We start from the raw sequence: 144,179 nt of genomic DNA on the forward strand, positions 1-144,179 counted from the left end.
ATTGTGTTGAAGCATTTTTTACAGTTAAGCTCGTTACGGTAAGTATTAACATTTTTTTAGTATTATGGAATTCTTGAATAAAATCCTATCTTGAGCTCTTTGTCTTCCTTCTGATCTTTCATTAATCCATGATCTCCACCATAATAAATACTCGTACCTTATGATATGACTTAAGAGTGCAGATGTGTTCAGTAAAGAACAAGTTAGCTGGGCAGTGGTGGCGCATGCCTTTAATCCCAGCACTCGGGAGGCAGAGGCAGGCGGATCTCTGTGAGTTTAAGGCCAGCCTGGTCTACAAGAGCTAGTTCCAGGACAGGCTCCAAAGCTACAGAGAAACCCTGTCTTGAAAAGCCTAAAAAAAGAGAAGAAAGAAAGAAAGCAATCATCGCGGTGACCCTCGTGCCATTCTCAGGCTCTTCTCACCTGGACTCTTCGGATGTCACCCACCTATCAGGTGACTCACCCCATGCCCAACAACTTTTATTTTAAACAAAACGTTTGAACTGAGTCTGGGTGGCACAAGACTCTAACTCTAGGTTCCTGGGAGGCTGAGACCGCACACAGGTGGTGAACACACACACATACATACAGGCAAAACACTTGGGTATAATTTAATACATCTTTCTAAAAGGAAGACATTCTACCCATAGCTGGAAGCCAGACTCCAGCTAGAAGTCTCACCACTGCCAGCTTTTATACTTCATTCACGTCCCTGAGTTTCAAAGTGACTTGCTGAGTGAGCAGATGGAGCCGGCAAAATAACAGCACTGGACTGTGTCCACTTTCTCTTCTCTGGAACCGATGAATGTTACCTCGCTCCCAAAGAGACTTCCTAGATGTGTCTAAATTAAGGCTCCTGAATGGGTGCCTGACCTGGGATATAAAAGTGGGAGACAGCACGCCTTTAATCCCAGCACTTGGGAGGCAGAGGAAGGTGGGTCTCTGTGAGTTCAAAGACAAACTGGTGTACACAGCAAGTTCCAGGACAGGCTCCAAAGCTACACAGAAAAACCCTGTCTCAAAAAAGCCAAAATAAATAAATAAATAAATAAAATAAAGAATAAAAGTGGGAGACATATGGTCTCAAGGGTCTTCAGAGGGGAAAAGAAGGCCATGTGACTGGGGAAGGAAAAATTAGAGTGATGCATGAATGTACATATGTGTGCACACGCACACACACACACAGAGAACACACACAAAGAAAGAAATTGGCATGATGGAAGATGGAGGACGGGCTGACATCCAAGGCGGGCGAAGAGTCACTGGAAGCCCAGAACCCAGCAGCTGCCACCTTGATTGGAGCCCAGTGCTGATGTTCTATTTCGGTTTGCAGAGTGGTGAGGATGAGAGATGTCTACACTAATCTTATTGCAGATTGTTGCAGGAACTATGGGGAAGGCAACCCGAAAGACTTACAAGATCTCACTCCAAACTGGCCTGTAACTTTCCATGGAGCCCTCCTGTCGAAGCCTGCTGATATGCTGTCTCGTGGGAGTAGTCCTGAGACTGGGGACGCTAGGGCAGGAAGATGCCGTGAGATCAGCCAGTGCTACAAAAATTCCAGGGCAGTCTGGAAATGGTACCCCCACTGCAGGAAAGAATTTCTTCTCTTCCTACCACCTCTGTTCTGGCGCTCACATCCAGGGAAGTTCTTAGTCAACTTCACCGATTTGTTTTGAGGGACACAACCAGAGAGAAAAAAGATTCTGCCGGCTAGGTGAGAGATGTCATATACCATGGCAATACCATGAGGCCTGGGACAGAATGATATAATTAGGAACATGTCTAAAAGGGTTGTCATTATCAGCAATGTTTTGATGACATCAGCCATTTTTTTGAAGATTTGCATTCTATAAGACATATTCCAGAGGACCACAAAACAAAAGAATCAATGAATCTATAATATTCCATGTTTCCTGGTGATTTTGACAGGCATTTAACAAAATCTGATTAAGTTTCTGTTTGAGTTGGAATCCTTTTATTTGTTAAGTATGGCTATCACGTGTGTGCATCAGGTAATATCCATTCCTAATCATTGATGATAGTAAATTGTAATCAAGCAAAACTGTAAAATCTCTAAACACTTTGAAGATCCAGAGTCTGCTAAAAGAAAAAAATACATGCTCAGGGCTGTGCTGTGTTGTTGGCACCTCCATTTATGGCCCCCCATTGAAATGGCAAGGATGAGGCAGGAGTTACTTCATAGACCATTATTTCATGAGGCTGAGACAGGAAGCTTGCCCAGATTTCTAAAATTCTTATTCTAGAACAGTTAGCAAAACTACAGTCTCAATGTAAAAGTATCAAGGAAACAGCAAAAAGATAGGCAAATCGTTTCAATGTCACCTTTGAGACAGTTTTTGTTGTTTTTAGATAGCCCTAGCAAACATGGAACCCACTAAAATGTAGACCAAAGAGTCGAGAATTTCACTCTGATGTTCCTGCCTGCCTCTGGATCTCCTCCTCAGAAATGGGATTCAAGGTGTGGGCCTTCATGACTAGTGTATCCAGTAACCTAATTCGGCTGCTAAATATCTTCACTTCATGTAAACTTTGACTGAAACCCCAGATAGACAGAATTTGTGGGATCTGTTATTTTGTAAATAACGATTATCTCTAAAACTGTAGCTAATACAAATATACGGATGGGCAACATCTTCACCTAGAAACAAAAAAAAAGGAAAAGGAATCAGTGGGAGACAACAGGGAGACAGGGGAGCATGGGTGTGGAAGGCCAGAGTTGTGGAGCAGGGGCCACACTGGGAAAGGCAATGCTGGGCCAGGCCAAACCCTTCACTGTCATCTCAGGACTGTCACAGCTGAACCCCTGTCATGGACCATTCTCCCTTCTGCAGAAACACACAGTTACTTCATCTACCAAACACATCACACCATGTGTAGGGCATGGCCGGGGACACCCAGGAATAAAATGACCACCGGGAACAAAGCCCCTGCCCTCTACCCTTACGGTCCCCTCTAAAACGACAGAGATGACGCAGGAATGAGTCTATAAACCTTTATTAGATTTCACCTTTGCTCCCACTGTGGAGGGAGGCAAAGATGCCTAAGCATACAGAGAAAAATGTTTGCGAGGTCTTTGGAGAGTTGAGGAATCGCCACTTGTCTTCAAAGAAGGCCTTGGTCGTCATCAGAGGGTGCCCTTGGCTGTTGTTGTGTCTCCAAGAACACAGGGGAAACTCCTGTGGGAAACTCCTGAGGGAAACTCCTGAGGGAAACTCCTGAGGGAAACTGACTTCCGAAGACTCCCGGCAGGGATCCAGTGAAAATCTCGCTGGACATCATCTGTGATGGGTTCCTAGGAAACTTTCCTCCAGAAAATGGAGAGAAGCCATGATACCAATGCTGGTACTGGGAAAAGTTCAATTCTGTTGGAGCTTGAGGGTACTCGGGGGGCAGCTGGTAACAGGCTGAGGTGAGAAGAAACAGAGAGAGAATTTAATCACGGCTCCCTGGTTTGCCCTGAGTCTGGTTCAGCAATGGCATGGCCTCTGTCATCATCAACTATGAACAAGCCACAATTCCATTCCTGGGGGGAAAGAAGGTAGACACCCAGGGAGGCCACACGTTTCTGCCGTGTGCCATCGAGGCCTGTGAGAGTGGGGTTTGCCTACATCGTGTGCTCTGCTCTGTGGTCATGATGGAGAGGCCGGCTGTTGCCACCCTCAGGTGGGCATCAGGTGTCTCTGCAGAAGGGACTAACCTGGGAAGTAGCTTTCTTGGGGTCTGTGGCCCAGGATCCTGTACAGGGCCTCTGCATAAGGAGAAAACAAGGGGTCGGCCCTTGGTCTCTCGTCACACAGTCTCCTGTGCAGGTTCTTCAGAGTCAGCAGCAGGTTGAAACAATTATCCCAAGTCTTCCTCAGGCCCTGCTGGTAGAGTCGCTGGCAGAGAAGCCTGGTCTTTTTGTGGATCTTCCGGCCTGGGTGACCGACTTCCTGTTCAACTACTTCCCACTCCAGCAGGAAGATACTGATTTGAGAGTCCGTCCACGGGCTGTGGGAACGATCTGCAACAGACAGAGGGATGGGGTTGGTTCCGTGGACAGCATGCACATGCACATCTGGACTTTCCCTGGGGCCCCTTGTTACACATCCACTGAAGAGCCACAAGGGCATCATTGACTTTCCCAGAGACTATCGACAGCTGCTTGACAGCCCTGGATCCAGCATCCACACTGCCGTACAGCCTGGGGGCACACTCACTCGGAAAGTGTAGGTGCCTTCTGTATTAAAAAACATATTTCAAAATAGAAAGGGGCTCTCACAGAACTAGTGCTCCCAGCAAACACTGCCTATCCATACACACATTCAAAACCACTCCCAGCACACTCAGGTGTTACAGCCTCAGAACCTATGGGCACACATACTGAGAGAAGGTCAGAAATCTCAACCCACTGGGTGCCCCTCGATCCTCAGCACCACTGTCCACATCTAGGGTCTCGCCTGAACCCGTAAATCGCAGAACAGAAGATAGAGTAGCTGGCTTTTGGTTTTAGCACAGATTTCACTCTCATTACCTGTGGGCCTTCGTCCTTCCTGCTGCCCGTTCACCTCCGTACTGACTTCTTGGCTGTTGCTCAAGATATTTCCAGCATTTGTTCTGCTCTGGTCCTAAAAAAAAATGTTAACTGTGTTTCCAGTCAGCGGGAGCCTCTGTGTCTTAGCTGTGTGATGGTTAAGGAAGACACCCCATGCAGCATTAACCAAACAATGGACTCGTCATTCATCTAAGATGCTGCTACATTCTCATCTCATGGAAAGCTTGGTTGTCAAGTCAGGCAATAAATTTCAAGTGAATATTGGAGGTTCCCTTGTGCAAGGGCCATATGAGGAACTGACAGACCTGTCTTTTGAGAAGTCCTCACCCACTCTCTCCAGCTCACATCCTCCACAATTTTCTTTCCGTTCTAATAGTACTAAAAGTTCATAATAGTTTCCCCTAATAATTGCCAGTTCTTCTCCATAGTAAGCTCTCTTTTGACTTCAATTTTGAAGTCAAGGCAATATCAAAACACATAGGTTGAATTATTCCAGCAGCATTTATAATCAAGTGTCATTTCACAGCTATTGCTCCTCCTCAGTAGACAGACAGTTCAAAGACAACACAATAACATACAGGATCTAGGTTCTCTGCATATTTTCCATTTTATGTGGCTTTTTTTTTACACTATTTCTTTTATATTTTGGTTTTGGTTTTTTTGAGACAGGATGTTTCTGTGCATCTTTGATCATCCTGAATTTCACTCTGCTGACCAGACTGGCCTCAATCTCACAGAGATCCACCCGCCTCTGCCTCCCAAGGCTGGGATTAAAGGTGTCTGCCACCATGCCCATCTCCTCTGTTTCTTTTATAAGAACTTTTTCTATCCTATTTCTCTTCTTTTCCAAGCCCACATTTATTTTTAAACACACTGTCATCTGCTTAAGATTTTTTTTCCTAAACCTGTCTTTGCTGTATATGTCTATCTTTTTCTAGCCACATGATTCTTTAATCTGCTAAGTGTCATGGCTAGGATTAAAGCTATGGTTTGGTGGCTGGCTCTGCCTCTTTCCTCAGCTTCCTGAGAGTCTGGTTTTATAGTGGAGGTGCAAGCGGAAGCCACGTTTCTTGTTAAAACTCTGTAGTTCTTTCAGTGTGTGGAACCACTGACTGCTCATGAACACAAGTCCAGCGTTTGATGGCAGGGCCTCTCAAATCACAAAGATATACTCTGCCTCCCGAGTGCTAAGATTAAAGGCATGCACAACCACCGACAGCATTTTTTTTATTATTATTATTTTTGAGACAGGGTTTCTCCGTAGCTTTGGATTCCTGTCCTGGAACTAGCTTTTCTAGACCAGGCTGGCCTCGAACTCACAGAGAGCCGCCTGCCTCTGCCTCCCGAGTGCTGGGATTAAAGGCGTGTGCCACCACCTCCCAGTCCGACGGCAATTCTTATAACTTATATTGATCTTATGGGGACCTAAAGAAAATTTAAAATTATGATCAAGTCCTGACTGGAGTATTCTGTTAGGCTTGATCATCTCGGCATCGGTCTCTGAACTATTCTCGATGCAGAACTCAGACATCTGGGCCATTCCTCCTATCTTTAGGCAGGGAACACAGAACTGAATGCTGGGAGAAAGAAGGGCAGAGGGAGAAGCCATGGAGCCACTGCCAGATAGAAGTGCTGGAACTTTGCTAGTAGACCACGACCTCGTGGTGATACACAGATTAATAAAACTGGATTAAATAAAGATGTAAGATATAGCCAATAAGAAGCTAGAGCTAATGGGCCAAGCAGTGTTTGAATTAATACCGTCTTTATGATTATTTCAGTTCTGGTTCTCTGGAACAGACATGCGGCTCCTTACAACAGGATACTATTGCCTTTGTACCTCTGTCAATTTCAGAGATGGGTTCACATTCAAGGTATTAACTATGTTTTTCGAGTGTTCCTTGAATGACAATGAACATGTTAAAAAACCCCTAATGTGATGCTTGCTATGAATACCACATTGGTTCATATCCACGTGCAGTGGAGACGTATGCCAGAGACACACTTTAGGGCTAAAACCCTTCAGAGATCAATTGTAAGACGAATGTCCCTGTCATCCTCCAGAAAACCCAAGATTTGATTCTCCCCGACTCACCTGCATAGTCCTCCTTAGATGCTCTGCTCCACGGAGTCAGGGACCTGGGTTTCTCAGGGTGCTGTTGGGCACTCAGAGTCTGGAGTGTGGAGGAAGACCTCTGCTCACTTTCCTGGCCTCTGCAGGTCAGAGACTCTTTGGAGAGCTGCTCCTTATAAAGCTCTTGTTAGTGATTGAATCCGGCCCACCCATCTGGATTATAGGGCGGGTGGGCAGAGGATCACAAGGAGCCTTTAATCCCATCTCAGGAGGCTGAGGCAAGAGGCTTCCCCAGACTTCTACTTCTCAGTCTCCATTGAAAATTACCAAAGAAGCAAAGCCAAAACAAGGCAAGTTATCTTCATTTTCTATTCTGAGTATTGTTTCTTGGTTTGTTTGTTTTTATATAGTCCTGGCCATCATGAAACTCTCTCCTATTTTCACTTAACAGTCCTGGAGTTCACACTGACCTGCCTGCCTCTGGATCACCCTCCTTAGTGCTAGGAATAAAGCATGAATCTCGGACATGTAATAATCTTTTAACGACATTTTTTTTTTGGTTTTTCAAGACAGGGTTTCTCTGTAGCTTTGGTGCTCATCCCGGAACTAGCTCTTGTAGACCAGGCTTCCCTCAAACTTTCAGAGATCCGCCTGCCTCTGCCTCCCAAATGCTGGGATTAAAGGCGTGCGCCACCCCTGCCTGGCTTTAACAACATTTTCTAGGGGCTGAAGAGATGGCTCAGAGGTTAAGAGCATTGCCTGCTCTTCCAAAGGTTCTGAGTTCAATTCCCAGCAACCACATGGTGGCTGACAACCATCTGTAATGAGGTCTGGTGCCGTCTTCTGGCCTGCAGGCATACACACAGACAGAATATTGTATACATAATAAATAAATAAATAAAACAGCCAGTTTTTTAAAAAAAAATTTCTAAATATGTTCATTTTGTCAACTTTTATTGAAAACCTGAGACATACAAAACCTTTTGTATCTGTTATTTTGTAATAATCACCTCTAAAACTGTAGCTAATTCAAGTATTTGGTAAGTGGAGCTTGGAGAAAAAAGGAAGCAGTGGGAGACAGCAGGGAGAGGAGGGAGCATGGGTGTGGAAGGCCAGAGTTGTGGAGCAGGGGCCACGCTGGGAAAGGCAATGCTGGGCCAGGCCAAACCCTTCACTGTCATCTCAGGACTGTCACAGCTGAACCTCTGTCATGGACCATTCTCCCTTCTGCAGAAACACACAGTTACTTCATCTACCACAACAGATCACACCATGTGGGTATTCACATTACAATTCATAGCAATAGTAAGTTTACACTTATAGAGTGGCTCTAAACAATTGAAGGTTGGGGGTCACCCCAATAAGAGGGATATGTCAAATGATTGCAGTACCAGGAAGATTGAGCACCACTGGTCTATACCATGTGTGGGAAGGTTTCCATCCTGTGCTCGCTGTCATTGAAAGGACACCTGAGTGACACCATGAATAATCACCTTGAACAGGGATCCGCAGGATTAACTCTGAGGGTTAGGGACAACCTTCGTTCTGCTCCCTGGTGGGGGTTCCTAGTTTGCTTTTCTTGATTCAATATCTCCTGGATTGTGGGTTATCATCCAACCCACGTTCTAGCTAAGAACGAACATGAACTTCTGCCCCTCCTCACTGGATCTCTCTGTTGCTGGGATGAACCACACACTCATCTGGATTCATATGATGTGGGATTCCCCTCTGCATGGGTTAATAAGGAACCTGGCTTGGACTGATAGGGCAGAGTAGAGCTAGGCAGAGAAAACTAAACTCAATGCCAGGAGAAAGAAAGTGGAGTTTAGGGAGAAGTCATGTAGCCCTGCCAGAGACAGATGCCAGAATTTTACCTGGTAAGTCACAGCCTTATGGCGATATACAGATTAATAGAAATGGGTTAAATTAATATGTAAGAGTTAGCCAATAAGAAGCTAGAGCCAATGGACCAAGCAATGATTTAATTAATACAGTTTCTGGGGGGTTATTTCAAGGCTGAGCGGCCGGGAACAAACAATTGGTCTCCTTACAGCACTCATATACAACAGCTGAGCTGGAGTACGTAGGAGATTATAACATGGATTTTCGGCACCAGGACAAGGGAAAGTCAACCTGGCAAGCCTGTTGGATAGATGCATCTGTTTCTTTTCTTCTTCCTTTGAAGACAGGGTTGTCATGTGCCCTGGGGCTGGCCGAAAACTCCCCCAATAGCATAGGATGACCTCGAGTCTTGATACGCCTGCCCTCCATGATCTCGCACATCTGCCTCTCCACAGGCCCAGCAGCTATGCAAAGTCGCATTTAAAGGAGTTAAAATGTGAGCTATGCATCAGGAGAGCCTTCCTACATAACCAATGTCCCAGAAAATCCCTGTCTTTTCTGATGCCGATTCCTAGGGCTTCCTAGCAAGCCTTAATACTTTCTATTACTGAACGTATTATTCGTTTTGTATTATTCAGAGTCCTCTCGAGTAACAGAAGTACAGAATGAGGGAGAGAGATTATCTGTGTGTGTTGTGTTTTTACATACATACGTATATAAGGAGATTTCTAGAAAGCCATATGGGTCGTAGTACAGCTAATCCAACAGTCTCTGTTGGTGAATTGGTGTTCCAAAATTCCCTTAGTTGTTTATTTATTCCCTGAGGCTGAAGAGCTCACCTGTCAATCAGTATGCACTGGAATCCCAAACTAGTAGGCTCTCATGTCAGCGCTGGAATGGAATGGACTTGCCGCTGAGGTGAGAACAGGCAAAGAGCAAACACCTCCTTCCTCCACGTGCTTGTGTACAGGTTTCCAGTGCAAAGGTTTGCCCGGATTAGGCCTTGGCTAATAGTGTGTCTTCCTGGCTGGAATTCTGGTGAAAGGTGTGTGTGTTCCTACCTCAAAGATCTGGATTAGAATTAGGTCTTCCCACTGCAAACTGAGCAGTAATCCCTCACAGGTGTGTCCTCCATTTGGGTGTTTTTCACTAATTCCAAACGTTGTCAAGATGGCTGCCAACAATAGCTGTCACAGTGGCCTAGCAAGAATCTATTTCTTTAAAAAGAAATCAAGTTGAAGACACTGTACTGAATGAATCAGGGGCTACAGTGAAACAGAAGGTGTACAGGAAAAGTCGGGGTCTCCTTTGGGTCTTCTGAGTCTCAATGACGAAGCCTAACAAGGGAGTCAATGCTCTAGATCAATTGCCCAGAGAGGGTTATGGGAAGGAGAAGGGGGAAGCCATGCCTTATAAATTGGCCAGTTCAGACACCTTCCAACAAGCAACTACATGAGGGGGTCACAGAGGAATGACTTTAGAGAATGAATAAGGAAACCTAAGGTGTAGGGGAGGGAGAAAGTGTTAGGAGAGCACACTCAGAAAGAGACAAGCAGACAAACGTCCATGCCACATGGATGGCTATAGCCTATAAACTTCCTCCCTAAGGGTGGGGATTCTGGGAAGGAAAAAGTATCTCGTTAAAGGACTAATAATTCTTACTATCTCTTTATCTAGACTTCAGGTGAGCCAGCCTTCCTTGGGGAGTTCCCTTGGACAGGTGAATGCAGCATTCAATTGGAATTCTAGGTCTCCACCCTGGCCAGAGATTCAATTTTCTTGACCAGGAATTGAATTCTACTCTAACAGTATGAGAAACAAATTTAGGGACAGAAAGTCTCATGTTATATTAACAAACTAGCAGGTTGGTGGTAGCACGTATCTTTAACCTCATCACTCAGGAGGCAGAGGGAGGTGAATCTCTGTGTGTTTGAGGCTAACCTGGACTACTGAATGAGTTCCAGGACAGCCAAAACTACAGAGAGAAACCCTGCCATGAAAAAAACAAAGCAAGTCAGGTAGTGGTGGCAAACACCTTTAATCCCAGCACTCGCAGACAGATTGCTCTTCCAATTTCCCCGACTTGTTCCTTTCTTGAATGCTCACTCCAGCTTTGCCTGTGCTACCATGCTGGGATTCATGCCCAGCCCATGGCTGCTTACCCCCTCCCCCAACAGTCTGGGGGACCCACAGCTTAAGCTGCAACTTAAGCTGTGTCCTCCACATGGCTCCTGCCCCTCTGCCACTCCGTTTGTTCCTGCAGCGCCTTCTCCATGCTCCAAGCAGCGGGCTGCCTCAACCTGGTAAAAGCTGCCTTAATGCCAAAAAATGTCTTTCATCTTACGGTTTCTTACTTACTTTAGGGTTTTTAAATCAGTTGTTTGACATTGTTTCCCAGGCAGAATTTTGTTTGTCCTTTTTGTTGAAGTTTTGTTTCTGTTAAAAGTCTTGTCTGTTCCTTATGCATGAAAATAATGCAAGGCCGGGCGGTGGTGGCGCACGCCTTTAATCCCAGCACTTGGGAGGCAGAGGCAGGTGGATCTCTGTGAGTTCGAGACCAGCCTGGTCTACAAGAGCTAGTTCCAGGACAGGCTCCAAAACCACAGAGAAACCCTGTCTCGAAAAACCAAAAAAAAAAAAAAGAAAATAATGCAAATAATGTGGCCGCAGTGTGCTCATTTAATGCCTGTGTGTGTGTGCGTGCTTGTTTTATTTTTTTATTTATTTATTTTATTTATTTTTATTTATTTTTTTATTTTATTTTATTTTGGTTTTTGGAGACAGGGTTTCTCTGTAGCTTTGGTGCCTGTCCCGGAACTAGCTCTTATAGACCAGGCTGGCCTCTAACTCCCAGAGATCCGCCTGCCTCTGCCTCCCGAGTGCGCCACCACCGCCCGGCTGTGTGCTTGTTTTAAAATCTGTAAAACTTGTAACTCCAGATTCTATCAGCTCTGGAAAGATACAAACATGCAGAAGTTCGCCCTTTTGTCTGCAGGGTCCTTGGACTACCAGGTGTCCCTGTTCCTGTGCTGAGGACTGAACCTTCATCTGGCGATGGATGGAGATAGAGACAGAAACCCACATTAGAGCACTGGACTGAGCTCCCAAGGCCCAGATGAAGAGCAGAAAGAGGGAAAACATGAACAAGGAAGTCAGGACCGCGAGGGGTGTGTCCACCGATGGAGATGGTAGGACTGATCTAATGGGAACTCACCAAAGCCAGCTGGACTGGGACTGAACAAGCATGTGACCAAACCGGACTCTCTGAACGTGGCTGACAATGAGGGCAGACTGAAAAGCTAATGATAATGACACAGGGTTTTGATTCTACTGCTTTTTGGGAGCCTAGTCTGTTTGGATGCATACCTTCCTAGACCTGGATGGAGGGGGGAGGACCTTGGACTTCCCACAGGTCAGGGCACCCTGACTTCTCTTAGGACTGGAGAGGGAGGGGAAGTAGGGGAGTGGGAAGGAAATGGGGGAATGGGATTAATAGATAGATAGATAGATAGATAGATAGATAGATAGATACATACATACATACATACATACATACAAACATGCAGATAGTAGCTATCTATTTTGGTTGAGGTCAAAACAAAAACCCCAGTGCCGTCTTGACTATGAACACCTACATGCACTGGCCCCACCCAGGAGACAGTCCTCTCCAACACACTTTGGCTTACAATCTATTTCTGTGTGTTCCCAGCACGAGGGAGGTGGAGATGGGAAGTGATGCGGCTGTGCAGGGGGATGAATACAAGGCAGGAAGAGCCAAGAGCTCAGAGCTAGCCGAGGTTTTGTAGAGAAAGGATCACCCTTTCAGCCTGAGGCAGAGGTAAGAACTAGTGGCTAGCTGCTCTGCTTCTCTGATTTTTCAGTTTTCACCCCTGATAGCTGACTCTGGGTGTAGACGGAGGCGGCTACATGGCATCTCCTTGACCCTGACTTCTTTCTCCCAGCATTCAGTTTTGTTTTCCTGCCTAGCTCCACTCTGCCCTGCCATAGGCCAAAGTAGCTTCTTTATTAACCAATGGTAATAAAACATGTTCACAGCACACAGAGGGGAATCCCACATCATCTGGGTGTTTATTATTAAGACCAATTAGAATTTCCAATACACATGTGTGTGCGCACAGATTTTGCATGTGTGGGGAGAGCGCACGCATGTGTTCCAGTGTAAAGGCTTTAAAGGTGATGTTGAAAATCATCTTCAACTGTACTTCCTTCCTCTTCATCCATTGATTCAGGATCTATCACTCAAGGCCAGAGCTCACAACCATGACTGGTCTTGCTGGGCACCTCACTCTGGTGATCTCCACCTTCAGAAGCTGGAGTTACAGGTGACCCACCATGCCTACCAGACATTTACATGATTTTCCTGGGCATCCAAACTCCGATCCTGACCCCTGCTGAGCCATCTCCGCAGTCCCCACTGATGACTGCCTCAGGACAGATGCCTAGGAGTGGGTTGCTGACGTGAGGGCGAGGAACCCTAAGGTGCACATCACCAAACTGCTTTTCAGGAAGATTGCCCTCTACCTCAGCCCCTGAGGACTCTGTCTCAGGTATCAGCTGTGGGTTAGCCACTGTCCCCAAGTTATGTTAATTGACTTTCACGAGTGACCCTATCCAATAAGTGAAAGCCCAGCTACATATAGACCAGGAAATGAGCCCCCAAAGCACTCATGCCCCTTAGAAGCACAAAAATATGAAAATGTGGAAACCCTCTTGGTTTGTGAGCTTTGCTTCTGTTTTCCAAAACAATGGTGCTTCATCTGCTTGACAAAACCTGTCAAAGTGCAGCTGTCATCTGTTCTTTCCCCTCCCCCCAGCAGCAGACGGTTTGTTTTATGACAAATGGTGGCCTTAATTCAGGCCACGTGGTGAAAGACATTCAGCACACATCCCAGCCTCTAATCCCAGCCCATAATCTCGTTTTCACATTGCTCTCCGGCTCTTCTGCTTGACCCTGCTGACCAAAGCACCTTCATTGTGCTGCATACAAAGGCGAGGTCTGAGAACTGTCGCACCATGTGCCCGGCCAGCTCTGCCCTCGCATGAATAGAAACGAGCTGGAGTCTAGCCAACACCACTTAGTGGAAAACTCTTGACTTCTAAAAACGTGTTCCTGGTGCTTTTGAAAACGCATCACCATTAGCCCAGGTTGAAAGGAAGAGCCATGTGGTCACAACAATCACACAGCTCTCCACCCACCTCCCCCGCTGCCTGGCATCCCTGGGCTCCACAGGCCTGTCCTCTACAGGGGGTACTTTAGACATGACAGCCAAATGGTCTCTTATGCAACCACTCAATACTGCCTCTGGCACAGGAAGTGGCCACAGACACTAGGCCAATGAGTGTGGCGGTGCCCACACAGCATCATCCAGCGTGGGCGGCGGCAGGATTCAGTCCGCGAGCAGTCCTTTTCCCATTCCTGTTTATAATCCAACAGCCACTCTTGACCTCTCTAACTGTGTGACTGGGTTCAGTCCTGTGAGGAAGGAGTGGCAGTTTGGAATTTGGTTGTCCATTACTGGCTGATGGCAGGGATGGGGGACAGAGTGGGCTGAAGAGCGCCCCTGTGAAGTCCCTGCCTGGTCCCTGGCTCCCACTGTCGCAGATGCTTATGGAGGAGGTAAGAGTCAGAATGAGCCACCCCCCATGACTGGGCTCAGCTTTCAGGGCAGCTTTCTCATCTATTCCCTTACACCAGCAGAATTCCCAGGAGCAACATTGCTTTCTTAAACCTTGGTCTGCAGCCGGGTGATGGTGGCGCACGCCTTTAATCCCAGCACTAGGGAGGAAGAGGCAGGCGGATCTCTGTGAGTTCGAGACCAGCTGGGTCTACAGAGCTAGTTCTAGGACAGGCTCCAAAGCCACAGAGAAACCCTGTCTCGAAAAACCAAAAAAAAAAAAAAAAAAAAACCTTGGTCTGCATTTTAAACTCCACATTTGCATTGGCCCAGGGCCTCCGACATCAACCTCCTGCTTCCTCTAAATGCCCCCCCACAGTCTCCCCAGCTCCCCCAAATCTTGTCTTTCATTCTTCTCTTTAAATGGCTCCTTCTGGGCTCTCACTGTCTTCCAGCTCCCACTTCTTCGCCTTCCCTAGAGTTTAGCTTGTGACACATCTCTCCTGCTACCCAACGTGAAAGGAGCCTTTCCTGATGGACAAGGTCCCGAGGAAAGGAGCCAGGTATCCTGTAGCAACAATGGATGTGACAGAGAAAGGATGGTGCTTTTCTCATTCCCAAAGAAAAGATCGCAAAGCCAGTTTTGTTTTAGGGTTGAATTTTTGATAGTTCTTTATCAGCTACACAGGCTGCCATATACCTGTATTTTATTGCTGTTTATTTATTTTATTCTTAAATGGCAAATGAATATTAGTAACAACAAAGATAGTCACACTGCAGAACATCTTATTAAAATGCCTTAAAGGAACTATATGAAATATTAACGTTATATCAAGAACAAGATAGAATATATAATGATTGTATTTATATAAAAAAATAATATGAAGGTGTGGCTAAGGCCCACATGAAGGAGGTGACATAGTAAGGGAACCCTCAGACATATTTGCTCTATTAGCTTCGCCTTGCCCCTAGCCAGGGAAGCAGATAGGCTAACTGCAGCTCTTCCCTCACAGCTCCTCCAAAACCTGCCAGCCTCACCCCAGCTCTGTGGCAGACCACCGGCTGCAGACCCCCCCACACACACACACACAGATCTTCCCCTCCTAGCCCCCTCCCCCACTCGCTGGTTTATCGCAGCCCCTAATGCCTGCAGGACTTCCTGGGAACCCACAGGCCACTCCAGTCAGCTAAGCAGGAAGGTTAAAGGCAGATCTTCTCCACCTCTCTCTCCACCCCTCCGAGTCTAATCCCCCCATCTCATCCCCAGCTCTGCAGCAGACCTTCTGCTGTGGTATCTCCTCAGTCTCTGCCCTATTCCCAGAGGACTAAGCAAAACCTGGTGAAACAGCTGTTTCCTCTCCTCCTGTGGACCTGCTCAGCCCTCACGCAAAGTCCATGCCCATTCCCAAGTGTCGGTTCCCAATACCCAAAGCACACTTTACCAGGAACCCCCAGTGTCCGCACCTGACGGGACCCCAGAAGAATTTCCTACCAGGCAACACACAGCCACCGCACCCTCTTAGGAACCAGAGAGAGCAACAGAAACCAAGGATCAAAACACCTACAACAGAGACAAGACCAGATATCAGCACCTAGAAGTACAATCTTCCCAAATCCAGATGCTGGCATAAAAACACAATCAGTAATATCCAGGATAATACGTCTCCACTAGAGCCCCGCAACCCTACCACAGCAGGCCCGGAGTACTGCAACATAGCTGAAGCAGGAGTAAAGGACCTTAAAGTAGCCTTGTGAATATGATAGAGGTCCTCAAAAAGGAAATAAATAAATCCCTTAAGGAAATCTATGAAAGGACTGGAGGGATGGCTCAGAGGTTAAGAGCACTGACTGCCCTTCCAGAGGTCCTGAGTTCAATTCCCAGCAACCACATGGTGGCTCACAGCCATCTATGATGAGATCTGGTGCTCTCTTCTGGCTTGCAAGCATACATGGAAGGAATGTTGTATACATAATAAATAAATCTTTAAAAAAAAGGATTCTTTAAAAAAAAATCTATGAAAACACAAACAGTGGAAGGAAATGAATTCAAGTTCAAGACCTGAAAGTGGAAATAGAATCAAGAAAGAAGGCCCAAAGTGAAGGCAATCTGGAAATGAAAAATTCAGGAACTCAAGCAGGAACCTCAGAGGCAAGCTTCACTAACATAATACAAGAGATGGAGGAGAGAATCTCTGGCATTGAAGACATGATAGAAGAAATGGATACATTCATCAAAAAAATGTTAAAATCCAAAAACTGACACAAAACATCCAAGAAATCTGGGATACCATGAAAAGACCAAATCTAAGAATTTCCCTAAAGAAAGAAGGAAATTTTCAAAGTACAAGAAGCTTGCAAAACACCAAATAGACTGGACCAGAAAAGAAAGTCCCCATGATACATGATAATCAAAACACTAAATGTACAGAACAAAGAAGGAATATTATAAACTACAAGAGAAAAAGACTAAGTAACATATAAAGACAGACCCATTAGAATTACATCTAAATTCTCAATGGAGAATCTAGAAGTCAGAAGGGACTGAACAGCTGTTCTACAGACTCTAAGAGAAACCACAGATGCCAGCCAAGACAACTATAGCCAGCAAAACTTTCTATCACAACAGATGGAGAAAATAAGATATTCCATGATAAACCCAAATTTAAGCAATATCTGTCTCCATATCTAGACCTACAAAAGGTGCTAAAAGGAAAACTCCAACCTAAGGTTAACTACAACACAAGAACAATCTCAGATCAGAAAAATCAAAAGAGGGAAAATACACACACCACAACAAAATAGCAGAAACCAACAAACACTGTTCATTGATATCTCTCAACATCAGCTGTCTCAACTCCCCAACAAAGAGATACAGACTAACAGAATGGATGTGTGCTTCTGCTGCATCCAAGAAACATGCCTCAACATCAAGGAAAAGACATCGCCTCAGGGTAAAAGGATGGAAAATGATATTCTAAGCAAATAAACCTAAGAAACAGGCTGCTGCAGCCATTTAAGTATCTAATAAAATAGACTTCAAACTGAAACTAGTCAGAAGAGATAGGGAAAGACACTATATACTCAACGGAAAAATCCACCAAGTGAACAGACATTACAATTCCTAACATCCATGCACCTAACACAGGGCATTCAAGACTATAAAGACATACTACTACAACTTACATCACATATTGGCCTGCACACAGTTACAGTGGGAGACTCAATTCCCTACTCTCACCAATAGACAGGTCACCTAGAGAAACAAACTAAACAGAGGAATGTGGTGCTAACAGATGTATATGCCAAATGAATCTAACAAGTACCTACAGAACATTTCACCTGAACACAAAAGAATATACCACCTTCTCAGAACCTCATGGAACTTTCTCCAGAATTGACCACATACTCAGACACAAAGTATCAACAGATATAAGAAAATTGAAATAACTCCCTGCATCCTATCTGAACACACAGAATAAAGCTGAATATCAATGGCAAAAGAAACAATAGAAAACTGACAAACTGACGAAGACAGAACAACTCACTACTAGATGAAAAATGAGTCAAGGTAAAAATTTTAAAAAATTAAAAGAATTTCTAGAGTTTAATGAAAATTAATACACAACATACCAAAACTTATGGGACACAATGAAGGCAGTTCTAAGTGACAAATTCATAATACTAAGAGTCTACATAAAAAAAGGTGAGATTGAGCTGGAGAGATGGCTCAGTGGTTAAGAGCACTGCTTGCTCTTCCAAAGGTCCTGAGTTCAGTTCCCAGCAACCACATGGTGGCTCACAACCATCTGTAATAAGATTTGGTGCCCTCTTCTGGCCTGGAGGCATACATGCAGAATACTAAGAATACTGTATACATAATAAATAAATAAATCTTTAAAAAAAAAAAAAGGTGAGATTGCATAATAGTAACCTAACAGCATACCTGAAAGATCTAGAGAAGAAAAAGAAGAAGAAAAGAAATCGCACCCAAAAGGGGTAGACAGAAAGAAATAAACTCAGGTCTGAAAGCAATAAAATAAAAACACAACAACAATACAAAAAAGAAGCAATGAAGCAAACTGTTAGTTCTTTGAAAAAAATCAATAAAATTAACAAACCCTTATCTAAATTATCTAAAAGGAGCAAAGAGAATATCCAAATTAATAAAATTAAACATGAAAAGTGGGACATAAAACAGACACCAAGGAAATCCAGAGATTTCTAAAGACATACTTTCAAAACCTGTACTCCATCACATTTGGAAAATCTTAAAGAAATGGATAATTTTATCAATATATACAACTTAACAGAGTTAAATCAAGATCAAGTAAGCAAATTAAACAGACCTATAACCCTTAATGAAATAGCAGTCATCAAAAGTCAACCAACCAAAAACATTTTTAAAAAAAGCCCAGAGGCCAGATGGTTTTAGTGCAGAATTCTACTAGACTGTTAAAGAAAAGTTAATGCCAATACAAAATAGAAATAGAAGGAACATTGCTCACTTCATCATATTAGGCATGATTACCCTGATAGTCAAATCACACAAAGACCCAACAAAGAAAGAGAATTACAGTTCAAACCCCTGATGAACACAGATGCAAAAATTCTTTTTTGTTGTAACATGATGTTTTAATTGTTTTTATTGAGCTATATATTTTTATCTACTCCCCTCCTTTCCTCTCCTTTCCCCACAAAAATTCTTAATAAAATACTTGTGAACCAACTCTAACAGCACATCATAAAGAACATCCACCATGATCAAGTGGGCTTCATCCCAGAGATGCGGGGATGTAAATATGTAACATATGTCTCAACATATGTAAATTGATATATAATCTATCATATAAGCAAACTGAAATAAGAAAACCACATGATTATTTCATTAGATGCAGAAAAGGCCTTTGACAAAATCCAACATCCCTTCACAATAAAAGTCATAAAGAGATTAGGGGTACAAGAGACATACTTCAACATAATAAAGGCAATTTACAGCAATCTTGAAGGCGTAAGTCACAAACAATGCCACACCAATTCGGGGTTATGATTATTAGGGTGGTATTTATTTAAAGGGGAAAAAACTTACAGATCACTGTCCCAGGCAACAGCCCTCTTCGCAACCAGGAAAGGAGTCTAGTCGCAGGCGGAGCAGGAAGTGAAGAGAGAGAGAGAAGAGGGAAGTGGCCGCTTTTTTAAAGGGAGAGAAACCACGCCCCAGTGGGCTGGTACCTCAGCGGTGATAGGCTGGAGGAGTGGGAGGACCTCCCGCAACACCTCCCCCTTTTGTTTAAATAAGAGAGTTCTAAACCTACTATGAAATTATATACAATAAGTACAAATATCCTATTCTAACTAGCTTAGGTCTTGTATAATAAATAACTTGGCCAAGTCATGAGAGAAAGTAACTACATTTATATAGTCTTCAACCCCATCGAAGATCTGAGAAGGGAAATAATGTTACCTGGGTAATTAGGAAGTTCAGTAAAACAACTTCCAAAACATGCAACAAATTACAGAGACAACTAGCTACCTGGGCAATCACCCAAAGTCACATTAGCAGCGTTGAAGCAACCAACTTTGGCTAAGGCCTAACATAACTGACATACCATTTTCTAAGGCAAGCAACTTTTCAAAACTATCTTACCCTGTCTTGGCAGGATATGACAGTCCTGTTTTATCCATTGATGCATGCTCTGTATCTTTGTCAGTTGTTGAGGTATGGGCATTTCTTTGCCCAAACGCCAGTTCTGCCAAAAAGAAAGGCTCCAGGTGGAGTGTCTTTGGTGCTCAACATTCTCTCGGGAATAGAGTGGTGTTGCCAGGAGCAATTGTGTCTCACTACCACAAAACTCTGAGTTAGATTAAAGGCCATTTTCTACAGCTCTTTGAAGAAGTTGAAGATTATCTATCTATACTGAGTATAATCTCTATATATCTAAAGAACCTGATTAGTCTATTATAAATGACAAACTTAGATGACTATTAGTCTATATAATTCTCAATATCTATCTAACTTAAAGACTAAGACAATAAACGACTGTGAAACAAATGAGGACAATGACCTCCAAATATAAACAATGTACAAATAAACATTGCAGTAGGTAAATATATATCAATACACAATCATTATATAAGTATCTTAATCAGAGGTAGAAATGTACACTGCAATATGGTAAATATATACAATATATATATATATATATATATATATATATATATCAATACAATATATGTCAATACATAAAAAAATGTTTTAAACAGAGGTAGAAACATGCATGCGTACAATAGTCAATATAATTTAACTTTGTATCAATATACAAGAATCTATACCAATGTATTTGTCTAAAAACAGTAACTCACAATTACAAATCTATTATCCCATCATCCCTCTTTTTTTTTTTTTCAAAATGATCCCTGAGCGTATAAAATTCCTCCCCCAACCCTCAATCGTATACTAATTATAATCAACCCCTAAATGATGTCCCTAAACCCAAGGGCAAGTTTTATTGGGAAAGGGGACGTCGTCCTCTAGAATTACTTCCAGCTGTCATGGGGGCGACGTTCTTTCTGGGGGATCCTGTGAAAGTGAAATGATGGTTAAATTTCAAGATCAATGTCTTTTAAAATTGCCAATAGTCTCTGAGTATTTTGTGCAGGTCTGGCCAAAATGTTGTATAAGATGTGCACCATTTCAGCTAACCAAGTTGGAACTGTCTTGTGCAGCTGGTACCAAAAGCAGGTCTTGTAGTAGCGCTATCAGTATCATGACGTCATATCAACCAGGTGGAGTTGTTGTTATGGGGCCCCATCTTCTTCCTGGAAACTTCAAATGTCACTTCAGGAAAAACTCATTGTTCATTATGAAAAACTTAAACATTAATCATATAGACATATATAGACATATATATATATATTCAATGAAAGACATGATAGATATATTCAATGAAAAGTATGATAGATATGAAGAAAAGCAAAGATGTTTTCTAAACTCATATTTCTTTCTGTCCCATATCATGGCTCTTGACATGAGACAGAAACTCCAGAAACTCTGGGTTTTTCTCTTACTAACAGGCTTGGAATTGGAGAGGGACTGAGCCAGAGTCCAACTTCAAAACCAGCTTTATAAATTTAGAAATATGGTTTAATATTACTTACACAATCCATTCAGTTGTCTTGATATTTCCTATTGGGCAGGTATTTTTCCATCTGTCAGTATCCAAACATCCAGGGTCCCTTGAATTTCTCAAAGATGAGTGTTTTCCTGTGGAGATAAGAACAGAACCCTGCCCCCATTCTATGTTTTTCTTACCACCAGTATGAATATCATCATTGTGGATGAGTTGTCATTTCTCCTTTCCAAGAGGTTTCTCCTCTTCAAATCGAAACTTTATTAATTTTGATGGTATCCACAATTTTTCTTCTCCTGTGGAAACAAGAGCAAAACCCCTTCCCCAACGTAGCACATCTCCTGGCTTCCACTGAGAGGTCAGCACATCTTTGAAATAAATCGGTTGATTTAGTTCAGCAGACTTTTCCATTATCCAATGTCTTTCTGCTGCTGTCGTTCCTTTCTCATTAGCGTTAAGAAAATTCAAGGTTAATAAAGCATTATGTAATCTATTTCTGGGGGTATTTTCAGTCCCTTTCTGTTTGTTCAGCATATCCTTTATAGTACGATTTGATCTTTCTATAACTGCCTGATCTGTAGGATTATTTGGTATACCTGTAATGTGTTTTATATTATAATAATCAAAAAAGCATTTCATTTTCTTAGATACATATGCTGGACCATTATCTGTCTTTATTTGTGCAGGTATACCCATGATGGCCATAACTTCCAATAAATGTGTGATTACTGAATCAGCCTTTTCTGAGCTCAGGGCAGTAGCCCATTGAAAACCTGAATACGTGTCTATGGTGTGGTGTACATATTTTAATTTACCAAATTCCATAAAGTGGAACACATCCATCTGCCAGATTTCATTTCTCTTAGTACCCTTTGGGTTACTCCCTGCAGGCAACGGTGTTTGATTATAGAAAGAACAAGTAGGGCATCTCTTTATAATGTCCTTAGCTTGTTGCCAAGTAATGGAAAATTCTTTCTTTAGGCCTTTACTATTGACATGATGCTTCTTATGAAATTCCGAGGCCTGCAACACACTTCCAATCAATAATTGATCAATCTCAGCATTGCCTTGGGCTAGAGGACCAGGCAGACCTGTATGGGACCGGATGTGTGTTATGTACATCAGACAAAGCCTGTTCCTGATTATGTCTTGTACCTGGATAAACAATGAAGTCAACTCTGTGTCATCTGGTATAAATTCAGCGGTTTCAATATGCAAGATAACTCTTTCTGCATATTGTGAATCTGTAACTATATTAAGAGGTTCTTTAAAATCCCTTAGCACCATAAGAATGGCATATAATTCTGCCTTCTGGACAGAATTATAAGGGCTTTGTTCCACCTTACTCAATTCATCTGACTTGTAACCTGCTTTCCCTGATTTATTTGCATCAGTATAGAACGTACGGGCTCCAGTTATTGGAGCATCACGTACAATTCTAGGAAGACTCCAAGAAGTTCTTTTTATGAGATTAAGTCTATCACTTTTGGGATAGTTGCTATTAATTTCTCCCAAAAAGTTAGCACAAGCTCTTTGCCACGGTTCATTGTCTTCCCATAACTTTTTTATTTCTTCAGTAGTAAAAGGCACTATAATTTCTGCTGGGTCTATACCTGCTAGTTGACGAAGTCTCAGCTTACCTTTTATAATTAATTCAGAGACCTTTTCCACATAAGTTTTTAATTTTTTACTTGGTTTATTAGGTATAAATATCCACTCTAAAATAATATCTTCCCTCTGCATTAGAATCCCTGTAGGAGAAATTCTGGAAGGCAATATGACTAGGATGCAGCTAAGATTTGGGTTCACCCTATCCACATGTGCCTCCTGTAATTTTTCCTCAATCATTGTCAGTTCCTTTTCTGCTTCAGCTGTCAGTTCTCTTGGACTATTCAAATCTTTATCACCATCTAAGGTTTTGTTTAAATGAACTATTAAATCAGGTGTTATCCCAACAGCTGGTCGTAGACTGGAAATGTCTCCTAACAATCTTTGGAAGTCATTAAGAGTCTTTAACCGGTCTCTCCTAATTTGTGCCTTTTGCGTTTTAATTTTCTCTAACCCTATTCTGTAACCTAGGTAATTAATAGAATTTCCTCTTTGAATCTTTTCAGGGGCAATTTGTAATCCCCACCTAGGCAAGACTTTCTTTACTTCTTCAAACATCCTTTCTAAAGTATCTTTATTTGAATCAGATAATAAGATGTCATCCATGTAATGATAAATGATGGACTTGGGGAATTGTTTACGAATTATTTCCAATGGCTTACTTACAAAATATTGGCACAGTGTAGGACTATTGAGCATACCCTGTGGGAGGACAGTCCACTGATATCTCCTATTAGGCTGAGAATTATTATAAGTAGGCACTGTGAAGGCAAATTTTTCTCTATCCTTTTCTTGTAACGGTATAGTGAAAAAACAATCTTTCAAATCAATAACTATAAGAGGCCATCCTTTTGGTAACAGAGAAGGCAAAGGAATTCCAGATTGTAGTGGGCCCATAGGTTGAATTACTTTGTTGACAGCTCTTAGATCTGTCACCATTCTCCATTTACCAGATTTCTTTTTTACAACAAACACAGGAGAATTCCAAGGGCTGGTTGATTCTTCAATATGGTGAGCATCTAGTTGCTCTTGCACCAGCTGTTCCAATGCCTGTAGTTTATCTTCAGCTAGAGGCCATTGTTTGGTCCATATTGGCTTCTCAGTTAGCCATTTTAAAGGTAGGGCCGTTGGTACCTCTAAAGGTTTGGTATTTGCTGTATGTTCTTATACAGCCTGAATGGCTGGTGACCTTTTTCCATAATACCTCATCATATCCTTCCCAGAATTATGAGTTCCTGGAAATACAGGAATGTTAATCTGGGTATTCCATTGCTGTAGCAGGTCACGGCCCCATAAATTTATGGCAATATTGGCTATATATGGCCTTAGTCTTCCTATTTGCCCTTCGGGCCCTATGCATTCAACCCATCTTGTGCTTTGTTTTACACGAGATAGGGTTCCAATTCCCAGGAACTGAACATCTACCTCTTGAAGAGGCCAATTCGGATGCCAAGATTCTGGGGTAATGATACTTACATCCGCACCTGTGTCTAATAAGCCTTCAATAAAAGTGCCATTTATACAGACTCTTAGCTTTAGTCTTTGATCATTAATAGAAGTCTGCCAAAATATACGTTTACTCTGTCCTATTGGGTTTTTTGACTCATCCTCCACACGTAATTCTTCATTTAGACCAGTATTACTTTTTACAGCAGAAATTGGAGCTTTTAATTTTCTTGGTGAGGCATGTTCTCCACTGTGACTGGGAATGACTGGGCTACTGTTGGCTTGGGGGCCTGCGAGAGGCCCCCCAAGGAGTTTCCCGATGATATCGGATTGCCCCGTCTGTCTGTTGTTGACCTACATTCGTTGGACCAATGCCTGCCTTTACCGCATCTCCTACATATACCTGAAGGCCGAGGTCTCCTATTTTTGTCATTCCCAGAAGAGATATTATTCCTAGAAATTCTTTGCCTGCAATTCCTTTGCAAATGTCCTAATTTACCACAATTAAAACACCTGGCAGTTTGATGTCTCCTCATTGCTTTGGAAATCGCTTCTCCTACCCAAGATTCATCATTATAGCTAAACGTCTCAACATTCATCGTATGCTGAATCCATTCATCCATAGGTGCTGATCTAGACTTTAAAGGCCCAATTATCTTTTTGCATTCTATGTTTGCATTCTCAAAAGCTAGAGATTCAAGAAGTATTCGTCTAGCTTCTGGGTCTGTTACCCCTATGTCCAGAGCCTTAATTAATCTTTGCAAAAAGTCAATAAAGGGTTCTCTCTGTCCCTGCCTAATTCTGGTATATGATTCAACCCTTTTTGCTGGATCTTGTATCCTATTCCAAGCATTTAAAGCTGCTTGGTGACATAGACACAGTACTTCATCGTCATAAAGAGCTTGGACCTGTGGATCAGCATATTCTCCTGCACCAAGAATTTGATCTTGGGAAACCTCAATACCTTTTGCTCTTCCTTGCTGTTCCATATGTTTGGATTCTTCTCTGAAATAAATTCCAAACATCAAGGAAGGTCCATTATCTAAAACTGCAGACACTAACTGATGGAAATCATGGGGAGTAGCTCTAGCATTAGAAGCCCAAGTCCTTATCATTTCCTTTACATATGCATTGTGCAAGCCAAAATTAACAACAGCTTGCTTATTTTCTTTCAGATCATTCATTGCTATTGGCGTCCATCTAGCTTCTCTGACTCCCTTTGAGCCTTTAGAAGTTGATGCTTTTTCAGAATTAAGTATAGGGTATGTCGCTAGAACCCTGGGTAAGCCAGTTCTAATAGCTGGTGGAGGCCTTGTATCCTGTCCTTGTGCCTCCTTACTCTGTTCACCAGCTGCAATAATTTCCCCAATCTTTTCAAATCTTTTTATCATTGTCTCTCTTAAATCCTGAATCTCCTGACCTGTATATATTTCCAGTGATTTCACTGAGGTATCAATTTTTTGGTCCCCATTCTGCACCTGTGATTCCAAAGCTTTAATTTTTTCCTTCAAAGATAACATGTCCTCCTTAAACTTTTCTTGTATATCATGTAGATTCCCATCTTGGAGGTACATTCTGTCTGTTACCTTATCAAAACTTTGTGATAAAGTCTGAACGTCAAATTCAACAGCCTGAACCCTTTCAGGTAACTTTCTAATACCCTTGGATATGGAATCAATTTTGTCTGTCATAGTATCCACTTGTTCAGATAACCTCTGATTTTCAATAATTTTAATCCTGTCAATTAGTTGTTCATTATTAGTTCGTAAAGATTCTATCATTCTTAGGAGTGCCATATTCTTCTGTTCATTATTAGTACGTAAAGATTCAATCGTTCTTAGTAGTGCCATATTCTTCCTTAATGATAGAATATGGAAAAGATAACTGAAGGCTAGTAACAAGCAAATTAAGGTATCCCCATAATCATATAAACCTTGTATGATGTAATTCATTGTATTAGTAAATATAAATTTACTAATCCATTGTATTAGTGAAAACAAAGCAGTAAAATTTGCGTTAGAAACAAAAACTGCAATATTACCTATTATCCAGCAGGTGGCGCTGTTGCAGAGTCGCGGTGAAAACATGGTCCTGTTTCAGTGCCTTAGTAGATGTTAAAAACTGGAAAATGCAAGTTTCTCAACAAAGTAAATGTAATTAAATCAATTCCTGAGACGGAACCAGAAACCCAGAATCCAGGGGTAGAGAAGAGCAATCTGGAAGCCGCTTATGCCTCCACGTGACAGAGTCACCCTGAGGGGTTTCAGCTTTCAGCAACCACGTGCTCTGGTTCGTGCCACTTAAGAGCTGTACTTGCAAGGGAGATTTAAAAATGACTCAGAAAAGAGCAAACCACGCTGCCAGAGACTACGCGGGCCTGTGGAGTTTAAATCCACATGGGGAGTCCAAGGCCGCTGGCGGCTGAGGAAGGGGAGGGCTCCCGCCAAGCCGAACTAGAGCCCGCCAAGCCCGCGGCCGCCAAGCTGAATTTGCGCCCGCCAAGCCCGCAGCCGCCAAGCCGAACTTGGGGCCACCAAGCCGAACTCGCGGCTGCGAGTGGGGAAAGGAGAGGTTCTAAAACCAAACGTTGGGCGCCAAAATGAAGGCGTAAGTCACAAACAATGCCACACCAATTCGGGGTTATGATTATTAGGGTGGTATTTATTTAAAGGGGAAAAAACTTACAGATCACTGTCCCAGGCAACAGCCCTCTTCGCAACCAGGAAAGGAGTCTAGTCGCAGGCGGAGCAGGAAGTGAAGAGAGAGAGAAGAGGGAAGTGGCCGCTTTTTTAAAGGGAGAGAAACCACGCCCCAGTGGGCTGGTACCTCAGCGGTGATAGGCTGGAGGAGTGGGAGGACCTCCCGCAACACAATCTTACAGTCAACATCAACTTAAATGGAGAGAAACTCAAAGCAATTCTGCTACAGTGAGGAACAAGACGATGTTGCCTCTTTTTCCATATCTACTGAAAACAGTACTTGAAGTCGTAGCAAGTGCAATAAGACAACTAAAGGAGATCAAAGGTACATAAACCGGAGATGAAGAAATCAAAGTATTTGCTGATGATATGACAGAATACATAAGTGACCCTAAAAATTCATTGGGAAACTCCTATAGATAATAAGCACTTCCAGTAAAGTAGCAGGACACAAAATTAACACAGAAAAATCAGTAGTCCTCCTACATACAAACGACAAACATACTGAAGAAGAAACCAGGCGATTAACACCCTTCACAAAAGCCTCAAATAATCTAAAATATTTTGTCGTAACTCTAACTGAGCAATTTAAATAAAAAATTTAAGACATTTAAGAAAAGTTTGAAAAGATATCAGAAGATAGAAAGGTTTCCTATGCTCATGAATCAATAGAATTAATATAGTAAAAAATGACCTCCTACCAAAAGAAATCTATTGATTCAATGCAATTTCCATCAAAATTGCAACACAATTCTTCGCAGATTTTGAAAGGACAATTTTCAGTTTCATATGGAAACACACACACATAGCTAAAAGAACCCTCAAAAGAACTGCTGGAGGGCTGGAGAGATGGCTCAGAGATTAAGAGCACTGCCTGCTCTTCCAAAGGTCATGAGTTCAATTCCCAGCAACCACATGGTGGCTCACAACCATCTGTAATGAGATCTGGTGCCCTCTTCTGTCCTGCAGTCATACATGCAGACAGAATACTGAGAATACTGTATACATAATAAATTTAAAACAAAAACAAAGAAAAAAAAGAACTGCTGGAGATTTTAGCATCCTCAATTTCAAGTTGTACTGCAGAGCTTTGTATTACACAGTAATTAAAAACAGCTTGGTATTGGCATAAAAACAGACATATTGATCAATGGAATTGAATTGAAGACCCAGACATAAATCCACACACCTATTGTCACCTGATTTTTTGATAAAGCCAAAAATACATACTGGGAAAAAAACAGCATCTTCAACAACAGTGCCGGTCAAGCTGGACGGTTGCATGTAGAAGAATTCAAACAGATCCATGCTTATCGCCCTGTACAAAACTCAACTCCAAGGTGATCAAAGACCTCAGCACAAAACCAGACACACTGAACCTGACAGAAGAGCTCATTAATACAGGAAAAGACTTTCTGAACAGAATATCATCAGCACAGGCACTAAGGTCAACAATTAAACAAATAGGACCTCAGGAAACTGAAAAGCTTCTGCAAGGCAAATGACACATGGGAAAAGGTTTTAACAACTCCACAGACTATTGAGGGCTAATGTTCAAAATATATAAAGAACTTTAAAAAAAAGATGTCAAGAAAACAACCTAATCTAAAATGGGGTACATATTTAAACAAGAGAATTTCTAAAGAAGAAACTTAAATGGCTGAGGAACATTTTTAAAAAATGTTTGACATCCTTAGCTACCAGGGAAATGCAACTCAAAACTACTTTGATATTTCATCTTATACCTGTCAGATTGACTAAGATCAATAAAACACGCTAACAGCTCATGTTGAAGATGATGTGCAGTATGGGGAGCACGCCTCCGCTGCTGGTGGGAGTGCAAACTTGCGCAGCCACTATGGAAATCAGTGTGGCGGTTCCTTAGGAAGATGGGAATCAGCCTACCTCAAGATCCAGCCATACCACTCTTGAGCAAATATTCAAAGAACATTTCATCCTACCACAGAGATACTTGTTCAACCATGTTTATTGCTGCTCTAGTCCCCAAAAATTGGAAATAACCTAGATATCCCTCAACAAAAGAATACGTAAAGAAAATATGGTACATTTACATAATGGAATATTATTTAGCTGCTAAAAATGAAATTATGAAATTTGCAGGTAAATGAATAAAACTAGAAAAAAATTATTCTGAGGTATCCCGGACCCAGAAAGACAACGATGGCAAACATTCACTTATATGTGGATATTAGCTGTGACGTCAATAATGAACAAGCTACAGGCCATAGATCCACAGAGGTTAGGTATAGAGTAAGGAACTGGGGCAGGGCAGAAAGCTCTCCCCAGGAAAGGGAACTAGAATAGATAGTTCTGGAGCTGGGGAGATGGCTCAGTGGTTAAGAGCACTGTCTGCTCTTCCAGAGGTCCTGAGTTCAATTCCCAGCAACCACATGGTGGCTCCAAACCATCTGTAAAGAGATCTGGCGCCCTCCTCTGGCGTGTGGAGGCAGAAAGTTGTATACATAATAAATAAATCTTAAAAAAAGAGCTAGTTCCAGGACAGGCTCTAAAACTACAGCAAAACCCTGTCTCAAAAAAAAAAAAAAACCCGAAAAAAACAAAAAAAAAAGAATAGATAGTTCTGGATGGATTGGGGGGATGGAATGGGAGGATCAAGTGAGGAGAAGGAGGAAAGAGGGTGATGAAGGAGGAAATACAAGAAAAAATGCAGCCGGGCGGTGGTGGCGCACGCCTTTAATCCCAGCACTCAGGAGGCAGAGGCAGGTGGATCTCTGTGAGTTCGAGGCCAGCCTGGTCTACAAGAGCTAGTTCCAGGACAGGAACCAAAAGCTACGGAGAAACCCTGTCTCGAAAAATCAAAAAAAAAAAAAAAAAAGAAAAAAGAAAAGAAAAATGCAGCCAGGCGGTGGTGGCGCACGCCTTTAATCCCAGCACTCAGGAGACAGAGGCAGGCAGATTTCTGTGAGTTTGAGGCCAACCTGGTCTACAAGAGCTAGTTCCAGAACAGGCTCCAAAGCTACAGAGAAATCCTGTCTCGAAAAAAAAAGAAAAGAAAAACATGCTTTAACTTGTCTACTTTTTCCATACCTATTCAAAACAGTACTTGTTTGTTGGTTTAACAGTTAATATCCATGTATAAGTGAATACAAACCATAGTTGTCTTTTTGTGCTTGGGATACCTCACTCAGGGTGACTTTTTTCCTAGTTCTTATATTCATTTACCTGCAATTTTCACTATTTCATCAATTAACTAATTAATTAGAACATTAACAAAATACTGACTCAGAAAATTTAAAATGTAAAGTAGATAATCTGATATCTGCTGATAATCTGATAATTTGAATGAGAGCTGTCTGGAAGCCATTGTTGGAACCTAAATTCCTGCTCTCCTTGTCACCAACCTCTGCGATCTCTTTGCCTCACATCCCTGACGTCCTGCAGCTCACCAGAATGTGTTCCCATCAGCCTTTTCTGACACCCTGACCATATCTGGCTGCAGCTCTTTGTTGTGTTCCATTGAAAGCTTGGCCACGTGATGGTCTTAGACATTTCATTCAACAGAACAAAGAAGGTTCTGGGCCACATCATCAGACTCCAGGGAAAGAGGAAACAGGGTGATAGAGATTTTAAATAATTGTCTCTGATCTCAGAAGGTTTGATTTACCTCGATTTTGAGGGCTTCTAGAACACACCACAGAGCTGGGATTTCTGTTAGAACATAAAACCACTTCTCTTTCCTTCTGTATCACCTTCTGATAACATGACTCAGAGGAATCCATTATGGTCAAAGCAAAAGATTTTTCTTCCTTCCACGTGGGGGTGTGGGGAATAGTCCAAAGATTCCGTGGCAGACACCCACAGACACCAGCATCAGGGAAGGAGACTGCTAAATCTCTGGCTCGCCGACTTATATTCTTAATCCACAGAGCCAGCTTGAGTTGATCCAGAGGGCTCAGGAGATAGCAGCAAAAACATTTCAAATTATAGAAAACTTCAGGTTTAAGATAAAGGGCAGTGTCGCTCTTGTGAAAGCTCAGCTAGGGAATCCTGTGAGCTGATAAATTCCTGTAATAGCAAGAGCTACAGATTTGCCCTGAACCTGCTGCTGCAGCACCACCACCCCAGCGCTGTGGCCTGGCTTCACTGAACCCCTGTGTGAGTGCCAAGTGGGGAGAGAAGAAACGCCTTTGCTGGCCCTCAGAGCAGAAAGAGGAGATCTCAGTGCTGCCTAACTCAAGTCCCAGACTATCTTCTGTGGAGGAGGGGGGAGTCTTTGTGGAATGGACTGGGGACCTGCGCAAACTCCCCAAGGACTACCAGACAGAAGCTGACCTTCCCAGTCTCCTGCTCCACACCCACCAATCCAGATCAGCGTCTCTCTTTAGTAAAAATTGAACATCCGTTGAGAAATGCGGTTTTACACTTATTGTTTTTATGTGAGGATCAGAAGGGGGGTCGGGGGAGCACACACCAGTAAACTGTGAGTATGTGGCAGTCAGAGGATAACTTGGAAGCACTGGTTCTGTCCTACCATGTGGGCTCAAAGGAACTAAGCCGTGTCATCAGGCTTTGTGGCAGGCACTTTTATTCACTGACCCATCAGGAATGTGATTTTAAAGGGTACCAACTAATGAAACTGCTTAGCTACCAACTCTGCTCACAACCAGCCCCGCTCACTGCACTTCTGCAAAAGAGGTGCTGCCTCCCCACTGCAGGCTGCTGCTGAGCCGAAAGGATGCAAGGACAGCTCTGGGTGCCTGTACCTAAATCCCTTGTCCTTAATAGCTGCATGCTCAGCCTCTCAAAATCCCAGATAGCTAAATGTTAACCCATATACACTCCATCAGTGAGACACGGGCAGAAAGTGGCCAAGACCAGCCCTGTGAGACTGGCTCCAAAGACCCCTGGGGGGTCTGTCTGGATCAGAAAAAGGCAGACAGAACACCAAGCCCAGGGCACTCCAAGGAGCTCCCTTCCTGACACAGGACTGGCAAAGTGCTTTACTTGGCAGTTAGGAATTCCCCCCAAGCATCTTGCCTAATCTTGAGAGGTTGGGCCTGGCCCTACCCAGGGTTCTTGTAGGCTGTGGGGCACCACTGGGGCAGAGCCCTAGAGTTGAGAAAGGCTAAGGTCACCCAGAGCAGCTAACAGTCCTTCCTCGCTCAACCATCCACCTTTTGTAATAGCTGTGAATTGCATGCCCCTGGTTATGGGCTCGTCTGACCCTCATTACTAAACAGTCTTCTAACCTCCCCTTTACTTTCTCCTTTCTTGTGGGTGTGAGGGTGTATGTGTAAGACAAAAATCACACTTTATAGCCCAAGCTAGCCTCAACCTCTCAATCCTCCTGCCTCAGATCCCCAAGTGCAGGGACTAATGGTGTCCAATCACCACTCCCGGCTTTCACTTCACTCTTGGTAAGTCTGATGATTTTACTGATACACCTCAGTTGTTTCCTAAGACGTCATCCCAGCCTGAGATGGCTTAAGAGTCAGCTTTTTCTTTACTCTTTCTCATAGAGCTAAAGTAAGGAAGAACCCAAGACCTTGTATATGACGTGGTAGTCCAGCCCTTCCAATTAAACTTCTACCAATAGATCTGTATGGGGAAATGTACCACAGAGCTGGGATTTCATCCACGTAAACCTGAAAATAGATACTGTGATAGGTGTGTGTATATATGAAGCAAAACTTAGTAGGGATTGAAATGCTCAGAGCTGATAGTAGCTGATGGACCTCAGCAGGTCCCCCTGTTGCATGCCTCAGTCTACCCATGATTGACCCTGCTGTGCCACGGGCCATCTCCTGGATCCATAGGCTTTTGCCAGCGGATAGCCCTGAAGAGCAGCCATATTGTTCTCACCACAGTTGAGTTTAATACTAGTAAACTTTTATTGTGATGTTTTGTACTCAAGGCCAAGCAAAATTTTTTTTCCTTAAGTGGTGTATGTGTGTGTATGTGTGTGTGTGCGTGCGCACGTGCACATACATGCATGCATGTTTCAATCTCCACACCGAACACTAAAATTTTAGAAACTAGTTTTTGTTATAGTTAGTAATGTTTCCTAATGAGCAAGCCAAAAATCACAAGATAATGAGTGCTGCAGCATAAGACATCCTGCAAGAGAGTGATTTCTAAAAATTAACATTAACCTGTGTAGTGATACTTCATGTGTATTTTAATAAAGCATGCCTGACATTCAGAGAGTAAAACAGCTGCACTGAGCAGCCTTACAGACCAGGCAGTGATGACACACAACTTTAATCCCAATAGTCACACTAGTTTGCCAAAAAAAAAAAAAAAAAAAAAAAAAAAAAAAACAAAAACAAAAACCAGTGGTGCTATACACCTTTAATCCCAGCACTAGAGACAGGAGAAGCTCTCAGACAGTCTTATTTTGAGATTCCTGGGGGCAGGATCGCTATTTCAGACTGAGGTAGAGATAAGAGCCAGTGGCTGCTTTGCTTTTCTGACCTTCAGGTTGAACCCTGATATCTCTCTGGGTTTTTATTAATCGTGCTACATACAGCCTGACAGCTGATCGTGCAAGCAGTCCATGGAACTCTAGATGGAATGAGATTAATGTGTGGCATGATACTTAAATGAAAGAATTGTGCTATTGCCTTCCAAGGAGTGTACTTGACTCATGACTTGCCAATATTCAGCAATCCCTACCCATTCAAGAAGACATTCTTGAGACACAGAGCAAGCAAGATGTGACTGCTTCGTCAAAAAAGGTACCAAGTCACATGGCTAACACAAACAAGAATTATGGGCTAATATAAATTATAAAAGTTAATAAGAAGCTTGAGCTACTAGGCCAATCAGTTTATAACTACTGTAGACCTCTGTATTTCTTTGGGACTGAATGACTGCAGGAACCAAGCGGGACAGAAACTTCAGTCAACAGAACTGAGTGCCAACGTGGGGCTGACCAAATCCATGTAAAAGCCTGAGAGAGCTTAGGAAGTTATTCTAGATAGAAAAGAATAGAGTTGAGCATGGCTTTTTGATAGCAGCACTTTCTCAGGTGGGCTCTGCTTGCTAGACGCAAGCGCTCTCATTTAAAGACAGGCTTCCTGACTCAGCTTTAGCTGTAAAACCTTGCAACTCTTTTAAGAGGTCCTGCCACGAAATACTTAAATGGCGTTGAGGAAAAGTTGACTGCATACTTTTTGGTAGTGGCAGGGACCTTAAAACGCCATAGAGTTGTGGCAGTAAACATGGCTCCAGGCAGTACCTCTGCCATGAGGCTAGATTCTCAGAAAAAAGCTAAAGAATGGGCTGGATCCAGCCATCAAAGTGACTTTAATCCTAGTCATATCACTTAGAAAATTAAAGACTCATGTGGTCAAAAAAAAAGAGAGATATACAGTAAAGATAAACTCAAAGCCAAAGAAAACCTCTGAATGGTTTACTGTTGTAGGCCCATATTTCTATATGGTGTAGCAGCCAAGCACAAAAGCCATAAGCCTGGTCTGCGGTGCTCTCGTAGCTCTGCAAACAAGCTGTCTCTGCCTAACAATGGTCAGGATGTTTGGAGGATGTCTTATAGAGATGCTAATTCATGGCCTACGTGACTGCTAGCATACAGGTAGATGCGGACATGACTTGAGCCCATGCACCTGGTTGCCTAAGAGACAGCCTAAGGTGTTTTCCTGCTCTATTGATGTGGTGATATACAAAGTGTTTGGAGAATAAACGAGGGATCTTTGGAGAGAGATCCCTTTCATGATAACCGTGTAAGCTACATCTGATTATTCCTCGCGACTCTGTTCCAGTCCAGTTAGGGAATTTGTGTTGACCCACACGGCCTCCAACATACTGTGTTTAAAAATATATGTAGGCTTGAAAAAAAAGGATAAAGGTGTGGTGGCACACACCTTTAATCCCAACACTTGGGAGGCAGAGGCAGGCAGATCTCTGTGACTTCAAGGACAACCTGGTCTACAAAATAAATTCCAGGACAGCCAAAGATACACAGACAAACCCTGTCTCAAAAAGCCAAAAATTAAAAAAAAAAAAGAGAAGCTAAAATAAAACTACATAAAGATGAAAAATACAGAGTCTGAATACTATATATTATTATGTTGTGTTTAAATTGTCTGATGACTGAGGAAGGAGCAAAAGCTGCTAAAAGACATTTGATTATAAATGCTGCTGATTAATCCAATATATATGTATTTTGAAAATGCATTGACTTTAAATTTTAAGTCAAAAGATATGTTACTTTGGAAAAGAGGTTTTGCTTTTGTTTCCACAGGAAATGAGGAATTATGGATTCATTCTGTTAAGAAAAACCAGGTTTGACCAAGAAAGATCCCCTGAGAAATCTCCAAAAGGAGGAATGGCCCAGATGTCTGAGTTCAACACCCAGAACAGTTCAAACATTGCTGCCTGAGATGATTAAGCCGCACAGGATACTCCAGCCAGGACCCGATTATAGTTCTAAATTTTCTTTAGGTCCCCATAAAATTATCAGCATCCCCAATCAGCAGGAAGTAGCCTGGAAAACTATGCCCACATTCTCAAAAAAAAAAAAATTGATTATGGATGTTTGCCTTTGTTTAGAATGTTGGTTACAAGTTGTTATGGATAATGGTCAGTAGAAAAGGAGATTCGATTCAGAGTTCTTGTTTAAAAAAGGGGGGAGTGCTGTGGGACAATGGTCTATACCCTGTCACCTGTATTTTAAATGAATGCTGATTGGCCAGTAGGCAGGCAGGAAATAGAGGTGGGACAATGAGAATTATGGGAAGAGGAAAGTTTCTGTCTGGAGTCATCACCCAGATACGGAGAAGCCAGACACAGAGCAAGCAAGATGTGACTGACTCACCCAAAAAGGTACCAAGCCACGTGACTAACATAGACAAGAATTATGGGCTAATATAAGCTACAAACGTTAGTAAGACACTTGAGCTACTAGGCCAATCAGTTTATAACAAAAAAAAAGACATTCTTAAAAATGAGAACCAATAGATCAACATCTGCAACCACTTCTGAAGATAATTATTGGATTTGAACCCCAATTAAGCACAATGAGTTTGATAAAGGGTATTCCATCCTTATTGGAATTTATTAGAAAATACTGATTTTTTTCTGTAAATTGACATCTTGTCAGTAAAAACCCTGTGGAAATCCTTTTCAGTATCTCATGATATCAATGTTTTCTATTGCTCCTAGGACCTGGCATATTCTCTGGTCTTTTACAGCTTACAGAGAGAGCACTGTACCCTTGGTGCTGAAGCTGTGGCAGCGACTGAGCGCTCCCTGTGTGGCTATTACTGGCTCTGCTGTGGCCACTTACCATCTGCCTCCTAGCTTCCAAGCCTGGTGTCATCTGGATGTCCTGCTTCAATCTGCCACCTGCTTGTGTGACACAGGTCTTTAAATTGTGGGTAATACCATCACTTTGCAAGTTCACACACAGAAGACACTAGAATTAAGGCAGTTCTTAATCCAACGGGAATTTTTGATGTGACTAGAGTGCTCACACTTTGGGTAAACAGAATCAGTCTGATTCAAACACTCCACTCTAGCTTTGGTGAAAAGTACAATTGTTACAGCATAAATATGGCCCAGGTGGAGCCCAGTGCAGAGAACTACTAAGTGGAATCTAAAAAAGAAATGTAGGCACAGAGCACCCTTTTAGAAATCCAAGGGCAGGGCTTTCAGACTTTGAGATCATAAAAATAAGTATGCCACCAAACACAGTATGGTTAAAACAGGTTTTGTCAAGAATGCTTTATCAGTCTACCTGCATGCCTGTTCTTCCTCTAAGGATTTGTGGCTGATTTGGACTAGCTTTTTGTTTTGATATTTTTCTGTTCTGTTTTGCTTTGGTTTTTGGTTTTCTCGAGACAGGGTTTCTCTGTAGCTTTGGAGCCGGTCCTGGCTCTTGTAGACCAACTAAGCTGGCCACGAACGCACACAGATCTGCCTGCCTCTGCCTCCAGAGTGCTGGGATTAAAGGCATGCGCCAACACTGCCTAACTGGACTGTTTTGGTTTTTTTGTTTGTTTTTTTTTTTAAAAAAAGATTTATTTACTATGTATACAACACTCCTTCCATGTATGCTTGCATGCCAGAAGAGGGCACCAGATCTCATTATAGATGGCTGTGAGCCACCATGTAGTTGCTGGGAATTGAACTCAGGACCTCTGGAAGAGCAGTCAGTGCTCTTAACTGCTGAGCCATCTCTCCAGCCCCCTGGACTAGGTTTTTAACCAATGTTACAAATACAGTTCTAGAGTCCATGAAGACTACTAAGCAAATACCTACATCTAGCCCTGTATTCCAACTCCCCTGGTTATTGAAATGGAAGGCCGAGGAACTCACAAGGCCTCAGTATGCAAGATGAATAAGGAGGCCCACATAACACAGAGGCTCAGAGGCACACCCTAAAACAGGCACATTATCATGAATCATGTCAGTAGTCCCAAGGCTCCTTTCCTTTCAGGTTTTTCAATTAAAGATATTTATAACCATTGATTCATTCAACAAACATTTATTAACACCTAGTTTGTGCCAGAATTCCCCTAGGTACTTGTGATAGAGGAGAGAAATCTTACCAAGTGCATGTTCTGCTCTTGTACAGGGGAACATTAAAAACAGAATGGACAGGTATGTATGAACAAACCTCTGAAGACTGAAATCTCAAGTCTGGGAGATACCCTCTGATATTTACACTTTGCACTGCCCTCTTGACAGAACAGGAAGCATGCCAATAAAGCCTTCAACTACAGTCAGAGAGAGCTGGTCTGAGAGTAGGTCCTAGGTATAGTTACAGTTTCAGGAAAGCCCAAGTGACTATCTTAACTGAGTCTCCTTGACTATAGACCATATCCTGGAGAGGGGCTGAGCTCTATGTCCCACTGGGTTCTTAGCACATGGACAGGTGCCTGAAGGATGGTCAATTTGTTGAAAGAATAAACAATTCACTCCACGGAAAGAAAGTGTAGTCCTCCACAAAGGTACAAAGGTACATATGTGCATATGCTACAAGTGCCCAAAAGGGTTGAAAGTGAATGCTTCTCTTCAGTGATATAGAACTCAGTGGTTAAGTCTAAAATTATCACTTGTGCATTTTATTCCTATTCTAGCCATTATGCATTCTTAGAATCCAAATGGGGCCAGGCATGGAGGCACACCTTTAGTTCCAGATTTGGGAGGCTGAGACAGGCAGACTTCTGTGAGCTGGAAGCCAGTCTAATCTACATAGTGATTTCCAAGACAGTCATAGCTCACTAACTACATATACAAAACAAATATAAATAAAATGCAAGACTTTTATCTCTAACAAAAATGCTAAATCTTACTAAAAATACCAACCTATTACTTTCCTCATCACCAATTCTTACCAATAATTTTAAAATGTGAAAAAAACTTCCTTGTGAGAGAAACTGACACATAGCTTATGCCAGTCAGACTTAGCTCTTAAACGCATTGAAGTCTAATAACAACGTGCTGCCCCAACTTCAGTAGCACAAATCTACAGCATATAATTCATCTTTGAAAATTTTATATTCCAAGATTCCCCAGGGATTTTTAAATAAAGTAATATGCATACTATAAGACTGTTAGTGTTCTGCACTGCTGCCACCTGCTGACAGGAACTTATAATTGCAAATTTATGCACCGGAGGGAGGCTAGAGAACCTGGAGTTTGAGGTCATTCTGATAGGTGGATGAGATGCTATCTCAAATAAGCAACAAAAAACACTATGTGATCAAAGTGGGAATGTCTTATACTGCATATAGAGTTAGGAACATACTATACTACAATATAGCGAGCTGAGACTATTTCAAAAGAAATTACTATGGGAAACCCTCTATCAATGTAAAATTCTTAACCTGTAACATGTTGGACATTGTATGAGCCACTTACTGTACAGAACACAGAAACTGGATTGTTCTTTGATCCGCTGTGGCTAAGGTTCTTGTAGCCTTGTTTAATCCATGAAGAACATTCCAGCTCTGTGATTGAGAATTATTTTTCAACTACTCATATACGTGATTGGGCTTAAAGCCAGGGACCAGGGCTGATACCATCCCACTTTGACCATTTCCACAGGAGATACTAACCAACCATGTGTAGTCAAAGGAAGGAATCTATAACATATTTGCAGGCAGTGACCTCTCCAAACCTAGAGTGTACCAGTGGCCTTTGGGAGTACTTTTAGACCGCACACAGCCTTCTAAAGGTAGAGTGCACTCCTAGCAGTTAAATGTGGTGTGTTTATTTAGAAGCACACTTCGACACACTTACATTTTTCTCTTTACCTACCACCGACAGCGGCAGTTCTTGAGGCACAGAAGACAATGTGTAGCAACCACAGCACTCTGGCAGGCAGATCTGAGGCCAGCCTGGTCTACAATGTGAGTTCCTCCAGGACAGACAGGGGTTACACAGAAAAGCCCTGTCTCGAAAAATCAAAGAGGGGGAGGGGTGATGTGTAGTAAACAATTTTTCTTAATAATGATGTTGTGAGTTGGCCTTTAAAACCTGACAGGTTTTTTTTTTATATTTATTTATTATGTATACAATATTCTGTCTGTGTGTATGACTGCAGGCCAGAAGAGGGCACCAGACCTCATTACAGATGGTTGTGACCCACCATGTGGTTGCTGGGAATTGAACTCAGGACCTTTGGAAGAGCAGGCAATGCTCTTAACCACTGAGCCATCTCTCCAGCCCCAAACCTGACAGTTTTTAAGCTAATAAAGCTGCTTTAGAATTTTCCCCTCTAAGAAAACCTATTCCACCAAGCTCCAGAATCAGAATCCAGGCACTATTTGGGCGTTATAGACCTGAAGCCCTGCCATTGTTCTTGCCACTGTGCTGCATTAGGGAACGTGGTCAGTTTGGATGTAAGCTCAGATCCCACTGCGGCCTTCTTCAGTTCTGCACAGGCTGCAATGACCCCCACAGTGATTCTGTTGGGGGTTGGTAACACTCTGCCTGACTACTCCTCACCCAAACACACAAAATATATGTTGTCATGAAGGCTCGTCAACACTTTTAGATTTCAAGACCATTACAGATTTCAGGTTTTTAAACTAGAAAAGGTCAAACTTGCCACTACTGTTTACAAGTTAAATCTTAATTTATACTTTGGTCCCTTTTCAGGTCTATGTCCATGAGCTTGTACTTCAGTTATCACGATATTCCCTGCCTTTTGTTGTAGGGACATTTTCCTATCCAGTTCATCTCATGTGGGAAACACAGCCTTCCAAATGAAGACACAGAGTAGCTGTTTCTACACCCAGTCCATGAGTGAAGCTACCTGCTATGACAGGAGCTTCCAAGCTGGCAGTGCTCTGAAACTGGTGTAGTCTTAACTGTACGAGCAGAACAGATTAGCAAACTTCAGAATCTACTCTAAATATGAATAAAGGCTTGTCGGGGTAAAACTGAAAATTCTGTAATCTGGCTAAGAAATCTATTTTTAAAAATTCTTTAAGACATGAAAATCGTGACTAAAGTAACATAATGAAATGCTTAGAACAAAAGCAGAGCCATGTAATGTTACCCTCTGAAAATGGCTAGCCTAAAAACTAATGTTCAGTGTTGTAAGTCTACATTTAAAGAATTTAAAGTATTTCAGAGCGAAGACAGAGTGGACCTATTGTAATAGTACAAACCCAAATGTGTCCTTTTCTGTCCTCCCCATCACAACAGTCTGTTTATGCTACATATAAATGAGTCACCCTGATTTGCAAATCGCAATTGGCCAGGACAAAGGGAAGCCAGAAGAAAGTAGTATAAATAAAAAGCACAGCACAATATGCACCCTCCTATTTCAGTATTTAACACACTGGTAACCACTCCATTTCACGGAAGGAAAACATGAGTTACAACTTGAATAAAAAACTTTTATGGGAAAAGAAAAGGCTGAGCATCTTGCCTAGAAAAATTCTTTAATATCTCACGTTACCTAATACAGTAAAAGCCTTTTGAAATGCGTTGAGAATTCAGTTTGCATGGGAAATCCACCTGCCTCAGAATGGCTAGTCATCTTTTCAATTGAACGATTTTAAGTGGCAAAATCGTTCAGAACAGAAAAATATAGTATCTTCAATAGACATCTCAAGACAATAAAGTTATATTTACAGGATGCTGTCTATAATCAGAAATCACCAAGAAGCAAAAATAAACTAACATTTCATTGTCCTTTCTCTCAGCAGTAGGGCCAAGAACCAAAGAAATGTGTTCCAGGTGAAATAAATTTCCCAGAACAATTCTCATAAAATAGTTTTTTCCTTTCCCCCTGAGAATCAAGTAGATTAATCACTGGATTGCATGAGACAAAGACAAGCTCTAAATCCTTTATCATGTAAGACCAAAATTCTGTAGGCATTTCTGTTTAGAAAAGCTAAAATGTACAAATAATAAAAACTAAATAGCAAGACACGGTGCTTAGTAGTACCACGGCGGGAATTTATGGTATTTGACATTTGTGGATAAGTTTATTGCTTTTTGATGGGCTATAGCACCACTCTAGGATAAAAGATGGTTAGGATTAACCAGTCTTTAGTCACAATATGCGTTTCTAGTAGAAGTATTTCAGAATGAGCACTGAAAAGCCAAGAAACATTAGCATTCTGTTTTAACTGCTTCCAGCTTCATTCAACAGGCGAATGGGGAATCAATTTTAGTAAAGTAACTTGTACTGGATTTGCTACGTTAGTCTGATGATTCGAATAGAAAACCAAGGGACTCAGATCATTCAAACTTACAAAAAGGACACTGCAAATTTTCATGCCAAAAAAAAAGCAATAACAAAAAACATTTCAGATAGTTATTGCTTAAATGAGCAGTGGCTATACATGTGAAATTTTGAAAATCATGATTGATAAAATTTCTTTAGTGTGCTAAAATTTATCCTAAGGGAGAGAGAACTGGGTGAAGGATGTGTAGATACTGTCTACTCACTGTGGAAAACAGGCCAATTTCCCTCAGAACTACTTTAGAAACTAGTATCACCATAGTGATTTCAAGATTCATAAATAAGAAAGTAACATTACACATGCTATACAAAGTCAGCCAAATAATTATTTTCAGCTACTTTACTCAGTCTTTAGAAAGTATAATTTGAAGTTTCCTTAATCTAAAATTTGTGAACAGATAAACTGCTATGCAGAAGCACAAAGATATTTTAAATGCAATCTTCTATAAGAAGTAATTAAAATTTCAAAGCCAAACAATCTAACATCAAGTATGATTTCCTCTGAAACTGACTTTATCCACCAGTTTTTTCTTTATTCATCTGGATTAACCAGCACTCTCCACTGGTAATCTTTGTAGGAAAGTGTGACACTATCTCCCTTCAAGTAGCTTGACTTTCTAAAATGACTATTTCAGGAGTGGAATTTCTAAAAATAATTCTGTCCCACATAAGGATCAGTCAGTTTTGGAAGCAGGCACAAGAATTCTCAAGAGTGGTGAAACTTGAGAGTGCTGTGCAAGTTGTAATGCAGCATGATCTGTACCCTTGGGGGGCGGGGGGCGGCCATATACTGACGGTCGGCATGGAAAAGGAACAGCCTTACACTGTCACCAGACACTCTACAAAGAAAAGTGTCTTAATCTTGTTTTCAGGTTACAGTCACTCTCTCCTTACATATATTTATGTATATATGTATGTATATACACACTTTTTTATTGATGGGGTGATGCAGAAAGTCACAAGTGAGAAAAGGACACTAAGTTTTAATAAGGGGAACATAAAGTTGTTTTCACCAGCATAGGTTCACATTACAGAACACCAGTATCGACAGCATTCTCTTGTCTATTTTTGGTACAGAAGATGGTATCTCTCTACATAACCTGGTAAGGCTTCAGTAACTAAAACATAAAACAAACAAACAAAAAACCCAAACAAAACAAAAAAACCCAGCCTATTAGTTTACAGTTTATTTTAAAAATTCTGAAAGACACTGCAAGTTCTAAACTTGAGTAGTGCTACCCATACACAACCGTCTGGTCAAGAATGCAGTAAAAGCACGCCCTTTTGGAGGGAGCTTTGCAACAGTAGAGCAGTGCAACAAGAAAAACTTATACATGGCACATTCTCTTCATATTTTGTAATGTAAAAAGTTACAAACATACCTAATCAATAAATAATAATAAAAAAGAATTTGATGTATTTGTTAAGTATCCTAAAACCACTACATAGAATAATGGCAACTTTCACTCACAGATTATTTACATGGTAATACCCAGTGTGGGTACATTGCTACAAAACTCAAAACAGAAGGAGTAAACTTGAAATGTTTTCCTGTAAAGATCTAGCAGCATGACTATCTAATGCTGTGTTATCCCATTGCTTCTGAAACGGTCCTTTTTAGTCTGTGTCTTCATCCAGTTCATAATTGTCTTTATCATAAATATCTTTCACTAGAAGAACCCGTACAAGCATATTTTCCAGCGTGTTCCGGTCCAGGGAAGTAGATGTGTACCACACGGGGCTATCTGCAGAACTAGAACATTCTGGTTGCAAATAAAAAACATCCATTCTCTGATTAAGATTCTGTGGACTTTGGAGGAAAAGAGAAAAGGTCAATTTCACAAAACACAACAAAAGTCACCATAGCTTTACTTCTTTCAAGAACAACTCAGCCCCCAGCAACAGATATGCTTAGCGCCTTCTGCCTCATTAACTGCAGTAATGTTTTATCGGTAAACTCTTCTCTAAGTAATTGTGATAAAAATGTAGGATTAGTCCCCTACTATAATTTAAATCCTGTATTTCATAGAATCCAAGACTCCACTAATATATACACTATTATTTCAGTCATTATTAAAATGGTGCCAATTATAATCTCAAATGCATTAACTTAATGATGCATGTCCGTTTCAGAAAAATGAAATGTGAAAAATATGACTTAAAATATGCAACACATAAAAAGCCTTATAGCACTGAACAAGAAAATAAATATTAAATACTAACAAGACAATACTGAGAAAGGAATTCCCATCATGCAAATAGCTGTCAACACTGGAAATCCATGAAATTAAACGGATACTCCAGAACAGAGTTGAAGAAAACAAACCTTACACCACAGTTAGAAACAAGGGCATGCTAGAGGTGAAGTTCATACTTCTACAGATTCTTGAAAGCCACCCAGGAAGCCACACTATGATTTGAGAAGCTGTTTACAAAGTACAACCTAACTCTGCACTTTCTGAAAGTGAGAGTGCTTATTTAAAACAACACTCAAAATGAAACAGTCCCTAGAGCCTGCGAGTTTCAGACAGGGAAGACTGCAGTCATGCAAATGGGGACCTCCCAAAGAATGTCTTTAGAAAATTGTTCTCATTCACATCTAGGTATTTCATTTTCATCTCTTTTTCATTACACATTGTGCCCACTTTTAAACACATCTACCTTTGCACTAGAAGTTGGCAATGCTCAGCAACCTGTTTATATAAAGCCATGTACTGTGAACTTATTATTGTACAGTATAAGGTCTCTTTCTAGTTGTAGTGGGACAATCAAGTAGATAAAATAGAGACCAAATATCCAAAAACCTAAAATAGTTATCTCTAAACAGAGAGCCTAAGCCCCTGCTTGGCAATCAACAGATCTGCTCTAAAACAGAGATGATAGCAGGAATGACAGTTTTAAGAGTGATTTCTTAACATGGACTGGAATCCTAAAGTATATGTGCTAGGGATTTATTTCACAAGAGAATCTGAAGTTATAGTTGAATATAACTTTGGAGTATAAAATTCCATTTAAGCAAGAAGAGAGAAATTTCAAAAATTGTTAAAATCCTGTCACTTTTTGTAGGGGGGGAAGAGAGGGAGAGGGAAAGAGATGAGGAAAGGAGAGAGGGAGGGAGAGAGGAAGGGAGAGAGGGAGGGAGGAAGGGAAAGGAGGGAGGGAGAAATGTATATATTAGTTTTTCAAGACAGGGTTTCGCCGGGCGGTGGTGGCGCACGCCTTTAATCCCAGCACTCGGGAGGCAGAGGCAGGCGGATCTCTGTCAGTTCGAGACCAGCCTGGTCTACGAGAGATAGTTCCAGGACAGGCTCCAAAACCACAGAGAAACCCTGTCTTGAAAAACAAAACAAACAAAAAAAAAAAAAATCAAGACAGGGTTTCACTGTGTAGCCCTGGCTGTCCTGGAACTCACTCTGAGTGTTGGGATTAAAGGTATGCACCACACTGCCCAACAATACCATCACTTCTATTAAATTCAACCAACTTATACAAACATCTTAAAACTTAAGTTATCAGACTAAGAATGTAGCTCAGCGGTAGAGCAATTATCTAGGAAACATGAGGTCAAAAGTTCAATTCCCCAGTACTACAAAATAAAAGTCAAATATCATTAATGTTCACCTTTTAGACAAGTAGCATTCAAACATTTTCACAGGACATCTAGAAGGGTTGGCTGTGTTTTCAATTTGCTCAAATACTGGCTCATCATCCTCATGTTTTCGTTTTCCAGTAGCAATTTTATCTTTAAAAAGCAACAATAACAAAAGACAGACTCGTAAAACCAATCTTTTTTTCTTTTTGTGTATATGTGTATGTATGGTATGTATATGAATGTGGACACAGTATGCCACAGCACATATGTTAAGGTCAGAGGACTTTTGAAAGTCAGTTCTTGTCTGGGCAAGGCCTCTCTGCTTTTGCACTGCATACTCCAGGCTAGCTGGATTTATAAGTTTCCTGTTTCTGCCTCTCCTCTCCTCTCCACAAAGAGGGCAGAGATCACAGATGCAACCTACTGACTGCATCTGGCTATTTCTGTGGGCTCCAGGAATTCCAATTCAGGTGGTCAGACTTTGTGCAGCAACTGGTTTTACTCACTGAGTTATCCTCTAGACCCCCAAAACCAATTCTAAGGAAAAACTGTTTACCCATTGCAAGATAGGATCAGATTCCCTTCAGGGTTTTCTATGTGGTAGCTTCTGGTAATGTTTAATTTTGCAAAAAAGGAACTGAGAGACTGTGAATATAGCTCAGTTGGTAGAATGCTTGCCTAGTATGCTTGATGCCTGAGTTGAAGCCCGACTCAGCATAAAAACAGGTGTACTAGTTTATGCCTGTACTCAGCAAAGAAAGGAGGATCGTAGTTCCAAGGGTCATTTTTTTGCTATATGATTTAAGGCCAATCTAAATTAGAAATCCAATCTCCAAACAAAATAAATTACAACAAATAAATAAGACATTTTAAGAAGTTAAAGTTTGAAGATCGAGGCAGATGGATATTTAGGAGTTTGAGGCCATCCTAGTCTACACAGGAAATTCCAGACTAGCAAGGATACATAGGTGAGACCATGCCTCAAAATAAATGAATGAATGAATGAATGAAGACGGCACATTTTGTTGTGTTTTATGAAAGTAATTGTCTTTAGGCTCTTAATGAATGCCTGAAGTGGACTTAAGAAAGTATGAAAGATTGCCCACCACAGGCAATCTCAAAATAAAGATGCTATACTATCAGCGCCTGTGAAGGTTCAGAGATGAAGATCACTTATTGCTCTTGCAGAAGATCTGGGTTCAGTTCCCAGAACCCTCAATGGTGACTCACAACCCTTCATAGCTCCAGTTCCAGGAGATCTGATACCATCTTATGGAACCCTCAGACGCTGCACATATGTGGTACATACATATATTTGTGCAGGCAAAACACATTCACACACAGAAAAAAAAAATCAATCTTGATTTTAAAGTTACACTACCTTCATTGTCTGTTCCACATAAGGAAGACACCTGATATCGAAGACACGCTTTATTTTCCATTGTTAAAGGATTTTTTTTCCAATGCCTAAACACAGTGCCAAAGGAAAGTCTTAAGTGTTGCTCCACTGTTTTCAGGCCAAAATACTTAGTGTTAAAGTAGAACAGGGTGTTCAAAAGAGCTACTGGAGAGTGTGATCCTAGCTGTTTTATCCTCCAGAGATAGTCTTCTTCAACTCGAGAGAATATTGACCCTTAAATAAAGAGAACTATTTTAAAAGAATTATAAATACAGCAAACAGAGTTTTAATTTAACCGTCTAGAAATAAAATGAATTTAAAACAGTCAAATGCCAATCCGCTCTGCACATTACATCAATGTGAATAAACCTCAGAATTCCACATTAGCTGTTTTAATAATATAGAGGTTGGTAAACAGTCTATGGAACCACCATCCACAGAATAAAGTACAGTCCTTCAGTAGGGCAAACACATTATGATCAGAAAGCAATTTAAAATCTGTATAATTCTTGAAAACACGTGATTCTCATAAATTTCTTCACATTAGAATCTATCTATTGTAGGTCTTAAGATATAAATATCTAAGCTTTACACTCAAAGAAAGTGGGTCACAAGTTTTACAAAGCTCTTCACAAACATTAGTTACTGACTACATGTATTTACAAATGAATGCATAGGCACAAACATCTTACGCTCTAATTTAAATTATTTCCTAATTATACTTAACATACTTTCTGTAAAAATAACAATTCCATTATTAACTATCAACACATATTTAAAACAGCATTACCATCTGGAAGGATGCTTGGTTGCCAACTTCGGAGTATTTTATTCAATTCTTGCTCAAACATCTGGTATCCTGGATCAATAAATATGTTGTCCTTTCGATTACTACCACATAAGTACTACAAAAAAATTATTGAAGAAAAACCAGCTAATTATAAACACTGAATGTATTATAGTTTTCATTTCTTAAGAAAAAGTTTTATGTTTAATAAAAGCAAGAATTCTAGTAAAACACGAGATTACTGTCCTTGGTTATGTGTGTACAAACTGAAAAAGCGTAAATTACCAATCAACCACTGCTTAAAGTACACAAAGCTGAAAAGCATAACACAAAATCCTGAATGTAAAAACTTGATAAGAATCATCAGTCTGGGGTCACAGAAATGGCTTAGCAGGTAAAGTATTTTCCATGCAAAAGCCTGACAACCCAAGGAAGGATCTCAGAACCCACTTTTCAGCACCGCCCTCTGACTGCCATCTGTGTAGTGTGGCACACACTGCTTTCATCGCACATGCATGCTGCACACGCACACACCACACCAAACACCCACACACACTCACTAGTCTGTCAGACAAAATACAGAATGACTCCGGTTTATAACACACATGGAAAAAACTAAGCGTTTTAAGGAATAATCAATGATTAAAGGAAAACACTGAGGAGCTGACTCCCTGTGCTCCCTTGTTCCTCTGCCAAAAGTGTATGTACATGGTTGTGCTTTTGGAAAAGCTGAGAACCTAACCACAGTTGCAGCACAAGGGAGGAACACCTGATTAATGTGCTCAAAGGCCTGGGCATTAATTCCAGTATAGCAGAAATCAAAACAGACACAACCTTTTCACCTGAAAACTAAACAACTTAGAAAAGAATCCAGGCCCTTTATGGTGTGACTTCACCATCACTCTTTGTACTTCACACCTGGCATCCCGCCATGTTAAACATGGTTCCTGGGAAACTGACTAACTCTGTTTTCTGGGGATACCATTCTCCTCTCATCCTTTCTTTCTAGGAATTTCTACCTGTATTTCAAAAAACTCAATTTAAAAAGTCTTTCATGCTGTGTACACATTTGTGTAACGTGTGTTTACATGCTGTAATATGTGTGCGCGCACATGCATGTGGAGGCCAGAGATGAATGATGAGTATCTTCCTTAACTACTTCTCCATGTTTTTGTGAAACAGGGTCTCTCACTGAACATGGATTTTACTAGCCCTTTCTCTCTACCTTCCTAGCACTGGGGATTACAAGCAAACACCACCACACATGGCTTTTTACATAGGTGCTGGGTATTCAAATTCGGGTTCACATGCTTGTACTAGAGGCACTTAACCAACTGAGACATCTCTTCACCTCATTGTTACACATTTTCCTGAGATACTTGGGTAGAATTCATGTCCAAAAACTGTGCTACAAATACTCTTTGGATAGAGTACCATATAAATATTTCAAATTCTTGAGCAAACTATATTATAGTGGCCTCCCTTAATAGACTCTGTCATAGCCCATCCTGTCTGGCCTCAAACTCAAAACCATCCTGCTTCACATATGCTAGCATGTACCACGTACCATGCCTGGTTTACAATGATTTTTTAAGTCAAATTATCAGATTCTACTTGATTTTTCTTCTGTTGTGGTGGTGGTATTTTTTTTTGTTTTGTTTTGTTTCTTTGGGTTTTTTTTGAGGGGGGGGGGATAAGGGATGGGGACAGGGTCTTCCTATGAAGCCCAGGCTGACCTCATACTGATGAGCCTGCCTCAACCTCCCAAGTACTAATATACTCAGTCCAGACTCAAAACTTATGAGCTACTAACCTGGACAAGCTACTAAACACATCTCTCCTCATCAGAACAATAGAAAATAGTAATAGGAACATCCAAACACTTAGCATGGGTACATAGAAAATTAAACGGTAGCAGTTAGTAAATGTAATTTAGCAATAGGAGTATGTCAATTTCCAAAACATGCCAATGTCCAGTAAACAGGAAAAACTAAAATGAAGGATTAGTAAAAGTCAAGTTCACTTCAAAAATATTATTTTTATAGTATATAAATAATGCAGTCTTAAAAGTCTCATGAATAAAAGTTGGCTGTTTATACTTTAGTAATTACTCAAAACTACTTACCTGTATAGAACTTTAGCTACACAAGCCATTGCTCTACTATTTCTTATACGGTGCAAAGTTTTAAAACAAACTCTGACTACATCTACCTATAAAATACTCAAAGGTAAAATGCTTGAAGAAATTCTGGAATGAAATGAAGTTAATGTCTAGGGAAGCTAGGGAGTTTGAGGATAGAGAAATCTATCCGAATCTACTATGAAATTCTCAAAGAATAAAACTACTAAAACAACAACAAACAAACCCTCAATAACAACTAAACCAATCAAGCAACCAAAAACATTAGAAGCTCATTTTTAGGATATGTTTAGGAAGATGTTTTTTTTAAAAAAAATTTCATACAGACTCTAAAACACAACAAAAATAAAGAAATGGATTTTTAAAAAAGCCTAAAACTTTCTCTTCCTTCCCACCAAACCCTATTGCTCTGTTTTACACAGAAAAATGGTTGATTATTACATTTGCCTGGTCAAAGATATTGTCTTTTGAAAACAAAGGGCATGTACATTGCTACCGTGGTCTAAGTACATATACCCTGTACTTATACAGAAACATCAGCAACTCTAAAGGGAATTCTGTAGCTAACAGTCTAGCCACCACTAAGAAGTGATGTCATCTCCAAACATACACCACTGTTAAGACTCCTCACCTAAGATGCATGAAGCTATGGATGATGGTGCATGTGCTAATTCCAGCATGCAGGAGGCAGAGGTGGGTTTCTGTGAGTTACATGCTGGTCAGGGATACATAGTGAGATCCTGTTTTGTTTTGTTTTCATATGAAAAAGTGCAGTTAAGTCTATTGTTTTTTGTTTTGAAACACAGTTCTGAGAACTTGAAGATATAAGGAAAGGAACATATATACTATGTTATAGAAAACCACAAAGTACCTAGGAAAACCTTTTATATACCCTAGTTATTTCCAAAGAGATTAAATTCTACCTCTCTTGGTAAACCAAAAGAAATTCCAGAAACCTGACTGGAGAAACGGCACACCCGAGAGTACTGCTCAATCCTGAGGACCAGAGTTCAGATACTAGCACCCACATCTGGCTCGCAAACACCAGCTCAAAGGTATCTGACACTCTCTCTGGCCTCTGTGAGCACCCAAACACATATGTGCACACATTCACACACACAAATTAAATAAAAAAATTTCTACCCTTAAATTTTCAAAGGCACACTGGTATCTACAAACTCTACCACAAATTTTCCTAGTAATATTGTATTCAAAAACTTACCTCCTGTATACCAAGACAGAGGTAATAGATGCTGTCAGGTGCATAATTCTCTCCGTTTGGTCGTCGGATCTCATTAACAAAATGGGCTAACCCATAGTTGAGCTCAGCTGTGGTATGAGAGAGTAGATCTTCTTTTAACTTTACTGATTTAGCTAAAAAGAAATAAAATAATCAGCAATTGTCATGTCTCTGCACCCATGTTGGACAGCTCATAACTGCCTTTAACTCCAGCTTTAACTCTGAGGCCCTCTTCTGGCTTTCACAGGCACCCATACACACATGGAATATATTCACAAACATACATACAGAGACAAAAATAACATTAAATCCTGGAGTAGAGACGACAAAGTGATTTAAGAACAATGACCATTCTTCCACAGGATCTAGGTTGATCCCCAGCACCCACATGGCAGCTCACTACTGTCAGTAACTACAGTTCAGGAACTCCAACAGTCTTTCTGGCCTTGGTGGGCACCAGGCATGCAGGTAAAACACTCATGCACATTAAATAATAAATCTTAGGGGGGAACAAGACATTAAATATTTAAAAATATTAAAATTAATTAATTACAGAAAAAAGATTTTTATACAGAACTTATGATAACAAAACAAAAACACTTACAGGATTTTAGCTCATCTAATACCAGAAGATCTTCATCAAGCTGCCTAGTTTTGACCCAGTGTTTCCATGCATTTACACCATATGAATACTTGAAAGGAAAGCTGCATTCCGAGTTGTCAGAACTATCATCATGAGACTGGTATCCTGACACAGCTTTTCTTTTGGTACCCTGGCAATAAAATAGCACTGTAAATCCTTCCTTTATTCTACATTATTCCATGACTTCTATACAAGGTATCTTTGAAGAAAGACAACTAAAAAAGAACTGTATTTATTTGTGTGAGAATTGGCTTATACTCTGACAACTGATGATAGTTATCCATACTACTTCTTGAAATCTACCTCCATGAATGTTTCCATACACATTACTTTGCATAATAAAATTAGAATTAATGAAAAATACAAGATAAATAATAATAATAGAAGGGTTCTAAATGTCAACTTGAGAAATCTTCTAATAACTTCCACATATTAGAAATTTACTCTTAATCCCAGCACTTAGGAGAGAGAAACAAGTAGATATCTGCATTTAAGGCCAGCCTTGTCTACAAAGTGACTTTCAGGATAGCAGGGCTACAGAAAAACCCAGTCTCGAACCCCACCCCCCAAAAAATGCATAAGTAAAAAAAATTAAACTTACTCTTAGACAAGCAGAGGTGGTGCACATTTTTAATTCCAGCACTTGGGAGGCAGAGGCAGGCAGATCTCAAAGTTAAAAGGCCAGGCTGGTCTACAGACTGAATTCCAGGACAGCCAGGACTATACAGAGAAATTCTGTCTTGAAAAACCAAAACAAGCCGGGCGGTGGTGGCGCACGCCTTTAAGGCAGGCAGATCTCTGTGAGTTCGAGACCAGCCTGGTCTATAAGAGCTAGTTCCAGGACAGGCTCCAAAACCACAGAGAAACCCTGTCTCGAAAAAACAAAACAAAACAAAACCAAAACAAGAAAAAAAGAAATGTACTCTTTATTTGGTTTTCACTGTTCTTTGTTTCCTTTCTTCTCTTATTAGTGCTGAGGATCAAATCCAGGAGCATGCACATGCTAAGCAAGTATTTGCCGTTACTGAGTCACAACCCCAGTCCCTTCCTTTCAATGTTTGATGGTAAAGTTGACTGCTTGTTTGTTTGTGAGAAAGGGTACCCGTATTTAGCCCAGATACTCTCAAGCTCACTATGCCCAAAAGGTCATGAAGACTTAGGCCTAAGTTTCTATTTTTAGCTCTAACATTTAATACTATGACTCATTTCAGTTAATGGCTGTGTATAGTGTCTTTTGGAAAGGTTTTTTTTGTTCTGTTTTGAAGACAGGGTTTCTCTGTGGAATAATCCTGGCTGTCCTAGAACTTGCTCTTTAGATCAGCCTAGCCTCCAATTCAGAGATCCGTCTGCCTCTGCCTCTGCCTCTGCCTCTGCCTCCAGAGTACTGGGGTTAAAGGTGTGCACCACCACACCCGTCTGTGTATGGTGTCAAATAAGAGCTCACTTTTATCCTACTATGGATACTCACTCCCTTTTTTAGCTCTTTCTTTCGACATAAATTTGTGAAAGTCATTTTTTTTTTACAATGCCTTTGATCTGGCCTTGTGTTCAAAGTCAGAAACAGTAAGTTGTTGATACAATATTAAACAAATTTAGATTTTCTATGTCTGAATGATCAAACTGTCTGGTTCATATCTAGTTTTTTTTTGTTTTATTATTGTTTTGTTCTATTATTTTAGGGGTTTTTTGTTGTTGTTGTTCATTTGTTTGGTGATGTTTGGTGTGAAACAGTATGCCATTTATCTCAAGCTGGCCTCAAACCTATGATCCTCCAGCTTCTAATTTCCTGCTAGAATTACAGGCATGTACCATGACATCCAGTTTATGTAGTGCTGAGAATCAAACCCAGGATTTCCTGTATGGTAGGCAAACACTCTACCACTGAGATACATATCCCCAGATCCCAACATGTCTTTCTCTCTGTGCTGGCATGTTTAAGAATAAATTATAGGCCGGGCAGTGGTGGCGCACACCTTTAATCCCAGCACTTGGGAGACAGAGGCAGGCAGATCTCTGTGAGTTCGAGCCCAGCCTGGTCTACAAGAGCTAGTTCCAAGACAGGCTCCAAAGCTACAGAGAAATCCTGTCTTGAAAAACCAAAAGAAAAGAAAAGAAAAGAAAAGAAAAGGATAAATTATACCTCTTCTGTATTGATTAACCTAATGAAAAATAATGATGAAAAAACTAACCCTTGAAAATCATCAATTCCTTCCCTCTTCTCCTTTTTGAGACAACCTTCCTGCCTCAGCCTACCAGTGATTAGTTATGTGCTACCATGCTCACCTAGAATCTAAATATTCTATTATTGTCAGAGTTGAATTTCCTTTCTAAGACAACTACTTTCTATTTTGACCTTGTATTAAGATACATTTTAACGGGCTGGAAAGATGGCTCAGTGGTTAAGAGCATTGCCTGCTCTTCCAAAGGTCCTGAGTTCAATTCCTGGCAACCACATGGTGGCTCACAACCATCTGGAATAAGGTCTGGTGCCCTCTTCTGGCCTGCAGGCATACACACAGATAGACTATTGTATACAAAACAAATCAATAAATAAATATTTTTTAAAAAAGATACATTTTTAACATTTATCTTCCTATATTGTCAAGCACAAAAAAACAATGCATCTTTCTCTGTCTGGGATGCTGCTATAGAGATACTAAGTGACTACGAGACATAAAAATATTAACGAATTCTGTACCTTTTTTTTAGATCGAGGTCTGGGCTGCTCCTCATATTCTTCTCCAAAAACAGGTGGTAACAAAAACTCGTTTTCCATATCAAGCTCCTCTGCAGCTGACAAATTAGAAAATCTTTTATTGTAAATAGAACAGTAAAGGTTTACATTACACAAACACAGCAATAAAGAATAGTCACATGGCATGAATGATGATTCAGATGTGAGGATAAGTTTGAGGTAGGCTAGGCAGCACAAGACTAGGATAGAAGTCCGAGTTTAGATAAATCCACAAGTATAAATACATAAATTTCATAGAACTATATGATACTAGAAAAAGTAAACAACTAAAACTTTAGTTGGAAGACCTAAAATGCCAATCCTATTTAATCTATTAACTCTTTTTCATAGCATGCTTTATATTTCCCTCAATACGAACTCAAAATTAGGGAGAAAATGAGAAAAGGAAAGCATGCTATGGAATTCACTTTAGAAAGTCTATAACGGCTAAGAAGCAATGGAATATGTTATAGCACAAATAACAAAAACCCAGAGACAGAATATAGCCTTTTCATTTGAACACGAATTCAACATTAAGAAAAATGCTATCAAACTTGACATGCTGACACACTTATGATCCCAGCACTAGACAGGCTGAGGCACAGACTGAGGGGAGTAGGGGCCAACCCAGAATATAGAACAAAACCCTATCTTGATCCCTACCTCCACCCCACAGTATCAGGACCTTTGAATTGAAAAGAAACAAGTATTATATTCTTCTCTAGTGTCTAAAGCTCCTGTAATGAATTAAGTTGTCGATGGGAAAGGAAGAACAGGATGAAGGATACAGCTAGGTGGAAAAGAGGAGAGGATGAAAAGCACATCCCCTCATCCCCACAAGTATGGAGACAATAAGTAATGACATTAACATTGATGATTAGTTATCTTAAGTACAACTTTATAACTTGATTTTAACAGTGATAAAGTAGTATTTAAGTACCTCTAGGGAAATCTATTTCGATATCCAAATCTGGTTCATATGGTACATCAGGCATGTTGGATTGTATATCTGTGTCCGAGTTCTTTGTGAAATCCGAGCCAATTATGTCAGTCTCAATAATTACACCTGTAAATAAACAATATTTTATTAGAAATTAAATTTTCAAAAAAATTCAACAGTATCTATACTTAATCTGCCAAAGAAAGAAATGCATAACTATCTTAATAAATAAGCTACTATAAAATTTGTAACTATAATTGGAAACTTTTAATACTATACATTCTGGCTATCCCTTCTCAAAAAATAAATAAATGTTAGAACACTAAAACAATGCCCATCTTAAGAGTACCTTTCTGTGTGTGTTTGTGTGTAACAGACAGACATCGACACAGAGAGACAAGTATATACTTGCTGGCGTGGCATAGGTGCATCCACACAGATGGGCATGCATGTGGAAACCAGAGATTGATGTGTTTTTCTTTGTTTACTGGATCCACCTTTCCTCCTCGTTCTACCTTCTCCCTTCACTGGGGTGATTGCACGAGCCACTGAGTGTGACCCATTGAGTTCTGAGGGTCTAAATTCAGGCTCTCATACATGTGTCACAGACACTTTACCGAATGAGCCATTTCCACAAGTAAATATTCTTAAAAGCAATTCCTTGTCAGAAATAAATTTAAAAAAGTAAATAACTAAAATTTTCAAACAAACTTTTTGAATTTTGACCAAGCTTCCACATAACTCAGTATATACTTGTTTGTAATTAACATATTTGTTTGGATCAGCTGCTTAACTTTCTTGATGTTGTATAGTTACAAATGCACTCTATTCAATATGTACTGCAAAGTGATGGTTAGTCTCCAGACAGAGAAGTAAGACAAATGCATGCAAATAGAGAACAAAGGGTTCACAAAACAGCACGACATTCTTATAAAGGATTGATGATATGGTTCCTCATTCTTTTTCCACGGAATCTTGCTATGTCATGTACTGGGCACAACTAGAACTCACACTCCCGAGTACAGCGAGTAAGTGATTATGTTTTGTTTTAATTAAAAACAAAAACCATACCAGTAGTTATAGTCCACTAAAATTTTACGATCCCCTAACAACACTACAAAACTGCTACTACAATTGTCTTCTAGTGTAAAGGCAATCAGGTAATTCAGGACTAAAAAGGGATTCTGAATATTACCTAAAGGCTAGGAGTAAGAATAAATATTCCAAGGAACAGAACTAGCCACAAATTATCTATTAGGTAGCAAACAGTATCCAAACAGAAAGTGGAATAAATTCTGATTTAGATAAAGCAAATTATATTTAATTCATGTAAGAAATAGAATAACACTGGAAAGTATCCATCATAAAATAAAATCTTGGAAACCTACAAGTTACTAAGAAAAATAACTCCACTGAAGTTCAAATCAAATTCTATTACTATTAAAAAAAAAAACAGGGAGTGAGTGGCTCAGGAATCAGGAGCAAATGACTGCTCTTGCAGAGAACCGGGGTTCAGTTCCTACCCCACATAGTGACTCACAGTCACCTGTAACTCCGTTCCAGAGGACACCACACTATTTTCTGACTTCCCCAGGTACCAGGCACACAAGTGATGCAGCTCTCACACTCATAAATAAACCTTTTAAAAACGTTTGATATTTTTGAGAGCACAAGTAAGTGTGTGGTGGTAGGTAAAAATAATCTATCTACTTGGGAGGGTGAGGCTAGAAGCCCTGTTCAGTCCAAATGTTTCTGTCCAAAGCACATACCAAGACTCCATCTCGAGAGAGAGAAAAAATGGAACAATCATTTCATTGGAAATTAATCTTAGAATTAGAGCATACCTGGATCAAGGTGGAATGTGTATCTCTCTTTTCAAAAATATTTATTATTCTACAGGTGTTTTGTATGCATTACAGTATTTGGGCCCCACTTACATGTCTTACGCCTGTGAAGCCAGAAGAGGGCATGAGAACCTCTGGAACTAGAATTGTAGACAAATGTGGGCATGTGGGTGTTGGAAGTCAAACCCAGTCTTCTACAACAACAGCTCATGCTGTTAACTGCTAGGCTAAAGTGTGTATCTCTTAATATAAAATACACTTCTGCTATATATAATTCCTTCTCCTACTCCCATATTAAGTTTTGTTGCAAGATTCATCTGTACGTACTGTAACAATGACAATGCACAGAACCCATTCCCCAAACCACTTATTGACAAACTGTGATATAGTATGGCTCACTGTTGACATTGGATGCCTCTGTTTTCCCCTCATCTTCAGTCATCATATCTGGCATTGTAAGCAATTCTGTATCAAGAGGACCTGAAGAAACTTTGCTTTTTACATCTTCAACCGTGGCAGGAATCTTCTCACTGCTGTCCAATGGAGCAGGCAGAAACAGAGGAATGGGCACCTAATTAACCAAAGCATTTAATGTTAGGTATATTAAAGAATAAAAGAAATTTCCACAAATTAAATGCATAATATATTACTATATAAATACACTAAAGAAGAAAATCTTTGGGAAGAATACATATCAAAACTAAGATGTGTACTATGGCAAGGAAACCCCAAAATATATACTTTAAAAAATAAAAATTAAGAAAAAAAAAGCTAAGTTCAAATGCACTATTCTGCATATTACAGGTGATTTGTAATGAAGTGAACATTTTAAGAACCTCTAGTTGGGCTGGACAGATGGCTCAGATGTTGAGAGCACTGGCTACTCTTTCAAAGGTCCTGAGTTCAATTCCCAGCAACTACATGGTGGCTCACAACCATCTATAATGAGATCTGGTTCCCTCTTCTGGCCTATAGACATACATGCAAGCAGAACACTATACATAATAATAAATAAATCAAAAAAACAAAAAACTCTAATCTATGTTTCATTTTTAAATCTTATGGTTTCACAAAACATTTCTTTTGAAGATGAATTCAAATGTATAATCAACAATGTCACAGTACATACACTCATCTGCTCAACTTAACTCTTTGAGATGACCATATAAACAAATATCATCATGATAACAGGAAACTGACAAAAACCTAACTGTGGAAGAACAAAAAAGATGGCTTCTGCTGGGTGTAATGTCAACTGCTCTTCATATGCTCATGTGTTTGATCATTTGGTCTCCAGCTGCTGGTGCTGCTTTGAAAGGTTGAGGAATCATTAGAAAGAAGAAAATCTCTTTGGAGGAAATGACACTTGAGTCAGGCTTTAAGGTTTTATAACCTAGCCCTACTTCCTGTCTTCATCCTAACTGGAGATGCAGGAAGACCAGCAGCTCTCTCATGCTCTTGCCTCCATGCCCTCCCTCCTAAATCATGAACCAAAATGAAGATCCTTCTCACATTGTAAGTCCCTTTTGTCACAGTAACTGTAACAAGTACAGCAGTACCAGCAGCTAGGGACCATCCCAAACTGCCTGCAAAAAACAAGAATGAGAGGGTGAATCTCACGCACAGGAACAGGAACTGTGGTAGGGACAGGAACACTCTGGCTGTACATGTGCATAGGCACGGGCACATAGACAGGTACAGGAATAGGCACTGGGACATACTCTGTCTTCCAATTCTCATCTGCAAAACAAGATATAGGCAAAAAAGAACATGTGTTTTGCTTTGTTTGAGACATAATATCACACTGTTCTATGCACAAGATGACCTTGAACTCCTGGTGCTCCTCCTGCCTCAGCCTCCCACATCCTCAGAATACAGGTATGAGCCACAATAATGGCTCTTTGTTTTTATAAACTTGCTTGCAGACCAAGCTGGCCTTACACTCATAGGTATCCTCTTGTCTCTGTCTCCCCAAAGGGCAATTAAAAGCATAGAAACACTAAGCATGACTTTTCATTTTTGACAATCTCTTTTTGTTTCTTTGGTTATTTGGTTTCATAATGAACTTAACTGGACAACAAAGGAAAATAACTTTGTACTCATTTTAAAAGAAATTGCTACAGGGTGGTGATGGCACATCCTATAAATTCCAGCAGAAGCAGGCTGATTTCTGTTAGTTCAAGGTCAGCTTGGTCTACAGAGCAAGTTACAGGACAGCCAGGGATACAGAGAGAAACCTTGTCTCAAAAAATTTTGAGGGCTGGAGAGATGGCTCAGCGGTTAAGAGCATTGCCTGCTCTTCCAAAGGTCCTGAGTTCAATTCCCAGCAACCACATGGTGGCTCACAACCATCTGTAATGAGGTCTGGTGCCCTCTTCTGGCCTTCAGGCATACACACAGAAAGAATATTGTATACATAATAAATAAATAAATAAATAAATAAATAAATTTTGAAAAAGAAAATTTCTAATTTCTGTAAGATTTAATAAACTTTAAACAGTAAAACTTTCTGTTGTTTTCTGCAACAACTGTTCTAACTTAAAACAAACACAGCTTACATCTTTTTAAAAAATGAAAACACACACACACACACACACACACACCCTTAAAAAATATCCAGCAGACTGTTCTGGCAATTCCCCTCAGTTTATTTACTTCAACAATTAAAATGTAGCAAACACTGAGCTGCACAGTAGCCCACTCCTGTAATCCCAGCAATCAGGAAGACTGTATTTAAGGCAAACCTGTACATGGCAAGATAGAATCCTCCCCCAAAATCAAAAGAAAACTAAGAATTAATGCTACAGATGTGAAATCAGTACAAAATTATTTAATATCTTTCTAACCAGAAGGAAACAGAACTATCATTGTTATAGACCACAAAATCATTATCTCAACAGGAACTAAGCAATTGTAGGTCTCAATCCAAGAAAAGTTTTATTTATAAAAGTGTGATTTTTAACAAGTTATACTCTGGGTCTTTAATCAGCTACTAACAGATCACAAGTAATTTAAACAATATGCTTTATTCCCGAGGTGATATTAAAAACAGAAAAAATAAAAAAAAATCACAGAAGAAAATCAAAGGACACAATGTCTTAACAATCTATTTTGTAGTCTTCACCCTAGAAAATCACGCATTTTAGTTCAGTAAAGTCTAAGCAGATGGAGATATAAATCAAAAGTTCCTAAATTACCTGTCTGACAAGATTTGGTCTGCATGTGAGGCTTACAGTAAGTTGCTTTTGTCATTGTTAAAGGTTTGCAAAGAACTGCTTTGTTCTTCATCTCTTTGTTTGGTGTAGGAGAAGGGGGTGGTGCTGAGCCCTACAGAGAAACAAAGAGACACATTTTATTTCTTTAATTTTTATCCTGATACCAATAATCTGTTTTCTTTCCACTTTTCCTCTCTCTTTTCTTTCTTGAGAAGGGGTCTTACTATGTAGCTCTAGCTGTCCTGGAAACCAATATGCAGCTAAGCTGGCCTAAAACTACCTTTTTTTGCCCCCAGAGTGTTAGAATTAAAGGCATTATCTGTTTTTCAAGTCCTAAAGGGACTTACTTTCACAAAAAAGTGGAAAAGTATAACCAAAAGCTATTACTACTAGTTTATCAGTCTTAATCTCGAAAGGTCAATGTGAATTTACTCTAAACACTACCCAGCAGCAGAATTCATTCATTTCTATAAATAAGAATTTTTTTTTAATTTTTTTATTTTTATTTTTATTTTTTTTTTTGGTTTTTCGAATCAGGGTTTCTCTGTAGCTTTGGAGCCTGTCCTGGAACTTAGACCAGGCTGGCCTCAAACTCACAGAGATCCGATAAGCATGTTTTAAGGGAAAAAATATGAAAACAATTATCTCTTAATTATCAATTATTAAGCCAGTCAGATCCTGACTCCAAACAAAACAACAGCTCAGCTTGACTTTTGACTATGGATACAGAGCTAAAATATTACAATGCAAAGAAAATAGCTTTGTAAGACACAGGTCTTAACAGCCATAATGGCATCCTAGTCCAAGGACATGAAGAGTTATATCTCTTGGTTATTCTCTGCTTTTGTATTAAAACTACCCAGTAAACTTTCTAAATCACAATTTCTGAGTTGGAGTCTAGATATCACAGTTCTGAAAATCTGATACGTGATCTTTGCTGAAGCAAAAAATTAGTAACTACAAATCATCATCACCATCATCATCTTGACCACAATTAGGGCTAGTACAGGCTTTTTAGGATGAAAACAAATGACTCCTTCAAGCACAGAGCTTCATTTGAACAAGGATGCTATAAATTCCAGAAAAGTCAACATACTGAAGGCAATCAATTTCCCACTGTTCAAGGTATAGCAAAACACTACTTAAGCTCTTGAGTAATCATTACATGTAAATGGCCACTATCAACCTATAAAATTCTTAAAATGATAATTAAGGATTGCTGCATAGTACCAAAAGACAGAAAAAGACTAAACAAAAAAGGATTGGAGCATATTATGTACATATTTTTCAGGTTTAAAAGACTCTACTACGAGATCTTTAAATCACTGCTTTTAGCTTCACTTTCCTTATGCTCTCAGACATCCCTATCAGGATGGATCCTAATGTGCTGCTCTGTACTTCTCATGTACTTTTTCCTACTGATCCTCCTGACAATGTCCTACTGACTATTTACCACTGACCCATTCATACTTTCCAAGACGACAGGCAGAGGGAAAGAGAGAGCAAGAAATCATCTCAAAGCTATGGCTATGTCAACTCAAATCCCCATTTGGATAGAGGCCATCAACAATTCATTTTTATGTTCCTTTTATGTTTCTGATACTAGTAAGCTGAATGTTTCCACTATTTCAACAAAGTAAAAACCTTTCATGATGATATTAGTACAGCCTAACTATTTTTCACTCATACTGTAAACCACATCACAGCACTGAACTGAGAAAATACTCACTGTTATTTTGGTTCGGGACGTCTGACAGCCCTGATCTAAAAAACAAACATTTAAAATAAGACAAATAACACTTTCTTGACATTTTTTAAATCTCTATATATCATTAAATCTTACCAATTTCCAAATTTAAACAAAGAGTACAAAAAAATGGAGATGAGCATAGCTGATTTTCCTCTTTGCTCTCTCCGAATACAAAATATTCTAAGAAATACTGCTTAAGTAAAATAAAAGGCCACAATTTCGAAAAGTTGTTGCTCCTTCCAGGCCACAAATAGTACATAATCTGCTAAGAAAGCTTCTTATCTGGATAGATTATTTTTAAAATGTTTTTAATAGTTTAATTTCTCTAATTTAGTTCAATGATGTCCAATATTTTTCCGCATACAGGTTTTTAAAGGGGAATAAGATAAGCAATGGACCTAAAGAAAGTATGGGGTTCATTTCAATTGTTATTTTCCATCCATATATAAACTACGAGAGACCTGACCTTTTCCAATGGGAGACTTACTAGAATTATATAAAACCTATGGTCTTTCTCTACCATTGATCCATGCCCCAGTCTTAATAACTATCTTCAAATCAACTGCTTATTTATCAATGCTTGGAATTCAAAATTAGAAAAATAAAGAATATAAAGTCTTTAAGTGGGGGGCTGGAGAGATGGCTCAGCGGTTAAGAGCACTGTCTGCTCTTCCAAAGGTCCTGAGTTCAATTCCCAGCAACCACATGGTGGCTCACAACCATCTGTAATGAGGTCTGGTGCCCTCTTCTGGCCTACAGGCATACATGCAGACAGAATATTGTATACATAATAAATAAATAAATATTTATTTTAAAAAAAAAGTCTTTAAGTGGCCACAATACATACCATAATGTAGGTTTTCGGGTCCTTTTTGGGTAGTCATATTGGGCTCATTTTGCTGACAGTAGAAACGTAGTAAGCAGTGTTGATCACAGAAATGTTTCATCTCCCCACGCCACTGCACTCGCTCTTTAAGGGTGCCTTGGGATTTACAGCAGTCACATCTCGCAGCCTTAATAAGAAGGGAAAGTGCTCAGACATTGTAAATGTTAATATACACATTAGCTGACAAAAGTGATGAGAAAGTACTGAAATGGTATCAAAGCAAAAATTAAAATTGTAGGTCACATACGAAGACTAAATCCAATCCTATATTACCAAAATCAAAACAAAAAACAAACAAACAAAAAAAGCCAATAATGGCTAGAGAGATGGCTCAGCAGTTCCTGTATTTGCTGTGCAATCATTAGGACTGGAGTTCTGATTCTAGCATCCGTAAAACTGAGGATCCTATTAATACCCATAAATGTACTTCTAAGGGATCTCACGCCCTCTTATGGTATCCATGTGCAGGCATGTGCACCTATACACACACACACATGAATCATTTTTTAAAAATTAAATGAGCATGATTAGACAAAAACTGATAGAATTTACTTGAAAATAATTTTGAAACTGAGCATGGTGGTAGGCACAAAAATTATCCTAACAGTCAGCAGGCTAAGCCAAGAAGTTGGCAAGTTTGAGGCCACCATGGGCTATACAACAAGTCTAGGTTGCATAGCAAGATCTTGACTCAAATAAAAATAAACAAAACAAAAACTTAAGCCAAACAATAGTGGCATAAGCCATTTTTTGAGAATCATAATCATAACAAGTAGAAGTCTCTAGAAATTATATTATCTTGGTTGGACAGTTCCTACAATAAGCAGATTTCCATGCTTAAATATAGAAGACCAGACTATTTTCTTTTAATTCAAAGAAAAGAAAATTAGTTAATTGAATGCACTGCAAGGTAACACTGGGCAATAAACAGGAACAACACCTGTAGGAAGACCAGAATAATTCTGAAGCAAGCTCTTATAGTATGGAAAACTCAATTATTTGTTTTCTGTGAATTTACTATAAAACTTAAAAAAAAAGTTTAATTTTCTGAGAAGAACTTTGAAAATGTGTTTTAAAAGAGCCAATATTTACTTGAAAAAAATTAAATAATTAATCAAGATATCCAATTAGAAGCCAGGTGGTGGTGACACATGCCTTTAATAACAGCACTCTGGAGACATATGTCCAGCCTAGTCTACAAAATAATGGAAACAGTTCCTATGTACAACTCTTATCAACAAAAGACTACTTGAGCCGGGCGGTGGTGGCGCACGCCTTTAATCCCAGCACTCGGGAGGCAGAGGCAGGCGGATCTCTGTGAGTTCGAGACAAGCCTGGTCTACAAGAGCTAGTTCCAGGACAGGCTCCAAAACCACAGAGAAACCCTGTCTCGAAAAACAAAACAAAACAAAAAAAAAAAAAAAAAAACTACTTGAAATCAAAGAAATGTTTCAGATTCTTTGTCCTTTTTTATAATCAAATCATAAGAAAGGAAATAAGTTTACAACCACTTACAATGAGTCAGAGCACTAATGAAAACCAATTGAAACTGCAGCCTGACTACCCCCCTCACTGAGAACCTGAGATTAAAAGCCGAACACTGACCTACTATCTACAGTTCTTACAACAGCCCTGCAAAATGGACAGGGGAAAAGATCTGACTAACATCAAATATTAAAAAGAAAGTTACAGAATTCCAGCAGAAAGCCAAGTCAAAATCTGTATTTTATCATGACCTCAGGATAGACTGGCAAACAGAAAATAAATAAGTAGAAAATAAAAGCCCTAATAAAAGTAAAACACACAAAATGGTTGTCAATTTAATATCTAAGTCAAAACTCAGTTTGTGTAAAATTTAACTAATTTCCATAGCATATGTACTATACTGGCTTTCTGAAAAGGCGGTATCAGGATGTTCAATCTTGCCTCAAACCCCATCAGTTATCTTACTTCCACATCCCAACTGCTAGTTTTTATCACATCTAACTAAAAATATCTTATCCCAAAATCTGAATAAGTCCTTCATTCTAAAAAATCTTATATACTTTGTTTTCCTACATCTAGCTCCTTTCTTTAAAAATATTAAAAACACTCTGTCCAAAAAAAAAAAAAACCAGGGCAGGATTAATATCAATTATACATAAAAAACAAATTTTCTACTTTTTTTCAAACTAGAAGGGTGGGAACTCAAAACTAGCAATTCTAAGCTTAATGCCATAAACAGAACTGTGAAGGCTGTAAACTTCTATTTATTTGATTTTATGTATCTAAGTATTTTAGTGGCAAGTAAGTCTGTGAACTATGTGTATGCCTAGTGCCCATGGAAGTCAGAAGAGTCAAAGCCCTAGAACTGGAGTTACTGGTGGTTATGAGCCTCAACATGAGTGCTAGGAAAGGAACCTGGATCCTCTGCAACAAAAGTAATGCTCTTAACCACTGAGCCATCTTCCTAACAGGGTCTTCTTATATAAGCTCAGGCTGGCATCCAACTGGCCATCCAGATGGTCAAGTTAAATTACAGGTGTGTAACACTTACATTCAGATAAACCAATTTTACTAATTTTTTTGGTTATCTATCAACACATTTTTTAATATTAACTTAAGAGACAGTTATAGTAAGTCTCTAAATACAGAAGCAACCTACTGCAAAGATCAGAAAATGTAGAATTTTTGAAATGTCCTAAGTAAAAAGCATATGGAACAGTTGAATGAGAATGCCAACACGTTTCCACATCTGAAGACTTGATCCCCAGTTGGTAGCAGAGACTTAGGTAGCCTTGCTTTAAAGAAGTCAGTCAGTGTGCAGACTTTGAAGAGGTAAAATCCACCTGCCACTTCTAGTTTGCTCTCTGCTTTGTGCTTACAACCCACACTGAGTTCTCAGCACTCTCTCTCCAGCCACCATAACAACCTGAACTCTGACATTATGGACTCTAACCCTCTGGAACCACGAGCCAAAATAAACTTTTGTATAGGTCACCTTGGCCATGATGTTTTATCACAATAAGAGAAATGTAATTAATACAGCATACCAGCAGAAAATTTGAAAGCATAATGTTAAATGCTTCAATGAAATTTATTTTGTGGTACTTGGCATCAAACTCCCACCTACTAAGTAATACAGCTAATCTCATTATTAAATTTAAATACTAAAAATATTTTATAAAATTATTTCAATTCTAGGTAGTCTCTCAATGTTATTGTGAATATTACAGAAAGGTTTGTGCGTTTTACATAAGAATTACTGTACTGGTGCAAAAGACACAGCAATTTGGAACTGTGAATTTAAACACTACTGTGTGTGTGTGTGTGTGTGTGTGTGTGTGTGTGTGTGTAACTAGGAACAAACACATCTTTATCCATAAAAACAGGAACCATTACAATTATCATCAGAGGGGAGAGTGAGAAATGAGAAACGTTTGTTAATTCCAGAAGTCTATGCTTTCGGATTTGGTAAACTCTTAGAAAACATTCTCTGTATTCTGCAGGTTACAGAAGCACTTTCCCTTCAAAAAGTTGTCAAAGTGCTTGAAAAAGTAGTACCTCATTGGCAAGAGATAGGGACAGTAATCTACCTCATCTTTGGGAGCATTAGTTGTGCAACATGTAGCGGGTGCTGTTGAAGAAAAGAATTGGTCTTTCTGGTGGCCAATGTCAGATACAGATGTTGGCAGTTTCCAGTGCATCTCATGGGTTTTCTGAGCAATTTCTCTATGGTTCAGAACACTGCAATGTATCAGGCAAGGCAGCAGACATCCCAACAGTGACTATTTTTAGGTGAATGTTTGGTCTTGAAGTGCTTTAGAACTGATTCTCAGTACAGGACTGAGCAGCCAACTGCCAGTCATATACAATTCAACTTTTTTCTTAAAGATTTTAACTTATATATTTGTGTATGTATGTCTCTGTGTATATATGTCACACGTATGTAGCTACCCAGAGGCTTGAAGAGGGTGTCAGATTTCCTACAGACATTTATGAGCCACCTTATTTGGGTCCTAGGAAATGAACTCAGGTCCTCTAGAAGAGCAGCAAGTGCTATTAACTATGAAGCCATCTCTCCAGCCATTATTTGTGTCAAATGTCACAATCTGACGAAGAAATTGTTGCTGAGCAGTGGTGGCACTCAAGAGGCACAGGCAGGGAAATTTCCATGAGTGAAGCCAGGACAGCCAGAGCTACATAGAGATATCCAGTCTCAATAAAATACAAGATAATTTCAGCCTATGAGACAGATACCTTTCCCACTACGACCTTTCCAGCTTGCCTCAAATACCTAGTGATCCTTTACTACTCACTCCTAATAAAGCTGTAAGAAGTTCAGCTTCACTGACTGCTTTCCAACAGTCACTGTTAACTTCTCATGGCTGATTACTACCCTCCGTATCTTCAACGCTCAGGTCTGCTTTGCAAAATCCCTTCAACCAACACAATGTACTCTACAATTTGCTAGCAGCACTTGGGCCAAATACACTGCTGATGTAACTTGAAAAAAAAGTTACTTCTGTGCTTTATGACTCACTCTGAACTCAAATCTGCTTTTTGTCTAACATACTTTCCATAGTATAAAATAAGTAAGAAAGAGGTCACTAGCAAAACAAAAAGTGAGAAATGAGCACTAAAATGAGATATAGAACCACATTTATTATATAAGAATATATTTCACTATAAAATGACAAACTTCAACAGCGCAAAACCTGACATTACTTTTACACCAACATAACATTACACAGAGATCTTATACATTTTGAAATGTACTGCTTCACTGAATTGTCCTAACTGAGCACTATGTAAATGAGCACTATCAGCATGTACAATTAACTAGTATGTATGAGGTCCTAGATTCAATCCCCAGCACTAACAAAATTAAAGTAATAAAATGGAACATAAGACAACAATGTGGTCTTTTACTAAACAGCACATTTTTACTTGTCATCAAAGAAAAAGAAACTCTAAGATTTCTCTATTTTCATTATAGGTAATAGAAAGAGAATATTCAAAAAAGAGGTAGGAAAGGGCATAAAAGAGGAATAAAAATAATAAACAGAACAGCTAACTCAAAAATGCATTTAGTTTATTCTATAAGCAAAAACCAAAATCTCCAAAGTTAAAAAATATTTTAGGTTCACAATTAGGTAGAAACTTTAACAGTAAAATAATTACAAAGAAATTATTATCACATCATAATAACTACTTTCTCAAGAAGTGAATGATAAAAAGGAATAAATGGCACTTTTAAATATGTAGTCACCAAACACCTTTACTGTTTTTGTGATTATTAAAAACAAAATTTCAAAACTAAAACTTCTTATCCCTAGCACCATCCAAAAAAAAATAAAAATAAAAATAAAAATAAAAATCTGAGGATGAAATACATTGTTGGAGCACTGATTTAAAAGGCTATGAGTTTGATCTCTAGAAGGGAAAACAAACAACTTAATAAAACCTAACCTGAAGGTAACAGAGTATTTGTGTGTGTTTACAAAAATTAAGCATTAATAATATCAAAGTAGTAAGTGAGGGAAGTTTTCTTAAATACACTACACAATAGAATGAAACACTATTTTAAACTATGAAAGTATGAGCAGAGTGTTAAAATGTGTGTTTATAACTTTGGACTTTGAAATTTAAATCACCCAAAAGCAATTCATTCATAATCAAGTTTCTGAAAAACACCAAAACCATTTTATGAAGCTACACCACTGAAAATACATGAAATCTCAATTATTTTACCTCTGGCCAGGAAAGTATTCTTTAGCTAGTATGATGATTTTCAGATATATCATTAATACTAATCATCTTCATAAAGTGAATGAACTACATCAGGTTCATCAAACTTCATCTGTCTCACAATTCAGGAGTCATGTTATCTATCTTCACATGCTTTAAAACTGTATCCATAATGAAGCTTTTACCACTGAGGTACTTTTCCATGTTATCAACATAGAAATTAATACTTTTTTTGTATAATATCTAACTTTCTCTTGGGTAACATCTGATGATACAAATTCCAAATAATCTTTAATTTCTTATCTAAAAAAGAAGTAGCCAGGAAAGGTGGTACACACCTTTAATCCCAGCAGTTAGAAAACAAAGAACTGTGATATCAAGGTCAGCCACTGCTACACAGTGAAACCCTGTCTCAAAAAAAGTAGTTAATGCAATGGGCCAAAGGTCATTACTAACTTTTAAAGTCTTTTATAAGACACACACCAGGAGTTGTTCCACAAAGAAGCATTTACATGTGAACCTACATACACGTAAAAGCAAAGACTTACAAAACACTAGCCAAATATTTAAAGCCACTACCGCTTTGCTAAATATTGACAACAGACTCATTAAATAAAAATTGGAGAAATATCTATTTTATGAAGCTATAACACTGAAAATACACGAATAGCCTAATGGTTGGTAGCACCTAAATTCTTAAGAAAAATAATATTAACTCTATTTCACTTTATAAAAAACAAGTAGAAAAGACAAAAACCATCTTAATGAACATCAGAAACAGGGCTAGGCATAAAGTATGCAAATTTAAGTAACAAAGAGTTAAATAATAGCTACCAAGAATTTTAAAAGACTACCCAAAGTAGTCATTGTAATCAGAATAGTTGTTACTTGCCTTGTAGTACCACTCCTGAAACTTTTTACAGCAGTCATCACTGCAGAAGTCTCTGAGAACCCCATCAAGCTCTTTAGTGGCTCCCTTCTTACACAGCTGAGAACAATAGTTGCACGTAACACATCTTAATCCTAATCGTCTTGCAAAATCTTGTTTGTATAATAGCTTGCAGCCTGAAAAATGTTACATTTTTTTTTAAGAACACATAAAACAACAAATTTTATACTGAGACAGATCTTTTAAGGCTAGTTACTTATTAGTTTCAGGAAATGCCCAATATACTCACATATAAAGTCCTCTTTCCCTCCTGGTTAAAAACCTTCATGTTATATGTGTATGTTCAGGTGCATATGGAGGCCAGAGCTTGATGCCTGATGTCTTCCTCAATTGCTCACCATCTTTTTCCCCCCAGATAGAGTCTCACTGACCCCAAAGCTAGATTGGCTAGCCAGCAAGTCCCCAAAGGGATGCTCCTGTCTCTGCTCCCCGCGGTGCTGGCAGTACAGACGACAAAGTCTGACTTTCACAAGGATAATAGGGATCAGACTCAGCTTCATGCTGGGACAGCAAGCACTTTACTAACAGGAGCTTGTCCCCAGGCCCTATGAAATGCTAACACCAACCTCTAAAAATGTGAATAGAACACGGATTATTATATTAGAAAACATACCTATAACATGGGTTCAAACAATACTTTAAGACATTAAAATCTGTTAACACTGCAGAACTATTCTCTTTGTTCTATATAAATAAAATCACAAGGATACAGCAAGTATGTTAGAAAAATGAACACAGAATGCTGAGAGTTCCAACTACATTTATAGGCATTCTCTTTTTTTTTTTCCAAGACAGGGTTTCACTATGTAGCCTTAGCTGTCCTGGAATACACTCTGTAGACGAGGCTGGCCTCAAACTCAGAGATTCACCTGCCTCTGTCTCCCAAGTGCTGGGAGTAAAGGTGTGCACCACCACCGCACGGTTTATAGACATTCCTTAGAAAGCATTATACTGAAGTTTTCTAGATTCTTCCTATCAGCCTATTTTCAAAGAAGAATTTTTCAAGGAGACGTAACTGATTTACTGACTTGTCTAGAGAAAATACTATCTACTTCTTTAATGAATACTTCTCTGTATCTACAGCATAGTTGTGCAAAGTATTTTCACATATCTAATTTACTATCTATAATACCACCGAAGTTGAATAGGCCTCTATATTATTACTCATGCTATTTCATGAAAGAAGAATCATCTATTAATATCTATGGAAACCCTATCTACCCGTTAATAAGAAACTCAAATTATATCATACACAATGTTCTCAGTGACCTAATGTTTTAAATGTTTTGTCCTAAGAATCTGCTGCTTTTGGAAGTTGGGACTCATCATTATCCTGAACTATAGCTCAGGATGGCTTTGAACTTTCAATCCTCCTTTCTTGTCAAACTTCTATGTTGTTAAGACTGTAGGCAACTGCTACCATACCTAACTGTACAGTTTTAAAAAAACACAAAGTTCTGCAGATCACTATGTACCACCCTAGAATTTATTATTACAAATCATGTTTTATTTTTATTTATTTGTTTGTTTATTTGTAATGTGTTTTGTGGAATCATCATGATACAGCATACACATGATACTCAGGACAACCAGAAAGTGTCATTTCTTTCTATCATGTGGATACTAAAAATCAAACTGAGAACCCAGGCCTAAGGTCTCAGTAGAAACACTGATCCATTACCAGCCCTTGAACTATTATATACCTTTTTCAGATTTTTTGTTGTTGTTTTTGTTGGGTGCTTTTTTGGTTTTGGTTTTTTGGAAAGACCTCTATGCAGACTTGGCTGTCTGAGAACTCAATATGTAGATCAGGCTGTCCTGGAACTCACAGGTATCCAACTGCCTTTGCCTCCTTAGTGTTGGGATTAAAGGAATGCCACCACACCTGGCCTTTATAAACTAGATTTGACTGATAGTAACACTAGGTATTTTGTTATTTATAAGTTCTAGAAAACTAGGGTAACAGAGGGTTGAAAAAAGTGCCGCTTAAAAGTAAAACATAAAAATTTACATACCTAACACTTTATTACCCATCTTAAGTCCTCAAGTCGTTCCCCTATGAAAATTATGTTTCTAAGTATCAATTAACTATTTGATACACTCTCTATTTCATAAAACCCAAGTTAGATTTACAAAAATCTAATTGCTACAAGATCACTGACACATACATTAATAATCAATTATAATATTTAGACTTAGGAATGAATTAGATTGTTCTTGCACAAAAATGCAAGTGGTAGCTTAAATCAGTTCAGTATCATCATCGAATTAGTCATTTTCACTATAACTTTGCTCTTAATAATACAGGTGAGATGTACCAATCATAACTAAGTAAAATTGCCTTGCTTTGTTAACTAATTCCTTTGTTTGTTTGTTTGTTTGTTTGTTGTTCAAGACAAAGTTTCTCTCTTTAGCCCTGGTTGTCCCAGAACTCACTCTATAACCAGGCTGGCCTTGAACTCACAAAGATGCACCTGCCTCTGCCTCCGAGTGCTGGAATTAAAGGCGTGTGTCACCACTGCCCAGCAAGCAGTTCCTTTTAATATACGGTGTTCTACTGCGTGTGAAAAATGTATAGGGAGATGCCAACTGAACTGAACATCTGATTCTTCTGTCACTGACTGCTAGCATTTAGGGTTACTGAACTTTCTTCTTACTCCAAATTTGCTATAGGAGTCCACAAAAAAAGCATAAGCAAGGGGCAAATAGTCTTCAATGGAAAATAAAGATAAGCCCCAGCAAAAAATAAAAGAAGGTGAAAGTCAACTTAGAGCAAAACTGTGCCAACTGGGAATACTAGTAACAACAAGCACCTAAAGCCCATAGCTACAATCCTCTTTCTATCTCCAGAGAAGTGAGTTAAACTAAAGTTCATGTTTATAACCTGATTTCTGGTATGAAACCAGAAACTTTAAGGAGAAAATATGTTTGTAAACATATTGTAACAGAACCTAATGTGCCCCAGACACCATATACCCTAATTGTACCCACTATTCTTGTCATTGCATGTAATTCCTCGCAGATCTTCATCAATGATCCTTATCTAAAATGCTTTTGATCAGAAGAATTTAAGATTGGGAGGAGAGGGGCTGTGGGGTGTTTGTTTATTCTCATCAGATGTACTTTAGCTTTCTTAACCTAGAAATCCAAAACCTGAAACTTCTAGAGAATCATGGGCTTCAGATTCTGAGGTCAGTGAATATCAATCTATATACTAAAGATATCTGTAGCTAGGTAGCAAGCTGGTAGAAGACATGAAACTAACACAAAATATTCTTTGCTCTTGAAAATCAGTTTTCAGGCCACAATGTGCAAGTTTAGAGATAACATGGTATCACAATGCTTTCTTTCATTTTATCCCCAAATTTCAAGAAGCCCAGAAGTCTAAAAAGACACATGTAAAACAACAATTCAGCAGAAAATTAACCTAAGTTTTGTTCAGTCTTATTAAATTGTGTGCCTATTCTGGACATCTGTAATTACATATTCTCTAAATATTTTGGCAAAAGGCATTATATAGAGTAAAAGTTAAAATAACGAACACTGTATACACACTTGCCTTCACTACAGAATGGTCTCTTAACACCGGAGAAATTTACTGTTTCGTGAAGTGTCTTCTCCTCTTGGCAGTATTCGCAATATGTAACTATGCAATGCAACTTCTTATAATCATCTGAGCAAGTTTTGCTGCAGAACTGATGCACTTTGTTCTAAATGCACAATGGGAACTTTGGTAAGTAGAGAACCAACCATCTCAACCAATCTTAAGAAATAAACAAAACACTCTTACAGTAAAACTATTTACTGTTATGATCTTTGGAGACACATTTCCTATAGGCCACAGAAACCTAAGCTAACCAGTTTTCTAAATATAAATATAACTCCACTAAATTCAGCATCATTAACTACTCTAAAAGTACTCTATGAGCAGGTAACAATCGCTAACATAAAGTATAAGTCTGGAAAAACTGAATTAGAGAAACAAAAAGGAAATAATGAAAAATACAATGGAAGCTACAGAAATACAAGATACAACATTTTTAGTCAATGCAAGATACTCTTTGTTGAGTAGATTCCAACACATTCCTGACATACTTTAATAAAAACATCATTTATGTCCAAAATTTCAATCTAGTGCTATTCTACAGGATTAATGAAAAACTTGACACTAAGTTTCCTTAAGTGAAAAAATGGTTAATTATTATTTTTTCCTGAATTCAAAACAACAATTGTCAGGTTTACTTTTTAAACAATGAGCCAGGATTTAAGAACTAAAGTTCAAAAAATTTAACTTTTCTCCCAAATTATGGCACATATAAATTAAGTCTAAATCATCAACTTAATATATATCAAAGATATCTGAAGACTAAAATAAGGAGATAAAACGATGCAGGAAACAACTCAAGTAGTTAAAGCAGTCATCAATGGAAAACTGCCCTGTTATGAATACAAAAGTCAAGAGGAGAAAAAATGGCTGGGAGAATACAGGCACAAAAACAATCACGCAGAGACATACAGACAAAGACCACATGCACATGAAAAAGAACACAAAGAAATCAAAACTGCTAATCATGGTCTGGAAAAGACCCTAAATTCACAGTCTCTGAGGGAGATGCTCAATCAATAGGACAGTATCTCTTAATGGCAACTAACACTAAAGTTCTCTGTAAACAGAAGCAATACCGTATCACTACAAAATTTGAGTAGCAATGATTTTCATCTGAAATTACCAAATTTCAATTTATTATAAGACATTTATTTCCTATATGATACTATTTGTATGCTTGTGGATGGATTTCTTCCCTCACTCCCTGGTTATTCCTTTATTTTCTCATGTTGGTCATTCAGTATTATTTCTGCTACTAGTTAGGTAGTTATTAGTCTAAAACTCATGACAAGACCCCATCAAGACTCTCAAAAGAATGTCTAAATTTAACTACATTAGAAACAGCACCAAACAAAATGATAAACTACAGAATTTTACAGGTACTAAAATAGTAAACTTCCTCAGATTTCCAAAAAGTTTAGAAATCATGAAATCTAATTCTAGATATCACTTTTCACCTCAGTGTTACACTCTTATTTATTTGTTTGTTTACTGGTTTTTCAAGACAGGGTTTCTTTGTGTAACCTGACCTGGAACTCGCTCTGTAGACTACGCTGGACTGGAAAGAGATCCGCCTGCCTCTGCCTCTTGAGTGCTGAGATTAAAGGCGTGCACCGCCAAAACTTGGCTGAGTGTTACACTTTAAGTGATGTGTGAACAATCACAAAACAAGCAGTCTGATTTTAATTCTACATCTTATATAACTTTTAAGTATATATTTCATGTATACTTCTGACCATCCAATCCACCCAAAAACAGTTTAAAGAATGGTCAATGGGCTGGAGAGATGGCTCAGAGGTTAAGAGCATTGCCTGCTCTTCCAAAGGTCCTGAGTTCAATTCCCAGCAACCACATGGTGGCTCACAACCATCTGTAATGGGGTCTGGTGCCCCCTCTGGCCTGCAGGCATAAACACAGAATATTGTATACATAATAAATAAATAAATATTTAAAAAAAAAAAAAAAAGAATGGTCAAAAGTAAACACTGTTCTACACAGCAGTAAGCAGCCTGGATTACCTATCTATCCATTACTGTCCTCAAACAAACTCACTGTTCAGAAGTGCCAACAGCAAAAGAAAGAATATGACAAAGTAAATTAATACACTAAAAAAGGTTAAGAGTGCTACAGAAAAAAAATCAACAAGAGTCACAGGCCTCTGCTTTCTTATTAAAATAGAAGGTGTTAAATGGCAGCTTAGTGTCTTACTTACAAATTCTAATTCTACAAATACAGAGCACAAAGGTATTTATAGTTCAGATAATGAAAATAATGAGGAGAAACAGGAAAATAAGTCGACAGATACTCTGGGTGAATGAGGAGACATTTTATATTCTATTACAAGGGTATTACTTCTTGTGTATTTGACTTCAATAAATTGCTTCGCATTACATCCATCCTGCTGACTTCACTTCCACACAAGTATACACAGCACTAATACAATACAATATATGAAACTACTAAGAAAGGTTTGCAAACAGAAATGCTAGTTACTTTATTATGTTCTCATCTTAGCATCAGATAACACATAAGGAAACAAGACTTGCCTCCCATTCCAAGATTTCTGGTTTTGAACAAAAGGAATTTTTACAGTAGTTGCATTTCAATTGAATATCACTGGGTGCTACAAATTGGCCATTTGGAGACGACTGCATGCTTAGTGCCTAAAATAAAGAACAAAATACACTTAGTCTGACATGTATTTTTAACTTCTACTGTTAAGTACTATGAAGAAAAGTCTACTGTATACAGAAAGCAATAGTTTCTTTGCTAATTTCCTTAGTACATAAAATGCTAATTCTTAATTTTCCCTCAAAAATACACTATTAAAAAGCTCTGGGAGGTAGCTCAGGGGCAGCATGACTTCTTAGCAAGTTCAAGGCCCTAGCTTCAATGCCCAGTACTGGAAAAAAACAAAAACACAAAAAAACCCTGTATTGTTAGCTTTACAAATCAAAATGTTTACCAAGAATTACCTAAAATAATAAAATAAAAAAAGAAGGAAAAACTACAACTTATTTTTTTTTCAGTTGAAAAAAAAAAAAGATAATAGGTTAGCTCTCCAAGTTCTGAACTACAACATAAAAGCAAGGAAGGGGGATAACAAGGCAGAGTAAAAAAGGGGGGAAAAGACAGAGAGGAGATAAACCTGTACTGATGTTTCCAAAAATGAAATATTAAGCTATTAATAACTTGCCCCACTACATCACTCCCATAATCCTTACTCTAAGTCCTTATCAAGGAAAACATGCATGTATTACTTTTAAAAAAGGTAACAAAGCCAAGCGGTGGTGGTGTATGCCTTTAATCCCAACACTTGAGAGAGAGGAAGGTGGGTCTCTGTGAACAAGACCAGCCTAGTCTACAGAATAAGTGCCAGGACAGTCAGGACTACACAGAGAATACCTGCCTCAAAATAACGAACAAAAAAAAAAAAAAAAAAAAAGAACAAAAAAAAAAGTAAAAGTTGATAACCATACAGGATTATTACAGAATAAGATAGGAAGGATATATAAACATACATAGACTTTAATCTTTTTCCTTGATTCTTTGTGCGAGGCAGTCTCTATGTGGTACTGGATGTCCCCAAACTAGCTATTTAGAGCTGTCTCTTGAGTGCTGAGATTAAAGGAGTAAGCAATCACCAGGCCCAGCTTTTTTTTCTCTGAATCTTAACCTAAGTACACTAATATTTATCATTCTTTTGGGTATGTTCTCCATACATATACAGGTTAAACATAACCTTGTGCATGCAACAAGTGGCTAATAAAATTATTCAAGAAAAAGTAGAGGGAGAAACAATCACTTTAAATACCATATTGTACAATACAAGTAAAGTTAGTTTAAAGAAAAAAAGAAAGGCCAGTCAGTGGTGGTGCAAGTCTTTAATTTAACCCCAGAACTTGGAAGGCAGTCGGGCCTATCCCTGTGAGTTCAAGGCCAGCATGGTCTACAGAGTGAGTTCCAGGACAGTCAGGACTGTTTCAAAGAAAAATTGTCCCAAGAAAAAACAAGATGAAACAAAGAAAGAGGGAGGGAGGCAAAGAGAAAGAGAAAGAAAACATAAAAAGATATTTTACTATCAGATGACTGAAATGTTACATGCCTTTTTTACTATTTCACTGAACGTGCAAGAACCATATTGGATTTTTAAGTTCCGAAACTCTGAGAAATAGCAAATATTGCTTATAAACTGCTTTGTGAAAAAGTAAAAAAATAAAAAATAAAAAAATTTAAAAAATAATAAAGAAATGAATCTTTAAAAAAATAAATAAATAAATAAAATTAAAAAAACATCTAAAGGAATAAAGGTAATTTTAGTATCTGAGAAGCAGAAGGCCATCATCCCTATCTTTCTCTTCACAAATTAATTATCCCTTTAATTCTGGTGTAAAAAAAATTAAACTATTAGAAAGATTATGCACCACTGAAGCAACTTTATCCATCAATTGGCTTAATTTCAACTTAGAAAAGATTAGTGTTGAACAAGTTTATTATCTAATTTCAATGAGAGTGTAACTCACGAAAACAGTATTCATTCACTTGACTGAATTTAAAAACCTCAATTTAAATGGTAGTTATTTGTAGCAACTACTGTAGCATACATATTTAAAAGACTATAGTTTCAGTTTTAAAAAGTTAACCTAGGTGCTGAAGAGATGGCTCAGCAGTTAAGAGCACTGACTGTTCTTCCAGAGGACTCAGATTCAATTCGCAGCACCCACATGGCAGCAGACAAGTGTCAATAATTCCAAGATCTGACACTCTCACACAGACATAAAGGCAGGTAAAACACCAATGTACATAAAATAAGAATAAATTTAAAAAAATAAAAATAAATAAGTTAACCTAGAGCATAGTACCTGGAATAAAAAAGAACTGTTGGATGAATTAACTCATGAATCATGGCTTTCTTTATGCACTGATTTGAAATTCTCACATACAATAGGTAAACCTACGAGTGCTACCTATGAATACCTAAACTATTCCTTCAGAGTGGTCAAACAAACATTATCTTTTGATATTATCCACACTCTAAATGTAAAAAATTATCAAACAACCCAAGTTTTTTGAGAATTTTTTTTTGTTTAGTTTTGGTTTGGTTTGCTTTTTTATTGTTGTTGGGGTTTTTTTTTGGGGGGGGGGGGGTTGAGACAGGGTTTCTCTGTAGCTTTGGACCCTGTCCTGGAACTAGCTCTTATAGACCAGGCTGGCCTCACAGAGATCCACCTGCCTCTGCCTCCCAAGTGTTGGGATTAAAGGTGTGCGCCGCCACCACCAACAGGCTAAACAACCCATCATTTACAAAAATCAATAATATCTCCCTGAATGGATCCCAGACTAAGTTAAGAGCTACTATAAGTCTAAATCCCCTTTTTACAGTGTTCATTTCTATTTTGGATAACAATATGCTTAATGTTTCAAGGCTAAAGACACTGCTACTATTTAACAAGAAAAGCACTATACATCCAACACTGAATTAAATCCTACTAAAATTCATTTTCCTTCAAGCTCTGAATCACATCAAATCTATACAGAAGTTCAGCAAGGCCTTCTGTGACTTGTGATATATATAGTCTCCGCCCAAAGAAGCAGAAAAGAAAAAAGCATATTATAATTGTTTTCTATATGCATTTTATGGGTGAGGGGGAAAAGTAACAAACCTGAAATTTAGCCACACAACTGGAATTGCAAAAGTTATACAGTTTTCCATCAGGCATTGTGGCTTGGTATTGAGGTAAAGAGTTTCGCTTACAAAAATGGCAAATAATTCCCAAACCTAGAAGAAAAAGAAAGATACATACCTGATTTCCTTATAAAGTAAAAGATCTTCTGAAAATGTTAACTGATTTTTTTTAAATGAGTCTCTCTACAAATTATTCTCATATTATTTATACCTTAAATTTTCAAGATATTTTCATCTTCAAAAAATACTGCCAGGGATTAAAAGAAAGCTCAGCAAAAAAGAGCTCTTGCAAAGGAACCAAGCGCTGTTCCCAGCACCCACAAAGCAACTAACCAACTTTTAACACCAGTTCTAGATAACCCTTCACCCTCTTCAGACCTCTGTGAGCACTGCATATACACAAGTACACACAGACAATGCTGGCAAAACACCTATACACATAAAAATGAGAATAAACATTTAATTATCTACAGTATAAAAGAATACATAAAAATGTTTTAGATATTTTTGGGCTTAATAATAGTTTTAGCTAATCAAATACAAATAAAGCGGGCTGGAGAAATGACTCAGTGGTTAAGAGCATTGCCTGCTCTTCCAAAGGTCATGAGTTCAATTCCCAGCAACCACATGGTGGCTCACAACCATCTGTAACGAGATCTGCTGCCCTCTTCTGGTCTGCAGATACACACAGACAGAATATTGTATACAAAATAAATAAACAAACAAACAAATAAAGCCTCACTAACTTTTAAAAATTAAAAAATATGGAAATCATCAAAATAATTTTAGGCTTGCAATAAAGAAGTTCAGTATGAGAAAATCAAACAGTTAAAATTATATAAAAATAAGATCAGCTATCTTTAATATACAATTATGTCAATAAACTTTCCAAATACTTAAAACTTACTTTGTGACTTTGCATATTTTGTCTTGTGACTGTTCATGCAAGCAGTTGAACAATATGGCTCCATATATCCATTAGGACCTATACACTGAGTCATATCAAAAAATCTGCACTGTGTTCGGCAACCAGTACACGTTGTCAGTTTTCCATATTTCTAAAATTTGAACATAAAAAGATAATTAAACACACACAAACACATACACACTCAACTAGAACTAATTTCATAAAGCGTTTTTTAAGAGCAAAAGACAGAGCTCTATGGAGCCCAGGAAGGCCTCAAAACTTATGACCTTCTTTCCTTAGCCCCACAAAATCTGGGATTGCAGAAATATGTCATCATGCCTAACTCAAAGCCTTTCCTGTCATTTCAAAATGATTCTATTATATTCTTTCTAAATACAAACTAATTGTGCCACCCACTAAACTAGGTTCTAGCAAACCAATCGTCATCTCAATCTCCTTCAAAAAAAAAAAAAATGGTTTTTGTTGATATTTAGTTGAAAATCTAGGAGAGGCATAATAACTTTTCTGTGTGTACGTGGTTTGGAGCTGTGTTGAAGACTGCATCTCTAAGAAAAAAAAAACAAAGAAAACTCTATGGCTACTAAATCTCACTGTCTGGAGGTAGATTTTGGAGCCCAGAAGTTGAAAAAACAGATCAAGTTCTGGACAACTACTATTTGGAAAACAAAATAATGAAGGGATGTGCACAGAAAAGAACTGTGGCTACCTAACCACCGGTATCTCAAAAGCGGCTTTGGCGAAGAACTGCTGAGTGCATGTGTGAGAGGACGGAGTGACAGGAGCAGACAGCAGTGCTGCGTTTATCAATCTCAGCATGGACAAAGTTGAAGCAGGAAGGTAGGCTACATAACGTGACCCTGTCTCAAAGAGATACAGCACCAACAAAAAACACCTCAAAATGGAGCACAGACAGAGGAAAATAATACATAGTGCCTCAGTGGTAAGAAACATTGACAGCAGGAGTCAGATGTGTGAGAGAGGCATTAGTCCAGGTAAGCAACACCAAAATTGTATCTGAGAAGAATTGTCTAATGACACACAAGGATTTTCTGATGAATAAAAAACATGAAAAATTTGGTGGAATTGAAAAATCTATCTCTTGGAGGAAATGAAAACATTCATCATCTGATATAATTTAAGAGAATAAATTTTAATAATTCCTTAGACAACTATTACGTTAAAATACACTTTAATGCTTGAAAATGGATGCAACGTTATGACATTTGACACCAGGAACTTACACAGTATAAGATAACTAATTCCCACATCTGCCCTGCATATGCCCACATACATATACAAACATGAAATTTTTTTTTATTTAAATGAATCTTCAATCTCACCAACATTCCTGCTTACCTCAGGCTGCATTAAGAAAGAATCCTGCATGTGATCTCGAACTTCCTTCAGGAAACTTGGATGACTACCTACCTAAAACATTTTAAAAGATTTTGTAAGTGCATGAAGAAAAGGTGTCAGACTGAAAAGTAAATAAAAATCTATGAAAGCTGCTTCAATGATTGACCGATTTAAAACCTTCTCCTTTCTTTTTTTTTTTAACTTATTTTTTTAAGATTTATTTTATTTATTATGTATACAGTGTTCTGTCTGCATGTTTGCTTGCAGGCCAGAAGAGGGCATCAGATCTTATTATAGTTAGTTGTGAGCCACCATGTGGTTGCTGGGAATTGAACTCAGGACCTCTGGAAGAGCAGGCAATGATCTTAACCTCTGAGCCATCTCTCCAGCCCCCTCCCCTTCTCCTAACTTTGAACAATACATTTTCTGTTCTGTGCTCACTATTGAAGAAGTTGGGGGGGGGGGGGAATACAATGATAAAACAACACCCCCCCAACACACACACACACACACACACACACACACAATAGAGAATAAGAAAAGAGCCCTAGACTATGAAATCGCATTTAAGTTTAAAAAAAGCAATCCTCATCACCAAAAACAAAGTTCCAGGACAGGCTCCAAAACCACAGAGAAACCCTGTCTCGAAACCACCCCCTCCCAAAAAAACTAGTAAAGCAATCCATGTCAAAACTCAAATTACAGATGTTAGAATTATCTGACAAAGATTTCCTAAGTAGCCATCATAAAAATGCTTCAATAGTTATAATATGCTGCCGGGCGGTGGTGGCACACGCCTTAAAGGGAGGCAGAGGCAGGCGGATCTCTGTGAGTTCGAGGCCAGCCTGGTCTACAAGAGCTAATTCCAGGACAGGAACCAAAAGCTACGGAGAAACCCTGCCTCGAAAAATCAAAAAAAAAAAATTAAAATTAAAGAATCAGAGAACTGTAAATAGACAATAAATAGAAACTACTCTGTGTTATCTTTGGAGCTGTGGAGGAATAAAAAAAGAAGACAGAATTCTCCAAGAAATACTGCCTGGGGACTGGAGAGATGACTCAGAGTTTAAGAGCACTGGTTACACTTCCAGAGGTCCAGAGGTCAATTCCCAGCAACCACATGATGGCTCACAACCATCTGTAATGAGATCTAATGCTCTCTTCTGGTGTGCAGGAGAAACCCTGTCTCGAAAATGGCAGGTGTCTGAAGAAAGCAGCTCACATAGTGAAGTATTTTCCAGCAATTATAAGGATACAAGTTTAATCCCCAGAATCTAACTTAAAAAGCTGGGCATGGTGGTGGCATACATTTGTAACCCCAGTGCTGGGGGACTGTAAATGAATAGATGCTCTGGAACTCTGGAGCCAGTCAGTCTAGTCTAATCATGAGCACCAAATCTCAGGGTAAATGCCTCAAAAGCCAAGGTGACTAAAGAATAACACTCACAACTAACCTGTGACATACATACATACATATATTACATTACATATATGCATCCACGATGCACCGATGCCATCTCTAGCCCCCCCCCCCGCCCCCAATACATCAAAAAGAAAATGGAAATTACAGATACGACTTAGTGGAAAAGCATTTGCTTAGCATATGTGAGGCCCTAGGTGCAGAAAAGGGGGGAGGGATAAGCAAGATAAAGAAAATATTATATATAGAGGCACACCATTATAACTACAGTACTTCCAGCATACAATCAATGTAAATAACCAAAGAGCATACATAATTAAAATACAATGGACAACATAGGAATGGTGATGTATGTCTACAACCCCAGTACTTGGGAGGCCAAAGCAAGAGATCAAGTTCAAGGCCAGCCAAAACTACAAGTTCTGTCTTAAAACAGAGCAAAATAAAGATAATGTAGTGAGAATTTTGAGCATCTTTGCTTTTATTCTTATAGACAGAAATGTGTACTCCCTTCAATCCAATTCCTACTTTGAAACTCTAACTTCCAATTGAATTGTTATGTATTGTTATGGCTAAACAAGGTCATAGGGGTGGGGATATAATGAAATAAACCTGGTTTCCCTTTAAGAAAAGAGAAAGGCAAAGCAAAAACAGTTGTAGAGAAGTAGGAAGTAAAGAAGAGGCAGGACCAGAAACTTGAACTTTCATCTTCCAGAACTGTCAGAATGTCAATTACTATTTATTAAGTCAGAGTCCATGATCTGGTATATAGTAGCCCTAAAGAACTAATTAAATATTAATCTAATCATGTTTTCATAATTTAACTTTTAATAATGATTTCATAGGGGCTGGAGAGATGGCTCAGAGGTTAAGAGCACTGGTTGCTCTTCGAGATGTCCTGAGTTCAATTCCCAGCAACCACATGGTGGCTCACAACCATCTGTACTGAGATCTGGCACCCTCTTCTGGCTTACGGGCATACATCGAGGCAGAATGTTGTATATATAATAAATAAATAAATCTTAAAAAAAATTATTTAAAAAAATGATTTCATAAAATTACGATAAAATGGACTATTCTTCCATAAAGAATGAAAAAGATCAATCTATGTAGTGATAGGGAATGAGTTCAGAGACATATACGGCAACACATACATTAAGATACCTTCTGTTTCAGGCAGCAGTGTGCACACCTTTAATCCCAGCATTCGGGGTACAGAGGCAGGTGGATCTCTGTGAGTTCGAGGCCAGCCTGGTCTACAGAGTGAGTTCCAAGACAGACCCCAATGCTACAAAGAAGCTGTCTTGAAAATCAAAACAAACAAAAAAAGAAAACCTCAAAAAAAAAATCATTAAAAAAAAAAGATACCTTCTATTTAAGAAAAAGATAAACTATCAGTAGCTTGGCTATTTCCTTAAGTTTCCAAAAAATATACAAAACAAAGACTAAAAATTGATACCTAAAAATAATACAAAGGAATCAAGGAGAAACAAAATAGAAGCTAAACTAAAGCTAAGCTTAGTATGCATATTTTATGTCTACATGTATTTGCAAAGTCAAATTAGAGGGCTAAAACTGGAAATTAATCTAAAAGCTGAAATACAAAGGCCCAAGTTCTAACAGTTTGAAAGTCCCTCTCCAAATCCCCCCAAAAAGAAAATTCGAAAGAATTATACTAGGTCACAAGTTAATTTTCAAAAACCTACATATTTCTTACTTCATTTGAGTTAAGTCATTTTCATATAAAAAAATTATAGAATTAAATGAGATCCCAAAATAAATAAGGCTAAATCCTCCTACAATGCTTCCAAACTCACCCAAAATACCTGGGGGCTTTAGCACATGAGTTACCTGTTTGTATTCACTGACACAACTCTGACAGCAAAATCTTTTCTGCTGACCATCAATCACCAGAACATTATTTCCAGCACCTTTACTGGGCAAATATTCTCCACACTGTTCACAGCAATTCATTATTAGACCATTGGCCATTCTATATCTATTGAAGCAGTGGTCACTGCATAGCTTATGAGTCATATTTTTAAAACTAACTTCATGGCGAATCTAAAAGAAAAACAAACAGAATTTTAAGAGTGTATCTGTTTTCAAGTAGCTAAAAAGCTTAATTCACAGCAACATAAACACAAGAAGGCTAATTTGAGGAAAAGCAAAAATCAAAATACATTTTTCTATGTCTCTGAGGTGTTTATATACACAAAAACATATGAACACATGCATCGCACTTATCACTATAAACTTCTCTAAAAATAAATTAAAAACAACAGAAAGCCAGGTAGTGGTGGTGCACGCCTTTAATCCCAGCATTTGGAAGGCAGAGGATGGCAGATCTCTGAAAGTTAGAGGGCAGTCTATTCTATAAGAGCTAGATCCAAGACAGGCACCAAAGCTACACAGAGAAACCCTGTCTCGAAAAACCAAACACAACAGAAAATCCACACTTTCATAAACAGACTTATTATAAATCTTTAGACAACTCCAAAAGAAATGATAAAGTACACTTCACTAGGCAAGGAAGAAAAAAGTCAGTACTACAAACAATTCAAATAAAGTATGCACATATAGGTTACTTTAATATCATAATAATGTGAATTAATTTTGGAAATTCTTCCATTTCTATTTGTCTGTTTGTGTTTCTTATGTAGTTACCCATTTGTATAAATAAACATATGACCAATAAAAAGGGGAAAGTACAATCATAATACTATAACTCTTTTCTGTCAACCTGATGAAATAAACAAGGTAATTAATTCTTCCTGAGTCAGCTTTCTTGGAAGACTAGGATTACATAATGGAATACTCTAAAAAGTTTATATATCCTCACTTTTAAGGACACAGGCACCAATAAAAGAATAGGGGGAAACTGTCAACATCCAAAATGATCTCACGTGAGAGCAAGTAAAAAGTACAAACCTCGGTGAGTTTGCCACAGATTGTGCATCTCGATTTATTTAGAGCTCCTTTAGCAGGACTCTGCTTGTCCTCATAGAGAGACAGGCAAGATGTACTACAAAATTCTTGGAAGGATTCACTTGAATCTACTTGAGCAACAATTGTTCCTTTCATTGTAGTTATATCTCTGAAAAATAAGATGTACAACTTAAAGTTCCATTTCAAAAGTAACTAAAAATAAAAGTTGTAACTGATATTTTTAATTTCCACAGACTAATTCATGGAAATCAAACATCATTTTTAGATTCAAGAGATCACTTTTAGTATAAAATATGTACTCTTGGAAAAAAAAAAAAAGATCAAAAAGTCGCCGGGCAGTGGTGACACATCCATTTAATCCCAGCACTCGGGAGGCAGAGACAGGCACTCGGGAGGCAGAGACAGGCACTATGAATTCGAGCCCAGGCAGGACTACAGAGTGAGTTCCAGGACAGGCTCCAAATTTACAGAGAAACCCTGTCTCAAAAAACAAAAACAAAAGATTAAAAGGTCAAAACAGCCAGACAGTGGTGGGGAATGCCTTTAAACCCAGCACTGGGAGTAAGAGGCAGGTGGTTCTTTGTGAATTCGAGGCCAGCCTCTACAGAGCAAGTGCCAAGACAGGCAGGAAAGATACACAGAGAAACCCTTTCACACACACAAAAAAAATTATACACACACACAAAAAAAAAAAGTAAAATTATTTGATTCTGTCACTAATACTTTATCTTCTCATGCACTGACAAGGCTTTAAGATTGGAAAAACTAAAATTACGATAGTTGCATTAAATTAAAGTCAAAGACTAATTTACTTCAACTGATAATACCAGTTCAATTCCCCTCCCCAACTAATAGGCAAGCATTAAGACTCCTAGATTATGGGAATTTAACATCAGGAGAGACTACACAAAGTATTTTCTACTTAAATGCACCACTTGGCAGGCATGGTGGCTCACATCATTAATCCAAATACTTAGTTGGGGGGAGGGTTGGGGAGAGCTTGGGGAAGTGGGAGGGTGGAAATGGAGAAAGGACGGATATGGGAGCAGGGAAGAAGATATCTTAATTAAGGAAGACATTTGGGGGTTGGCAAGAGGCTTGGCTCTAGAGGGGTTCCCAGGTGTCCACGGGGATGTCCTCAGGTAGGACCCTGGGCAGTGGAGGAAAGGGTGCTGAACTGGCCTTGTCCCATAGTCAGATGACTATCTCGAATATCACCATAGAACCTTCGTTCGGCGACAGATGGAGATAGAGACAGAGAACACATTGGAGCAGTGGACTGAGCTCCCAAGGTCCAGTTGAAGAGCAGAAGGAGGGAGAATATGAGCAAGGAAGTCAGGACCGCGAGGGGTTGGTCCACCCACTGAGACAGTGTGCCTGAGCTAATGGGAGCTCACCAAAGCCAGCTGGACTGGGACTGAACGAGCATGGGATCAAACTGGACCCTCTGAATGTGGCTGACAATGGGGGCAGACTGAGAAGCCAATGATAATAGCACTGAGATTTGTCTCTACTGCATGCACTGGCTTTTTGGGATCCTAGTCTGTTTGGATGCATACCTTCCTAAGCCTGGATGGAGGGAGGAGGCACTTGGACTTCCCACAGGGCAGGGTACCCTGTCCCCTCTTAGGACTGGAGGGGGAAGAGGGAGGGTATGTGGGGGAGATGGAGGGAAATGGGAGGAGAGGAGGAAGTAGAAATTTTGAATAGTATTATTTATAAAGCAATAAAAAATAATTTAAAAAAATAGTTAGATGGTAGAGGTAAAAAGCATCAGGAGTTCAAGGTCCTCAGTATACAGTCAACCTAGATTACATAGACCCTAAATTATAGAATGAATTAATGTATAAATAAATAAAATGATGGGTAAATACAATAAGGGGGCATGCACCTGTAATCCCAGTACAATGGAGAAATAGTGTGACTGCCATAATTTTGAAGCCAAACTTTATATAAAAGTTCTAAGATAGCCTGGACTACAAAGCAAGACATCTCAATAAATAAATAAATACACAAAAAAATAATAATAATACTATTGACTTTAAATTTAAATACTAAATTTCTAGACTATTACAGCATTTGAGTATACTGTAAAATAATCTAAACACTATAGAACAATTGTTTTTGTCCTTGGATTTACTATAAGAATAAAACACTAAGTCCTTATCAGAAGTTCAATACACCTAAAACTAGTTTCAGATTTGGGCAGCTCTGAGAGAGTACAAAAAAATCCACTTGACCCTCAATACAGTATATCATCCAGTTTTGTTTGCAATCATTGAAAACAGATCTAAAACAGGACAGAAACTCTTATTTCCAAGAATATCAAAAAAAACCCAAAACAAACAAATTAAAAGTACCTGGGTCATAAAACTACATTTTGACAACAGTCAAAAAATACTCAAATATATAGAATGTATCATATCTGTATCATAAGTGTAAGCACACAACTTTCTAACATTGTTATATTCTTACAATTAATAATGCATTTAGTAGTAAAGTGCCTCTATAAGGTGAGGCTCTGGGCTTGATCCCTAGCACTGTAAATAAAGAAAAAAAAGTAAATCAACATAAATATATTTATATTGTTATGATATTATATAAATATTCACATTTTTGCAAGGGATTCATTGGAGATGACAGTCAAAATTACAAGGGCCTAAATAAATCAGTTCAAAACCTACCAAATAGGAAGCCCAATCTATAAGCTACCAGACTTTCAAAGTAGCTTACCAAATTTTAAAACATGAATGAATTCATCTCTAAGTGTCTCAATGAAATTTCTAAAAAAAAATTATGATCATTATTTAACCACATGGAATGGTATGAAAGGTTAATCTTACTTTTTACACATAACACAGAGTTTCTTTGGAGCAGGTTTATGAGAGAAAGAAGAAAGGCAGGTGGTTGAACAAAAGAGGTGAGCTGATCCTTTTCGTTGATAAGCTGTCTGCCCCTTCTGCAGAGGTTTCTTACAGTTTGCACAAGTGACTTTAACTGGTTTAGTGGGCTGCTGTTGAGCAGAAGGCTGGAATATCTGTTTAGGAAGTGAGGCCACTGGTGATAAAGAATCCACCCCTTGTTGTTTCTGGTTACGAGGAAATGATGCTGATTGGGAGATCCAGGAATCTAAAACAAAATATGGAGAAAAGAATAATCAAATAGGTATTTATAAACATAGAATTTTATTAGCAAAGAAATAGTTTTACTTTTCTAGTATGCCAAAGTTTATAAAACTAATTAAAGCCACATGTGATGGCTCATGCCTATAATCAACACTTGGGGAACTGAAACAGGAGTGCCACGAATTTAAGACAAGCTTGAGACCCTGCCTCAGATGCTAATGAAGCAACAATATTTTGGGGGGTTTGTTTGTTTGTAACTGAGGCAGGGTTTCTCTCTGTGTAACAGTCCTAACTGTCCTGGAACTAGCTCTTGTAGACCAGGTTGGCCTCAATCTGACAGAGATCCAACTGCCTCTGCCTCCCAAGTGCTGGGATTAAAGATGTGCACCACCACAGCCTTGCATGAAGCAACAATTTTGCAGAAGTAGGAGCATCTGTGGGTAAGATTGTCTGCTTTCTAGAAACAATACATTATAGTCTTAAAAATGGCAAGACAGTAAATTGAAATTGTTCTCATAAAAGAAAGGAAGTATATGGTGTGCTGTGTGATCAGCTTGATTTAGCCATTCCACAATGTACACATATTCCCAATCAACATGTTCTACATGATAAAAGCACATTTTTTCTGATAATTTAAATAAAAAAGAATGGCCAGGCAGTGTTGGTGCACGCCTTTAATCCCAGCACTTGAGAGGCAGAGGAAGATGGATCTCTGCAAGCTCAAGACAAGCCTGGTCTACACAGCGAGCTCCAGGACAGCTAGTACTGTTGCACAGAGAAACCCTGTCTCGAAAAATAAAAAGAATGGAGCTGAATAGATCAAGTTGGTAATGTACTTGCTACACAAGCATGAGAATCTGAGTTGAACAGAACTCACAGTTTTTATTGTTTTCTTTGCTTGCTAAGTTGTTCTATTTTGTTTTTTAAAAAAGCAAGCCAAGTGGGTAGAGAGATGGCTTGGAGATTAAGAGCACTGGTTGCTCTTCCAGAGGTCCTGAGTTCAATTCCCAGCAACCACATGGTAGCTCACAAGTACTAAAATAAGATCTGACAGGCAGAACAATGTATGCATAATAAACAAACAAATCTTTAAAAAAAAAAAAAGCCGGGTGGTGGCGATACACGCCTTATCCCTGCAGTCAGGAGGCAGAGGCAAGCAAATCTCCAAGTTCAAGGCCAGTCTGGTCTACAAAACAAGTTCCAGGACAGCTAGGACTGTTACTTTCCTGGGAGGGGAGAGGGAGGTTGAAGCAAGCTAAATAAGGTACACACTCATAATCCCGGTACTGAGTCTGAGGCAGAAACAGATTCCAAGGGTTCACTGGCCAGCCAGCCTAGCCGACTTAGTGAGTTCCAGGCAAATAAGAGATCTTGTCTCAAAGAATAAAACAGACAGTGACTGAGGAACAATACTCAAGATTAACCTCTGGCATCCAAAGGACTGCACATGAACCCTCCACAAACACCCGTTCACATATACACAACAAAGCAATAAGTAAAAATAAATTTGTATTCTGCTCCCTCCAAGATTGGTGTACCACTTAGAAAACTGTGTTTCACTCTTCTTTAAACTAGAAATAGCACCAAGCATTAAATGTGGTAATACAAGTAATAAAGCACAGTGACTAGCATGCAGGAAGCACTAAAAAATATGTCCCTGGCTATGAGATAGGAAGTGCAGACAGAGAAATCAATAACCAGGCATGCTAGCAAAACTTGGAGACTTCTTTACCTACAAAAATATTTGTGATTTCTTGGTTCTGATCCATTCTATCAGCCTAATGGTTTCAAGCATAACGCTCTTCAATTTAAAAAATAATGGAAGATGGTGATGTAGTTCAATTGGCAGGGTGCTCCCCAAGCATGCATAAAGCCCAGGCTCAGTCCTCAGCACCACAAAACATAGGCACAGTAACACAAGTTTATAATCCCAGCACGTGGAAGGTAGGAACAGAAGAATCCAAAGTTCAAAGTAATGGAGCTGAAGCAATAGCTCAGCTGTTAAGAACACTGCTCTTAGCCAGGCAGTGGTGGCACACGCCCAGCACTCAGATCTCTGTGAGTTTGAGGCCAGCCTGGTATACAAGAGCTAGTTCCAGGACAGGCTTCAAAACTACAGAGAAACCCTGTCTCAAAAAGTCAAGAAAATAATAATAAATAAATAAATACCACTGCTCTTACAGAGGATGAGGGTTCAGGTCCCAGCACCCACATGCTGAAGAACAACCATCTGTAACTCCAGTTCTAGGGAATATGCCACATCCTGGTCTTCATTAGCATGGGGCATGTACGTGGTGCACATACATATGTAGGCAAAAGCTCACACATTAAATAAAAAAGAAAATTCCTTTAAAATTCAAAGATATTATTGACTACATAGTGAATTTTGAAGCCAACTGGGGCAATGTTAAACCCTGGCAGAGAGGTGATTTATTTGAACGAGCAATGTCCTCATGTATTGAAAGACTTGGTCCCCATCTGGTATAACTGTTTAGAGAAATTATGGAATTTTTAGGATGTGTAGTCTCTGAAAGTAAATAAATCACTGGGGGAAGACCTCTTAAGAGTTCACAGCCTCATCCCACTTCAATCTCAAACTGTACTTCTGCCACCATACCTTCCCCATCATTACAAGCATTTTCCCTTCTGGAATTACAAGCCAAAATAAACTCTAAATTGACTGTGCTCACTGTATTTGACCACAGATCAACAAAATACCTAATATGCCATCTTCAAAGACAAAACTTTAAACTCAGCTTGGTGATGCATACCTGATCATCCCACCACACAGAAGCAGCTTAGACAGATCGACCCAGTGTAGCAGATTAAAACTAGGCAAGAAGATCTTCAACTAGTCTGAGATGATACATATGAACATATAGAACACACAGAACAGACTGTCTTAATTAAAATATATAAACACACATATATATTTTATATATAAAGAATAAACAGTGATGGTGCATGTCTTTCAGATCCCTGAGTACCAGGCCAGCCTGGTGTACAGAGTGAGATCCAGGACAGCCAAGGCTATAGAGAAACCCCGTCCCAATAAACAAACATACATACAAATAAATGACAATAAAATGCTTAAGCATATTAAGCTTAAAGAAGAGGACTTTTAACACAAGTTTCAGGAGACAGATAGACCAAGAGTTCCAGGCCAGCCAACACTACAAAGTGAGGTCCTGTCTCCAAAAGCATACTTTATAAACAAGGTCATCTATTTTATACTTACTTAGGGGAAATGGTGCTTTAAGATTATATTTGGCTTCATGACTGTAGAAATAATGTATTTCTTTAAATAACAGCCCTTCTATTTCTCTACTTCCAGGTTTTCACTTTCTCCAATATTTAAAAACATTTTAGGAATAGGCAAGAATGGTAATTACTTATCTAAGCCCTTAGTTTTATATAAAGAGATAAAGAGGCAACCATTACATTTTCCCAAATAACACCAGTAGAAGAACTGGTATAAATAGCAAGACTTTTATAACACTTTTTTTTAAGTCAGGGTGGCCTCAAACTCTCTATGTACTTGAGACTGACAATGAATTACTGATCCCTTCTGCCTTTAGTTTCCCCAATACTAGGAATACAGATTAGCACTATGGTACCTAGGTAGTTTTCCTACTCTTAATCTATTCTCTATTACTAATGAAAACAGCCCCAAAATGCAAGAGCTAATTAAAAACTACATCAGTGTGATTATATTTTAAGTTTGTTTTTTAACAACTAGAAGTCAGCTCTCCTCTTCTACCACGTGAATTCCAGGAATGGACTTCAAGGGGTCAGGCTTGGTGGCATGGGTATTTATTCACTGAGCTATCTTGTCAGCCTCTACATTTTTCTTAAGTACATCTTGCATACCTTTATATAATAAATAGTATACAAATAGTAGATAATGTTATGACCCATCAATATTCCTGAAGAAATGTATAACAAAATTATACAGATTACTAAGACCTTTATATAATGAAGTATAAGATACATACATAGATTACTATAACTTTATATAGTAAGTAGTATACAAACAGTACATAATTTTATGATCCATCAATATTCCTGAAGAAAAATATAACAAAATACATAGATTACTAAGAGTAATTAAATTTTAAAAACTCAAATTTAATTTAACTAGTTTAATTCTAGTTAAAAAAGAATATCAAGAATTTGACATGAGGGGCTGGAGAGATGGCTCAGTGGTTAAGAGCATTGCCTGCTCTTCCAAAGGTCCTGAGTTCAATTCCCAGCAACCAACCACATGGTGGCTCACAACCATCTGTGATGAGGTCTGATGCCCTCTTCTGGCCTGCAGACATACACACGGACAGAATATTGTATACATAATAAATAAATTTCGAAAAAAAAAAAAGAAAAAAAATAAAAAAAAAAGAATTTGACATGAATGTTTATCAAACTTTAAGAACTATTGTGAGGGATGAAGGATGGCTCAGCAGTCAAAACCACTTGGTGCTCTTTTGCAGTACCCAGAACCCATGTCAAGAGGTTAACACCTACCTATAACTTCAGCTCCAAATGATTTGATGCACCCTCTATCCTCTATAGGCACTTGCACACACACACATGCACATAACAAGACAGGCACGTAAGGCATAATTTTTAAAAAGAAAAAAAATGGCTGGGCAGTGGTGGCGCACGCCTTTAATCCCAGCACTCGGGAGGCAGGGGCAGGTGGATCTCTGTGAGTTCAAGGCCAACCTGGTCTACAAGAGCTAGTTCCAGAACAGGCTCCAAAGCTACAGAGAATCAGTGTCTCAAAAAACAAAAACAACAACAACAAAAAAGGTATTATTTAAAAGGAATAGTGTAGAGATTCCAAACCGTAACTATACTATGCTCTCAAAATTACAGATATTATCAATTAATTCACTTTTATTTTGAGACAGGGTCTCACAATGTAGCCCTGGCTAAAGTAATCGATTCTTCTTAAAGATGATAACTAACATTATTATTTGTATATTCATACTAATATTAACATACTTATAATGACTAGAAAAACTGCTATTCTATGACAGGCAGTGGTGGTGCAGACCTTTAATACCAGCACTCAATAGGCAGAGGCAGGCGGATCTCTGTGAGTTCCAGGACAACCAGGGCTTTTACACAAAGAAATCCTGTGTCGAGGGGAAAAGAAAAAAAGAAAAATATACTAATAAATACTTGTAAGAGTGTTCTGGAAAGCCATAAGGCAATATATGTCATAAGTCAAAAATGCTCAAGCTGGGACTATGGCTCAGTAGAATCTGTACAGCAGATCCCTAACACTGCAAAACTTAAGGATGAGGAAGTGAGATGGCTCAGAGGTAAGGCACTTGTCAATAAGTCCCAGGTCCAACAAAACAAAAGGAACTCCCATATTTTGTCTGTCACCTGGCTAATTTTATGTTAACTTGACAAACAAACTCAAGTTATCTGAGAAAAGGGACTCCCAAGTGAGAACATCTCCATAAGATTTATCTATAGGCAAGTTTAATCACTGTCTGACATGGAAGGGCCCAGCTCATTGCATGAGTTGTGCCATCCTTGGATAGGTGGTCCTGAGGTGTTTAAGAATACAGGTTGACCAAATCAGGAGAGAGCAAGTCCATAACCAATACTATATATAGCACGACTTCTTCATGCACGTGGAGACAGACACAGAGAGAAATTGAGATAGAAACAGGCATATATATGTGCAGAGCAGAGAAAGAGATGAAAGAAGAGAAATACATTGTAAAAAGGCCAGTTTTATATGTTGGTTGGTTTGGAGAGTGAGCTTTTTGAGATAGTATCTCACTGTAGCTTAAGAAGCCCTCAAATGTGCTCAAATGTGTCCTCATTTTTCTGCCTTTATCTCTTACAGGTATGTGCCACTACACCCAGCTAAAGCCAGAGTTACAATAATCTCTGTATAGTAGTATTCTTCAAATAGAAATAGATTAAAGGAAGACCCAACAGTTAAGAATTATACCAACTTTCAAAAATGGTAAGGAATATATAAAGTGATCAATGAAAATACTGGGATAAAGTAAAATAAAATAAAAAACTAACACTAGCAGGGTGGTGGTGGCACACGCCTTTAATCCCAGCACTTGGGAGTCAGAAGCAGGCAGATCTGTGAGTTGAAGGGAAGGCCAGCCTGGTCTACAGATTTCCAGGACTGCCAAAGCTACACAGAGAAACTGCCTCAAAAAAAAAAAAAAACTAGCACTAGATAGGCAATCAAAAATGAATACAAGGCGCGTGTACTGCCACACACTTTTAATCCAAGCACTTTAGAGACAGAGGTAAATAGATCTCTGTGAGTTCAAGGTCAGCCTGGTTTATGCAGCAAGTTCCAGGCTAGTCAAGGCTATTTAGTGAGACCCTGGCTCAAAAGAACAAAGATAATTACAAGCAAACAAACCACAAAGACCTCAAAGTCATTGAGTTGAATATAGTAAATGTGTGCATGTCAATCATCTCTTAAAATAGTTTAAAAAATGAAAAAGAAGCCCGGTGATGGTGGCGCACGCCTTTAATCCCAGCACTTGGGAGGCAGAGGCAGGCGGATCTCTGTGAGTTCGAAGCCAGCCTGGTCTGGTCTACAGAGCTAGTTCCAGGACAGGCTCCAAAGCCACAGAGAAACCCTGTCTGGGGGGGGAGGTGGGGGCACCAATAGCACTAGAAAAGCAGAGACAGGCGGATTTCTGTGAGTTAAAGGTCAGCCTGGTCTACAAGAGCTAGTTCCAGACAGACAGCTAGGACTACTACAAGAAATTCTGTCTCAAAAAACCAAAAAGATAGATAGATAGATAGATAGATAGATAGATAGACAGACAGACAGACAGACAGACAGACAGATCAGTCCTGGGTTCTATTCTCAACAACCACATGGTGGCTCGCAACCATCCATAATGAGATCTGGTGCTGCCTTCTGGCCTGCAGGTCTACTTGCAGGCAGAACACCGTACACATAATAAATAAATCTTAAACAAAAATCAAAACAAGAGAGAATATAAGGGCAATTTATTATATAACGGTCTTAAGGATGTTATTAATCTTTTAATTTACATATTCAACCACTATTACATATTAGCAAAAAGTAATATATAGCAAGATGTTATATTTATATTATTTTTAGTCCACTAAACATAAACCAGATTATTAATATTCTATTTCACAAATAATACTACAGAGTTGTTTAACAACAATAAAATTTCAAATTTTGATGTCAACAGAACTAAAACATTTTCTATATGAAGATATTAAACAAGGCAATGCCTCTTACTACTGGGAAAGAACGATCAGACAAAATATTAAATTATTTGTATGAAATAGAGTATGACTACTTACCAGGGTTATGATGAGGTGCAGACTCTCCATTCTGAAATACATCTCCTGCAACATTCATCCTACCAGGATTAAAAGGTCCTACTCCAGACTTGGTCTGTGAAGTTAAAGATGGGGTGTACGTTTGCATATTAACACCAAAGTTACTTGACTGAAGTCCATTAGAGACATCTCCCAGGTTGGTATTATGCAGTGATGTCACATGAGTAATCATTAAGTTCATATCTCTCCCATCAGTACTTTCTAGCTGGCCATCACTCACAGAGCTTATGCCTGTTTCTAATGTTGTAACATTAGCGATCTGAATTTCAGAGTCTGGTTCTGTGGTAATACCACTATTACCCATTCCTGTGTTTACCTTACTTCTTGAAAAAGTGGAAGTAGAGAAATCCACATCATTCGTTCTGTTTTTAGTTTCAGAGGGTCTCCTTTCAATAAAATGTGAGGAGTTCTTCTCTTGCCCTTGATTTGTTTCCATGTCCTCTTCATCATCAATGACAATTGTCTCACTCACACTGCCCTTCTGAGAAGTCAACTCTTTCGAGGAAGGAAGGATTTTGGGGTCATTTCCTTGTAGTTCTTCAGTTTTTGAAGATGTAAATGTTATGGTTCTTTGATCAGCAACCAAAGGTGCAGAAGATGGAGGAGGTTGTACAGGTTCAATAAAAACAACATCATCATCATCTTCCACTGATGAATTCTGAAACTTACTAGATCTAGATACTAAAGGATTCGCAGCGCCACTAAATGAATTTCCTACGTTTGTGAGACTAGTTGCCATGGCTGTACTTCCTAATAAAACAGGAGTTTGATCAGTCAATTCTAATGTTCCCACTGAACTTGTGTCCATGCCAAAGAACCTGTTCAGGGAAATGAAATATATATGTAAGTATGTGACTTCATTTTTAAAGATGCATTTGTTCTCTAAGACTGCTGTAATTACTGTGGTCTCAAGCAGTTCATAGTTTACATATCCATATAGCTACATACAAGGGAACAAGGAACACAGCCAATTCTCAGTAACAATGTGTACTACATACACTCCCACTTTCTTTCTAGAGATACACTATTTACTCCATAAAGTTCACCCAAAATGTAAACAGTAAGTGTCAGCAGAAAGTCCAAAACTAACATGACAACATCAGGTAACTTCCTCTACTGCTATCTACTTTTTTTCTTGAGTTGGAATCTTTCACTGAACATGGAACTCACTGGAATTTTGGTCTTTGCACATTCGGAAACCTTTTACTGTTAACAAAAATTTTCACAACCATCCAATTTAAGAAGGTTGGCAGGCCCTACCTAGAGCCTCCAATGTGGTACTGCTGACACCTTGATATGATTCCAATGAAATGGATTCCAGATTTCTGGCCCCTAAAACTATCAGGATAAATTTCTGTTGTTTTAAGCTACCAACTTTATTATTGTTGTTTTTGCAGCAGCCAAAGGAAACCCATATACTCCACTTCTCTGTTCAATCATCTCCCAAAACAATTTAATTTGTATCCTGTGTTAATGATTAAGAAATTGCAGGCCAGCCGGGCGATGGTGGTGCACGCCTTTAATCCCAGCACTCGGGAGGCAGAGGCAGATGGATCTCTCTGTGTGTTAAAAGGCAAGCCTGATCTACAGTGCAAGTTCCTGGACTGGCTCCGTAGCTACTGAGGAACCCTGACTTGAAAGAAAAAAATTATATTCACATACACTTTCTTAGAGAACCTAATTTGTCCACATACACAGTATGAACACACAAGGCTCTAAACTCAAAAGTCCAGGCCTTCCAATGCTCTGCTACATTCAACTATTTCTATTCATTTGTTGCTTTTAAAAAAGATCTTTTTTTTTCTTTTGGATTTAATGAAGTATTGCTAGAAGTAGCCAGTTTTGCATGGTGAGAGATGTCAGACTTTTGAAAAGTGTGTAGGCTGATTTAAAACCAAACCCTGAATCCTTTTAAAGAACAATAACACATATTTTACATAAAAAAAAGAAAGGATCTCACTCTGTAACCCAATCTAATTTTTAAATTATGGCAATCAGCCTAAAATATCGGGTTAGCAGGTATGTGCCATCCCACCATATCCAGCTGCAATTAAAATTGTCTGACAACCTAACCTAATGCCTACCTACTATGTTGAAGCCAAAAAGAAGGCAAAGCTAAAAGCAAACAACAGATTCAACACAATGCCCATCAAAATTTCAGCAAAATTCTTGACAGACCTTGAAAGAACAGTATTCAACTTCATATGGAAAAGCAAAAACCCAGGATAGCCAATAAAAGAACTTCTGGATGCATTACAATCCCTGACTTCAAACTTTACTACAGAGTTACAGTACTGAAAACAGCCTGGCAAAAGAACAGACAGGAGGACCAATGGAACCGAATAGAAGACCCGGATTTCAATCCACACATCTTCAAACACCTGATCTTTGACAAGAAAGCAAAAAATATCAAATGGAAAAAAGAAAGCATATTTAACAAGTGGTGCTGGCATAACTGGATGTCAACATGTAGAAGAATGAAAATAAACCCATATCTATCACAAAACTCAAATCCAAATGGATCAAAGACCTCAACATAAAGCCAGCCACACTGAACCTCATAGAAGAGAAAGTGGGAAGTATACTTGAATGCATTGGCACAGGAAACCACTTCCTAAATAGAACCCCAGCAGCACAGACACTGACAGAAACAATTAATAAATGGGACTTCCTAAAACTGAAAAGCTTCTGTGAAGCAAAGAACACAGTCAACAAGACAAAATGACAGCCTACAGAATTGGAAAAGATCTTCACTAACTCCACATCAGACAGAGGTCTGATCTCCAAAATATACAAAGAACTCAAGAAATTGGACACCAAAAGATCACATAATCCAATTTTTAAAAAAATGGAGTACAGACCTAAAAAGAGAATTCTCAACAGAGGAATCTAAAATGGCTGAAAGACACTTAAGGAAATGTTCAACATCCTTAGTCATCAGAAAAATGCAAATCAAAAAAAAAAAAACCACACAACTCTGAGAGTCCATCTTATACCTTTAAGAATGGCCAAAATCAAAAACACTGATGACAACTTATGCTGGAGAGGCTGTGGGAAAAGGGAACACTTCTGCATTGCTGGTGGGAGTGCAAGCTGGTACAACCCCTTTGGATGTCAGTGTGGCGATTTCAGAAAATTAGGAAACAACCTTCCTTAAGACCCAGTAATACTACTTTTGGGACCAGTAATATTACTTTTGGGTATATATCCAAAGGATGCTCAATCGTGCCACAAGGACATGTGCTCAACTATGCACATAGCAGCTTTGTTTGCCATAGCCAGAACCTGGAAACAACCTAAATGCCCCTCGATCAAAGAGTGGATATGGAAAATGTGGTACATTTACACAATGGAGTAATACACAGCAGAAAAAAATAACAACAGCTTGAATTCTGCAGAAAAATGGATGGAGCTAGAAAACATTATTTTGAGTGAGGTAACCCAGACACAGAGAGAGACAATTATCACCATTAATACTCACTCATAGGTGGTTTTTAAACATAAAGCAAACAAACCTACAAACCACAATCCCAGAGAATTTAGACAACAATGCAGACACTAAGAGAGACTTATGTAGATCTAATCTACCTGGAAAGTAGAAAGTATAAAAAGATAAGATCTCCTGAGTTAACTGGGAACATGGGGACCTTGGGGGAGAGATGAAGGGGGGAGGGGAGAAGCAGTGAGGGGAGCAGAGAAAAATATAAAGCTCAATAAATATCAATAAAAAAAACTAGAACAAATACAAATGAAGATGAGATTGTGTGCACAAAAGAGAGAGAAAGAGACAGCATAATTCTCAAGAAATTTTGAGACCTTAGAACAGAAAGATGGGAGGTTTAGAGAGCATACACTGTAGGTAGACTTATAGACCTGACAGAAGTTGAAGTGATTTATAGATGATAGCTTTATTTTCAGAGGATATTACTAAAGAGACAATAACTATACAAGTATTTGTATGTAAGCACATTCATGAGTATACACATATACAGGCATGCATAAACGTGTGCAGAGGCCAAAAGCCAACACCCATTTACTCTTCAGTGCCTCTTGTGTAACTGGCCCCCATAAGCTCATAGAGAAGGACACTATTAGGAGGTATGTCTTTGTTGAAGGAGGTATGTATGGCCTTTCTGGAGGAAGACTATCACTGTGGAAGTAGACTTTGAGGTCTCATCTATGCTCAAGCCACACCCAGTGACTGAGTTCACTTCCTGCAGCCAATCAAACAAGATGTAGGACTCTCAGATACAGCACCATGTCTGCCTGCATGCCACCATGTCTTGCCATGATGATAATAGACTAAGCCTCTGAAAATGTAAGCTGCCCCAATTAAGTGTTTTTCCTTTATAAGAGCTGCCATGTTCATGGTGTCTCTTCACAGCAATAGAAACCCTAAGGCAGCTCTTTATCTTATTTTTTAAATTAAAATTTAGTTTTATTTATATGTATGTGTCCTAAGTGCATGCCACACATGTGTGGATACCCACAGAGGCCAAGAGAGGGCTTCAGATTCCCTGGAGTTGGAGTTACAGGTAGTTGTAAGCTGCTCAAAGTGGGTGCTAGGAACAAACTCCTCTGGAAGAATATGAAGCACTCTTAATCACTGAGTCATCTCTCCACCTTAATTTTTTTAAAGATTTATTTATTATATATACAGTGTTCTGCCTATATGTATGCCTTCACACCAGAAGAGGGCACCAGATCTCATTATAGATGGTTGTGAGCCATCATGTGGTTGCTGGGAATTGAACTAAATAAAGACATCTGAGCCGGGAATTGAACTAAATAAAAACATCTGAGCCCGGCGGTGGTGGCGTGTGCCTTTAATCCCAGCACTCGGGGCGGCAGAGGCAGGCGGATCTCTGTGAGTTTGAGGCCAGCCTGGTCTACAAGAGCTATTGGCATCAAAGCTACAGAGGAACCCTGTCTCGAAAAACCAAAAAAAAAAGGACATCTGAAAGAGGTCAGTGAGGTCAGTGTTCTTAACCTCTGAGCCATCTCTCTATCCCCTTCATCTTAATTTTTAGACAGAATCTCTTGCTTAACCTAGAGCTCACCAAATGGACTAGACTGGCTAGCAAGTTTCAGAGCTACTGCTATCTCTACCTCTCCTCTGCTAGGATGGCAGACACATACCACCACACACAGCTTATGTGGGTGCTTGAACTCAGGTCCTAATACTTGCACATTTGTGCAACAAACATTTTTTCATCTGAGCCATCACTCCACTCCCTGGTGGTGAAAACCTTAAAAACCTAGCTTAAAACTATAAAGTGCAATAGAAAAATGTGTAGTTAGTTGGTGATAAAAAAAAAAATTTATTCCAAACACAGTTGAAAAGTATAAACTGAGCAACTGTTAACTGGTCAAGAAATCAAAATTTTACAGTGACAGCAACTTACCAAGAGTGTCTAGCAGTGCCGCTAGATACCAGTGCTAATAGAGTGGCTATACAGAGATAAACTTTCCCACTTAAGAATTAAGAATTCACTCAGGAGGCAGAGGCAGGCGGATCTCTGTGAGTTCGAGACCAGCCTGGTCTACAAGAGCTAGTTCCAGGACAGGCTCCAAAACCAGAGAAACCCTGTCTCGAAAAACCACAAAAAAAAAAAAAAAAAATTAAGAATTCATAAAATCACCCTGGGGCTTTGTAAATGAAAGATCTTCATTCTAAATGTTAAAGACAACTCGGGTTTAAAGGATCTAAGTACTTTATTACTATGTATACTATAAGCAGGAAGGCTTAAGGCCAGTCTGGGCTACATGAGACCTTGTCTACTAACACAAGCAACAAAAACAAAACCTCTTCAATCAGTAAGGAACAGAGAAACATCAACAAAAAAAGGGAGAGGGGACAAACTAAGTCCAAATTCATAATGGAAGAAGTAAATAATAATAAAAAATACTGTAGAAATAAATAACAAAATAGAAAAAAAACAAAAACAAAGATCAATTATTTTGGGGTAGAAAAAAGCCTCAAAATACTAAAAAATGGGGATGTAATTATCAACTTTACAGAAATAAAAATTTTAAAGATTACCATGAGATGCATTATATGCCAAACTGGATAACAAGGATGAATAGAAAAGGGGGGAAAAATTCTTAAATTCATAGGAAGGAAGAATATGAAATCTAAGTAGACCTAAAACAGTCAAGTTGATTAAGCCAATAAGTCAGGAATCAGAAACATCTCAGGAAAAAATAAGGTTAGGACAGATAACTTACTTATGAATTCTATTAACATTTCAAAATAACCAGCAACCATTCTTAAACCACTCCCAAAAACAATGAAAAGGGGACCATTTCCAAACTCCCCTTTTAATCCAGAACTACCTGAATATATAATTCTGGCAAACACCTTACAGGCAACTTATAGTAATCTTTACAAAGACAAATCCATGCTATGTTTGGTGGCACAGGCCTTTACCACCAACATTGGGAGGCAGAGTAAGGAGGATCTCAGTGAGTTAGAGACCAGCATGGTCTGTCTATCAAACTCAAGGATAGCCAAGACTACAGAGAGACCCTGTCTCCAAAAAACAAACAAAATAACAAAAGCAGATCCAAAAGTCCTTAACAGAGAAGTAACTAGATGAATGGATAAAGAATATAATATACAGAAAGTATATTCTAGCACGAAGAATAGGATCCTGTTATTTAAAAGAACATGGATGAACTAGAGGAAATCATGCTAAGTAAAATAATAACTGTTCCTGTGCTTTCTTTCATATATGGAAAGATGACCTGAAGGGAAGAAGAAAAAAAAAAAATCACAAAACTGGTCCTTTCCTTAGACCATGTACGATACATTAATAAATCTCAAAAAAAAAAATTAAGATCTAAATAGAAGCCACCTGAAACTCTTGGAAAGAGAGAAAATTTCATGCCACTGGATTTGTCATTCATTTTTTTTGGATGACATCAAAAACACAGATAAAACATTAGACTAATCAAAATTTACAGTATTTGTGCAAAGAATTACCAAGAAAATAAAGACAATGCCAAGAATATAGAAATAAATGTAGGTAGGTTCCACAATACTCCCAACATATTTTTTAAATAAACACCATGCGTAAATAAAACACTCGAACTACCAAAATCCAAATCAAATGATTCTCCAACATTATCAGCCATTAGGCAAATGTACATGAAACCAAGAGATCTCAACTTGATGGTATATTATCTGTAATCTCAGCAAGAGCTTCAGGCCAGTCTGAGCTACATTTTACTACCTGTCTCAAGGTGGTGGCAAGCTCTTTAAATCCAGCACTGTGAAGCAGAGGCAGGTGGATCTAAGTTCAAGGCCAGCCTGGTCTACAAAGCTAGTTCCAAGACAGTCAGGGCTACAAAGAGAAACCCTGTCTCAAAAAATTTTAAAAAGCTCAATGTATGAAGAAATCTCAATATTTTAAAAGCTGTTTATACTTGTATGTGTGTGCATGTGAGTGTGCATGTGAGTGTGCATGTACATGGGTGTGTATGTCTATGGATATGAGTGCACAAAAATGCATACAGTATGTACAGGTCAGAAGTCAGTTCCCTCCTTCCAACACCCAGGTTCTAAGTGTAAGCACCTTTACCTGCTGATCCACCTCACTGTCCAAGGCCCTCTAAGCAATTTTTTTACTTGAATTACTATGGGATCCAGCAATTGTATCACTGGATACATGTCCAAAAGGACACGAAGATAGAAATTCAATGCGACATTTGTACATCTATGTTTGTAGTAGTATTAGTCAAAAACGCTAAGAGGTTGAAGAAATCCAATGTCTACCACGGAATGAACAAAATATAGTATAGCTACAAAATGGAAAACCATTCAAGCTGCAGTACAGAAGACCCTAGAATGGAGTACTATTTAAAAAAAAATTGAGCCACCTACAATGGTCAGATTCATCTAAATGAAAAGTAAAATGGTTGCTACGAGAGAAAGAAATGGGAAACTGTTTAATATTCTGGTTTTACAAAATCAAAAGAAAGTTTCCCAAGATCTACTGCTGACATTAACACTAAGAGTGTCTCTCTGTCTCTGCTTTTGTCTGTCTCTGTCTCTCTGTCTCGTTGCTTTTGTTTTGGGGGAGAGAAGAAAGTCTCACACAGTCTAGGGTCTCTGCCTCCAAAGTGTTAAAAATACAGGTTTAGTTGTTTGGTTTGGTTTGTTTGGGGGTGGGGAGGACGTTCAAGACAGGGCTTATCAGGGCTTATCTGTATGACCCTGGCTATCCCAAACTCGCTCAGACCAAGCTGCCCTTGAACTCAAGAACTGGGACCAAAGGCTTGCTCCACCACAGCCCCAACAGTATTACAAGCAGTATTTTGAGCTGTACTCTTAAGAGAAATATAGTGACATACACCTTTAATTTCAATGTGCAGAAAGCAGAGATGGTCTATATAGCAAGTTCCAGACTTGCCAGAACTACATAGTGAGACTTTGCCTCTAAAAAGAATTAGGATGGTAAAACATAGAGTGAGGGGTACATGCAGCTCAGTGATAGAATGCTTAACTAGCATTCCATAAGACCCTGAGTTCTCTCCAGCAGGAAGGCTATTACATGGGTTTTCCTAAGTATTGAAAAATGCTAAAGGGGAGAGGACACACGTTTATAATCCCAGCATTTGATTAATTTGGGAAGCAAGGGTAGGTGAGTCAGGCCTTGAAGACCAGTCTTAGTTACACAGCAAGTCTGAGGCCAGCAAAGTTTAACTGGGACCCAGTCAAAAATAAAAAAATTAAAATAAAAAATTTAAACTTTGGGGGCTGGAGAGATGGCTCAGTGGTTAAGAGCATTGCCTGCTCTTCCAAAGGTCCTGAGTTCAATTCCCAGCAACCACATGGTGGCTCAAAACCATCTGTAAAGAGGTCTGGCGCCCTCTTCTGGCCTTCAGGCATATACACAGACAGAATATTGTATACATAATAAATAAATAAATAAATATTTTAAAAAAATTTAAACTTTAATAAAAGAGGTAATATCTTCTTCCTTGTGCCCATTGAGGTGATACTTTTTTAAATTTTATGTGTATGTGTGTTCTGCCTCCAATTATGTCTGTGCACAATGCGCATGTCTGGTGTCCCCAGGTCAGAAGAGGGTATAGGATGATCCACTGGAGTAGGAGTTACAGATGGTTGTTAAGCCTCCATATGGGAGCTGGGAAATCAAAACCAATGCTCTTGATCACTGAACCATCTTCTGTCTAGTCTGTCATAATTTTTTTTAAGGAAAAGTAACAAGTAACAAGGATACCCTAAAACTAGGGATTTTGTGCATGCCAATTAACTGTAAAATATTATAGTATGGTGGAAAAGTTTGACAGTTGTTCTAAATAGATAACATATGCCCTATTGATTTTATTCATTTCACACACACACACACACACACAAAACAGTACTGAAAGCAAAGAATCAAATGGATAGTACTAAAACAATCATAGGAGCATTTTTATAAGTATCAAAAAGTATAAACAATGTTAATGACTAAATTTATAAATAAGCAAAAAAGTTGTACTATATGCTCAGAGTTGTACTCATCCTTGAAAATGAATTAAATTCTAATACACACAACAGCTCTGAAAATATTGTACTAAGTAAAATAATTCAAACACAAAAATACACAAAATAGTAGAGTACCTGCCTAACAGGCATGAGGCCCTGAGTCTGATCTTCACCACAGCAAAGACAAAAACAAACAGTAAATTTTATTTTAACATATTTTACAGCAATACACGGTTTTGTTTGTATCTTTTTGAGAAGGGGTCTTAACTCTGCAGCACAGGCTAACTTAGAATTCACTATGTAGTCCACGCTGGCTTCAAACACTGGTGGATCTCTTACCTCAGCCTTCAAAGTACTAGGAATACAGGTATGAACTACAACATAAGATCAACACAAGGATAGCTCAGTAGTTGATATAAGTTCCGTTACCAGCATCCATGTCAGACTGATCTGTCTTTAACAGCTTCAGGCAGATTTCTGAAAGCATGGTGTACATACATACAAATACACACAAACAAAATAATTAAAAATAAATAAAATAGAAGCTTCAGATGATTCAGTGAGTTAAGAAGACATGTTTATGTTAAGGCCGGATAGTGGTGGTGCATGCCTCCCAAGTGATAGGATTAAAGGCATGTGCTGCCGCCACCATCACCTGGCTGTCACAGGAATTTTTAAAGAAAAAAGTAGAGGACAACTAACTATATGGGCGAGGAAAAAAGACAGAATGACTAATGTGGTAGTTTGAATTTATTTGGCCCCCACAACCTCTTAGGGAGTGGAGCTATTAGGAGGTGTGGCTTTGGTAGAGTGGGTGTGGCCTTGTTGGAGGAAATGTAAAGGTGTGGGGACAGGACTTGAGATTTCCTATACTCAGAGTCTCTGTAAACTTTCTGTTGCCTGCAAGATGTAGGAGTCTCAGCTATTGCTCCAGCACTAAGTCTGCCTGCATACCACCATGCTCTTCACCGTAATAGACTGAATCTCTGAAACTGTAAGCAAGCACCCAAATTAAATATTTATAAGAGTTGCCAAGGTTCGGCTGCAGCGCACTCAGGGAGGCAGAGGCGGGTGGATCTCTGAGTTCAAGGTCAGTTTGGTCTACAGAGTAAATTCCAGGACAGCCGGAGATACAGAGAAAACCTGTCTCAAAAAACCACAAAAAAATTGCCATGGTCATAGTGTCTTAGTGTCTTTTAATAGCAATAGAAACGCTGAGACAACCAATTAAGGGGGAAAAAGATAACGCAGAAGTTTCTCCAATACTCCCACTCAAAAATCAGTACAGAAAATCTGTGACCAAATTAGAGGGCTTCCCTGAACATCAGCAGGATAGCCTGACACCATCTACCTAGAGACAACATCAGATCCAATAGGTTGAAAACTCATTCACCTTCCCATTCAGATTGCAAGCCATATGTTTGTTTTAACTTGTGTTTCTGATTAACCAGTTTGAAACTGAGTTCTCAAGATCTTCTGGTGATGTCCAAATTTTGCTAAAGTTGCCATAAAACTCAATTTTAGAATTTACATTTAATAGTTTATTTTATAGAAATGATATTTTAGACACTACAGAAGAGATCTAAAGAACTAAAAAAAAAAAGTTCAACAGTCCATGTCCCCTTTGCGGTGCCTTCCTACAGGGTTCTCTAAAATTTCATCATCCAAAAGCTCTCTGAACCTTTCCCTTTAGGTTTTCCATAGAAGCTTGTGAACATTGATGATAAAGTTAACCTTCAACTCTTTCCTGTTCTCGTCCTTAGAGGTAACAGTTTTTGATTGAAAAATTCCAACCCTCTTAGATGTACCCCAGTCTTTCTAATTACCGGTCCCTTGCCCCACCCATATTCTGAAACCACCAAAGGCCTGCCAGTCATCAGAAAATCTTGACAGCATAGATATCACTCTGGAGATTCATAAACTTCAGGAGTACTAAGCCAGGAAGAGGAATCAACAGTACATTTCAGCTAAAAGTAAACATAAACTAGTGAAAATACCTACCAAAGAGAGCTAGAGAGATGGCTCAGCAGCTATAAACACTAAACTGCTGTTCCAAAGGATCCAGATTTTATTCCCAGCACTGCCATGGGTAACACACCACATCTCTAACTGTCCAGCTCCAGAAAACCAGACAGACACCCTCTTCTGGCCTCTATTGGCAACAGACATACACATAGCAATCAAGACATATATGCAGGCAAATCACCCATACACGTAAAATATTAGAACTTCCTATAACTGGGAATAAAGGTGTGAGCCACCACCACCTGGATTTGTTTCTGCATTGATCAACTCACAGATTCATCTGCCTGACTCCCAAACCATGGGATCAAAATTGTGTGCCACTGCTGCCTGACCTCTTGTGGCTTAGTTTTGCCCTTCTGATCTTCAGGCAAGCTTTATTTATTAAAACATAAATAAAATACCACTATAAACTTGTATTAAATAAATACAAATTTAGAATCTAATGATCACTTATTACACTGAAAAAGATAAAAAGGCATATGTTACCTTTTACATTTTGGGTAAGATATTTATGTACAGCATAGTGTGTGGTTCTCTGTAAGAGCAGGAAGTGCTCTTAAACCACTGAGCCATCTCTCCAGGCCCCTTATAATATCTTTTTGTTTTTAATTTTTTATTTATTTTTGACACAAAGTCTCACTATATAGCCTTGGCTAGCAGGAACTCAAGTAGAGCAGGCTGGCCTTGAATTCAGAGAGCCCCACCTGCCTCTGTGTCTGGAATTACAGGTGTGTGCTACCACACCCAGCTAATTGATACTTTTGGTAAGTATCTCATTCTAAATTTTAAACACAATCTCTATGAGATACAACCACCACCCTATCAAGAAACAGTGAAAGACTACCCCAAAAGAACTTTAATCCCAGCACTTGGGAGGCGAAGGCAGGGGCAGATGAATATCTGTAAATTCTAGGACAGCCAAAGCAACACAGAGAAACTTTGTCTCAAAAAAAAAAAAAAACTATGATAGAGAACAATGGGGGAAGACACCGACGAACATCAACTTTTGACTTCCACATGTACACACACGTATGTACCAAATGTACATGTACATACACACAACACATACAATTCTGGCCACGAAGAAGAACTTATTCTTGACCAAAAAAAGAAGTTATTATTTCTAATTTTCAATGGTTTCTTAGGATCTTAGAGACATAATACAGCTTCAGCTGTCAAGGTGACATAGCCTAGAATAATCTAAGGGAGAGCTGCAGTTCAGGGACCGCTCAAATCAGATTGGCCTGTGCCATGTCTGAGGAATATTATTGACTTATGATGTGGGAGGGCCCAGCCCAATGTGGGCATCTCTGGGGCAAGAGGACCTGGGCCTAAAGAGTATATCCAGAGCCACACGGTGGTGGCACCTGTCTTTAATCTCAGCACTCAGGAGGCAGAGGCAGGCGGATCTCTGTGAGTTTGTGGTTAGCCTGTTCTACAAGTGCTAGTTCCAGGACAAGCTCCAAAGAAACACAGAGAAACCCTGTCTCAAAAAACAAAAAAAGAAAGAAAAAAAAAAGAGTTTATGTAAAGGCAGCGCATGCCTTTAATCCCAACACCAGGAGGCAGAGGCAGGCCTGGTCTACAAGAGTAAGTTCCAAGACAGGCTCCAAAACTACAGAGAAACCCTATCTCAGAGAAGAGGGGGGAAAAAAAAACTCATCTAATTATTCTTTATAAGTCAAATATTACAGTAAGAACCTGAACTGAATGATCAGAAAAGCGGCAGAGAAGCAACTAGTGACCTCCTCTCTTTCATTCTTCAATCAAGGAAGGACAAGACCCTCTCCTCCCACCCTACTGTCTTTCTGTCCTCAGTCCCCCAAAACCTCTATGGTTAATTTTAGTCAGCTAGTAGCTATCTTCGCCCTCTGATTCAAAGCGAATTTTATTGGCAGTCTAGGGAACATCAGAATGTGATCAAAATATCTGACATAATGGATTATTTAAGAAAACTAGATAAACCCAGCATAATGTTGCATACCCTTAATTCCAGCACTCAGAAGGCAGAGGCAGGTGTATCTCTGTGAATTCAAGGAGAGCCTCATCTATAAGTGAAGAAAGTCAGGGCTGTTATATAGAGAAAGCCCCCTCTTTGAAAAATTAAGAGAGCAATAGAAAAAGAAAATCTAGAAAGACATGAGCGAAGAAAGAGAAAAAATGAAGGAAGACAGGAGGGAAGAAAAACTAGATAAACATGAGCCTGGGAGAAAGCCAGAAAGTAAGCAAGGAAGCAGTGTTCCTACATAGTTCCTGCTTCCAGTTCACACCCCAACTTCCCTCGACATCTGATTCACAGAGATCGGCTTGCCTCTGCCTCCAGAGTGCTGGGATTAAAGGTGTGCGCAACCACACCAGGATTCGGCACCAAGTTCAGCTTGACCAACTCTCTTTTTACCATGAATTTAGCACTGGCAATGGAAATGCTCTGGCTATTGCTATGCTGAGAATGAATGAATGAATGAATGATGTAGCTGTTCTAAAACTAAGATAACACAAGCTGAGGTTGTAGCTCAATGGTAGAGCTCTTGCCTAGCATGAGACCCTAGATTAATCCCCCATTGTGGTCAAAGAAAGGCAGGTAAGCAGAGAGAGAAAGAGAGAAAGGGAAAAAAAGAAGAAAGGAAGATGGGACTACAGATATAAATTTCCAATTTCCAACTCCAAACACGTAAAACAGAATTTCCTGGATGGTATACAAAAAATAATGAACTGTAATTGCTGCTCTGAACCGCATACTTCAAACTTGGGCACTTATCTAACAGCCTGTTTTTTCTCACTGGCAACTTTATGAGTTGTATGTATTCGGATCTGCACACCTTTTAGACGAGTATGTTCAATTTGTAAAATCTTCATACTATACTGCTAGAATTAGAAGGAAAATTAATCAACTAACGTTAAAATAAAAATTTACTAAACATGGAATCCAGGATATCTGTTTCCTAATGAGAGATATTCCAGAAAGAGAAAGATAGGAAGACAGACAGACACTCTCTCTCTCTCTCTCTCAAGTTTCTACTGTGGTAGCTCACAAATGGAATCCTAGCACTCAGACTGGGTTAGCAGTCTAAGCTTTTCTTATAATCCTTAACGACATACAGCAAGAAGCAAATAATATGCCTACGATTCCTTATAAGAAGTACCTTTAACATAATAAAATATGTTAATGGTATCAATGAAATAGGACAGATAGCAATGTATAAAGAGATAAAATTAAAATATACCACAACTAACTCTTGACAACCAAGAGTTCCATGATTTCATACATATTCTTTTCTATCACAGTAATACTAGAGCATCTTATTGAAGGCAAAGATGCACTTTGTCCCAACAGCGCTGCTTGCATACTTCTGTACCTCACACAAGCAAAACAGAGGGACAGACTACAAAATGAACCCTGTTATACAATCTATGGTCTGACAGGCTCATATACATGCAAGCTGAAAAAACGCTCTTCTGCCAGCTTCTATGGAATACCAAAGTGCCAGACAAAGAACTGACTCACCAAATGAGGAACACAAAGCCAGGCCATGTCAGGTGGCGCATACCTGCAATCCCAGCACCTGGAATGCTGAGGGAGGTGAATTTGAGTTCACCGCCAGCTTGGTCTACAAAATGAGCTTCAGGACTATAGAGTAAAACCTAGTCTGAAATAATAGTAATAACAATAACAAAATTTGCAGGCTAATCGGGACATATACTGCAAAAAATAATACTGCTACAAACAGCCTCTGCTGGTTGAGGCAGCAAAAAAGAAAAAATCTAAATGAAGCAGGCCATGCTGGCACATGCCTGTAACATCACCAATCAGGAAACAGGCAGAAAGAACAGCACACGGACATCCTGTGCTATACAGTGAATTCAAGGCCAGTCTGGGTCATAATCCTAGTCAAAATTAATTAGATAAATGCAAGTTAAGTGTGAGTGTATTCCTATCCCCTTTATTTTTTCCAAGAAAGGGTTTCTCTGTATGGCCCTGGCTATCTTGGAGCCCACTCCATAGACCTTACTGGACTCAAACTCAAAGAGATCCACCTGCCTCTGCCTCCTGAGTGCTGGGATTAATGGCATGAGCCACCAATGTCTGGCATTCTCTTATTTTTTAAAAAGCCATTCAACAGGATTCAAGCACTTTTCTACTTCCAAGCAGGAAAAGATCATTTTGACTCAGTTTCATTTGAGATGTCATGAGAATCTTAAGGTAGAGCATGGTTGTTGATGCTGGGCTCCACCACCAATCATACTGCCAAGTTCAGACCTGGCTTTACTAAATATTACCCCGTATCTTTCTATGTCTATTTCCTCCTCTGCAAACTAAGAATCAAAAAGATATTCAAAAGGGAAAAATATTAGCTATACCACCAAGTTCTATAAATTAAATTACTTAATACACGTAAAAAAAAAATGTTTAACCTTAGGTTGGAGAGATGGCTCAGCAGTGAAAGCACTTGTTCTTGCAGAGGATTCAAGTTCAGTTTCCAGCACTCACACGGTGGCTTACAGCATCTCCAGTTACAGGGGATCCAATACCCTCTTCTGACATCCTTGAACACTAGATACATGTATTGTGCACATACATTCATATAAGCAAAATACTCATACACATATGAAATATCAAAAGAGGGCTGGAGAGATGGCTCAGCGGTTAAGAGCACTGACTGCTCTTCCAGAGGTCCTGAGTTCAATTCCCAGCAACCACATGGTGGCTCACAACCACCTATAATGAGATCTGGTGCCCTCTTCTGGCCTACAGGTAGGATACTGAAAGAATTTAAAAAGTTCAGTTCCCAGCAACCACATGATGGCTCACAATCATCTGTAATGAGATCTGGCGCCCTCCTCTGGTGGACAGGGATACACTGTATACATCACTAATAAATAAATCTTTAAAAAATAAATAAAGATATCAAAAGAAACTATAAATTCCAATTATTATAACACACCTTTGAAAGTCTACAAATTACAACTCGAACTGTGCTGGGCTCAAGAATGTTTGGGACTAGGGATGTAGCTCAGTTGGTAGAGTACTTGCTAGCATGCAGGAAACATTGGGTTTGATTCCCAGCACCACATAAACCTCGCAAGAAGGCATATACCTGTAATTTCAGCACTTGTAAAGTTGAGACAGAGGGGTCAAGTTCAAAATCACGGAGGCTAAGCGATAAAAGTTCAAGGTCAACCAGGGACTCGGACTCGCCTCAAAATAAGTGACAGAGCTAGCAAGACGGCAGAGTGGAGAGAGGTGCTTGTTTAACAACCTGAGCTGGCTCCATGGAATCTAGCAAGCCTCAAAAAGTAGAACCAACTCCAATACTTATCCTTACCTACACAGTGGTGCTGCGGAATGCGCAGCCAACACAAATACATCAGATACACACAATAAAATCTTTAACAATTAAGAAGAGTGAATTAATGGAAGATCAGTCAACACCGGAGAAGAAAGACTACACAGCTCCAAGCAGTTTCTACTTGATGAGGTGAAACAGTAGATAGATACTAAAGAAACAGATATTTTGTCGTTTCTTAACCAAAGACATGAAAATATCTAGAAATACATCCACCGTTAAGGCCCAAATTTTGTCATTTAGACCAGAAATAAAAAAAAGTTAAGCAGCTCTCTCTTAGGTTTTCCAATACCTTAGATCAATTAACCATTATGACAAGAAAAATGTCAAAAAATGGTTGCGTGCACTTCAAACGAAATAACGTGAATTCCCACTTTGCAACTCTAGAGGGCACCAGAAATATGCCCTCCTTCACACCACCCCTCCTCCCCGGTAACGTGAGCAGCTGCAGAAGCCCGTCGTCTGGTTGCTGAGGTTGGTATTGCAGCAGCAGAAGCGATGTCTGCAGCGGTGGAAACAGCAGCGCCCACTCCCAGCTGCCTCACCAGGCATCACTAGGGCTTCTCCCCGGGAGCAGCTGCCACCCAAGCGAAGACTCCTCCTCCTGAAAACAACCAGGAGGGCCAAGTACCATAACTGAGCCCATATAAAGCTGACGATGTCCTCTGTATTAAGCAACAAATTGGATGCAAAGGACTCACAATGGGGGTGTTTTCTTCACTTTCTGCCAAAGATGCACCAGATAGGGTTGAACGAAATTTCTGGTCCTGGGATAAGAGAAAAAAGGAAAAGAAAAATGGATCAACACCCAATCTGGTAGGAGCACCAAGTCTATTTCACCAGGAGGAGGCAGAGAAGGGACTAAGAGGTCAAGGAGGTTCGGCCCTCTATTATTATCCCGAGCCCACGCAAAAGAGCCCACTGCTAAGCAAGTGAAGCGAAATATTTATTCGGGGCCAAACGTATGTGAAAGCCACAGTCTCCAGGGGAAGGGACCTGAGGGCATCAAGCTGCTCTAGGGAAAGGGAGGGGGGGTGGAGAACAAACATTGCCCCGACGCCAGCAAGGGGACTTGCACTCCTTCTCAAATCTTACCACCCACCGTCATCCCAATCAAACTCAGCACCAATTTACAGGTAAGAAACAGTTCACGTCTGCGTAGGGCTGATATTGCCCATATTTGCCCCAAGCAGTTGCCCTGGGCCCGAGGTTTGCCCCCCCTGCAGTCCGCGACCGGCAGCGCTGCCTCCCCGTCCGCCATTAGAGACCCAGCCAAACAATACGTGCGGAGCAAGAGCCGCGCAGCACAGCGCCGGGGAGCAGACCAGCGACGAAGAGGACCCGGCGAGACTCAGGCGGCGCCGCTCGCCTTCGAAAACTTGGGGTCTCGGTCAGGCAAAGAGGGTGGGAGTGCGGACCCCAGGAGGGAGGGCCAACGGGCCCCTCCCCGGCCCGCCCGCCAGCAGCACAGAAAGGAAAACACCCCACGACCTCCGGCCGCCGCCGCCCGCGCCCCGAGGCCCCCGCGCCCCTAGCCCCGGCGTCCGCCTCACCCAGCCCGCCCGGCCGCGCCCGTGCTCCTTCAGCCTTCGGGTCGCACGCGAAGCCGCCCGGGACATGAACGCGGCCCCCAGCGCACCCCGAGGCCCCGACGCAGCAGCGCCGACACCGGCCGCCGCGGGCTGCTAAGCCCGGGTCGGTGGGAGGCTCCCGAGGCTGCCCTCACCCATCTCCGCCTCCCCAGTCGCCCCCGCCTCCGCCTCCTCCTCCCGAGGCTGCGCTGCTCCCAGCCACCCCCACTCTCCGCGGCCCTCGACAGGAAAGACAGCGGGGATAAGCCTCACCCGGTTCTGGCTGCAGCTCCGCGGAACGAACCTCCCCTCCCCCGGCCCACCCCCCTTCGGCGACACGCACAACTCCGCTCGGTCCAGTCCCGGCTTTAGCGCTGGTGAGGAGGAGGTAGAGGAGGCGGCGGCGCGGCGGAGCCCAGGGAGGCCCCGCCCTCCGCACGCTCATTGGCTGCTGGCGAAGGCGGCCCGGAGTGCCTCGGGCATGTCCATTGGCTCCGTCGGCCTTCGTTCAGGGTGAGGTAGTCAGACCGGCTGTCCGTCAAAGCTCGGCCACGCCCTCGTGCCTGCCGTTCCCTCCCCCCCCAACCCCACCCCCCCGCCAGCCTCAGGCTTAGCCCTCCCTCCTCCCTCCCTCCCTCCTTCCCTCCCTCCCTCCCTCCTTCGTTGCCCCCGCCCCGCCCCGCCCCCACTCGCCGGGTCCGCCGGGGTCAGGAGCCCGAGAGGCGAGGCCCGCGGTACGGATCGCCGTGCGGCCTCGGGGCGGAGGAGTCTTCGTCGAGGCTTCCCGCGGGGCCGGGATCGGGCCACCGGGCCTCGGCCTCCAGACGGTCGCCGCGGTCCCCCGCGACTCTGCCCGAGGAGCTACGCGGCCTCGATGCCCCGGCGTCCTCCCTGTCCAGGCCGCAAGACCCGGGGAGACGGCCGAACCCCGCAGTGCCTGCGGCGGGCCGAGGGGCCGCGGCTGCAGGGGACGGGCGCGCTGGCGGCCGTGCGGGCACTTCCACCTTGCCTCGCCCGTGGGAATGGTCCCCCACCTCCGCCATGGCTGCGGCGGGAGGAGACGTCGTCCTCCATTTTGTGGGATCTGTTGGGACAACTTGGTGCCCATCAGAACCGAACCCCGTGGGGCCGGGAAACTTGGCCCGGAACAGCCCCGACCGCGCTCTGCCTGCGGCCGTGCCCTCGGCGGCTAAGGGCCTGCGCGCCTAGGTTGCGGCCGGGCCACACGACGGTGCGCGCCCCGGGGACCCGGGCTGTCCGGGCTCGGCCGTCGGTGCCTGGCAGAGCGCGCGCTCCCGGGCCTGCCCAGCGCCTGTGCCCTACATTGACGGGGCCTCGGCCACCCGCGCCTTTCGCTCCTCCTGCCCGACGTGGCCCCTTGGGCAGCGACCCTCGCCCGGGAGCCCCGCCGGGAAGTTCGGAGCGGAGCCGCGGGAGGGCGGCCCGAGGGTCTTTTGTTCCTCGTCTACACCTACGTCTGCGGCGGATGTCATGGTGCGGGATTTCCAGGACTCCCTGTAAAGACCTAGCAGATGCACCTCGCCCTGGCGGTTGTTAGCGGGATTACAACTGATGCTGTTGGTTACTTCCCCAGCCAAATGGATGAGTGCATTAGACCTCAATTTTCGGATTGACAATACTGCCTATAAATGAGAATATGACGTTACATTTTAAAGCTCTTCAGAATGATAATGAACATGAAATTTTTAATGAAGTTAATTATCTATTAAGGACCGAAGACTAATGTGTAAATTCTAGTGGATACCATTTACAAAGAGTAATATGGTAGAAATTGGTTCATTCTCAATAAAAAAAAACAACTACTTTCACCCGCGTCTAAATTACATACATGCCCTGTTTCTTTTACTAACTGAAAGAAACCTACATTATGTGACCTAGCTTTTCAAGGAATAGTTTTCAGAAAATTCTATAAACAATTTTTTTTGTTTTCAAAACACTAAAACATACTTGTGAAATTTCATATTACACAATAGTGTTTGCATACTCAATGTCATTGTCACAACAATGTCCTCTTAATAAATGTGAGGAACAAGAAAATTCGCTAAAAAATGTGGTAGTATCCATTTTCTGCTGCAATCTAGGACCATATTGGTTTTTTCTTTTAAAAAAAATTCATACAGTATATTTTCATTATGTTTTCTCCAGCTTCTCGAGCCTCCTCACTTCCCTACCCCCACCTCATGTTCTTTCTCTCAAAAAAAAAAAAAACGCAAATAGGAAACTAGTAAAACAGAAAAATGCCAAAATGTGACAAGCAATGCTGGTGCACACTTTTAATCCCAACATTTAGGAAGCAGAGGCAGGTTCATCTCCAAGTTCGAGGCCAGCCTAATCTACAAAGTGATTTTCAGGGCAGTCAAAGCTACACAGAGAAACCCAGTCTTCAAAAAAGCAAATAAATAGATAATGCCAAAACAAAACAAAAAGTACACTTAAGGGCTGGAGGGATGGCTCAGAGGTTAAGAGCACTGGCTACTCTTTCAGAGGTCCTGAGTTCAATTCCCAGCAACCATATGGTGGCTCACAACCATCTGTAATGAGATCTGGTGCCTTCTTCTGGCCTACAAACATACAAGCAGGCAGAACACAATGCACATAATAAATAAATCGAAAAAAAAATTTTAAAAAAAAGTACACTTAAAAAAGCCAGGAGTTCATATGTGTTGTCCTGGCTGCCTGGACAAGTAGTTGAAATACTCGATGACACTCCCTTGCAGAAAACTAATTTTCCGTTTGCCAGCAGATAATAGTTGCAAATAGCTTCTTGGGTAGGCGTGGGACCCCAGGGTCCACTTCCCCCTCACAATGTTGGAACCTGAACCCCTGCAGGTCCCATGAGTTCTGTCCCAGCCTCTCAGAGAGGTCATAAGTGTATCATTCCTGTTGTTTATAACAATGGGACCCCAGGGTCCACTTCACCTCACAGTGCTGGAACCTGAACCCTTGCAGGTCCCATGAGTTCTGTCCCAGCCTCTCAGAGAGAGTAATAAGTATATCATTCCCTGTGGTTTCCTTGTAGTCATCCACCACCTCAGGCTCTTAAAATCCTGTTCTCTTTTTCTACTGAATACATTTCTGAGCCTTGAGGGAGGGGGGTCTGATGACAACATTAAATCCATATTCTTTTTTTTTTTTTAAGATTTATTGTGTATACAACATTCTGCCTCCATGTATGCCCACACGCCAGAAGAGGGCGCAAGATCTCATTACAGATGGTTTTGAGCCACCATGTGGTTGCTGGGAAATGAACTCACAACCTCTGAAAGAGCAGTCAGTGCTCTTAACCACTAAGCCATCTCTCCAGCCATATTCTAAATTGACTACCTGAACTTATGGTTACAAGTGTTTTTATGTGGTAAGCTCCTTGATTGACTTGCCGCCAGCTCTTCACCTTGGAGCAGCTTTAGACTGCTATCGCTTCCCTGATGAGCGCTGTTTTATACTTCATTATTCTCTGGTGACAACCTGAGCTGGATCCCTGGAACCCACGTGGTAGGAGGCAGGTGTGCATGACCCTTCTTGGAAAATGCTCAAGTATTTATTTGGTTAATTGGAACAGGTTCTTACACCCCACGATGGCCTAGAACTCAAATATGTAGTTAAGGAAAACCTTGAATTCCTGGTCCTTCTTCCTTTACCTCCCCAATTCTGAGATAAGTGTATGCCACCTAACCTTTCCTGCTCAAATGCTTCATGTACTCCACACTGCCTCCTTACAGTGGACATTGAATTTTTTTTTTTTTTTTTTTGGTTTTTCAAGATAGGCTTTCTCTGTAGCTTTGGAGCCTGTCCTGAAACTAGCTCTTGTAGACCAAGCTGGCCTCACACTCACAGAGATCTGCCCACCTCTACCTCCCAAGTGCTGGGATTAAAGATGTGCACCACCACCGCCCGGCCTTGTCTTTGGACTCCTAATCTTGCCTACACTTCCTAAATTCAAGGATTACAAATATGTAGCACTACACGAATATCCATGTGCAATATAAGAATTTTGATTGGACTAGATGTTACATGGAGTTTTCCTAGGGAAAGGAACAAATGCCCATTCACCCCAGGTAAAGTACTAAAGACAAATCAATGACTCCACACAAGTTGTTCATGAATGGGTTTAATTAGGATTACTTACAGGAGCATAGGCAACTTATGCTTGAAGAAAGCTTTTTTTTTTTTTTAATTTTTCGAGATAAGGTTTCTCTGTGTAACAGCCCTAGCTGTCCTAGAACTAGCTTTTGTAGATCTGGCTGGCCTTGAACTCACAGAGATCCACTAACCTCTGCCTCCCCAGTGCTGGGATTAAAGGCCTGCACCACCCACTACCCAGCTCAACTGTTAACACTTTATGTCCTAGCACCTCTGGAGCCCCTCCCCCAGCCACTATTAGCCATCTACTTATTCCTAGGAAGGGAAAGTACCTTGTAAACCCCTCCCCCACCAGCTGTTAACTGCCTATATATTCTTGGGATGAAACAGGGTTTCATGAACCCTTCCCTCAATCAACCGTTACCTGCCCATGTATCTAGAAGGGTACATTATGGACCCTTTACTGCCATGGGCAGAAACTTGCACAGATCTTGCACAAGTAGTTACAGCTGCTGAGAGCTCAGGAGTGCAAGGACTAAGTCATTCCAGGAGGACATCGTGGAGAACCACCTGCCTCAGCCTCCCAAGTGCTGGGATTAAAAGCATGCACCCTTATGCCTGGCACCATCCTATTTTTTAAGATGGGGGTCTCTCCCCAAATATGAAGCTCACCAAATCCACTGGAATGGCTAACCAGTGAGCTGTGGTGACTCTCCTGTCAGTACCACTCTCCACTTCCCCAGGACTAAGTACTCAACACTAGAGTGAAGCCATCTCTCTAGGCTCCAGCACATGGAAATTCCCAAGTGTTACAGAGCCTACAGCTGTGCACTGGATGGACAAGAACCACCGAGTCTTCAGGAAAACTAGCACAGTGGAAAGACATGCCATGGAGGAACTCAAGGGGGATGCTCTGACTCCCTCCCTGACGAGTCTAAAGTAGCTAAGACCCCAAAACAGAAGAAATAACCACAATAGGGCTGAGAACACACAATAGGGCTGAGTGAAAGCTCTCACAAACCACTTCTTTTGTTTATTTGTTGGTTGGTTGGTGATAGTAGTGGTGGGGTTATTGTTGTTATTATTGTTGTTTGATTTTTTTTTGTTGTTGTTGTTGTTGTTTGAAACAGGTTTTCTCTGTAGCTTTGGTGCCTGTCCTGGAACTAGCTCTTGTAGACCAGGCTGGCCTCGAACTCACAGAGATCCACCTGCTTCTGCCTCCCGGGTACTGGGATTAAAGGCGTGCGCCGCCACTGCGTGGCTCATATACATCTTTATGGAACACTAGTGAATATGCCTGGTAAGGTAACAGAATGAAGATATTGAGCTGCAAATTATGGAAAGTAACAGTTTGGGTCAGTGAGGTGGCTCAGGAGATAAAGGGGCCTTTCTACCAAACCTGATGACTTCTGGGAGAGCAACTTCCTGAAGAACTTGTCCTCTGGCCTCCTACTGCCTGCTCTGCCATGTGTGTGGCGACAAACACAATAAATAAATAATATTTTAAAAGAAAAGTAGCAGTTGAAGTTAAAAAGAAATAAAAGACCTGAGCATTAAGTTCTTTTCTCAAATATTTAATTGGCCAATCAGACCCTCAGAAATGTCCCTTCTCTTTGACCCTTTTTCCTCATTCGTAAAAGAAAGCAGCACAGAGCTGTTTAGGGACTGAACAAGTTTTGTGACGGTGATGTGCAAATGTAAACGGGTAGTGCTCTGAGGACCAAGAAATCACCCTGAGATGGCTCAGCCACAAACTATCATTTGGATTCCAGCATCGCCCACCACAGGGCAACTGACTTTAGGCATGCAGTAACTGCTCTAAGCCTGTCTCCTCATGTGTAAAGTATAGATAATCCCTCCTTTCTGAGACACAATGAGCACCCATGAGTAGAACTTGTAGACATCAATAAATGCTTGTCATAATTGGTTGGGTAGAGTACTAGAGATATATTAGGCTTAACGGTGCACACCAATAACTCTGGCACCCAGAAGGCAGAGGTAGAATGATAGTACCAGTGAGTTTTTATAAAATTGCCTCAAGCTAGGGTCATCCGAATTAGAGGGACCCTTCATTAGAGTGATCTGTGGGCATGACCATAGGGACATTTTCTTGATTAATGATTGACATGGAAGATCCCAGGCCTCTGAGGGGCACATCATCACAGGGCACATAGTGGTTCTGGGTTGTAGAAGAAAGCTGTCTGAGCAAGCCAAGAGGAGCAAGTCAATAAGCATCACTCCTCCATGGCCTCTGATTCAGTTCCTGCCTCCAGATTCCAGTCTCGACTTCTTGCCCTGACTTCTCTTCATGGTAGACTGTGATTGGGGTGTGTATGCCAAATAAACCCTTCCTCCTCAAGGTGCTTTTGATCAGAATGTTTTATTACAGCTATGGAAAGCAAACAAGAACAAGGATCATGAGCTTAAGACCAGCCTGGGCTACATAGGGAGACCCTGTGACAAAGGAAAAATTGCTAGGCTTACAGAACCATACCATCTTGCCTGGGCAGAAAAAATTAGGTATAGCAGTTTGTGGGGACTACTTTGGTATACCTACCACCAACACTATGCTCAAATGTAATCAAGATAATGATGATTACAAACAGATCAATGCTACTTCAAATCAAATGTATTTTTTTTTTAGTTTTTGAAAGGAGTTTAGTGTAATTTTTCTTTTCTTAAGAAAAAAAAAGAGAAAAATTAGTTTATATAGCACAATGAACACATTGGGTAGGCCAGTAACAAAGAGCTTTCTGGTGAGTGTGAACTACTCCTCTTCCCAATATGGCGGCCAGAAGACTAAGGTTCTGATCTAAGAGTTATTTGAGTCTGAAGGTTAGGTAGCTAATGTAAACTAATACTTTGACTTTCCCCATTGATTAAAAAAAAAAAAAAAAAAGAGCCAGGCAGTGTCAGTGTACACCTTTAATGCCAGCATTTATTTGTTTGTTTGTTTGTTTGTTTATCTCTGAGTTCAAGGCCAGCTTGGTCTGTAGGGTCAGTTCCTGGACAGCAAGGGAAAGCCTGTCTGTGCGGGGAAGGTGGGGAGGAAAGAAGTTAGGCATTCACGGCCAATCTCGGGTACTCATGGCCAATCTCGGGTACGTGGTAAATTCAGGGCTAGTTTGGGTTACACAAGACTCTGATGGAGAAGAAGGAGGAAGAAGGCAGACATGAGAGATTCTTCTTTCATGAAAGGATGATGCTAGTCTCCTTAGTATGGTAAGAAGTTCTCAACCTGTGCCTCACAGCCCCTTTAGGGGTCGAGTGACCCTTTCACAGGGGTCACCTAAGACCATCGTGCATATCAGACAGTTACATTACCATTCATATTAGTAGCAAAATTACATTTAGGAAGTAGCAACAAAATAATTTTATGGTTGGGGATCACCACACATGAAGACCTGTATCGAAGGGTCGTGACATTAGGAAGGCTGAGAACCACTGCTGTAGGGTAAGAGCCCTTTCAGGAATGGCTTCTTAGAAAGCAAGGGCAGTGGATTCTTGGCCCCTTGGGAAGAAGGTTGCTTCCCTTTCTTTCCTGTCTGTTAAAGCAGACATCCTACAGTTTCCAGAGTTATCAGTCAAGTTTCCTTTTTCCTTTTCTTTGAAACAATGTCTCATGCAAATCAAGCTTAACTTCAGCTCTTGATCCTTTGGCTTCCTCCTCCCCTGTGCTGGATTCACAGCCCTGCACCACACAGAAAACATGCCAGAATAGAACCTGGTACTGAGAGTGGGGTATTGTTGCTGTAATGAATTATTAAAAATTGCTGCGGATCCCCGAGTAGCTTGCTGCAGGATCCTCCGGCAGCAGTAGGCAGTGGGCAGGGGATCCTGAGAGCAGCCAGTCCCAGGCAGGGATGGCTCATGAGCCATGTGGGCAGCGGGTGAGAGACAGATAGGCACACCATGTAGAGAGGTTACATATTTATTTAGTGGTGATGGAAGGAAGGGAAAAAGGGAGAAGAACAGAGAGAGGGGGTGAGGGAGGGAGGAAAGAGGGGAGGGGGGAGGGAGGGAGGGAGAGAGGAAGGGAGGGAGGGAGAGAGAGAGAGAGAGAGAGAGAGAGAGAGAGAGCTGCTTGTCCGAGAGGGAGCCAGAAAAGAGAGAGAGACTAAGGCTGCAAGCAGTAAGGAAGACCTGCCTGTCTCAGCGGATGGGGGAGGGAGTAGGCGTGGCTTGTCTCTTAAAGAGACAGATCATTAAAGCTGCGACAGACCAGTTGCTTTGGGGAAGACCGTGGAAGGAATTTGGTACTTTGAGCTGGAAAAACCATTTAGTGTTCAAAGCTTAATGCGTTGTTGTGAGAGTTTGGAAGAAAGGCACGTTGAGAACATTGATGGAGATCTGGCTTGAAAAGTTTCAAAGGGGAGCAAAGACCAAAGAAGGTAACAATGCCTACTCTGCCAGTGTATCTAGAATCTTGTTTTGTTTTGTTTTTGAAGGCAGGCTTTCTCTGTGTATCCCTGGCTGTCCTGGAAAGGAACTCACTCTGTGTACCAGGCTGGCATCGAACTCATCGCCTTCTCTGCCTGCCTCTGCCTCCAGAGTGCTGGGATTTTTATTTATTTATTTAATTTTTTTTTTGTTTTTTTTCAAGACAGGGTTTCTCTGTGGTTTTGGAGCCTGTCCTGGAACTAGCTCTTGTAGACCAGGCTGGTCTCGAACTCACAGAGATCCACCTGCCTCTGCCTCCCGAGTGCTGGGATTAAAAGCGTGCGCCACCACCGGCCAGCCAAGAGTGCTGGGATTAAAGATGGACACCACCACACCCAGCTGCATCTAGAATCTTATCCAATAAAACATGCTCATCCACAAGTCTGTGAGCATCCATAAAAACACCTGCGCTCCTGGGGAGGGCAACCCTGGGGCCTAGAGAAGGGAAGGGTGCAGTCGGGCTGAATGCCCCTACAGGTGACCCGGGTGAGGTCCTATGTAGGCTGCAATTTCTATGAATCTAGTGAGATGGAATACCAAGAGTACAATAGCCTGACATAGAAAAGAAGGGGATCCTCACCAAACATTCTAAACATTCCACAAGGCCCCTGGGGAAATGCCTGGTTTAGGAGTTTTCAAGCAGGAAAGAGAGGCCTTCTGCCTCCTTTCATCTGGAGGAAGAAATCAAGGAATGGATGAACTTTGTACACAGTGGCCTTGGTGAGTACACACAGACCAGGCGCTGAACTAAAGCCTTTATCTGTGAAAGCCAAAAGGGACAAAATGCCCCCAGAGGAGAGTCTGGAGGACTGGAAGAATGCCTCAGGGGTTGAAATCATGCTGATCCCATGGCTTGCTAACTCTGTGACTGCCCTGCAGAATTTACAAAGAATGGAATTTTAACCAGGTGGTGGTGGTGCACTCCTTTAATCCCAGCACTCAGGTGGCAGAGGCAGGCCATCTCTGTGAGTTCAAAGCCATCATGGTCTACAGAGTGAATTCCAGGGCTGACTCCATAGCTACTGGGAAACCTTGTCTCGAAAAACACACACACACACAATGCAATGGTAATTTATTGGTTCTAGATTTTTGGTTCTAGATGTGGGGAAGTTTGTCAGGGTGCCAAATGGGGAGAGCCTTCCTACTGCCTCACTGAGGACAGCAACACATGAGCAGACACCCAAATGAGTAAGGGGCCATTGTAATTATAAATCTGCTGGCCAGCCCCATCACCTGGGTACCCTGTCCCTTTAAGAAACAAGCCCCACCTTCCAGCACTCCCAATGTCCCCCTCAACTGATCTGTCTCCTCTCTCTCTGTCCTTCTTCTGAAAAGGCAACTTCTGCCTCTCCCTTTTCCCTTTTTTTTTCTCTCTCTCTCTCCCCTCATAACCCCCTTATCCTTATACCCTTCCCAATACCCACTCAGTAAACTCTATCCAAACTTTCTCTAAACTCCTTAGTATTGTCACAATAGCAATTCAATTTGAGCTCCCTCCCCCCCACCCCCTGAGTTTGATGTAGCCTAGCCTGGCCTTGAGCTCACTGTGTAACAGGACAACCTTGAACTCCTGAATGTTCTGTTTGTGTTTCCTGAGTGACAGCCCTGGTGGCCAGGAGTCCTGAAGGAAAGGAAAGTATTCTAACTACAGCAGTAACCAAGTCTTTTGAAGCCTGAGTTTCTTCACTAAAATGAGAGACTCACACATCCTGTGTCCTTGAGAGAAAGCTCTCATTTCTGGTGTCATTTGTAGGTCCCAGCACACGTCTGTCTCACTCGTCTCGCTTGTTCCTAAAGTCCTTTTCTTCTTTGTGGCTTTGTTATCTTTTAAAGAGTGATTCATTTCATGGTTAGGGATGGTTTGTGTTATGGAGTGTTTACCGGAGAAGACTGCTCAGACACAGGTGTAAGCCCACAGAAAGTCTTCACTAGCTGGCTGGCAACTACTCTGGAGATTTGGGACCCCAGTGTAGCACTGAGCCTTTCTCAGGGTGAGCGCTTAAGCACAAATAAAACCCGTGTTCTGGGTTGACATCGTTCAGTTAACAGCGGCTAGCCAGAGAAAAGCATCCGAAGAGCACACTTAGTCACCATTGGTAATGTCCACCATGTAGTCTAGGGCCCAGGAACATCGCTGTGCCCAGATGGGTGACGGACAAGGCAGACTCACCAGTGCCTGGATAAGAGAACTGCTGTGTTAACCAGCAAGGTGGACCAGCCAGCGTTAGACTCAGAAGAACTGCCGAGATGAGATGCTTTAGATAGTGGACAAATTCCATTCGCACCCTTGTAAGTCCTCTCACTTTAATTTGGGCTGTTACCAATCACAATAAGTTTTGTCAATCAATGGGCTGACAGTCTAACCAGCAATCCCAGCCAGTTATTGGCTAGAAATGACTAACTCTATCCCCAAGGTCCTTTCCTGTGGCATGGAATCTGATTCCCCAGGCTTTCCCTGTTTTCAAAAGACCGGTTCTTTCTTAAGGAGTTTTTCAGGAAGTCTAGCTTTACAATTCTAATCTTTGTGATGGAAACTCCCTTGTTCCTGACAACAAGGGGCCCAGCCACAGAGCACACATAGAATTATAAACTATGTAACCCTATCTCAAAAGATAAACTCCCACATCTTTTCTTTCTCCAATACGATGATCAGACACTTACAGTGGGGGCAGTAGTTTGAATGCAATTGGTCCCCATAGGCTCGCAGTGGGTGGCACTCTTAGGAGGTGTGGCTTTGTTGCTATAGGTATGGATGGCCCTGTTGGAAGAAGTGTGTAACTGTGGGAGTGGGCTTTGAGGGCTCATATACGCTCAAGCTGCCGCCAGTGTCCCAGATTGATGGAGGAAGGTCATTGGCTAATAAAGGAACTGCCCTGGCCCATTTTATTGGTTAGAGGATAGGTGGGAGGAGTAAACACAACAGAACGCTGGGAGGAAGAGGAAGTGAGGTCAGTCTCGACAGCTTTCCTCTCGGGAGCAGATGCCTGAGAGAGATGCCATGCTCCTGGCTCCTGGGCAGACGCACGCTATGAAGCTCCGACCCAGGATGGACATAGGCTAGAATCTTCCCGGTAAGCGCACCTAGGGGCGCAACACAGATGATTAGAAATGGGCTAAATTAATATGTGAGAATTAGCCTAGAAGAGAATGGGCCAAGCAGTGATTAAATGAATACAGTTTGTGTGTTGTTATTTCAGGGGCATAAGCTAGCCGAGCAGGCAGCCGGGGTGCTGGGGACGCAACCCTGCCGCCCTTATTACAACACCAGATCATTTACTATTGCCTGCATATCAAGATGTAAAACTCTCAATTCCTACTCCAGCACCATGTCTGCCTGCATGTCACCAGTCCCACCGTGATGATAATGGACTGATCCACTGAACTGTAAGTCACCCAATTAAATGTTCTCCTTTAGAAGAGTTGCCATGGTCATGGTGTCTCTTCCCAGCAACAAAAACCCTAACTAAAGAGTTCAAAGAGTTCAAGGCCAGCCTGGTTTACAGAGTGAGTTCCAGGACAGGCTGCAAAGCTACACAGAGAAACCCTGTCTCAAAAAAACCAAAAAACAACAACAACAACAACAAAAAAGGGAATATGGATGGGGCTTCTAGTTTATAGCCATGTTTGGTATCACCTCCCCTGTATCTGACTTTATCAGTTCCCAGGAACATTCCATGTTCCAGCCCCAGTAAGCAGCAGAACTTGGCAGCCTCAGCCACAAGATTCTGTCTGTAGCGTCAAGGAAACAAGAAAGAGGTTATGGAATCTCCCTCTGAGATTAAGGAAAGCCACTGAGGCCAGGTTTATGTCAGCGGTGTCTCTGCATGTGTTGGACCCAGCCATGACAAGCTCGATAGAGGCCTGAGTCTCAATAGTTTATCCTGGTTCCAAGAAAGACCACAAACTGAGACTAGCCAGGCATCACTCAGGAGCAGACAACCCAAAGGAAATTCCTAACAACTGTTGTAGATACGCTCACCTGCCAGCACACACCCATCGCTTTTCACCAGGACACTCCTAGACAAATGCCAGCCAATCAGGGGTCCTGGACCTTAGAAATTCCTCACCCCCACTTTTGCTGCTACAAAAACCCAACCCCAACTGAGCTTGGGGCTCTCTGATCACCCAGAACTTGGACACACAGAGAGTCTGAGTTTGCAAACTTGTGTAAGAATAAAGGCTCTTTGCTTTTACATACAGGACTCGGTCTCCTAGTGGGTTTTGGGAGGACTCTGTGACCTGGGTATAACACATGGAGGCCTGGGGGGGGGACATTGTGTGAAGATGTAAAGGTGAAACCTGGATTGACTTAGAAACCCCAAGATATTGGAGATGACAGAGTTATGGGATATTTACCAAGGAAAGCTGCTAACAGGAGTAAAACCAGCCCAAGAGGAAGAAGTGTGTTGCAGTCAACAAAGCTGAAAGGAGTTGGAGATCTGAAAAGCATTTTGACCTCAGACATGGAAATGCAGAGTTTGAAATTTGCCCTGCTTTTTTTTTTTTTTTTTTTTTTTGGTCTTGCTTTGGTGCAGTATTTCCTCATTATGGACCCCTTCCTCCTTTTTTTTTTTTAAAGGATACATTTTACACATTTTTAAAGTTTATTTATTAAGCATACAATGTACTGCTGGCAAGGAAGGTCTCATTACAGATGGTTGTGAGCCACCATGTGGTTGCTGGGAATCGAACTCGAGACCTCTGGAAGAGCAGCTAGTGCCCTTACCCTCTGAGCCATCTCTCCAGCCCCTCCCCCTTCCTCCTTTTTGAAATGGTAATGTATATCCTACACCATTATATGTTAGAAGTTGATGTGGGAGTCCCCTCAGTATGCTGTGAATACCATTGGTTAATAAAGAAACTGGCTTGGCCTAATAGGGTAGAACAGAGGTAGGTGGGGAAAACTAAACTGAATGCTGGGAGAAGGAAGGCGGAGTCAGGGGAGAAGCCATGGAGCTGCCATGCTGAAACCTTGCCAGTAGGCCACAAGCCTCATGGTAAAATATAAGATAATGGAGATGGGTTGATTTCAGATGTAAGAGCTAGCTAGCAATACACTTAAGTAATTGGCCAAGCCATGATTTAACTAATACAGTTCTGTATAGCTATTTCAGGAATCTGGGCAGCCGGGAAATGAACAAAAGGCCTCCTTACTACAAGATGTAAGTATGCAATCTGCTTTTTCATTTTGATTTTATAGGGATTATAGTTAAGAGATTGCATAAGTCTCAGAAGAGACTTTGAACTTTTAAACAGAGTTGATACAATGATAGACAATGGGGACTACTGAAGTTGGACTACATGGATTCTGCATTATGATATGGCTACAAGTCTATGGGGACCAGAGAGTGAAATGTGGATTGAATGAAAATTTGCCTGATTGGCCCATAGGGTATGGCACTGTTAGGAGGTGTGGCCTTTTTGGGGTGGGTGTGGTTTTGTTGGAGGAAGTATTAGTGGGGATGGGCTTTGACATTCCATATGATCAAGTCGGGGGCCAATGTCTTATTCTCTTCTTGTGGCCTGCCAATCCGGATGCAGAACTCTCAACTCCTTCTCCAGAACCATGTCTGCCTGCACGCTGCCTTGCTTTCTTCCCACCATGAGGATAATGAACTAAACCTCTGAACGGTAAGCAAGCCCCAATTAAATGTTTCCTTATAAAAGTTGCCATGGCCACAGTGTCTCTTCATAGCAATCGAAACCCTGATTATGACAGCGGGAAATGCTGCCACCCACCTGGAAATGGTATCTCTAAAAACTAGCAAGTTCTTATATCTTCCCCTGACAGGCCTGATCTTGGTGAAGTCAGTTTTCCCAGCATTTGTCTGAGTGTTAGTCTCTCATTCAGACTACTTCCTAAGTAAGGGATCTCTGTTTTTCATTGAATAAACACAAATCTGGCATCTGGCTGAGATATTTTTGCGCTAGGATGTCCATTCTAGTTATAACATATCTTGGACTGAGCAACTCAGAAAGCTTTGTGGAACCCAGATGGGTTGCCCGGTGAACGTGAGTTACCACAATCTTGCTAGTTGTTTCTGGTACAATGATCTTTCCACCTGGTGTCCTCTACCAATCTGTAGGTTTGAATTGTCCATTTCTTCTTTACTACAGAGTTAATATGCCCCACTGTCTTTAGGACCATTTGTCAGACAGCCAGGTCAGCGGCTGGTAGTGAAGTATAACAATTCCTAGTCTCTAGGAGGTCCAAGATTTTCTAATGTCCTTGCTTTCCAGCAGGGAGAAGCCCTCTTTCTCTATAGGTTATACTGTGGACATACCCAGTAGTAAAAGCACAGTAACTGTCCACACATATGATAGTGGACTTTTCTTTTCTCTGTCTGAGAGCCTGGGTCAGATCAATCTGTTCTATTATTTGGGCCAAGGTCCCTGTCTTAGTTGTGGTTTCTTTCACTGTGAAGAGACACCATGACCACGGAAACTCTTATAAAGGAAAACATTTAACTGGAGCTGGTTTACAGTCTAGAGGTTTAGTCCATTATCATCATGGTAGGAAGCAAGGCATTGTGCAGGCAGACACGGTGCTGGAGAAGGTGCTGAGAGTTCTACATCTTGATCCACAAGCAGCAGAAGACTAGTATCACGTTGGGCATAGCTTGAGCATATATGAGACCTCAAAGCCTAGCCCCGTAGGGACACACATCTTCCAACAAGGCCACCTATGCCAACAATATCAGACCTCCTGAGTACCACTCCAGTCAAGCATTGAAACACATGAGTCTGTGGGGGCCGTTCCTATTCAAACCACCCCAGGCCCAACTCAATGCAGTTAGAATAACGATTGTAGCTTCTACACACCAGGTTTCATCTTTCATCTCATACAGCCATGGATGAGTTGTCATCAGGCAAGAGAGTAACAACAGGGTTGATAGCAGTGGATTTCTCAAACTGGACTCAAAAGCAGTTCAGGAGTAGAGCCTGGTAATGGGTCGGTCACATAGACATTAGACAGCCAGCATTGGCAGTCCTCAGAGGAGAGCCTCAATGACTGATGTGGAGTGATTTGACTTAAAAGATCCTGATGAGAAGTTTACTCGCTTGTTTGGTTTTCATCAGACTAGCAGTAGCTGCCACAGCCCTTAGGTGAGCCATCCTATGGCTACATAGAGGGTACAATTTTTTGTCACAGGGTGTTTCCATGGCCCCAAAGTTTGGTTAAAACCCCTCCTGTCTTTTGTTTTGTGAACAAACTGGTCTTGAGACATCTGGAAGTGCTAGGACTGGAGTCAAAGTCAGAGCTGTTTCTAAAGTCTCAAAAAAAAAATTTTTCCACTATCTGGGGCTGACTGGATGGCAAAGGCAATCGTTTTAGCATCTGTCTTTAATTCTTCTGAAAAGGACCTAGAAAAAAATGTTTAGTCTCCTTGGTCAGTGTTGGAGAGAAGGGATAATCCCATTTTGTCCCATTTGTCTGGCAATGATCTCATGCCCAGCCCAGGGGCAGTTTTTCTACTTTTTCCAGAATGGTGAGTTTCTAGTTATACAGGATCATTAGTTTAAAAGAAGACATACATTATGCAAAAGAAAGAAGAGAAACTTTCTCTTTTCCTTCTGGCTCAGCCCAGGGGAGCTTTCCCCCTTCCCAGGGGCTGCTTAGAGCAGGCATGGAGCAGAGGGAACGCTCACCTGTTTACACAGTCGCAATAGAGGGCAGCTGGCCCTGGATGAGAGTTCTGGCCCCTCCCCACCTCCACACAGGAACCAACCCTGACCCTTGAGCCCGGAGTCAAACAATGAAACAAGCAAGCATTTGGGCTCCCATAGTGGGACAGATGGAGGTTTGATTTGGTCTCTCTGGGGTGACCTGGCAGAGCCAAAAGGATTCAGGTTGCCAAGAGGAAGGGCACAGGTCTTAAACCAGGAGGTTCTCACACCAAAGAAAGTCACAGGGCAATATAGGAAAACAGAACTGACAGAAAGACACATACGGAGAGACACACAGGGTAAAGACAGCCAGGAGCGGCCACACCTGAACAGACAGGTAATCCAGTATGTCTTGCATGGATACCAGAAACTGGATCAGTGGCTGCATCTTACCTCTTTTGTATGTCCAAATGGAAGGTGCCTTAACCAAACCCAACCTCCAGAGGTGACTCTACTGATATTTCATTTGTAATCTAGCAAGTAAAGCTTACCTGAAGATTAGAGTGCAGAGCTAAACCACTGGATAGGCAGGCAGTGGTGGCACAGTGGGTCTTTAATCCCAGCTCTCAGGATGCAGAGAGCAACCGCTCTCTGTGAGTTCGAGACCAGCCTGGTCTACAAGAGCTAGTTCCAGGACATGCTCCAAGGCCACAGAGAAACCCTGTCTCAAAAAAACCAAAAAACAAACAACAAACAAAACAAAAAACAAACAAAAGACAGGAATGATATGACTGGACAGGACGAGGAATACAAGGCTGGATGAGTAAGGAGCACAGGGCAATCTGAAGTGCAGTCTGCGGCAAACAGTCAGAGGACGCAGTCTGAAGAGGCAGTCTGAGGACAGAATCACCTTTTTGGTCTGAGGATTCAGTAGAGGTAAAAGGTCTCTCTGGTGTCTGGCTGCAACTGCTTCTCTGATCTCAACTTTCACTCTCTAATACCCGACTCCAGGTTTTTATTAAGAACAATTAGAATTCATGCCACAAGAGGCAGACTATGTGACTTTCTCATGTTTCCTTTTAGGAGCAAGGTACCAGATTCCTCTGAAGTACTAGGCAGTGATTGGTAAAAGGGAGTCTTGGGGACTTGGAACTTAGCTTATACATCCCCTGGGAGCTCCTTGACCACGACACTCTTCCTGCTCCAAGGAGCCCTGAGCACACACACCGGCCCCTCCCCACCATCCCCCAACCCTGCCAGTGTCTCAAGGTCTCTGGGGATCTTAGCAGGGCCTCCAAAACTGTTGTGGGGTAGCTACCAGAGAAGACTGCTCAGACACTGGTTTAAATCAATTGAAAGTCTTTATTTGCCAGCAATGATGTGGTTTTTATCCCTCCAGATTGGTGCCATGAAGATCTTGTTACCAGGTGACAGTATTAAGATGACATGGAACATTCAGGAGGTGGGACCTGGTGGTAGGTAGGTCCTTAGGACAACTGAGAAGTACCGTGGAGGGGTTTGGGGTTCCCACCTTACAGAGACATGGAGGATTTTTTTGCTCATAGATGTGCAGAAGGGGAACCTGGAATGTTGAATATACAGGGATGTTCCTTCAAGGGAAAGGATGCAAAACCTGTTTTTTGCCCAGAAGGCTGGAGTGGCTGTGCCATGTGGTCTGGTGACCTTTGAGCAATCTATGTGACTGAAGATTTTCTGGCGCCTGAGCTTTCTCCATGCCCATTCTTGTAAAACTGTTTTTTCACATAAAGCTATAGAAGTTATATCTTGCTGGGCAGTGGTGGCACACACCTTTAATCCCAGCACTTGGGAGGCTGAGGCAGGAGGATCTCTGTGAGTTCAAGGCCAGCCTGATCTACAGAGCAAGTTCCAGAACAGCCATGGCTACACAGGGAAACCCTGTCTTGAAAAAACAAAACAAACAAAAATTGGATGATCACAATAAGCATCAGCATCTGGAAGAAGCCAGAGGAGTGATGCCTGGACAGCAAGAAACCAAATTTTCTCTTGGGAAATGGAAGGCTATCCAAAGAGAAGAAGGTCCTGTCGGGTGTTCACAAGCACTGACACCTGTACACTCTAGAGTCCTGCCACAGAGTTAGAATTCTCCTGTAGTGCATGGAAAACTCCTAAGCATGGGCTTTGGTACCTCCCTGGCAGGTGTTGGCAATAGAGTGGAGAAAGTGTGGACTTTGCATTGGTTGATGGAGAGACAGCAGCTACTGAAGAATGCATGAAAGTCATTTCAAGAATGTGAGTTAACTTCAATTTTCTGCACCAAAGTTTCTGATATCAAATAAATCGTTAGAAAATTAATTTTGCTCAAGAAAAAAGAAATATCAGCCGGGTGGTGGTGGCGCACCCCTTTAATCCCAGCACTCGGGAGGCAGAGGCAGGCGGATCTCTGTGAGTTCAAGGCCAGGCTGGTCTACAAGAGCTAGTTCCAGGACAGGCTCCAAAACCACAGAGAAACCCTGTCTCGAAAAACCACACAAAAAAAAAAAAAGAAAGAAAGAAAGAAAGAAATATCATAGGCACGCATGCAATAGAAAGAAGAGAGAGGTATTAGGAAGTAGATATGATCAAAATATTTTGTGTGCATGTGAATTATTTTTCAAGGTATAAAATATTTAAAAGAGAAGTTTGTGGTAGTTTGTTTGTTCTTTTGTTTTTCTTTTGTTTTGTTGTTGTTTGTCTTTTTGAGACAGGATTTCTCTGTGTAGCGATGGCTGTCCTGGGGCTCTCTCTGTAGACCATGTTGGTTTCAAACTCAGAAATCTGTCTTCCTCTGCCTCCTGAGTGCTGGGATTAAAGGGTGCGTGCCACCTCTGCCCAGTAGCACTTGCGGTTTGAATGAAAATGGCCCCCACAATGAATGTTTGGAAGGTTGGTTCCCAGTTGGCTGAACTGTTTGAGAAAGATTAGGAGGTGCACCCTTGTTGCAGGACGTGTGTCACTGAAGGTAACCTTGGGATTTCAAAAGCCAATATCATTCCCAGTTATTTCTCTCTTTCTGCCTCCAGCTTGTGAGTCATGTGTGTAAGCTCTCAGTTACTGCTCTAGTGCCACGTTCGCCTGCCTGCTGCCATGTTCCCATCATGATGGTCATGGACTCTACAACACTTTGGACCCTTTGGAACCATAGTTCCCAAATTAAATGCTTTCTTCTATAAATTGCCTTGGTCATGGTGTGCCTTCACAGCAAGAGAAATAATGAAAATAAAACTAAACTTCAAGGTAAAGAACATGACTTTGGCCAGGCAGTGGTGACCCATGTCTTTAATCCCAGCATTAGGGAGGCAGAGACAGGTGGATCTCTGTGAGTTCAAGGCCAGGCTGGTCTACAAGAGCTAGTTACACAGAGAAACCCTGTCTCAAAAAAATATATACTTTGATGGCAAGAAAGATGGCTTAGTCAGTATAGTACTTGTATGCAAACCAGGACCTGAATTCAGATATTTAGAAACCATATAAAGAGTTCGGCATAGGCCTGGAGAGATGGCTCAAAGCTTAAGAGCACTGGTTGCTCTTCCAGAGGTCCTGAGTTCAATTCCCAGCAACCACATGGTGTGGTTCACAACCACCTGTAATGAGATATGGTGCCCTCTTCTGGCAAGCAAGCATACCTGCAGGCAGAACACTGTATACATATAAATAAATAAAAATCTTTAAAAAAAAAAAATAGAGTTCGGCATAACAGCCTGGTTTACAAGCACTAGTTCCAGGACAGTTAGGACTGTGACATGAAGAAACGCTGTTTTGAAAAAAGAAGCAGCCGGGCGGTGGTGGCGCACGCCTTTAATCCCAGCACTTGGGAGGCAGAGGCAGGTGGATCTCTGTGAGTTCGAGACCAGCCTGGTCTACAAGAGCTAGTCACAGGACAGGCTCCAAAACCACAGAGAAACCCTGTCTCGAAAAACCAAAAAAAAAAAAAAAAAAAGAAAAAAAGAAAAAAGAAGCAAAAAACAAGAAGCAAACAAAAAGAGTCCAGCATAAGGGCACATCTTTTTGTTTGTTTGGCTGGTTTTGCTTATGCTTTTTCAAGACCAGAATGGCCTTGAACTCAGAGATTTGCCTGCCCCTGCTTCCCTGCTGGAACTAATGGTGTGTGCCACCACACCTAGTCATAAAGGTACACTCTGCCATTTTAGCACTGGGTAAGTAGAGACTAGTACCTAGGGTTACAGATATGCCAACCTAGCCTAGTCAGTGAGCTACAGTTCCAGGGACAAACTATATCTGAAAAGACTCCAGAGAAACAACCCCTAAGATTGACATCAGCCCTAAACATATGAACACATATACACCCACCCACCCCCCCCCACACACACACAGTGGCCCAACCACACACATAGGAGAGTAGAACTTTGAATTGATTGTATTTTTTACACGCAGGGGGTGGAACTTGGGACCAAGCACACACCAGGGAAGCCTTCTGTCACTGAATAACATCTTTAAACCTTGAGATTTTTTGTTTTGTTTTGTTTTGAGTCAGTGTCTCCCTACACATTCCAGGCTAGCCTAGAACTCACTATCCTGAGTGGGAATTACAGGTATGTATGACCATACCAGATCCCTGAATTTACTTGGTTTATAAAAAAATTAATTACAAGCCAAGGAGTGGTGGTGCACATCTTGAATCCGAGCGTGCGAGAGGCAGAGGAAGGAGTGCGAGGTCAGCCTGGTCTACAAGAGCTAGTTCCAGGACTCTCTCCAAAGCTACAGAGAAACCTGTCTCAAAAAACAAAACAAAACAAAAAATTGCAGTCTAAAAATTAACAAGACTTTTATTCGTTACTATCATTTTAAATTTTTAGTCTTAATAATTTTTTGTGTGTATTTGAGTGTTTTGCTTGCCTATATTGAAGGAGCAGAACAAACTCCATTTTGAAAAAGAACTCTATTTTAGACAGGACCTAACTGGGGGGGTGGAGGGTAAATGCAGCCCAGGAAAGTCATAAACACGTCCAAGAAAGTATGCCTGCCCTGATCAAAGTGGCCCACCAGGGTGTCCAAACAACACTGAAAGACCCTACAGACCTCCTCCTCAAAACCCGCAGCTAGCGTGCTCCGGGGGAATGTCCTGTTTGCTTTAAAAAAATTCTCCAGATCAGCAGCCAGCCTGCTCTCGTAAGAACATCCCACGTGCTTGAGAGAGCAGGATGTCTATGAGATAGGAAGACTGCAAGGCAGGATGTCAATAAGATAGGACATCAACAAAACAGGTTGACTGCAAAACAGGATATCTAAAAGATAGGAACAGGATGACTGTTGCCAGGCATCCATGCTGAGAGAGGAAACCATTCATGCCCCCGCCTCATTCGGATAACCATGCTTTTGCTTCTGTAAACTTGCTTTTGCTCTCCCCTATAAAAAGCCCGCCCTCCAGTTGGCAGGCGCGCAAGTCTTCTGAGAGATCTTGCCGCCCACAGGTACCTGTGTCTACTCAATAAACCTCTTGCGATTTGCACGCATCCATGCATTCTCAGCCTGCTCCTTGGCGTTGGAGAGGTCTCCTCCCGAAAAAAGGTCCTCGTTGAGGGTCTTTCAAACACCTGTTTGCTGTGAACATCCTTGTAGGTATCTGATTAACCACTGTTTTAAAATTCTTGTCTGCTGACAGTCACTGTTTTGCAAATCCCCTACACCCCATCCAATGAATTCAAAAGTTGTATACTTTGCCCAATCCCAAAACACCAAGGCTTGTGCCACCCTTCTTGCAGTTTTTAACCTTTAAAATCCTCTAGGCAGTTCTTCTTGCTGTGTCCGAGTGTTCAATTACGGTCCGAGTTAGCTAACTTGTAGTCAAAATACCCCAGTGTGTTTGCATGAGATATTTGGGAGCTCACCAAATCCAGCTGGACTGGGACTGAACAAGCATGTCATCAAACTGGACCCTCTGAATGTGGCCAACAATTGGAGCAGACTGAGAGCCAATGACAATGGCACTGGGAATTTGTCTTTACTGCATGTACTGGCTTTTTGGGACCTTAGTCTATCTGGATGCACAGCTTCCTAGACCTGGATGGAGGGGGGAGGGCCTTGGACTTCCCACAGGGCAGGGTACCCAGGCCTCTCTTAAGACTGGAGGGGAAAGGAGGAGGGTGAGTGGGGGAGCAGGAGGGAAATGGGAGGAGGGGAAGAAGTGGAAATTTTTGAATGGAAAAATAAAATAAATAAAAATAAAAATAGATTACCCCAGCCAGGCGTGATGTGGCACATGCCTTTAATCTAAGTACTCGAGAGGCAGAAGCAGGCAGAACTCTATGAGTTCAAAGCCAACCTGGTCTACAAAGCAAGTTCTAGGGCTTTTACACAGAGACACCCTGTCTCTTTTTTTTTTTTAAATATTTATTTACTTATTTATTTAGTATACAATATTTTGTCTGTGTGCATGTCTGCAGGCCAGAAGAGGGTACCAGACCTCTTTACAGATGGTTGTGAGCCACCATGTGGTTGCCGGGAATTGAACTCAGGACCTTTGGAAGAGCAGGCAATGCTCTTAACCACTGAGTCATCTCTCCAGCCCGAGACACCCTGTCTCTTAAAAATTAATCAGTTTGCCAGGCGATGGTGGCACACACCTATTATCCCAACACTCGGGAGGCAGAGGCAGGCAGATCTCTGTGAGTTCGAGACCAGCCTGGTCTACAGAGCTAGTTCCATTACAGGCTCAAAAGCCACAGAGAAACCCTGTCTCGAAAAAACAAACAAAAAAAATTAATCAGTTTAATTTGAATAGGGTATCCTGTAGCCCAGGCTGGCCTCAGTATGGATGTTCAGCGAAGAATGACGACTTGGCCTCTGCCTCACCCTCAGTGCTGAGATTGTAGGCTTACACCTCCACATTTAGACTCCTCCCTGTGTTTTTTTTAATATTTATTTATTATGTATACAATATTCTATGTGTATGCCTGAAGGCCAGAAGAGGGTGCCAGACCTCTTTACAGATGGTTGTGAGCTACCATGTGGTTGCTGGGAATTGAACTCAGGACCTTTGGAAGAGCAGGCAATGCTCTTAACCACTGAGCCATCTCTCCAGCCCTCCCTGTGTTGTTAAAGTATTAAAGTGGAGGCAGGAGAAGAGAAGAGCCCTGGCAGTTCTTGCAAAGGACTCAAGTTCAGTTCCCGGGGCCCACATGGTGGTTCACAAATATCTATTAAGCCCAGTCCCAGGAAATCTGATGTCCTCTTCTGACCTACTCAGGCACCAGACACACATGTGGTACACATGCATAGATGTAGGCAAAACACTCATATCATAAAAAATTAAATAAGGCCAGGCGGTGGTGGCTCACGCCTTTAATCCCAGCACTCCGGAGGCAGAGGCAGGCGGATCTCTGTGAGTTCGATGCCAGCCTGGTCTACAAGAGGTAGTTCCAGGACAGGAACCAAAAGCTACGGAGAAACCCAGTCTCAAAAATTAAAAAAAAAAAAAATTAAATAAGTTGTTTAACAGAGGTGGCACATACCTTTAATCTCAGCACTCAGGAGGCAGAGGCAGGTGGATCTCTTGTGAGTACAAGGCCAGCCTGGTTTATAGCGGAAGTTCCAGGATAGGCTTCAAAGATATACAGAGAAACCCTGTCTCAAAAAACAAAAACAAAAAATTAATTAATTAATTAACACAGAAAATATTCTTATAAATATTGAAAGAAAATTAGTTTAGGAAAATATGTCTACAAAGCTACTTAATGGGCCGGGCGGTGGTGGCGCACGCCTTTAATCCCAGCACTCGGGAGGCAGAGGCAGGCGGATCTCTGTGAGTTCGAGGCCAGCCTGGTCTACAAGAGCTAGTTCCAGGACAGGAACCAAAAGCTACGGAGAAACCCTGTCTCGAAAAAAAAAAAAAAAGCTACTTAATGGCTCCCACTTGCCTCCAGGTCAATTTCTAAAGGGCGCACACCTTTAATCCCAGCACTCGGGAGGCAGAGGCAGGCAGATCTCCAGGTTCGAGGCCACCTGGTCTGCATAACAAGTTCCAGGATAGTCAGTCAGAGCTACACAGAGAAACCATATCTCGAAACAACAAATTAAAAAGAGAGAGTGAGAGAGAGATACTTAATCACTACATGATTCTGCTTGGCCTGGAACTCCCTAAATCAGTGGTTCTCAACCTGCCTAATGCTGCAACCCTTTAATTCAGTTCCTCATGATGTGGTGACCTCAACCATAACATTATTTTTGTGGCTACTTCATAACTGTAATTCTGCTACTGTTAAGAATGTAACTATCAGCCGGGTGGTAGTTGTAAAGCTTTTCTGGCCCGATAAGCCTCTCTCCTGATGCAATAATCCAAATCAGACCAAATCAAACCAAAGGCAGATCTCTGTGAGTTCAAGGCCAGCCTGGTCTACAAGTTCCAGGACAGGCCCCAAAGCTACAGCGAAATCTTGTCTCAGAAAATAAAAAAAAAAAGGAATGTAAATATCTTATATACAGGATATCTGATATGTGACCCCCATGAAAAGACGGTTTGACACCCATGTTGAGAGCTACTGGCCTACATAGACCAGTTTGTAGGGCCCAGCCATAACATTCTCAACAGCAACTACCCAGGCACCATCCAGGAGCAGATCATCCAAGGAGAAAGTACCTAATGTTCTGAAGGAAATACCTAACATTTCAACCATTGCAGATAGGAGCACCTGATGTCTCTCAGCACATACCCACCCCCTTTCACCAGAACACTGCTGGACAAATGGCAGCAATCTGGGGTTCTGAACCTTAGAAATCCCTTACCCCAACCTCTGCTAAGATAAAACCCCACCCCAGCTCCCCAGCTGAGCTCGAGACTCTCTGATCGTGCCACTGCTTTGGACACACGGACAGTCCAAGTTCAAACTTGAATAAAGGTTCTTTGCTTTTACATATGGGACTCAGGCTCCTTGGGTTTTTTTTGTTTTGTTTTGTTTTTTGGTTGTTTTTTTTTTGTTTTGTTTTGTTTTTTTGCCTTTTTGTTGTTGTTTTGGGTTTTTTTGAGACAAGGTTTCTCTGTAGCTTTAGAGCCTGTCCTGGAACTAGCTCTTGTAGACCAGACTGGCCTCAAACTCACAGAGATCCACCTGCCTCTGCCTCCGGAGTGCTGGGATTAAAGGTGTGCACCCCCACCTCCCGACAACATTCTTAATTTGTAAAAAAAAAATTCAGATTTCTCACCAAAGGCTAGGTATGAGATAATCCTTCAATTTTTTTTTTTTTTTTTTTTTTTTTTTTGGTTTTTCGAGACAGGGGTTCTCTGTGGCTTTGGAGCCTGTCCTGGAACTAGCTCTGTAGACCAGGCTGGTCTCGAACTCACAGAGATCCACCTGCCTCTACCTCCCGAGTGCTGGGATTAAAGGCGTGCGCCACCATCGCCCAGCTCAAGTTGTTCTTCCAAAGGAGGATTTGAAACTATGGTGTGAACTTGAATGTGAACAAGCAACCAATGAGTGGATGACAGATTCTGTCCGGTGATGAGTGGTTTTCACTCTGTAGCCCAGACTGGATCCTGATGTCTTGATGGTCTTCCTACCTCACCCTCCCCAAGTGCTGAGATCATAGGCATGAGCTATCATGTCTAGCTCATGCCTAACTATAAAATAGTCCTTATTTTCAACAAGGTTGAATGCAAACTTGATAGAAAGAAGGGAGGTGAGGCTGGAGAGATGGCTCAGGGGTTAAGAATCCAATTACCTGGCCAGTGTTTAATTACAGTTCGCTTCACATTTGGCTTTAGCCGGGCGGTGGTGGCGGCGCACGCCTTTAATCCCAGCACTCAGGAGGCAGAGCCAGGCGGATCTCTGTGAGTTTGAGACCAGCCTGGTCTACAAGAGCTAGTTCCAGGACAGGCTCCAAAACCACAGAGAAACCCTGTCTCAAAAAAAACAAAACAAAACAAAACCACATTTGGCTTTAAACTCAATCATTGGGATTAACACTACCATAGTAGAAACTCCTTAAAATATATACTATATAAAAGAAACCTAAATGTAATCACCAAAGAACAGTGGAGACAAAGCTCCAACCAGACATCTCTTGCCACCAAGTAAAACTTTCAGTGCCAGGAATGGGTTGTATCTAATTGAGTTGCTGGTCCAAAGAGCCCCAGGGAAACCCCCAAAGGACTCAGGCTATTTCCAAGACTGTTGGTTGCTCTCCACAAACTGACAGTAAGTCCCTATTGCTGAAGATAACACTTACGCATCTCATTGAACACAGAGAAGTTGAGCTGGTGCCTAACTGGAGCCTTCACTCCAACTGGCTAGTCCTTTTGGTTTTGTTTTGCTTTGTTGCTTTTTTTGTTTTTTTCGAGACAGGGTTTCCCTGAGTAACAGTCCTAGCTGTCCTGGAACTAGCTCTTGTAGACCAGACTGGCCTCAAACTCACAGGGATTCACCTGCCTCTGCCTCCCAAGTGCTGGTATTAAAGGCGTGCGCCACCACAGCCCGGCTAGTCGTTTTCATAGTACTGGAAGGCACTGTGCACACTACCAGAGGAGAAAGGTAGACACCAACCTAGCTATGAGCCCTTTGATCTACAATAGTGACCTGACTGCATAATAATTCAGGTGCAACCCTGTCACAGAGCCGTGGGAGTAACCTGGTGTAGGAGGTTCTTCTGTCTATGTGTTGCTTTCATTGGTTGAATAAAGAAACTGCTTTGGGCTGGAGAGATGACTCAGCGGTTAAGAGCACTGACTGCTCTTCCAGAGGTCCTGAGTTCAATTCCCAGCAACCACATGGTGGCTCACAACCACCTGTAATAAGATCTGGTGCCCTCTACTGGCCTGCAGGCATTCATGGAGGCTGAACACTGTGTACATAATAAATAAATAAATCTTTAAAAAATAAAAAAGTACAGCCATCTTCCAGCTGCTTGCCAGCGAAGATCAGCCTCTGCTGATCGGGAGGAATTCCTTCCTTATCCTGGATCTTGGCCTTGGCATTTTCTATAGTGTCCAACTTTGTCTGACTACTACATCCAAAAGGAGTCCACCCTTCATCTGGTGTTGAGACTTCATGGTGGTGCTAAGAAAAGGAAGAAGAAGTCTTACACTACCCCCAAGAAGAACAAGCATAAAAGGAAGAATGTAGTAATAAGAGTGGCGGGGCTGCGTCCCCAGCACTCCGGCTGCCCACATGGCTAGCTTATGCTCCAAAATAACAACACATAAACTGTATTCATTTAAACACTGCTTGGCCCTTTAGCTCTAGTCCTTACAGGCTAATTCTCACATCCCGATCAACCCATCTCTAATAATCTGTGAGCACTGGTCTTACCGGTAAAGGTTCAGCATGTCTAACCTGGCGGCTTGCTTCATCGTGTGCATCTGCCTGGGAGCTGGGAGCATGGCGTCTCTCTGAGGCGTCTGCTCCCGAGAGGAGAGCTGTGGAGTCTGAGCTCACTTCCTCTTCCTCCAAGCGTCCTGTTCTGCCTACTCCTCCCACCTATCTTCCAACCAATAAAATGGGCCAAGGCAGTTCCTTTATTAGCCTCCATCAGAAGAAGGTGAAGCTGACTGTACTCAAGTACTATAAGGTGGATAAAAATGGGAAAATTAGTCGTCTTTGTCGGGAGTGTCCTTCTGATGAATGTGATGCTGGAGTTTTCATGGCCAGCCACTTTGACAGACATTATTGTGGCAAGTGCTGTCTGACTTACTGCATCAACAAGCCGGAAGACAAGTAGTTGTGTATGAATGAATTAAAAAAAAAAAGAGCTAGTTCCAGGACAGGCTCCAGAGCTACAGAGAAACACTGTCTAAAAAAATAAAAAATTAAAAAAATTTAAAAAAAAAGAAGAAGAAGAAACTGCTTTGGCTTTTTGATAGGGCAACACTTAGGTAGGCAGAGTAGACAGAAAAAAATGCTGGGAAGAAGAGTCAGAGAGAGCCGCCATGGAGATGTCAGGTCAGACATGCTGAATCTTTCCTGGTAAGCCACGACCTCGTGGTGACATACAGTTTATTAGAAATGGGTTGAATCAAGATGTGAGAGTTAGCCAATAAGAGGTTAGAACTAATGGGCTAGGCAGTGTTTAAATGAATGCAGTTTCTGTGTGATTATTTCGGGTGTAAGCTAGCAGGGCGACTGGGACGACAAGCAGCCTGCTCGTTCGTTCCTGTTACAGATTGGTGGTGAGCTAGCAGGCTGACGGAACAAAGGGCCACCCACGCTCCATGTTACAGTAACCAATCACTATCTGATTGGATTTAAGGCCCACTCTATGACATGGAACCCATGCCTGACACTGAGCAGACAAAAATCTGACACTAAATAGGCCATGGACCTAGTAGAAAACTAAATGTTAATGAACTGCTAAAGGAACATAGCAATATAAATTTCCTAACAACATTCTGTTATACCCATAGATGAGGTCTCATTCATCCATCACCAGGGAAGCTTCCTGCTGAAATAGATGGGAACTAAAACACAGACCCACAACTGAACACTGAGTCCTAAAGACTCTAAAAGTCAGTGGTCCTCTGACCTCCACATGGTCACCATGTCATGTATGAGCACACACCTACATACACATACGCCAGCCAAAATGTGGCAATGACAAAAAAGGAAAATCCTGACCTCATCAGTAGTTAACGTCTTCTACACCATCTGGTGGAACGAGTCATGAGCCCCTCATTCCTGTCCATGATGGGACTTTAGTGGGACCAGTCCTGTGCAGAATTCATGCAAGGGATCACAGCTGCTGAGAGCTGAGGGTAATGGCCATGTCATGTCTGGAGGACAATGCACGCGTGCGTGAATGTGTATGAATGTGTGTGCGTGTGTGTGTATGAATATGTGTGTGTACCTGTGTAGGAATGTGTGCGTGCGTGTGTATGAATGTGTGTGCATGTGTGTACATGTGTATGAGTGTATGTGTGTGCATATGTATGAATGTATGTGCATGTGTGTACATGTGTATGAGTGTGTGCGTGTGCGCGCGTGCACGCACGCATGTGTATTAACATATAGTCTCAAGTATTCCAGGATGAGCTTTGTTCTGGTTTCCTTTTGTCAACTTAGCACAAACCTAGACGTATTTGGAAAAAAGCCAGTAAACAGGACTCCTCCATGGCCTCTGTAGCACTTGCTGCCCTGAGTTCCTGCCCTGACTTCTAAGGACTACAAACTGTTGGATGAAGCAAAGCCTTTCCTCCCCAAGTGTTACTCTTTCTCAGGGTGTTTTATCAAAACTATAGAAACCTGCCGGGCGGTGGTGGCGCACTCCTGTAATCCCAGCACTTGGGAGGCAGAGACAGGCGGATCTCTATGAGTTTGAGGCCAGCCTTGTCTACCAAGGGAGTTCCAGGGCAGGCTCCAAAGCTACAGAGAAACCCTGTCTCGAAAAAAAAAAAAAAACCAAAAAAAAAAAAACTATAGAAACCCTAACTAAGACAATTTTTAACAAGGTAACCAAAGGTTGAACTTTTTTAAAAATTGTTTTTATTGAGTGATATATTTTTCTCTGCTCCTCTCTCCTCCCCTCCCCTTCTACCCTCTCCCATGATCCCCATGTTCCCAATTTACTCAGGAGATCTTGTCTCCCACGAAGATTAGATTCCATGTATGTCTCTCTTAGGATCCCATTTGTTGT

At 40.7% G+C, this 144,179-nt stretch overlaps 2 protein-coding genes across 6 annotated transcripts; one reads left to right on the forward strand and one right to left on the reverse strand.

Moving 5' to 3' along the window:
• Nucleotides 1-42,667: 42,667 nt before the first annotated feature.
• On the reverse strand, nt 42,668-114,744 carry Zmym2 (zinc finger MYM-type containing 2). 5 transcript variants are annotated; one of them, XM_041633932.1, is made up of 26 exons: nt 114,708-114,742; nt 113,565-113,630; nt 96,314-96,815; nt 95,959-96,052; nt 88,339-88,624; nt 85,478-85,643; nt 84,398-84,610; nt 81,127-81,198; nt 79,750-79,900; nt 78,820-78,935; nt 75,703-75,819; nt 73,109-73,259; nt 69,493-69,665; nt 62,832-62,997; nt 61,964-61,998; nt 60,217-60,346; nt 58,644-58,759; nt 57,419-57,590; nt 55,176-55,301; nt 54,200-54,294; nt 51,463-51,631; nt 50,841-50,992; nt 47,482-47,596; nt 46,674-46,925; nt 45,322-45,442; nt 42,668-43,510 (listed from the first exon to the last, which is right to left on the reverse strand). In XM_041633932.1, the coding sequence occupies exons 3-26, from the start codon at nt 96,803-96,805 to the stop codon at nt 43,318-43,320; spliced, it is 3,873 nt and encodes a 1,290-aa protein (XP_041489866.1). In that variant the 5' UTR covers nt 96,806-96,815; nt 113,565-113,630; nt 114,708-114,742; the 3' UTR covers nt 42,668-43,317. The 5 variants fall into 5 exon arrangements, with proteins under 5 accessions (XP_041489866.1, XP_041489864.1, XP_041489865.1 ...); XM_041633930.1 differs by lacking the exon at nt 114,708-114,742 and adding an exon at nt 114,417-114,554; XM_041633931.1 differs by having other exon boundaries at nt 95,959-96,815; nt 114,708-114,744.
• Nucleotides 114,745-128,969: 14,225 nt separating this feature from the next.
• LOC121434872 (ubiquitin-40S ribosomal protein S27a-like) lies at nt 128,970-142,271 on the forward strand. The gene is made up of 4 exons (XM_041633890.1): nt 128,970-128,987; nt 131,983-132,045; nt 141,538-141,672; nt 142,092-142,271. The coding sequence occupies exons 1-4, from the start codon at nt 128,970-128,972 to the stop codon at nt 142,269-142,271; spliced, it is 396 nt and encodes a 131-aa protein (XP_041489824.1).
• The last annotated feature ends 1,908 nt before the right edge of the window (nt 142,272-144,179 follow it).

The sequence above is a fragment of the Microtus oregoni genome, unplaced genomic scaffold, assembly GCF_018167655.1.
Source record: "Microtus oregoni isolate MIOR12 unplaced genomic scaffold, Mior012 000045F_ref0000178, whole genome shotgun sequence".
Classification (NCBI taxonomy): domain Eukaryota; kingdom Metazoa; phylum Chordata; class Mammalia; order Rodentia; family Cricetidae; genus Microtus; species Microtus oregoni.

Coding starts and splice junctions, on each gene's coding strand:
- Zmym2 (XM_041633931.1), bottom strand. CDS start 96,805: ATGGACACAAGTTCAGTGGGAACATTAGAATTGACTGATCAAACTCCT. Junction 58,760..60,216: donor GACCAAATCTTGTCAGACAG/GTAATTTAGGAA, acceptor CTTGTTTTGCAG/ATGAGAATTGGAAGACAGAG. Junction 45,443..46,673: donor ATGTGGAACAGACAATGAAG/GTAGTGTAACTT, acceptor TGCTTTTTAAAG/ATAAAATTGCTACTGGAAAA.
- LOC121434872 (XM_041633890.1), top strand. Junction 132,046..141,537: donor TGACATGGAACATTCAGGAG/GTGGGACCTGGT, acceptor CATTTTCTATAG/TGTCCAACTTTGTCTGACTA. Junction 141,673..142,091: donor ACAAGCATAAAAGGAAGAAT/GTAGTAATAAGA, acceptor CATCAGAAGAAG/GTGAAGCTGACTGTACTCAA.